The following is a 144,179-nucleotide window of genomic DNA, read 5'->3' on the forward strand; positions in this document are numbered from 1 at the left end:
GTCTCCTCCCTCATCTGGGTTTTCACTTTTATGAGCGAAAATGCCAAGAACATTTAGCCAAAAACCTCACCTGTGTCTGCGCCTCGGCTTAATGAATCCTCCATCAAGCAGCAGCACCTATGTAGTAAAATCAACATTCAGTTCATGCTTGGCATCAATACCTGATTACCTTGAATTAAACTCACCTTAAAACATTATAGCTTGCAATCTGTTCTCGGTTTTGAGTCCCGTTTAACAATCCAAAAAGTGGATGATTTTCTAAAACTATTTTAAAGGCTAAAAATGCCAACATTACCTGAACCTTCAGCTGCTTTTACAGTAGTTTAATTACTGTTTTAATTCAAAGTTGTACTATTTAGTAATAGTTTAAAAGCCTGAGTTCTAGGCTATGCAGTCCATGTTATGTTGAACTGATGTGTCTCTCTATTTCTTGAAAAAATATGTCAGGATTCATAATTATACACATTTGTAAAATATTTAATATCCTACATGATCAAAATCCAGATATTGAATTGAACTTTTTTCATAACTTGAATTGTGAATAATTGTGATTATTATACATATTTAGTGAAAGAATCAGTGACATAAGGATCTGCCCTAAAATTACTGAAAGAGAACCATCGTTTGGCATTCATCCTGTAAATGCATGCAAATAAAACTAAGGATTATAATGAGGAAAAGGTTTTTATTTTTATTTGCCCAGTGGTACAAGATGACAATTAGCAGAATAACTTTGCAAAAAATCAGAAGCTGAAAATTAGAGGGTGTAGGCATTTGTGTGAAATGGTTGGGTGGTGCTGGTGTAAGGGGACACTTTTTAAACAGATCTGATCAGAAAGGCACTTGAATTGGAGCTTGTTGCCAGGCAACAAAACAGATAAGAGATGGAGGAAGGTGAAGAATCTTTACAGTAATTAGTCAAACCAGAGTGCTGTGGATCAGCTTAAATCTTCCCCCTGCTTCTCCTCTGGCATCACAACATAATATTCCACTTTGAGTGTGCTCAGCATCCAATTTAAAGAAAGGCAACAGCAAGTTGAATTTGGATGTGCTGAACAAGCTACAGAAATGTGGGACATGTGCAAACACATTTAATCATTTCATTTTGTTTGAAAATCTACCAGAGGAGTACAATTTGTCAGAAACATCAAGATGACAAATATAAGGACTTACAGTAGTGTTGACAGCAGAATATGGGACGCTTCATGTCAGTGTCGCCAGCAACAAATGGCAGACCATGACAATACAAGCTGCTGCAGTCTTAAATGACAGCAGCACAGGCGAGGGTAGGAGCCATAGCACTGTCATTAGGCTGCAGGGTGACTACTGAGACAAAATGCCAAGAAAAGCTTGAAATATAAAAATGATTTTATAGACTTTGCACACAGGATCCTTTGCTGGAATATGTCTCCCTCTATATAAAAGAAGAGACGGGGTGTACATTTGTGTTTTCAACCAAACTGTATAAATCAGGTATTTGTGAAAATCTGTTTTGACCTGCCATTACTGACTTCAGCAGATTCAGATTTTTTTTTAAAGAACAATAATAAATGGCTTTCAACATCTTTATTCCTTGCATTTGTCTCGTGAGTCTCCGTTGATTTATATTAGTAGTCGGGATAAACTCTGCACTACAATTCAAGAGTTTGGAAAATATCTGAGTTGTGATAAAGAAGTTGAGAAGTTCAGATGTTCAATGATGACATCTGATACTAATTTACAGAAAAAGACATAATTTGCAAAATATTATCCATTTATTTCCACTAAATTTTAACTAACCGACCAGGAAAACAAAACCAGCTTTAATACAGTTAAAAGTTGAACTCCAAGCAGCAGAAACCACAACATGACAGAGCTTTCAACCTCTGATCTGTGGAGAATGGGCTGCCATTTTACCCCAAAAGCTATCACAATCCACAATCATTACTACTGTATTCACTTGCCTGGATAAATAGCCACAATTCAGGCGAGGGTTAGTTTCTACTGTGAAAATGGCAGCCTTTCCCCATAACACCTGTATGAATTATTCAGCATTCTGAGCTCTATCAAAGGCTGTCAGAAATGTCAGGCAGTGGGAAGTACCCTTGGCTGCCCCCAAAGGATGTTGTCTCTACATCCTGTGGTAGGGTTAGGGGGGCTCCACACACTCTCTCTCACACACACGCCCACACACACACCTGACCAAATGCCATAGATTTTTGCAGGGAAACTTCCCATCCTCTATCCTGCAGGGTGAAAAATTGCTTAAAGTTAGTTATAACTGCAGACAGTTACAGATCTATTTCTTTGAAAGGTTGAAGTTGATTATTTCAAAAATATTTATTACAGAATTGTTTTTATTGAGCCATGCCATTTAATATCACACCACAACATTTCATTCTATTGTAATGCATGTCCAGACTTTGACTAGGCTGCTATGAAACCTTCATTCTTTTTGTGTACTTTGAACCACTGTCCTGCTAGATAACCTGATAGACCTCGAGCCAAAATTGGTGAACAGACTCCATCAATTATCCATCAAATATAAAAAGTCCTCCATGTCCTGAGAAAGCAAAGCCACCCCAGGCCATCAGACTACCACCTCTATGTTTTTACTTTCAGTAGGATGTTATTTTTGTGAAATGCTGAGTTTGTTTTACATCACAGGATGCAGACTATCCAAAAAGAGATAGATGCTTTAGACCAGGATGTGAAATGTTGCTGCTTGGGGTCTTTTAGCTGCTTCATGTTGTATCAAGTTACTTTGTGATTCAACAGGTTTGGTAATAGTCAAGTGGGTGTGGCTGGTAAAACTGACCACCTACCAAAACAAGTTAATCAGTCATTTGTAATTTAACAATAGCAATCAATTATATATTCCCATAGGATCACATTAGTTTGGATAGCTTTTCCCTTTAATAAAACTTTTTTGGTTATTTTTGTCTGATGCATCCAAGTGTGACGATCATAACAGAATAAACTATTTGAACTATGTCCTCACAGTTCTGTACTACCCAACATAGGTTAAATTTAAAACCAGCCTGCCGGATCCATTACACAGGATTGGGTCAAAATGAATCGATAAAGAATAAAGTGACAATGCTAAACACAATGCAAGAGGCAGCTATTGTCCTATTTTCTTCAGACTAAAAATAAGCTGCATCAACATGAGAATTATCTACAGTATAAGCAAGTCCATTGGACAGAAACATAAGATTTATTTTGAAACAATAAGGCAATTTAAAAAAATTTACTAGAATTTGTAAAAAAAAAAAAAAAAAGAGGGCTTTGTATGAGTGATAATCCAACGTTTTCTCAACTGCAGATCAACAGAGTGTCGGAGGAAAGCAAACATGCTGGTATGATTATTAACTGTGCAGCTTTATTCCCATGTGTGGAATGTGAGGGGTTCCTGCTAATGGGATGGACTGCTATCTGCAGTCACTGTGGAATAGATCCATAGATTCCAGGAGAGTAAAAGAAAATGTGATTTTTAAATGAAGTACAAGGAATAACATGCAAACAGTTTATAGTTTTATGGCTATAAAAAAATATTGGCTGGGTGTTAATTTTGGACATTAAAAACTTGAAAACCCATAACACAGCAGTGTAAATAAAGCGGGGGATTTATTATATATAAATACATTTTTAAAGAATTACCCTTAATGTGTAAAAAATGTCTCTGCTTCAGTTTTTCCTGCTACCTCAGAAAAGGCATATATTGAAGGGTTTTCGTGGGTGTTGAGAGGATACAAGAACACTCAAACGTGTGATGGCAGACTGTAACGCGAAATGAAGAAACTTTATTCAAAACTTAAATAAATAAATAAATAAATAAATAAATAAATAAATAAAACAGGTCTGCAGCATCAGACGCAACTAAGCCAGAAGATCGAAACAGCAAAGCAAGGTGAGAATGGCCAATAGGAAACTAAGTCACAGGAGAAAATCTGGTAGTGGATGTGCTGAGATGAAAAGAGACTAAAACAATCCAGGTGTGGCAAGCAAAACTAAACTAAAATACAGAAATCCAAGATGTAAATTAAAGCAAACAACAAAACAAAACAAAAAAAGGTGCAAACTGAAGCAGTTGTACTCTGCCTGATAACCAGATGGGTGCTAATAGAAGTACAGAAATGAAGCATTAAACTTAAACTGTCTATAAATATTTATGTATTTATTCTCAGTCTTCATTTCAGCTATACAAAATAAGCTTGCTTTAGTCTATCTCAGATTAAACAGTTAATTATTTAATGGTGATATAAAATAGATTTTTTACTCCAAAGTTTGTTTGCCAAATGATCATGTTGTGGTTTCTTCCAATTAAAAAAATAAGGAAACCAACAGATGAGTCGGACATTAACACAGGCAGAAAGACAGACTGGGTAACAGAAGGGTCCAGAAACAAACAATGAAGATCCAGGAGCTTAAATACTGAGGAGTGTGATTGTTGACATGAGCCAGGTGGTTCATTAGTAACAGGGTGCAGCTGGGAGAGAAGGCAAACAGGTAGAACAAAGGAAAACCAACAACCAACACAGAGCTGAGCAGAAAAATCAAGAAAAGAGGAAAAACAACACCAATCTAAAGGAGCAAAATCTAAATGCACAAGAAACAGAACGCAATTATAAATGCAAAAAGAATTTGTATGGCAAGACCATTTGAACAAGAATTACTAAGGGTTCTGAACAGAATATGGCAAGGTCTAAACAGGTTTTAATAAAAAAACAAGGAAATTAAGAAAATACAAACACAGAATAAACCACAGAACACACTGGGTTATAATTTAAACCACAGACCCTGAGCAAGGAAGTCCATTTAGCCAGTTTCAAATTACTACTAACCAGTTAACAGAGTAGGTTCGTTAAATTCTAATAACAATCCACTTTCACTTGGTTTTCTGATTGGTATTGTGTTGCTGAGCCTGAACTGTTAATGTAACCAATAGATGGTCATCAGATACACCTCAGCTTGGTACTATGCTTCATCAGGTTCACCAAGTTTTAAACCATCAGATACCACCACTTATCATTTACTGATAAATGAAGCCTAACTAAAGAGTAAAAGTGAAACATCACCTTTTATAAGTTTGACAACCATCTCCATATCACCTTGCAAAGTCAACTTAGCCACAGAATGCCTAAAAGTTAAATTCATCATATTTTATAAAAAAGATAAAATGAATTTAAATAAATAAATAAAAAATCTGTCTCTAAAATATGGGATGTTTGCAACCTGTAGTAGGCCAAAATGTTTCGGTGTGCTGAAGTCCTAAGAGTTTTTTTTGACACACCAGAATGGACAGATTTGGATCGGTAAGCAAATACTTTCGGCTATTTGTTTTGTGTTTATTGTGTTTTTGTATAATAAAGATGTCCACCCTCTCGATTCAGATTCCAGGGTAGCCTTTTAACTTTCTTCAGTCATCTACAGCAGTGGTTCTCAGCTATTGTCCAGTGTTGGAGATTTTCAAGCTTTGATAATCCCCATTTTTAAATAACTGTTTCATTGTCATGCTCAGCTTTGTTCATATTTACCACTTTATTGCATTTTAAGATAGGCATTTTACTGACAATAAATAAAACGTTATATAACTTTAATGAAGAGTGCAGCTGACAACAGAAAAGGACATGTTTGTGTTGAACACAGTCTCTTAAATGTCATGACTTTTCAGATACATAGCCAATCTTCAGACCATCCCAACGAGGAACAGTCTGAACTCGAGCCTTCAAGCTGAAACATCCAAAGAAAAGGAGCAGAAATTCTGTTTCAGGGTGTGGAAATGCCACAGCTATCACGTTTTAAAGTGAGGCATCTCTTTGAGTCCTGCCTCTGTTCGTCCACAGCCCTCCCTCCAGCCTGCTGTCTCTCTTCATCTTCCTCCTCACCCCCTCCGTTTTCATCATCATCCCCTTGTCCCCCACATGCGTCTGCTGATGGATGAGCTCATTTACTGCAAATCTCTTTCGAGTCAAAGCGGAACACTGCTGCTGCCTTTCTGCTACTTCAGTGGGAATAGAGATCTCAGCATATGAATACTATATGTGCGCACACAAATGCACAGACGAAATTCATGTTGCTCTAAAAATTGGTTCTTAAAGAAAATGTTCTGCCAAGTGGCTCTAAGCGTGTATTCAGCAGCTCTGAAAGAAGCAGTTAAGTATCACATTTGTTCTAACAACACTGTGAAGGGCTGATATAAATGCAATAACACACAACAAAAGATGGGAATTTTTTCATCTTCCTTTGTAATCTACAGTACTTGTGAATTGACAAAAATCCTGAGAGCACATTTCTTCAGGGAACATTGTTTTATGGTAAATCAAAGCTTTGCTCCGGATTGTTCGATTCATCCTAGCGACAATAAAAAAGTATAACTATGCTTTCCAAAAAATATATTTCTATAGATAAGCTATTCTATTTTGATGAGTCACTTTTGATACCCACCACCTCTCTTTATCCTCCAGGCCAGACAGCCGGTTTCTGCAACTGCTCCAGTCTCACAATAACTATGATGAATGCAACGTCCACAGGAGCAAAGCAGCCATTTGGCACTTCATCCCCCTTGATGCATTATCAACTAATATGCCATGGATCGGTGGCAGCTTGTCTGAAGCCTCCTGATTTGGTGTAACTGGCCTCTGCTGAGACCTCCCATGAACAAAGGTGGCTGTAATCATATCACAAATGGCAATGTCCAACTTCAAATGTATTTGGTTAGTGTGAGAGATCAGAGACAGAATCCCTTTTACCAATTAGGAAATATGACTCTGCCCAGAGGACATTTAGATTCTGTTTTACTCAAATCACAGAGAGGCTTTTTAAAAGTAAACTAGTGTTCCAAGTGTGCCTTTTCTTTTATTTGATTACAAGTCCAAAGAATCTTTTTCATCTAAGGAATAAAAAGAATCTGCAACACATCCGATGTCCTCGAGAATGGAGAATGATCCGTATCCATTGAAACGAGAGGATGGATGCAAGAGGCCGGTGGAAAGTGGGGGTAGACTGATGACTGAGAGATAGAAGCCCTGCCATGAAATGAAAGGGCTGACAGACGCGAAGAGATATAAAAATATCACCGGAGAGGGACTCAAGAGAGAGAGAGAAAGACAAAGGAAACAGGAGTGACCATCAAGGCTCTCTGATGGTTAGCAGCTGCCAGCTGGGAAGAGATGAATCACCACCAATAAAACATGTATGGCTGGGAAAGAGAGCATTTAAGGTTTTGCAGAATTAAAGCATTTTTCTGGGGTGAGATAAATAAAGCACCAAGGAGCTGTGAAGTTGATCCTGATTCAAGGCATCAAAATGATTTTATAATGATGTGTTTACATGGGGTGGCGAAACCCATGTGAGAGAACACATTCTGAGGTCTCTCAATCTCATTCACACGTCTTCAAACAAACCAACAAGCTGTCATAAATCTGACTTTAGTCTTATTTATTTTAAAGGGCAGCTAAAACAAAAAGATTTTCAAACTTATTTAGGAATACTGGTTTGTATTTTGTTCATGGGTCTACAAAATAAAGGTTGCAGTCATTTCACTTTAGTCTGCTTTAATCGAACTCTAGTTCATTTGTCTCAAAATTCTGGTTTGTTTGGGAAGATGTGAATGCGCAAATGAACTAGAGGAAGAAATGGCTTGCGGTCCTTTACCAAAGACGAGAGAGAAATCCTACATAAATTCTGACGCTACTCCATTTTTATTTATATTTTGTGAAGAAGGAAGTTTCACTCATGTCTTCTTCAGAGGTTTTTGTGTCGCTTCCTTCAATAGTTCTTGGTGCAGCGCCATCACAGGCAAGAGAGGGAAAACGTTTTTTTCAAGTAGTTTGACGCAGCGCTATGTGAAAGTGAACTGCAAGGGCTGAAAATCTAACAAATGTACAATTTTGATCCCCAGAGTCTAGACTATTCAAGAGTAAAAACATCCCTAGTGTCCACTTTCCTGTAACTTACCAGGTGTTTCACTTTTACTTCAGTCAAATCTACATGAATTGTGATCAAGACTAATTTAGCTCTTAATAATGGGAACTAGCACTAAAATTTAGATCTCTAAAAAAAATACAAGACAACTAATTTAGTGACAGCATATAGTAGACCCTCATCGAATACTGATCCAGTATTCTTGGATTCATCTATTTGTGGATTTTTCTGTGGAATGTAACTCCAAATTATGTGCAGAACACCCAGTGCAGATTTATTTTTTGTACAATATTCAAAATAATATAGCGTGAGGGAATCTGACAGTTTGCTAATTTGTATAAATACAAAAAAATAGCATTTTCAATACTAATTTGGTATTAGATTGAGACAAGCATGATAATGGCTAACAATGAAATAGCCGGATTTCTAATTAGAGTTTTGTGACAGTATATGTAAAAGTAAAAAACTTGGATTTGAAGAGGGGAAAAGGTTGCGGGGGAGTCCTTAGTTTTCCACAAAATATTGTGAAATCAGCATTGTGCATTTATTTAGAAAACAAAAACTCAAACATAAATTTTATGGCATTTGGCTTCGGTGCCAAATGTCATAAACTCAATTCCTGGTACCAGCTGGTACCAGGGAAAACACCAGGACAGGAATATGTAAAACTCGAGGATCATTAGAATCGCTCTGCACCAAGCATCACTGAGTTAGAAAAAATTGTTTTATTATTTCACAACACTCTGCTAGCAATTGTAGCTACTTCTTAAGCAATTTTCTGTAAAACAGTAAAAATATTAGTAGAATTGTACAGCTGAGTAAAAAAAAAAAAAAGCAAAACAGACCATCACTGTAAAAAATAGATGATGTAGAGTGCTTTGTCTTGTCTCCCTCTGCCCCCAAATTTAAATCACCCCATTACATTAAAGTTATACTGAAAACCTTTGATTAAAATGGCTGAAAATAATTCAGGTCATATGTTTTTGTTAGAATCACCTTATTGTGCGATCAATCAAAATTACAAGTAGAGATTTATTTCAAAATCAATACTAATTTTCTGTTTCTGTTTCATAAGTCCACCGGCTCATGCTTTATCTCCTGATCACCGCTTTTCTCATCCATGGAAGAAAACTAAACCTTTTGAAAATAAACATTGAACCCAGATCTTTACTTTTCAATAAATACGAATAAACACAAGTACCTGAGTGTTTTCTAGATCGACCAGAACTCTTGTCACTAATTAACAAGAAAACAATGGAGAAAGGAAGCAATCAGTGGCTTATTTTTGTCTGTAACCGTCATATGCTTCAGCAGGAAGTGTAAAAAATGTCTTTTTGTACTTCACACAGCTGCAGGCGCAAACATTCACAACATTTATCTAAAAATAAACCTCACTAAGCGTGGAGAACAGCAGAGATAAGAGAAGATAGGGGTAAAAATCTGAATTTTGAATATAAATTGGTACATTAACTATCTGATTCAGTTAAAGGGACAATCAGCAGCTTCCTCAACATTATCTTTTCATGCTCAATTTTTAAAATATGACTTGGCTGCCCTGAATGTCAGAAAGTCTTTATTGCCAACCAGAAAGACGGTTTATACTTTTATAGTAAGAAAAGCAAGTTTTTGATACAATTCTATGAGGAAACAACACAATATAAATCTATAACATAACACAAATGTAAAATAAGTTTATACGATGCCAATGAAAAATGTACATACACTCATCAATGGCATGAATTACTTTGGGGGTTTGTGCACAATTAATTGTAATTGATGTTTTTATGGACAAAGTTTATAAATTTGAACTGCCAAGACTCAAACCAATCATAGAAAAGGATATTGCTGGAACTTCAGTGTTACTGTCCAAGTCTACAGATGAGGAAAAAACATATCTATTTGGTGTCAAGAAATGTATATGAAATCAATCTGGAACTTTTAAATTTAAGAAATTGCAGGGAATAATGAAAGTTACCCTGAAACTTCAATTAAGAGCAAGATTGTTGAAACATGGACAGAATTGAGTGTCATAGCATGTACGGTAGAGGCAGAGTTTATGTGCAGAAAGATGCTTTTTTGGGAAGATTTAATAAAAAGAAAATCTACATGTCTTGCATGAGGTTTAATGGACAAGGAACACGGACATGGCATTAAAATAGAAGAATCCAGCACTGAAAAACAAAATTCAGAAGCCTAAATATCGAGGAAAGGTTGTAAAGTGACGAGAGAACCAGAAAAACTAATTAGAAGAAATGTGGTACAGTTGTGGCAATGAGAAAGTAGGGAAACTGAGACAGAGGAGAATTAACACAGAGGGAGCTGAACTGAATCTCACAGTAATCTAAGAAAAATAAATTCAAATGTACAAGAAACAGAACACAAGAATAAAGAAACAAACCAAAGATAAGGGAACAAACTAGTAAGGCAACACCTTGACAACGATAATAAGCACAGAGAACTGAACTGAATAAATGACCTATGGAACATAAATAACCCTAAAGAAAATGATCAAACACAAACAAACACTCAAGGAATGTGACACTAACAGGATAACAAGCAAGCATAATTATAATATGGAGTCGATAAAGCAGTGGGCTTCTGAAGAGTCCTCAAACACAACCATAAAACATTATGAACCAGGCCTGAAAACTGGAACCATTCCAGGAACTACACTAATTTTTAAGATGTTTATCATTTCTGATCAAAGGTGATTAAAAAAACAACATTTTCTTCAAAGAGAGAAATTAATGCACTACAATAACAACACCTTAAATAATTTTGGGAAAGCCCAAATTGTTATGATCTATCGTATTTTGTAAGTTTTAATTGATTACATTTAATTTACATGGAAGCACATTTTTAAAAATAAAAATTCCAAATCAAGGTTAAAATTGAGAAAAAACTCAGAAAAAGAATCCTGACTTAGCCCTGCAGAACATATCCTACAGAAGCAGTGTTTGGGTCAAGCATTGCACAAAGTGTCAGAAACATCTGTTCCATCCGTTTTGTGCTCCGATGGACAGTATGCCAAGATATCAAAGCACACAACTCCAAAAATGAATCACTGACACATCTGTCATACTTGATAAAAGCGGGAACAATAATAATCCTGTTGAAACGGCACAGAAAGAGAAAGATTGGGTTGGAATGCAGCTTTGTCCACTCAATACACATGCGCTACCGACACTGTGGCAAACAGAAATCCAGCCTTTTCAGCCTCTGGCAGAGGTATTTTATGCTTCAGACAAACTGCTGCCACTTTGTCCTTTGAGGGGTGAAACACATGGACGGCGTGTGTGTGTGTGTGTGAGGCTGTAAGACTGGCTCATGACCAGGCTAAGGAGCGAAGTCATCGCCCGCGGAACAGATTTCACTGGGATGTGACAAGTATGATCTTCGGGAAACAGATGCAGTGGTTCAAACACACCCCAGCCACTGTGAACTTCCTGCTATTTGCCATCACATCTTTAAAAGTTACAAATATAAACTATTACGTTCTCCCGGTCAGCAGGAGGTAATCGTTTACGATCCACGCCCATCACCTCATGCCTGCACACCCTGCTCTATATAAAACCCGTATGTACATTTCTCTGTCAGCTCACTTAGCTTTTGGGCATTTCCTTTATTTTTGTTTATCTTTAAATCCACAATCTACTCTCTGCCATTTAGCAAGGCTTACTTTGTTAAGTGTATCCATTTGAGTGAGCAGAAATGTCCTGTGGGGAGTATGACAGGGTTGGCCCTCTATACCCTCTGAGAAAATGGGTTTCCAGTCAGGATGTTGGCCTGCCGCCTTTCCTGGAGACTGGGGATTCTCGTTGGATCAAGAAGGGCTTGGCAGCCTGGTCCTGGCCGGGTTGCTTACCAGCGCCTCTGTTTGTGCCCTACATCTCCGAGCCGATGTCTCATTCCGGTCAGAAGGTTAGCAAGTGGAGGGTCAGCATGGATGTGTCTCACTTTTTCCCCTCGGAGATCTCCGTCAGTGTCAGGGATGGATTCCTGGAAGTTGGAGGTACTACTCTGTTAATTAACCCCTCTGAAAATGTCTGGCATAAGTGTTAATTAGTTTTACTCACAAGGCAGATTTTTAATCCTGATAAAGTATTAATAATCTTATCTCACATCATCATCTGATCAAGGAGAAGAGTCTTCTAAAAATACTTTCCCCGCACTTCACAGAATAAACGACGTACATCTGAAACCGCGATGGAGAAAAAGCTGAAAGCTACAAATTTAGAAAGCCGCTTAAATATCGTGCTTGGGGAAATTAAAATCACAGCTCTGTGGAAGAAATTAATTTCTGTGCTGAGTGGTTTCTCAGTGTCGGTTGATTATTCTGTGTCCTCGTGTACCTCCCTATAAACACTAATCTTTCCCCAGGGAAACACGAGGAGAGGCCTGACGAGCAAGGATTTATCTCCAGATGTTTTACAAGAAAATACAGGTAGACAAAGAAGACGCAGACATTAACCTGCTGATATTTAGGATTAAGCCATCACTGTTGTTGATCCCCCTTATTTATTTTATTAATAATTGATTTCTGAAATGCTCAAGCAAGAAAAAATAAGAGAGATCTATATCTGTTTCAGTGTTATCAGTGTTTGGTGTGGTGATCTAAACAAGAGTCTGTGATTTGAAGGCTTCCAGCTGAAGTGAACGTTACCAAACTTGAGTCCTCACTCTCCGTTGATGGTTTCCTGACTGTAGAAGCTCCACTTCCTGAAGCCTCAGCTCCTGCTGACATCGTCATCCCAATAAAGGTTATCAAATATGAAACTTCTTTAAAGCTTAACAAATTGTCAAAAATGTAGTTTTCATTTCTTGAATCTTGATTCTGAGAAGATAAAAAACTTGGATGAGCTGAAAACAAGGCCTACGAATGGAAATAGCAATAATTAAATCTTATTTGTGGAAGTAATTTATGTCAAGACTTGCAAGATAATATATTGTGCAAAAATGACAAGCTGCAATTAGCTTGAGAAATCTGTTGCCTAGCAACATTAACACAAAAAGCAAGAAAAGTTATGCTTTGCCAATTTGTTCCCTGCTGAAAAAGTGCTTTTTGGTAATAAATCACATACTGTTATAGTGAAAGCCTGTTATTTTGTTTTAAGTGGTACCACATTTCTGAGGAAAATTGTGGGTTTTCATGGCAACAAAGTGCCATAAAAAGTTTTAATGGCTTTCTTTCCAATAAGCACTTGTTGGATTGAGCCTGTTTCTTCTTGTCAGAGTGACCAACATTTATCATTTATGGCTGACTTGTGACAACTGCCACCTGAAACTGGGATGTCATCCCACAGCACTGTTTGGCCTCATTGTTTCTAGGGTGTTCTGACTTCCAAAAGCCCCATCTGTTCACTAACTAACTTCCTAAAACCTGGAGTTAGTAAGATATCACGGTCTTTTAACTCTACTAAACTTCCACAGCGGGTGTTGGCATCCTGCCAATCTAAACCTCGACATATAAAACTTACAACTACTAGCAGAAAGGTGCACAGATGCTGTAACACAGTGATATTTACTGTTAAAATAAAAGGTAAACATATTACAAAGTTTTGATGTGTTTTCACTGTGTACTGACCTGAAATATAGTAAAACAGGCTTCAGCAGTGACAGCCGAAATGCCGCCTTTAGCATCCAGATTGCGTCTGAGGCAAACAGGAAGTCCGCCCTAAAACCAACCCGGAAGCAACGCCCCCCAAACAAAGGTTCCTCTTCGTCACTACTGCCCCCATCTCAACCTCAGGAAAGCAATGTACTGTAAATGCCATGCAAAAATGAAAACGAAACATAATTTGTTCATATTTAGAAATAAGTACAACAAATTGTATTTGAAAAATATTTCAAATATATAAAATAACCAAAAAATAATAATGGTGACATTTTTATGTGCACACACATATCCTAATACTGTGGTTATTTAAATCGAGTTTTTTTTATTATTATTATTACAATAAAGCTGTAAGCAACGTATTCACTATGTATTTATTTTTATATTTGTCTGCAAATTCAGGTGGAGGCTGAGGGCAATGGAGAACCAGAAATAAAACAAGAAGATCAGCAGGAAGAGTCTCAATTAGAGGCCTGCAGTGATCAGGTCCAGCCCAGCAGCACCACAGCCGGCCTGGAGCAGGGAGACAAGGGAACCAGAGAAAAGCCAGCTGGACAGTCCCATTCTTCACTGCCTGAGGAAGATAAATGCTTAGAGAGCATCCAAAAGTCTTCTGAGCACCACAAAGTCCCAGAAAGCCAAGAAAGCATGGGTACATCCAACCTACTGGAACACAAAGAGCCAGTCGTGGATGAAGAGATCCAGGTGAAGGCAGAGGGAGCCGAGAAGCTCGCTCCGCCTGAGGAACAGGAGCTGGGATCAGCTCCACTGAGTGACGTCCAAAGCCAGGAGCTGGAGGCTGCTAACATAGAGCAACAGCACACCGACTAAACACAAGCATTAGTCTGTATTGTCTGCCTTGAACCAGCCCCACAGATGCCTTTTTGTCATTAGCTATAGCGCCATTAAAGCCTGCTGTGTTTGGAGCTCTAATAAAGTAGCATAATGTGAAAGTAAAATTTGTGTTGATCTATTACATCTACAGTTAACTACTAAAAACTACATGGTACAAGATTAAAGTAACTTAACCTCATTATTATTATTTTTTTAATCAGAAGTTGGTTATGACGTTGATGCAATTCTATTTGCACATCTTTTTCTTTGTCACTTTCACATCAGTAAGTTGCTCATTGAAAAGCACGATTCATTCACGTTTGCTGTTACTATAGAAACAGCATAAGTGAAGTAAACACATATAACCTAAAAGAAGTAAATGTAACAGTTCATGTGAGTGCAACATATCACACAATGTCTTTGCCAACACAGAACCAATGAGAGTCTTTTTGTCCTTTCAGAGCGCAGCTCCGGTTGGAAACTTTTTAAATTTGCACCAATTATCCCCGTCGATTCCAGCACATAGAGAAGATTACATTATTTTGCATCACACAATAGGCAGTGGAACAGCCCCAGTTTTTTTCCATCCTCATTCAAAAGCCCTGGCAGGCCGCATGAGTGAGTTGGGTCCATCCTGAAGCCAGTGCACAGCGGTGCCTATCTGAGCCAGCACTAAGCCCCTCTCTAAGCTGCCGCCCAGTTCCTATTGCTGTCCAACAATAACGCCACAGGTTCTCCAGATCCCTGGAACAAGGCCTGCGACTGGCATTGTTTTTTCTTTATTTTTAAAGAAAAACACACAGATGTAGGATGGATACTTTAATTGCATTTCTCAGTAAAAAGACAATAACAGAGAGGATTGCAGAAAACAAACTGCTTTTCACAAATAATTCAATTGTCCATCAAGCAATCATGCAATCATAAACAGAAAAATGCTCACTTCAAATTAATACATCAAACAATTTTTGCACCAATTAAAATGTATATATACAACACAGTATTTAATGCATACAAAGATGGACCGTCCAGGTCCACTTTGTGATAAAGACATTAAGGCACAATCTTTCCGTTTCACTAACAGTTCCATGTTAAAATGGATGAATTAACCTTCTACTCAAGGATTTCTAATACACCAAGCTGCACACGCAAATTGTTAACTTACAACCTGATTTCAACACCCCCTGCAGTTCGCATTTGTAAACAGTATCATCAGTAAGTGGGCATATTATAATACCTGATTATACCTGATTATGCAATGAAGTCCTGTGGTACCTAATAGGGAGGAAAAAATCTGCTAATGAGGTGTATACAGGTATAAATGCTACATTAATGCATTAATTCAAATACATTAATGTAGACATTAAAATACGTTAATATATTACCTGATTAATATGGGATTTTACAATATTGAGATAAGAAAAATCAATTAAACTAAATATGTAATCGATTTAATACATATCAGAACAAAGTTGAACAAGCTGAATTTTGGGTATCCTTAGGGCTGTTGGTCTTTTCAGATACTAAAAAGCATCAAAAAGTCTCTTCAGACTTAAAAAGTTTCATAAACCTTAGAATGTGTTTCTAATCAGTCTACAACCAATATTGAATAGTCCATGTCAGATATGATGAGTCTGACCTTTTTCTTTTCTTTTATCTTTTGAATGCTACTGATCAATAAGGCGCCCCTGACAGAGTGGCACCGTTGGTGGTGAGCCATATTGCTTATAGAAAAACAATATGTGGAGAAAAGTGTTACTTTTTAAAAATTGTTGGTATTGTTCAGTGCACACAGAGCAATTAAATCACATCACTAATGTTTTTTTCTTCAATTCATTTACATTTTATTATAAAGGACAAATTCTTCAAATAAAAAGCAGACATAAAATAAATTATAAATTATTTATTGAAAATATTTATTGCGTACATAAAGAAATAAAAAAAGTCAACCAATTTTCTTTATCTTTCTACTTATTTGGATTTTGCATAGGTGTTACAAAATAAATGTCTCAATTGCAACTTATTGATGATGCAATTAAATATTTCCTTATGGAAAATAAATGTTGTATGACTTGATAGTCTTAGTTGTACTCGAGGAAGAAACCCCCCCACAATGTATTACTATAACATGCCTGTCAGGAAGAGATTTTTGTTGCATGAAAGTACTGTTAACACAGACATCCGATGGGAATTCCCTGCCCTAATGTATTTCAGATTTTCTTCTCTAAGTGTTTAAATAAGATGATAGTTCAGTGAGCAGTTTTTATCTCAAACTCATAACTGATTATGCAGATTTATGTGATCATGTTAGTCGGGGGGTGCCATTTTAGACTGCTGGGGCCTCTTGGGGTTTAGGAGCCTCAACTTCCTGAATTTCCCCTCCTGGGGAGTCTTCGCTGCTGAAGAGGTAGTACGGTGGAGTCTGCCGAGCCTCGATGATAAGGACACCCTCAGGCGACAAGGAAGCGAAGACTGTCAGGGGGTCCACATCGGTGGGGATCCTGAAGAAACAGAAGAGAGGGAATGTAAATGTGAGGGCATTTTTGGTTTAAGTTTGTTTACTTGATAGAAAGCTTCTGTGTATGTTTAGAATGCTGAAAGATATGTGGGAGACACAAAAGAAGCCGAATGGGGCGGAAAAGATGAACAGAGCAGGGAGTTCGTACAAAACTCTGTGACATTTCTTTCTGTGGAACCACTGTACAAACATTGTTCAGCACTGCAAGACTTTATTGCAACTTTGTCAATGCCCATAAAAACAACCTCCAGTTTGAAGGATTTTTAGTGCTGCACGTCTGAAGAAGATTGTTAAAAACTTTCACCGTGTCCTTGTTGGCTTTCACGGATTTTAGATGCTACAAAAATCTCTCATCCAGTAAATCTAGTTTGTAATAAAAATTCACCCTTGTTCAACCACTGCAGATAGCAAGAAAGAAAACAACTGCAAATTTCAGGAAATTAGATAATCTTAAATCTAGATAAGTTAAACACCTGCTCATTTTCAGGACTGTGTGTTCTCCCCTCATCTACAGCTGTTATTTTCCAACGACAGAATTTAATAACTTGCTCTGAAAATAAGGTGAAACAGAATTGCAACATCCAGAAAATACTTTATAGTCTAAAAATTTACAGCAGACCAGGGTTCGATTGTAATGCTGCATACATAAACTCTCAAATCTGCTGCAGCTGCACACACAAACTTAAACTCCCCTCTTTGTCAGCCAGTATGGCCTAATATGGATACGGTAGGTGTGCTTGGTGAGCAGCCAACTGTTCTTGGGGAGTTAATATAAACACCGGGCTGCCATCAGGATGTTCAGCAGAGGAGGCGCCCGATCTACCCTCCGTTTAATTAGAGAGGACCCTCCACTGGTTTTCCACTCCTCTGTGAAATGCAAGTCAGAGTGGGCTGATGAACCTCAGACAGAGACATCACGTCATGTCTATTTCTGTGTTCAGATACCACATACTGTATTCCACTGAGATGTGAAGGTCCACTTCAGAGACTTTTTAAGATCAATGATATCGTCTAAAATAAAATAATGATGCTTCTATACTCCGTACATCAACAGGGTTATAGCTGATCCTATTTTTGACAGCTAGGATAACAGCAGCCCCAAAGAGATAAAATGCAACCCAAGGGCAGTGAAGTGTCACTCGGGAGGATAAATGGGGGCCCACAGGCTTGACGACAAACACTGAAAATTGATGGGAAATACAGCAAAAGCACTGCAGCAACTGGAACTGAATATTGTTACTTTTTGTGAAAAACAAAAAAGGTTTTCCTATTTTCACAAACTCTGAGTCTGACATTTTGTGAGGTAAGATGTGAAAAAAACTCTAACAAGCTCAGAGGAAAAACACTCTGTGGACAAATAAAATTCAAATATATGGATATAACATCTGAATAACCTGCAGTTTGAGCTGATTCCAATGTCCAAACTTTCACAGTAGGTGGTACAATTTGACACATTAACAGAGGAAAAAGAGAATCATAGGAAACAGTTAATATGGCACAGAACTCGTGGTCAGAGACCAATAATTCATTAAAAAATGCACATTTTGTGCTTTGAGAGACAGACAGCTAATAGCACCATAAACGCAGATATAAAGTGATAAGCAAGACATATTTCCTCAGTAAAGGCCTCATATCTTCAAATTGCAAACAAGCTTCATGCAGTCACTGCTAGTTTAAGATGAAAATTTATAATGTCAATAAAGATATCTAGACAACTGTTAACATTTCATGTTGTGTCATTATTGATTAAAAAAACCTCAAAATATGTAAATCACTAGTTACTTTCATGCCTTTTTTAGTGAGACCCTTGGGATAGACTTGGGATTGAAAAGTGAATATAGATAAGGTCTTATCGGTGCTGATCTTGTTCAGTTCTCCCTTCTTAACAGAACATACTGAGCTTTTCACTATCCCATCTTGAAAGAATCCACTATTTTTTGGTGGAATACCTGCTTTTTCACATGCCATCTCATCCGTTTAATTAGGACTGGACAACATGCCAAACATATAATTACAAATTAAATTGCATTAACTTTGTGATTTATCAAAATTCAATGTGTAAAGACAGAAAAAAAAGAAGGCCAGTTTCTGAGTGCTAATGATGCAACTCTCAGGCAGAACTCCAACTTTCCTCTGCTTAAGCTCTCAAACATCAACACACATCTGCTTAAAAACATGTTCCCTTGACTGTCTTTTCCATTTTGAAGAAAGGCATAGAGAAATTGACCTCTTTTTGTCATCATATTTACACCCCCAGAGAAACAGGAAGGGTGTAAAGGATATAACAAATGATTCAGTTAGATACTTCTTTTCAAGAGTTGCTAGTTGTGCCATTAATTGTGTCACATATGATATACAGTAGTTCAAATTTTCTTTTCTTACAGCCATACTGAAGTCAAAAGTTGATTTTTTCCCTAAATATTTCAGTGTGAGATTATACTGCTGCAGCAAAAAATAAATAGGAATAAGACATTGCACACACAGGCCCCAATAACAATGTAGAGCTCTTTATCTTGTGTACAGTAGATTTCATACCTCTTTCAATTATGTGCAAAAATACTATAGTCTGCATAAAAACTTACAGCCTGATATTACTATTCATAGACTCACTGTAGCATACACTCTGGTGACAAAACAAGATGCAGCTATGAGTTAAATGAAGGTGGGTGTGAGCCAGTAAAGAAATGCTAATAACCTTTATGAGTTTACACACCACCCTCCTTCACCTTTCTTCACTCAGCCAATTTCTGCAAAGCAAAGCCTCGACTTCTGACAAAGTCAAATGACTCTGGTGGTCCGTGATGTCGGCCCCGAGCACAGACCTCATCTGTCTCAGGTTTGGGGAGCGTGTTTGACTTTGGCAAGTGTACAGTTTATCTCAGGCATTGATTTTGTACAGCTGCCAGAAAACCATCAAGCAAGCTTTTACCTGGCAGAGATTCTGAACCCCGGAGAGACAAGATACAGAAACAGAACAAGGTGTGTATGCATGTGAGTGGACCTATAACCTCTAGCAGACATTTCATCCAGGGTTATCACGTATCTTGTTGAGACACTGTTATGTGTTGTTGGGGAAGTAAATGTCCCGCTACCTTTGGCCCCAGCTCTGAAAATTTTTTGGTTAATAACTAATGTTCTTCTTGCTTGTTTGAAACATGTTACACACAAACTTCATGGTTAGACTTTGGTCTAGGGTAGGGGGATCAGTTGACGTTGATAATTATTGATTAGCTTTTTTGTTTTAAATATCTGAAATACTGCCAAACTGGTGACATGGCCTTTGCTATTTTAATTAAAAATACGGTCTCTGCTGTACTACACATGTAACTCAAAAGTGCTTATCAGGCTATACTGTATGTACAGTCTGTTTAGCCAGTGGATTTCTGCATTGGGGGAAGTTATTTATACATGACCTGTTATCATCCCATCCCCCACTTCTCTCTCTTCTAACCCCTTAACTATTTAGCCTGTCACTGACTTGAGGTTCTTATTAACTCAGGAGCCATACTCAGACCCAATCTGATGAAGTTCCAATTTTGTATATGAATAGCACAGGGCTGCGGGGCACCTGCTTAATTAGCTAGTAGAATATTAACAGAACTTGATTGACGAGCCTGTAAAAGGCTGATTCACACCAAGGATTTGGCTCCCGTGTTTGAAGTCCTCTTACTGTACAATTAAATGGGACAAGATGCAGAGACAGCCAGGTTGAGGTAATTGCCTGTGTTGCCAGTTTGGCTTGAAGGAACATGAGCACATTGTGGAGGAGTCTCTCAATCTGCACAGACTTTTAAAAGTGTCCCTGCTCAAAGAATAACGTAGTTTAAATAATTGGTTGCAATGTTTCTTTGTCATCTGGTCTTAAAGCAGAATCAAAGATATCCTTCGTTCTTCCCTTAGAGCACTTCTTTGAAAAAATTCCTGTTATATATAATCATATAATGCCCACCACCTCTCGACCAATGGCTGCTGGAAATAGAAACTAGTCCCCCTGCGCCACCCTGCAAGGATAAACTGGTTTAAACAATGGATGGATACTTATGGACTTAAAGGGACAGCGTAGCTATCTTTCCTACCAATCCTTAAACTAGGCATAAGAAATTAACTTAATGAATGTATATATGTAACCTTTATTTAACAAGGTATGTCACATTGTGATTAATAATCTATTTTTTAAGAGAGACCTGACCAAAACTTAAACTTAAATCTTCATAAAGCAGACACTACATTGTGGAAACACCAACTGTATTATAACTGATGGATTTTATGTTGAAATGCAGCTCAGCAGATTTTAGGTGCAAGTTCAAAGGTTTTGCAGCGATGTCAGAGGCAGTGTCCCCAAATGAACGGAAGGACTGTTTTTCTTGAGCTAAGCTCCCCATGAGTAGGAATCATGTTACTATCCTGTGAATCTGAGGCTGTAGCATACACTATTTGATCTCCAACATAGCCAAGCTACCACAGATTCTTCAGATATGTTGAAAAATTATGCTACATGAGTGAGAAGACACTCAGATAACCCATGTTGCACATATGCTTCACTGCTGCAGAATTTATTCAAGCGCTTCTCCAATGTCGCAGAAACGACCCAACAGATAATAACATGAGGGAATCTTTTGCAACACTATGTGCATAGTGTAGGAAAGAAGCAAGTGCCAAAAATGTGATTGCCCCTGCAGCCACACACTTGTTTAGCTCCTATTATTTCTCAATAGGTTTTCTTTAACAACCAAGCAAGAAAATAAATGTGTATAAAACCTTTAATTCCAGATTATAATTATCTCAGAAAATCATCTGAGGGGGGAGTTGATCCTTAAATATGAAAAAAAAACTCAAAGCAAAGAAAAACAATAAACTGCAGACAATAATTTGCTGTAAAGCAGATAAAGACCACAACTTTTACACCTTTGATCCCAACATACATGCAGTATTCCAGAGTTGTTCAATTCCAGTGCTTAAGAGTCAATATCCTGCATCTTTTAGATGTATCTCTGCTCAAAAATAGGTAAAGTTATTGACTGAATTACCTCCTCAACATGCCAGCAGGTTTGTAGAGTCCTGCATGAACCCTTCATCTGATTTAAGTGTGCTGAACTATGGAAACAGCTAAACAGCTAAAAGACACATTATACTGTCTCTGTTTGGACACACCAGCAAATAGTACAACATCTAAAGGAACACATATCCTTTAGGGACATCACAGGAAATATAATTTTAAAAATCACACAACCTTTTTCTGACACTTAGACCCACATAATCTGTTCTTCGGAGCAACAACATACACAGTGTGCAATAATTAATGACAGAGGCGTGTCATTATCCTGTGACATTTTTTTGCCAGCTGTGATTTAACCTAGAGCCCCTATGAAACTTTTCCATTAGTAATACAATTGCAACCATAGAGAAAAAAGGAAACACAAAGAAATTATGTCTCAAATCCCTTCACTGTCCAACTGAAACTTTGCACTTTCCGAACATTCAGAAATAACACAGAAAAGACTTTGGTGGCAAACAACATTAAAGAGCAATATTTATCTGACTTCTTCAGATAAAACTAAAAGTACACTGAGAGGTTGCATTTTTATTGTAAAATATAACAAGTTCAAAGAAAATAAATATGATCCACATCAAAGTTTGATTCTTTCCACATTTAGATATTTCCATAAATATCTAAATTCTAACAGTTTCCTTCAGTTTTTGGCAAGAATTGCTAAAATCTTACAGGAAAGATATCTGATTAAGGAAAACTAAAGCCAACATTGTTTATTAACTTCAGCATTCACTCAGTTTTATCTGTCAAACTGTGATATTGTTCAGATGACTGTTAAATAAAGTCACTCTATAAGTCATTAAAGCTCATCAACCTGTTCTCCACTAAATTGAGCCATACTTTTATTAAGGGAGGGTAAAACCAATGGATAATTACTGCATTTTTTTCTTTTTTGTCATGCTGTGAAGTATAACTATACCCTCTTTCTTGACGGTGTGCAGACAGAGAGCTCTTATCATTAAAGATAAACCTTCTCGGTTATACTCACTGTATCTTCTTTGTGAAATTCTTCGTCACAATCCCGCCTTCCTCCTGTTTTTCTTCATGTTTTCCTGGTTGGGGAAAAACAAAGATTAGCAAGCTTGAAGATGCTAATTGCCCCCAAGGTCGCCCTCTTGGTGGCGCCACCGCAACATTGTCCAGTGATTACACAATCTCATGGACCGCACATTGGAAACCCAACACCTGTGACCATTTAAATTTCAAACATGGACGTCAGTGAAAGAGGTGTTGATTTAACTGAAGTTCACTTGGCACACACACTGTTTCCATTGCTCAATCCCTGTTCTGCTGTTGTTTTAAGCCAAACTACATCAACCCCGTTTTCTTTGATTGATTCTCGGAATGACTCTTCTGCAGACACAGACGTATCTCCTGCTGGGAGGAACATGCAGTCTTGGACAGACCCTGCTCCACCTTCTCCCTGTTCATTATAGGCAAACTGCTTTAGTTGACCAGCAGCTGCTCCTCGACAGCTAAAATGTCAACGCTGCTGGGAGGAGTGTGGCCTGTCACTGCACTCAGCCCCTTTGAGCACTTCAGGTTAAAGTATGTGTTACCCTACACCCCCGCTGTGACGTCTCTACCTGCTAACAGAGCTGCACTTCACTAGAAACTAAGGCAGAAGCCCCTGAGGAGGCATGAGTTATGATCATCAGTGAGGTCATAGTATTATTATGAAGAACTCTGCATGACTTCAGATGTAAAACTCATCCCCAGAGAAGGTTATTCAACAAGATTCTTCCTCCTCAATGTTTCCCGAAATGCCTCACTCTGTGTTTAGAGAGAGGGTGTTGCCAACATTCACAGTTAAAGAACTGATGTTTGTGGTTGTAAGTATGGCAAGCTCTCACTAGTCTAGCCCACTTAAGCACTTTTGTACACAAAACATTTCTTTGAAAAGGAATCCATCGGTTATGTTTGTGCCTTTACTGGACTTAAGACGAAACACAAAAAAACCCCCACACTGATTCAAAATACAAATAGAAAGCAATGGTCAAAAGTCTGTTACTCTTAGCGTGCCAGACGTCTCCAAAGCAAATGCTTTCATCCTTTCAAACTAATTAGTCAACATTCAATCAAAAGGCAAACTGTAATTAGCTTAAACAACTTGCAAGTCCAGATGCTTATCTTCTTTAAATAGCAGTCTATCAACTGTAATGCACGGAACGAAACAACTCAAGTCACAAAAAAATAACATATTAGCATTAAGTTTCAATTATTTATTGGGCTACTATAACCATAACAGAGTCTGTATTTTTTTTTTACACAGTTCTAATCCAATTTCATGCCAAACATAGATGCTTAGCAGATTATCTCCTAGGATGGATGGATGGATGGATGGATAGAACTAACAGTTATTTTTGGACAAAAGATATAAAAGATTGAGCTTTGCTTGGTTTCTTAAAAACGATGATCACAGTTTTAAGGATCAAGCTATATTTTAATCTGGAGGACTGTTTTGAACTACATACTCCAAGAATTTATTCTAGAAAAACAAAGTTTATAAATCAAGCATCTTTGGTGCTTTGAAAAGTATTTCAGTCCTGTTTGGGGAACTACATGCTTTCAAAACCTTACTGGTGCTTCTGATTGTTTCAAAAAAATTTGTGGAAATAGAATCGAAGATTCTCCTTTTACATACTACCCATTGCTGAAATGCAAAAAAACTGTAGATAGTGTTATTTCTTTATCAATACCGACCACCAAAGTTTATGAAAAGGTGGTTGGGTTTCTTTTTGAGAAGGTAAAAGGAAAAGCGTATCAGGGACTAAAGTGTTGAGCACTTAAATATAATCAAGAGAAGTTCATCTCTGAAAATTGTGTTGTGCTTTAAAAAATAGGCACTTTGCTTGCTTCACCATCTATTCCAAACTTCCAATGAGATTTATTTTCGGAGTGTTGACTAATTCACTCTGTATGTAATGTTGCAGAGCCAAGAACTATTAGTTGAACAAACACTTGAACAGAGTAATTGAGAGCTTGAAAGCTTTCAGTTCCATATTTTAATTCAGTTGATTTGAGTTAATTTTGCTAGGAAAGACAATTATGTCCAACATTCCACTTCACTCTCCTTCGTCAAAATGAGGCAGAGCAATTGTCCTTATTTCTGAATTGTAGCAACCTCTAGATTATCTTTGCCTTTAACAGACTAAAAACATCTTTCCAGTTTCATTGCCTTCCCTGCCACAGATTTAGAACAGGTTGAGCAGACATAGGGCTGATAGAATAACCCAACTGACACACCAACAATGTGTTTATAAAAAACTCACAGCTGAATGGTCAGGAGGAAGGCAGCTGTCCTCAGTGCCCCCTTTAAGCCTAGGTATCCCTGGAATGAATCTTTTAAAGCATCAACAGGAGGAAGTTTCTGCAACTTACTCCCGCAGTCAGGGAGAAAACCTGTAGGAGTTTTGCTGTGTTACAGAACTGGCCCCCTTTTCCTTCCAGAACATTCTCTGAGTGACGTCAAGCTTCCCATCTTATTGTAAACAGAGACTGTTGTCACAGGCCTTGCCTTAAATCTAAATTGAGCTCATGAGCGGCTGAGGGAGTGATTCTCCAAGAATCTGAAACAGGTGTCCGAGCTTTATGATCTGCCAAACCACTTCCAAGTCCCAGATTCCAGAAACCTGTCTTCCTCTTTTATAGAAGGACTCAACAGTAATGCAGAGATCATTTTATACCAGTGAGGCCTTTTCACTTTCCGCACAGAGCCACGAATCTTCTGAGAGAAGTCATAAGGTTGTTAAGGTTTCATTCAGAGCAACAGTTTGTTTTGGCCTTTCATCTGGGTGAAGACTGCTGTTTTTTAGGTCTTATTTCATACATTTTCTTAGAAACAACTTTAGTTCTTATTTCTCAAATTTAATGTTTTTTTTTCTGTATGAAAAAAAAACTTTGCAGCTATAATCACCTTAAAGCGGTGATTATAGCTGCAAAGTTGAAAAGGCATTTCAGAATTTGTTGATCAAGTTCTATTAAGAGGTTATAAGCATCTTTCGTGCACATAAATATACCAAATGTATTAATATACCAAATTAGTTTTAGCTCACAAAGGAAGTGGAGAAGCAGTACATCTGCTTCAACTTTTACAACTTCAACCTCAAAATAATCCAGTTTTTTTGCAAATGCTATTGGATTAACTTTAAGCCGTTGTCACAAAGTAATTCTTGCACAACATCTGTACAACAATTACGTTTTGTAGAGAAGAAAAATAGGAGGCATTACAGCAGTGTACTGAAAGCAGAGCACTTAAAGTGTTTCTGGTCAAATTAACTGTTTAATAGGAAATAGGTCATTGTGAACAGGAGCATGGTAACATTCGCATAAACCGTTATGGAACACAATTTTTAATCTGTATACTTCTCTATTTTCATATCAGACAATTACTCTGACCAGAAACATATTATGTCCTGTTTGCATTACGTTCAATACAAACCTGATCACAGTTTAAAAGGTCATTTGCAGAAACGTCAATGTATGGACAGGGTGGTGGTGTTATAGTTTGTCTTACCCAACAGGCCCACAAGGTGATCAGAACCATAATTAGTTTAAACAAGGTGTGAGACGAGGTTTTTAGGAAATTGTAAACCAAAGTAAATTGCACAGATTTAAAGATTTTGATCAAAATGTTACTAATTCAGAAAACCAAAATATAACATAAACTAATGCAGTGGTTTAAGTGTGAAAGGTTCTGTTCAAGAATTTGACAAGTAGAAAAGGATAAGAATTGGTCAGGGTTCAGTCAAGAAAGTTATAAATGAGATATTGATTCTAACTTTTTAACAAATCTTAATTTCAAAATTCCTTCCTTTACATTCCTGTACTTACACAATAACTGACAGTTTTCTACATAAAAATATAATTTCACTATTAAAGGTGAAAGTTTGTCACAGTGAAGGATTTACACTCTTATAAGCGTCAATATAGAGCAAACCTTTTAATCCCTGAGCATAAGATATGACAGTTTCAACCCACTGGTGAAAGGTTCATCTCCTTTTTTCAGCAAACCTTTACCCTAAACCATTTAGTTGGTCAGCATCATCTCACCTGAGACCTCTACAAAACCGTCTCTGGTCTTAACGTTTAACTCCTCTGGCTTGAAGCTGTGGACGTTCACGCACACCTTCCAGGGCTCGCCACCTGTGGTCGTGGGGGAGCTGCTTGGGGACGGCTCGCCGTACCTGCTGGTGTAAAGTGCGGGGCCTCCCGTGGAGTGACGCGTGGGGAACCCTGCGCGTAAACCGCCGCCAAAGGGCGACTGGCCGAGGCGCGTGCTCAGCCGGCCGGGCCGAGCCCAACCGGGCCAGTCCATCCCGAGGTCGTCGGGGAAAGGCGGCATCCCGAATTCATCCTCCATGAACCGGGATGCGAGCTGATCCCGGAACGGCGACTGATCCCGGAACGGCGATTCTCCAAACGGGTCTCTAGGAAACCGCTGCCGGTTTCCCATCGTGTAAAAGTCACCTTCTGCCATTTTCAGCCGACTTTCGACTCGCAAAAGTTCTTTGTTTGTAAAGTAAGTTGAACTTTGCACTCGAGTTTTCTTTGGTTCTCTTATCTCTGCCTATGGTCAAACTTTACGCCTCCCGTTAAGCACGCACCACCTTTACGCAGCGGCCTGCGGGTCCGTTAACTCCAAATAAGACTTCCAGCTGCTACAACTTTGAAGGAAAATTATTTCTCTCCTCTGCCTTTGGCTTTTATACTGAACTGGGACCTCCCAGCCGGCTGGTGCATAAGGGGCAAAAGACGAGAAAGTACTGGGAGGGTCTGGACAGCGTCCACACTGCAAAAAATATCACTTCACCACTTCAGTACCAATCGTTGAAATATTTTATTTGATGCTAAATAGTAGACAGTCTGAACCAAGTCTAATTCTTAATCCTTTTAAATGAATGAAATTAATTACACAACTTTAAAGGAGGATTTCAAGACTTTGTCAATGTATATTTTTTTACAGTGGAGACGCAACAGCTGACAGGGGACCAGCCTACTTTTTACCAAACTGAGTTGCATACAGTACACATGGTGGAGCCCCCTCCGCTTGATGACTCACTGATCTTTAATAGAAATGATCGCAGAGCTTCAGGTCCAATGCTCTGATGTCACAACATTGATACAACAAACAGACTGAGTCAACTTCGAGAAGACGGGAAGTGTTGACTCTGTTCTTAAAGCAGAAAGCAAGACTGCGATGGCACTTCATCAGCAGCAGGACTCTATATGGTTACAAGGCGTTGGAAATGTAATTATAACCCTTGAACATTTTCTCTGGAGTTTGTGTTTTTTATGAGACAAAGTGTGAAAAATTTCTACGGTAATAAAGACATTTGGAAGCCACTGTATGTTATGTTGAGGTTCCAGTTGACACTTTATTACAATATGGACTTTACATTGACACACATGCAGTACAAAAAAATATATGATTTGCATGTTAGTAGATATTGAAAATAATAATAAAACTGCATCATTTCACAATGAATCACTATTGCTATAAGAGCTTGCTTATGTTTTAATACCCCAAATCATATTCAAGTACATTTAAATTGCCATTTGTTGATGCATTGTATTCTGAATGTTTACAATAGGCCTCCAATTGTGTGCTGTAAATAAATAAAAAAAACAACACATTTTGTATTATTTACACAGTGCCTATTTACAACAAGGTAATTTCATATTCAAACTCCTGTTTGCACAAGAATTCGGAGAGAGGACATCGCTGTCTAAGTTTATTAACACAACTGTGCAAATCTTCCCCCCAGCATACAGGTTCACATCTGCCACCATCAGCTTGTGGTATATGGATTATATTTTTGGCGCCAACTTCTTTTCTCTTCCAGCAGCACATTTCCCTCATTTGTCCAATTTAGCTGACATTTAGGGAAATAAGCTGAGAGAGAGTTGAGTGCATAGAGAGCAGCAGTCTTTCAGGCCTGGAGCAGACAGGATGAAGGAGCTGAAACCATTAAGAAGCATGACCCTTAATTATAAGCAAAAGCTGTTTTGGAGATGGAGCTGCCATGAAATTAACTTTGAAGGAACAGTGTGACATTTTGGAGAAAATAGCCTGTTTTCTTTGAGCTGGTCAAAATATATGGTCTAATGAGGAACTGGTCTATGAAAGTACAGTAAAAATATCTTGAGATGATGAAGCGACTTTGTCAGGAAAATTAGATAACTCACTATCTCAAGACAATAAACTAATTATTGATAAGTCTGTCAGGTTAAGTCTGGGGTGAAACAAAGGATGATTATGTGGAAAAGCACCTTGTCATCTCATATGTGATGCTACAGGCTTGACTTTTCCAAATCAGGATATTTGAAGTAAATATATCATAAAATCTACCAGACAACTAAAAATGGGTCATCACTAAGACAATGATCAAAAACACAGGGCCAAATACACCGAAATGGCTCATCAGGCAATAAACAAATTCACAAAATTTCTTGGAGCCGGTGGTTATATTCTGTGTTCATGGGCTGAGAAACTCTGGATGTGTTGTTGGTCCGTCACAAATATTGTATTAGACACAAAGCTGGAACAAGAACGGCTTCGATTGAAAAGGTTGCTGAGCCTTGTGTTAGAATCAGGAGCATCAGTGAACAGGAAAACCCCCAAAATACTGCCTAATAATTACCCTTTGCATGTCCAATAATTCTAATAGGTGAGCAAAAGTTAAGTACTGTAGACTCTTCAAATGTAATCATTGCCAGCTTCTTTTTCTAGTTTCTGTATTCTCATCCTAGCTTAACTTGCAAGCTCATAACACAGATGGAGAAAAGATAAGATTAAAATTGAAGTTTCAATATATATAACATTTTAGAATTAGTGAAGGCTTCACTGAATGTGGGATTTTACTCTACAGAAGATTATTTTGATGTTCTCAACCATCAGGGAGTCAAAATGTATTTTGAAAAACTGAAATCAACTCAAAACTGCAAATATTTTCCATTCTAAATGGAAACTAATTTAACATTTCGATTTACTGAGTTTGCTGGACATCTAATTGAACCTTTGCATATATAGAAAAAATAACATTTTACAGAGAAAATGTGTTACAGTTGTAAAAGAAAAATAAATAAGAGATAGCAGCATTACATACAACATCTGACAACTGCAAAAAAAGCACTGATACATTTTAAACGAGTAATAACTATGTTTGCTTATGCACAATAAAAAATGGCTTACAGGTTTTGTTCCAGTGTCGTATAAATATGAAAGGAAATAAAGTACGTGTGTTGGACATTAGTTAAATCATCATTTACCTGATTAAAATAAAGTTTAAGTGTGAGTATGAGTGAAAGTAATTTAAGCGTGGTACAGGGAAATCCAAAAGCAATCACACTCTTTGAGCTTGTAGTTTTTGCCATTTTACAAACAAACTACAGTATTTTGAGATTTTAGCGGAAAGACCAACCCACAGAGGCACACAATAGTAAAGTCAGAGGAAAACATATTTATGCTTTTAAGAAGTTTTGACAAATCCTCTGATAACTCTAAAAAAAATCTGTTACAACCAGGTGGTTAAGTATTTTCATAATTTGTAAACAGTGCAGGTGTGTTTAAATGAATCTTAGTCAAACTACAGCTGCTCTGTGAAAACATCCAAACAAATGGCATCGTGAAGGCAAAGGAAGGAACACATTTATCTGAAAGAGAAGAGAGTGTGTAAAAACTGCAAATCTAACAAGACCTGATCATCAAAGACACAAGAAGCAGGGAAGAGGCAAATGGTAAATCGTGAGGAGCTGCAGGGATCCACTGCTCAGATTTGAGACCTTTTGACAGGACAAATATTAATAATTCTCTAATTTGGCCTTGATGTAAGAAGGAAGCTACTAATTAAAAAAAATACAAAAAAATCCAGCTTGCAGTAAGTATAAGTCATGTAGAGGATTCAGAAAACATGTAAAATAATTGATGAGACCAAAACTGACCTTTCGGTCCTATGTGTAAAATACTATCTGTGGCATAAAACTAGCACTGCTAGTCCTCTGGAACACACTGTCCCTACGATGAAGTATGATGCTGGTGGTGTGATGCTGTGGTAAGGCTAATCTACAGCAGGGACAAGACAGCTGATCAGTAAATCCAGGAAAATCTTCCAAAAAAATCTGGTAGAGTCTGCAAAAGGCTAAAGATTTTCAGCTGTTGAAATCAGCTTTACATATTGGACTTTATATTGACATATTAAAAAATGACTAACCTCAGCTGATACTGATATCAATATTATGCATCCCTAAACTTTACTATTATGTGCTACTTTGTTTTGGACTATCCAACTGCTAATCCCAATGAAATACATTCATATTTCAGGTTGTAATGTGACAGAAACTGAAAAGGATCAAGAGGAAGAAATAGTTGTTGAGGGAAAAACTTCCTGCAATCCCATGAAAATATGATCGCCGATGTATTTTAGACAGACATTTTAAATTGTTTTCCACTTGATCAGAGGAGAAATTAAAGTGACATTTAAGCTGACAGGCCGTTTGCTCGCCGTCAGGCCACCTACGCCGAGGAAACATGTTTGTTCTTCGTCTTGTGAAGTGCTGAGATCAGAGCCAGAAGCCTTTTCCTGATTCCTGATAACGATCCCTGTGAAGCCGTCTGTGAACGCCGGGATCAAACAGCTTAAATGTTACCCCTGTACTTCATCTGTTGGTGTAAAATCAGTGTCACAAAGACCCGACAGAACAGTTCATGTTTGCTGCCCTGCTAAACATCAGGGCATAAACTAAATCCATCCATCCATCCATATTCTGTTCACCCTTGTCCCTAATGGGGTCGGGAGGGTTGCTGGTGCCCATCTCCAGCTACGTTCCGGGCGAGAGGCGGGGTACACCCTGGACAGGTCGCCAGTCAGTCGCAGCATAAACTAAATGGAATAAGTAATTTCAGTGCTTCATGGGCCTGGTTTTAACCAAATGGGTTTTTTTTTCCACATTAATACATAATAACATATTAAGTTAATTCTAAGCATTAAGACACAAGAATTAGAGAGAAGTGCACAAACTTGCATCTCAGTTGGACATATTCAACATGGACGTTGGTTTGACAAATACGGAAATGCAATTTCTCTTGCTGGTGCAAGAAGATGATGTGCAGGAACAAAAAGTAAAAATGTTTATGTTAAAGCAGAAATATCTCAATGACAGATGGCCTTGAAGAAATGCTGGGATATTTTAGTCCAAGCATCAGTCCCTACAGCTTCTGTTCTGACCACGAATACAAATGTAGTTTCTGTCTCTGAACAGGAAAACATTAACGCCGGGCTTTCCTTCGCTTCCTCAAAGAACCCCGACTCCGGCTGCGACTGTGGGACCCAAAGATGGAGTTCCACGATGAGCTCCGGCTGTAGCTTCTGTAGGAAGAGTAGCTGCGACTGCAACTGCGACTGCGGCTGTGACTGCGACTGCGTCTTCGTGTGAAGAGGCTGCTCCATGACGACACGCTGGTGGAGCGGCTGCTGGCGGAAGGGCTGGGTCTGAAGTAAGGTATGGGTCGCTTCCTGGCACTGTGGAGATTTGGGAAACAAACAGAGTAGCAAACAGAAGAGTTCATGCTGGCCTGCAGTGACCCAGGTCTCTTGACGTGCTTTGCTTGTCCCACACATGGTGCTGAACATTATATAACAACCAGTTTCGCTTCAGTAACATATTGCTCAAGTCTAGTAATTAATTCAGAGGCAACCGTGTAAACCTGAGTTATATTGTCATAGTTCATTTAGTAAAATATTTTTCCTGGTATCCCTGCCAAGGAAGCCATACTTGTTTACTCTTTAACTTTGCTGTAATGAATTTTGCCATTTAACACGTGTAATTGATGTCGAGGGTGTCTGCGCATCCTGGAAAAGTCTTAAAAAGTCATGTACTTAATATTAAGGCCTTAAGCTGTCTTAAATTAATAAAATAAAGTGCAAGTAGGCCATAGATACATCCATCACAGGTCTTATATTTTGTTTTGGTAAGAATATTTACTCTTGTTAATGTAATTTGTTCTTGGTCTTTTTGGTCAGGCAAAAGTTTGAGTCCACTGCTCAGACATCTTTACAGTGCTCTGTGACTTGAGGCGATTGAGACTACCACTAACTTGCTGCTAACACACGCTTGATAGCTTCTAGCTAGCTAGTGTTTTTGCGTCTATCATGGGTAAGTGTAAATTTGTCACCAGTTAGCTGGACGGTATTTGATTTTGGCTTTATTTTCACCACTGTAGATGAAAGTGAAGTAAGAAGCACAAAGCCACTGCCAAGAGCCACAAACAGACCCCAGAAATTTTAGTTTTTGTTACGCTTGGTTGTATTACAACAGGATCCCCCAACCAATCCTTGTATTGTATTTATACTTTATTTTTAAATTTCATTAAAAATACCACCTTGAGTCAGAGATTGGGCTATGTTTAAAAAAAGAAATGTGACTATTGCACAAGCTAACCTTGGGGAGATTATATATTTATTCATTTTCCATTTTTGCAGAATTGTTTGCACTGTAGAATAATGGAACTAAAAATTATTGCCTTTAAATCAATCAGAAATTGACTTAGAAACCTTCCCGGGCCGCTATGCTAAATTGGTGGCTGTTGTCTTAAGGCCTTAGCATTGCATTAAGGCAACCCTTTATACGACAAAGGAGTAAACTCAAAACCCTCTGCTTTTATAGTGGTTGTCATGGTTACTGGTAATCAGTTAATAAAAGTGGATATGATCAGCATCATGTGGCAGCTCTGGTTTCTGCTTATTCCTAAGCAATAAAAGTGTCCTCAGTTTTTTTCCTATAATTCTTTTGCCAGCAATAGATATTTTATTTTTCCCGTGACTAAATGATGATTGATGTAAAAGAAATGCTCTGTTGTAACACCAAGTTTTAATAATACAGTGAAATATTTTGTTTATCCTGTACTTGTACTATATTTTTTCCTAAAGGAAGATTAAGTACACAAAAACAGAAAGCCGCCTTATCCAATAGTAAAACTTTATTCATCTTTAAAGCATAATTTGGATTCAAATTATGTTTTTGTCTTTTCTTTTATTTAATTTCAAAGTTTGCATAAACATGTAACGTGTCCATCTAAGCTGTTAAATCGATGAGATTTTTTTGGCAATGAAAGTGTGCAGGAATAAAGGATCAGGGCAGACTAAAATCAGCGGTACCTTGTGATGCGGCGCGCTTCCAGATGGCTTGGAGAGTCTCTCCTCCTCTTCTTCATAGGAGAGTAGGACTTGCGTCTTCGTCTCTTTCCACTAACCTTATGCATGTGCTTCAGATTTGTCTCTCTGGAACTGGACTGCCGCTTTCTGTCTCGTAGTCTGGGGAACCAGATTCAACAGTGTGAACATTTAATTACCCAACATCAACGTAGGTTTATTTCTGTACAGCGCTTAAAAAGAGACATTAGCAGCTGTAAACATTTAGTAAAACTCACCTGTCAGCACTGTATTTGGAGTAGCTTCCTCTGGAGCTCAAGCTGACCAAGCTGCCTCTTCGCCTCACATCTGATGAGTTACTCAGGGAACGAGAGTACGAGCTGCGGCAAGAGAGGTGAGCAAATACTGAAAGTACTATCTCTGGTAGAATCCTGCTGGACAGCGTGTAATTGCGATATTAGATAAAGTACCTGCTTGACGACATCGAAGGGCTTCGAGAATAGCGTCCAGAGTACCTGGAAGTCCCTGAAGATCTGCTCCTACTGCTGGAGGAGGACTGCGTTTTCCGCCGCTTTCGCGACGACCTGCTCCTCCTCTGCGCACATCGAGCTGCCTTCGGGCATCTCACAACTTCTTCCTCACATCCCAAGGTTATCTGCCCACTGCAAAGAAAGCATAAAGACATTTTAAGGGTTGGGAGTGATCAATTGTTAAAATGAGGTTTTAAAATTAGGTTCTATTAAAAGGTTGCAATAAGTTCTCTTACCTGCACCTTGATTTCTACGCCCAGTAAACAACTCTAGTCTAGAGAGTTGTCATAGCTTCTTATGTGAACACTATTTTATGAGGTTTTGAGCTATGGTCATGCTCGCGTCAGAGGTGTATTTACAAAGAAAACCATGATTATTTACACAGAAAATGGAGATTGGAGAACACCAATCATTTTCTGTGTAAAACACAAGGGAACAAAACATGTAGAGTGTTTTCAGTATCTTTTATATGAAGATAGTAAATAAAGCAGTGGTATTTTAGCTGCTGTTTTATTGAGTTTTATGTCACATTACTTTTCTAACAGACAGTTACTCTGAATGCAGTCGTCTTACTTGTTCCATTCTCAGTGTTTCACACACAGCCTCTTACCTTTACCTCCCATGTAAATAATGATTGGTCTCATTAAAAATAATTGCACAATGCAAAAATACCCACAGTTTAAAGGCTAATAAATTACTGTTTGCAAAAAGCAACTGTGATATTTTTAGAACTGCCTTTAGCATTAGCCTGAAGTACCAGTTAATCTGGATTAGCACTAAATGTGGACCGAAAGAGAGCCATTTAGTGCCTGATTGCTTTTTAATTGAAAATCACTTCAAAAAATGTGAGCTACCTTACTTATCTGGTAAGTGCTAGTAAAGTAACCAGATATAGAAAACGTCAGAAACATACACTAAGTTCCAAAAATACACAGTAAGTTCTACACAGTATGCTATGACTCCCTGGCAAGTCCCTGGTAAGTTTTAAGATAGCAACCAGCAAGCTTTATGAAGGTAAAAAAACAAACAAGAAACCTTGCAAGTTCTGAAAACTGAACTCGACATTTTGGCAAGTATCTGTAAGTTCCAGGAAAGTATCTGCTAGGTTTTGGGAAAATTACCAGTAAAATTAAGGAACATTTAGGAACATGTTAAGTTAGTTCTGAAAGTTTGCAGCAAGTTATAGAAACTTAACTGTTAAATCCTATTAAAGTCCATTGTAGTTTTAAAACAGAAAGTGTTAAGTTCTGGTAGAATAATTTATAAAGCTGAGAAAAGTTCCAGGAAAGTACCTGCTAAGTTTTAGTAAAGTACCTGGTAAGTTCTTTAAAGTACCTTGTAGGATTTGAAAAAAAAAAGCCTTTAATTTCTGAAAAAGTGCGCCGGACTGGAAATTTCAAATGACTGTGAACACAGAATCTTTTTTCCCAAAGGATAATGGACACATTTAGATTGATAATACAATCCAAACACAATGTTCACCTCTTGCTGTTTCCACTGAAAATGGTAGCAGAGAAGCCATGTTCCCCGTACGGTTTGCATGAGGAAGCGTAGCTTGTCACAGAGTTCCCTGAATCGGAGCCGTTGTCTCTGTCAGCAAAGCGTTGCTTCTCAGGAGGTGAGGTAAGACGTTGACAGCAGTTCCTCTGGTTTTCAGCGACACTTGCTCGAGAAACACCAGCTTTGCTCGATGGAGGTGAGGATGTGTCGTTACCAGAGTCGTAGTCACATGTACCTTTGGCGTGACTCGAAAAATCCTGAGCTCCTTTCCCATTTAAAAGCTCGCTTCCAGGCTTCAACGACAAAATCTGCGAACAGACAAAGAGGCAACAGCTTAAACCCCAATTTGCATGGAACAGAACCTGCTACCTGCTTTGATTTACTCTGAATACACTAGTGCAAAGGCACATATCCCATTGAAAGCACAGTAGAGATTTATTTTTTTCTTGGGACAAAAAGCTTTGAAATAGAAAGATATCATGCAAATTTGAAGCATGCGATTAACCTCGAAAGAAAGTTTGAACTCAACTAAAGTCGAAGAAATCAACAAGAAAACTGTTTTGTAAAAAGAACTGCACTTAAACAATTATATGGAAGGGAGAAGAAAATAGCAGAGAAGAACAAAAGAATCTATGTGTGAAAAAAATCTACCAGCTCTAACTCCAGTGAAGAGGAAAACAGAGTAAACAATAACCCCATTGAAAAGCCTCATTTAAAAAACATTGAACAAACATCACAAAAATGGGTTTATATAGAAAAGAAAAGGATTGCAGACTAAGAAAGATCCCACCAGTCTAACTAAGAAAGCCCTCAGAATAGAACAGATGATTGCTTTTCTCTCTCCTGTAAGAATACATTTTAAGCCTTCAGCGACCTACAAGTAAATCCCTGAATCTGCAGATAGCAGCGACTTACCAATCAAGATTTCCTCCTTAAGTAGGTAAGGTGTAAAAAAAAAGGGAAGAGCGGGCAACATAAGTGCATCATTAGAGTCGTAAATTGCATTAAAAAAAAGACAATAACCCTCTCTTCAAACTCAGAGCCAGTTAGATTTATGTTTTTTACATCGTTTTGTTGTTTTCTGGGGGTGGATATGCAGCTCCCTCCACACTTGGCATGCTTCATAAATGCACGTAAAAACCCTTCAATTACATCACTTTCTCTTCTAGTAGCATCATCTCAGATTGAGTAATTTAGAAGAAACAACCTTTAATTTCAGAATATTTAACACGCAGAACAAAAATAAAAAAACAAAAACATTTTCAGTTTATTGGTAAAAGTCATCAGGTTTTAATTTCAAATGTCCATGAAACCATGTTTTCAAAAAGGTTTCCAGAGTTAACAAAAGCCACCAATATGACATCATCTCCTTTACTTAACGGTATTGAGTGTTTTAGTCTCATTTGAACAAACAGCAATTGGTCCTCCAAAAACTCTCTTTTTCTCTGTTATTGCTTTATTACTGCAAAGATTCTTGTCACTATTTCCTGATTAATACACATCTGCTTTACCAGAATGGTACGCTCTTTTGTCTTTCCTATTTTGAAGAGTGACTTCCGGAAATGGGACTTCTTTGTCACAGGAAGCAGGAAGTTAATAGAACTATCGTCTTTTACTGACACTCTAGTCGGCCTTCAGAAGGAAAATTTGTTATGTTTATTTAAAAAACAAATAAGCTTAATATATTTTTTAAATATAGAACTTTTTTTCCCCACTGTACATTGTTCAAAGGTTGTATTTCTCTAAAGCGTTCAGACTGACAATATGTCTCTGCCATAAAAAAGTTGAATTAATTTAAGGCTATTTGCACATTCAGTGCCTGGTCCAGCTGCTAGTTTTTTTCTGTATTGCAAAATAACAACAGATGCAAAAAGCTGGTGCAAAAAAAAAAAACGTTTATTGGGCCCTATCTTCCAGAAGGTTTTTGCAGTCATCAGTCAACACAGCATCCACAAGGGACACATAAACAAATCTTCTACCATCCTAAGAGTTTCACACAATCTGTTCACACTTGGGGCTAAAAGGTTTCACACATTTTAAACATAGACATTCTTCTATCAACACAGATGCTTTCCAGAAAATATTGACTCTTTTAAAAATCCCTGAGTTGTTCTTTTGTCAAAGATAACAAATGGCCATTTTTAAAAATAAATTTCAATTTATAGAGTCTGTGAATAAATGCATTTAGCTAATTAGATGTGTTTTTTTTTTATCTACTTGTAAACCGTTTATAAATATATACAATCACTACGGTGTATTACTGTATACTTCTGTGTGTAAAGTTCCCTTAAAGACTACAAAATAAATGTTGGCATGATTGGATAAATGAATTAATTTACTAAATTTCAATTAAAACCATTTGGTGTGTAATTAAAACATCCATATTTTCAATTAGCATAATTTAATGATTGCTGGGGAGAAATTAAAGATGTTTCATGCTTCACCAAGCAGGAGACAATTGGTTTAAGGACATAGCTGTTATTATAAGGCTCTAAAGAACCCTGAGAAAATTCAACATTAAGCAGCAGAACAGTTTCCAGCTGCTCACTGTGAGATTTAGGTAAGGATGGACTAAAGATGGTCTAAACTAGTAATATTTTTATCATTTCAATCAGAATACTGTTAGAGAACACCAAATGTAAGGCTTAAGAAAAAAAAAGTAAAAAACACTTTATTTAGCTTTGGGGATGATAGTTTCTTTCTTAAAAAAAAAGAAAGAAACTATCATAACTGCAGTAATAACCTTTTTTTATTACTGCAGTTAGCATTAGCTTTTACTGAAGCAGAAGCCATATTAGATTTTGAAGAGGCAATTGGTGACAAACTTTTGACTTTCTACATCATAAATCTTTATTCAGGAGGAGTTCTAGATGATTGTTAGAAATTAGTTCATTTCCAACGTTTACGTACAAAACATAAAAGCATTTATACATTAGACTGGTGTTTGTAAGCTTTACACTTGAAGGGAAAGGAGGTAATGGGGTTGCAATTTCCCTAGCAGATTTTCAGTATACATCATAAGAAGGCTTGTAAAGAAAGTGACTCATTATTGTATCACCAAGAGACGTTTGTGGAAAAAACCCCACCTGTTTTTATAAAGTTTTTATTTTTTTTAATTTCGAGGATGTTTCAACAGTTAAGAATCAGCTTATCCTCCATCCATGGTTTGGCACTGAATACTGAGGAGGAAAGGAGAGCGCACACATCCAATGCAAAAAAAAAGAAAAAAAAAAGGGGGGGGGATTAAATGATTGCTTGGTTTTGAAGAATACAGAAAATTGAAATAACTAGCACTCCAAAAACATATAAAGGTTTTAACTGTTGTCAGGAATGCTAAAAAAAAGAATGTGTTCCTGACAATTGCAAGTAGCCGAAACGTGTACCTTTTTTTACCTACATTAAAACCTTTGGAATGCTGGTTATTTCCTTTTTCTTTCATTTTTTTTGGCACTGAATCTTCGCAGGTGGTGAAAAAAATCGAATATTTGATAAGAAACCATATAAAACAACCTTGGTTTGAATTGAAAAGGTTGAATAAATGAAAAGTTTCAGTATTGTCAGAGGTGTTTCAAACTGGACCACTAAACTTTTTACCAAAACCCAAATAATTGTGAAACTATTTAATCTCTTACTAAAACTTTTTCTCTTCATGCCAGATTGGATCAAGGACTAACAATTGCCTTTTTCCCTGGTAAAATAAAGGGAGAATCTCAGTATGTCTCACTGTTTAGAGGCTCCATCTTCTATTAGACTAAATATAAATAAATATTTGAAAATGACCTGGACTGAACCTTCTACAGCACACACTTTGTTTGCAAACTATAATAATAACCAACAGATAAAAAGCCTATACTTATGAAATCAAAGCTTTTAGTCACTTTGTTCAAACAATATCTGCAGTTGGTGACACTGTAAAAGAAAAACAGATGGCCATTATGTTTCTGTGCTGCCTTCTAGGGTTTAAATTTGTCGCATATTTCTAGTTTTGGTAATTTGACTATCATTTATCACAGGTATATAAACATCTTTATATTTATGCATTTCCCACGTGGTTTATTTGCATGTTTTTTTTTTATTCTGTTAAATCTTTATGTGCGGCTGTGAAATCCACTCCTGATGTTTTTAAATGCTTCTGGAACATTGTGATTTAGCACAGTAGTAAACGTAAAACACATCATTACTATCCTCCGCACCACTTCGGCTTCACACCTGTGTTGAAAAGCTTTCCTATATAAAGGTAAACAGCTTTTACATGTGATGCTTTGAGATACATCTTGGTTGCAATTAACACCTGAAACAGCTTTGTGTAATTGCACCATAAATATAGAAATCTAAAGCAACTTTAACGTAGTGAATCTTGAGATATGCATGTGAATATAACTTAGAAAACAAAAAACATAAACAGTTTGACATGTCCAGACCAGAGGAACTAATTTGAACCTGCGGCAGCATTGTAAAACTTGGAAACTGTACTTACCATGCCCGCTGAGAGGATGGAGCGATATTTAGGAGCCGTTTTACACACAGATTTAGATGCATGTCTCCACTTTGCTTCGGTGGGGTTCAGCGCTGCTCGGGTTTCCTCTCCAGCCCCTCCCATGGCTCTGAAAGCCTGACGAACCACAGACTTCTGCAGGTGTCTGTGGGGAAATGCTTTGGTTAGTTGACTCTACAACACAGAATTATGTTAGCGATGCCTGTGACTCGTCTCAGCTGACAAGCGCATTTGATGTTAATGAAGCATATATGAGGGTGCAGTTGTTTTTGTGGTAAAACACAATGTAATTACTGTTACACAACCAAAAAAGAAGAAGAGTTTCAGTTGTATTTTAAGTACAAGTTGTGAGATTTTAATTAAAAGTGTGAGGTTTGATTGTATTTGTCCCCAAAATTGTTGGCAACCACTGAGCTTTATAGATTTTGTTTTCTAATTATTTTAGCTCAGACAACAATAAACTTGTTTAACCTCATTTAAAATCTAGGTATGTTTTAATAATAATGAGTTTCTTGTCGCGTTTTAGTTTAATTGTGATGCCACCTTGTTTCCGCTTTCTGATTTGAATGCTAAATCAGTGCTAACTTCACCTGCTGTGTAGCTCATACACTGCAAAAACACAAAAAGTATTTTTTTAGTGCAGTTTCTAGTGCAAATATCTTAGTACACTTGAAATAGAGCAAAACTAACTCACAAGTAACTTTTTGACAGGACATAGGAGCTTGCTTTAGGTCAGTATATTTTCCGCTGGCAAATTATTTAACTTATAAAAGGTAAAAATGTCCAATTATAAGTGAAATATTCTGTTAGGGTGACAAGTATTTTTTCATCAATATTAAGGAATTAGTTACTTAAAACAAGCTTCAATGTCTTGCTGAATGGCTTAGTTGTAAATTAATTTGGTCTTATTTCAGGTATAGTAACATATTTGCACTAGAAACTAGGCCAAAAGTATTAAGATTTTGAGTTTTTGCAGTTTAACAAATAAAGTTATCCCATAGGTCTAAATTAATTATTATTTCTTTACAAGAAATCTTCACAGCTTGTTGTACGCATGTACTTGTGATTATTTGTCTAACAATAAGGCTCACCACCCAGGGTGGCATCTCTTTGGTGGCTGCAAATGACTAAGAAAGAAACATTATGTGCCAGTTGTTACCTGCAAAGAGTTCAGTGTTTCTTTTGGAGCATCCCATCAATTAAGGTCAAAGGTGGTTTAACATTTAAAGTTAATCTATTATATATAAGTGTAATATTCTTCTACTAAGAACAATCCAAGCTAATGTAAGTATATATGAATGTTCATTCATTGTTTTGGAATATTTTGTATTTATTTTTCTCAAACTTGTGTACATCATTATTTTGAACCAGATTTTGTGATGGACTCATTGCAATATGTTCAAATGTGTTTAAAACACACACGTTTCATATGTAGGATGTTTAACTTGGAAAATTGTGTGCGCATTGCATTTCTTATTTTACATATTTCATTTTGGGGCTTTTAAATGAACATTTTGTTGCTTAACTTGCAGGATATGTGGCCTGCATCACCTGGCAATGGAGCTTACAATAGAAATCCGTCCAGTTCTGCAATAAAGGGCGTTAAACCTTTTGTTAAATTTAAAATGTTCATGATTGTCTACTGTCATTTGAGAAATAAATACAGTAAATGTGAAACTGAGAGATGAATGCTACTGATTATCATACTATTTATTTAATACACGCTGCCTCACTATTTTGTCTCAATGTGTTATATATTTATAAACCTCTAGCATTCTCTTTTATTAAATACTGTACTCTATGTGAGTCCTGCCGTCTTCCCTGAGTTTTTATCCTGAACTCATTAGTCAGATTTACTGTTTTAAATTTTACATAAAATTTTACTGTTTTACATTTCTTATTTACAATACAACAATTTGCATCAAACTGAGGTTAAAGTGAAAGAATTACCCCTTTTATCCAGCAATTCCACTAGCAATTACTCAAATGTAATCAGAAAAAAAGCCACACCACAGAACCTCTTACATATCACCGAAACCCCAATATTTCACTCTATTTCGTCCTAACTGAGTGAATTGATCAGAGAAGTGAATCTGTGGCCATTTTCTGTGAGGTCGTGATAAGAGTTGGTTATACTGGAGCAGGAGGAAGTCACCTCTGTCTTATCAGTTTGTGCTGCAGTGAGACCAAGACGCCTCAAGCTGATAAGAAAGAAGTGTTGGGGTTGGAGGGAGAGAAGGGGGCCCTACCTGTCCCCCGTGAAGGATCTGGAGGAGGATGCGTACGACTCCGACCTCCTGTAGTGCCGCCTCCGACGTGAGGAGTGAGTCCGTGAACTGGTGGAGAGCAGAGAAGAAAAGAAAAAGAGGAGAAACGAGGGCTGAGAGTTGAAACAGAGATGAAACAGTTTAGAGATACTAAAAGAAAGCGGAGTTATAGGGAGATAGAACGGAGTTAAAATAAGCAGCTATTTAAATTCTATGCCATGAAAAAGCTTAAACACCCCTTGAATCTTTTTCACAATTTATTTAGTTACAACTGCGAACTTTGACAAAAGAAAACTATATCTAGTTTTTAAATCTTTTCATTACAAATAAAGATCTGAAAAGTGCGGCATATGTGTATTTAGTATGGAAGAGGGTAAGGACACTGAAAAAAACAACAACAAATTCTGACTTTTTTCTCAGAATTTTGATTTTTGATTTCAAAAGATCAAGTCAAAATTCTGAGATGTTTTTCAGTGCTACTAGCCCTCTTTCATAATTAAGGAGTCCTTATTTTGATGTCCCTAAATAAAATCTAGTCCAACCATTTTCCTCCAGTTGATGGAAAGATGGTTGGAAATAAATACAGGCTGATTGTGAAGGAAGATTTGACACTGCTGTGGAAGTTCACCTTTTAGCAAAACAATAACCCAAAACATTCAGCCTGAGCAACATTTGAACAGTTTACTTGAAAGGATAATCATGTTGGAATGGTTAGCGGGAATTCAGACATTAACCCACTGAGACAATGGATGCTATTAATTCAGCCTCACTCAGTCTGAGCTGTTTCACAAAGAATGTCGGGGAAAGATTAGATGTGCAAAGCTTGTAAAGACAAACAGCTCTGTGTTTACACAGGGAGACAAATACAAATGCCACATTTTAAGATTTTAATTTGTAAAAAAAAATCAAAAACAGTAAAACATTTTTGCTCCATCTGCATTTTCGCTCTATCTGGGTCTGCAGCTGATATACCTCTGAGGATCTTCCACATTGGCTCTTTATAACTCTGGATAAAAATGATAAAAGACCAACTATTGTTTTTAAGAATAAATACAATAAAACATGAAGATTTTTCAGAAGGTTTTCATTTTTTATAAGGAATAATTGCATAATTTCAAACTATTTTTGCCATTGGGTTCAAAACTATGTGATTTTGACAAATTAGCTATTCTCTTTTTACAATATTTACACGTTTTCTCTTATTTTAAAACCTAACAAAAGTAAAAAGAAAAATAGTAGTTCTTTAAAAATAACAACATATTCTATATAGTAGATATTAGTTTAAAATCACAATTTTTTTCACATTTGCAGCTCTAAACAAGTTTTAGTTAACTGAACTGGTCATTTGAATTGTAAAGGTTGAAGATCCTTGTTCTATTACCTAAAATACCAGTAAAATATATTAATGTTTGTGGTTGACCTGTGGAAAAAATAAGTCGACTAATTTATAAGGCACTATTACAAAACACTAATCTGGTTGAAAGTCAAATTAGGAGAAACTGCAAAATCACAGCATGAAATTGGCTTCAGTTACCCCCTTTTGATATTTGCTTTACTCTCTTTGTGGCTTCGGTGCTTTTCTCCGTGAGGGTTTGTTTTTATCGGCTTGAAGAAAATTTCAAAGCTGCATGTGTCTTTGGTTCCCCTACGGTGCCCTTACATAGTTGTAACATCTATGACAAGCCACAGAGGAAGGAAGGAAGGAAGGAAGGAAGGAAAGGATACTCCAGATGATTCTGATGCAACAATCACAGACTGACCTTTTCTTGTGCTTGCGTTCATCCTTCCTCTTACGTTTTAAACTTGAAGAGCTGGAGGGATCAAAAAGAGCAGAATAAGCCGGAGGTGTTTAACACTGACAAAGCCTTCACAGTCAGCCTGCCTTCTTGCTGATACACTAAGAATCAGGCTTTAAGGTGAAAATCCAGTAATCCTCCTGCATGCATGCCATTGTTACACCACATTTAAAACAGCAACGTATTCTAGATAAATAGAATTTATTTTACTACTACAGACAATACAAATATTAATGATAATACTAAACATAAAAATACCTGTGTTTTGACTTCTTAGAGGTATACCTGGAATGTAGAGAAAGACGATTTGAGTCACTTTTAAAAAAAATAAATCCATACTAACAATACTGTGATAATGAAGAAGACATACCTATGATGCTTGCTTTTCTTAGTGCTCTTCTTCTTCTTCTTTTTCTTCTTCCTCACTGGTGACAGACTGTGTGAAGGAGACCTGAAGGGAAACAAATGGTAATAATGAAAGATAAACATGAATTCTAATACTTCTTAATTAAGTTGAGTTTAATTCAGTTCACATTAAGTTGTTTTGAATATCAATATTTTACAACAAACCATTCAGTGGCATTACAGAGATAGATTTGTGTCCATTGGAATCTAGATGAGTTCAATAAAATCATTTTCAAATAGATACTTTTTAAACTCAGTTTAATCTGATTAGATGAAGGCAAATTGAACAAATTTCATTACATTGTGTTTATTTCAATGCAGTTCTGTTTACACCATAGTTATTCCTAATACATGCACCCGATTTCCATGCAATTTATCAAATTATCTTAAATCCAGTAATAGGTTACAATCCAATTGTTTTCAAATTAATTCCCTATTCCTTTGAAAACAGGGCTTTCCAATATTTATAGCAATAGTTGGAGCAATTTAATACATTTTGTCCTAGTTCAATCATATCATTTTCCAATTTAATACTATTTATTAAAAACAGACTAGTTCAAGTATAAATAATCCAGTTCTGTTGAACAACATAATTCCAAATCCATTGTCCATTGTATGCCGATTATTTCAAATGAATTCCAGTGTAATCTCATTAAGTATAATGTAAGTCGTTGTGGTTAATCAGACAATTAATTTAAAGTTGGTTCATTTAAGTTAAAATCAGTTTCATTCAAATTGAGCATTTCTACAGTTTCTTTAAAGGCAATAATTGAAAATAATTTGAAGTACCTGCAGTTTATTTCATTACAAATGATTGTGGCGCAATCTACAAAGATAAGTGAATCTAATTTTTTATAATTTATTTATTAATTTATTTCAGTTCAGTCCAAATAGAGAGTGAATACAGTGCAAGTCACTACACTTATAAATTAATTTCTATTATTAGTTTGATGCATTACAGTAAAATAGTATTATTAAAATGCATAAATACCTTCAAATCTTTGGTTTCATGGATTTACTGCATGTTCATTGTATTCTGCCGTTTCAAACACCAAAGGAATGCAACGTTGCAGAACTGGCAAACTTTTAAAACTCACCTTCTTCTTTTTTTCTTCCGCGCAGACTTTCTTTTCTTCTTCTTCTTCTTCCCTTTCGCCCGAGGGGAGAGGACACCATCAAAGGAAGGGCTGTGGGGCCGAAACAGAGAAGAAGGAAACATCTGCAGTCACTCGTGAGACATGATGGATGATGTTCAGCACCAAGACGCCAACAGAGACTAGTATTGCAGATTAATCTGAACCTATAAAATAATTACAAACCCTCAAAGAAAAAAAAAAGCAGCTATTTATGTACAGTATATTAGAGCCACTTCAGGTGGTGTTCAAACAAGATGTGCAGTCTTTAAACCTCTGGAGTAAAGATCTGTCCAGTTATATTAGGACATTGTTGGATTATGAAAAAAAAAACCTGCTCAGCTGGTAACTTTTCTGGCTTGTTTCATTTCTGTCAGCTTGCCAACTCCATGATTTTTTCAAATGTGATGGCCATTAGGTGCATGTTTCACCTGATTTAGCTGCTTATACTGAGATCCTAAACTGTAGAACCTACCTGCATTTGGTTTCTGTTTAAGGCTGTAATTGATCTCCATTTATCTGTCCTTCTGCAGACTGCCTTTTTTAAAAATACGTTCACTTGGACTTTTTAGATTCTTCATGAGTGTGCCACTTTTCTAACATTTTCATTGTATACATTTTCATAGTTCTCCACATTTAATGTCTACCACTGCACACTGTCTTCTGCCTGAACGCACATTTTCCTTCAAATCCTTATTATTCATCTTCCCCACTTTTACTCTTTTTTTGGACTGAATTTATCATTACACAGAAAAAGAAAACTGTCAAGTTCCTTCTTGTGGTCAGATTGATTAATTTCCAGATGCCCACCTTTTCCCTCTGTCTGAAAGTGAGACATCTGAGAAAGGAGATGAAGGGCTTCAAAAATCACCGAAGGCTTACTGAGCGGTCCTTTCAAGGACAGGAGCAAAGGCAGTTCGTGAGCGAGCCAAAAAAGTGATGTGAACAGAAAGGAGATTACATCACAATGAGGCCTGAGAAATTGTCAAGAATATGGGATGATTTTAAAAGGACACAAATTGTATCCTCTGTGACTGACTGATGGAAACTCAGGGTCTTCTCAACAACATAAACACTCCTAAAATACCTGCTGAATGTCTGATCTCTAATATTTTAACCATTTTACATGAAGAGAAATAGTTAGTAATCACAAACCACAACGGCGTTTAAGAAAATCCATCTTTAATGGATGAGTGAGACGGTCCTTTAAAATTTTTATAAGGATCCTGAAGGTGAGAGGACCAAAACGTTTGGCAGTAGACCCCCAAAAATCTTCCTCTTCTTTTAGCTCTAGATTCCTGTGGGGTTTTCATGACAACACAAGCAGATCCTCAATCCAGATTAAGGAAATTAAAGATGCAAAGTAACCATTAAACAGTATCTGCACAAGAATGACTTACAGACAAAATAAACCCCACGTATGCTCCATGTCACAATCTTGTTTTTCATGACTTTGCAAGGAAGCATCAAACATATGATGATAACTTTAACGTCTAATTAGAAAAAAAAAGATAATCTATACGGTTGTGATGGTATTCTGCATTGCTGTCATGACAAGGAGTCCCATAGAAAAAAATGTTTTCTGCATGGATTTGTTTCTTCTTTTTACTTGAAACAATGGACCTTACCAAGCTCCGCCCACAACCGACCCACGTGACCGCATGTCTCACAAGCAAAGCCTTGCGATTACTGCATCACTTCTACCGGATTTTCACAATATATCAGCTACTACAATGGACAGAGGAACTAACAAGTTCATGTCATCATCTGGGAGGAGGTTACTGGTTTCTCAGTCACAAGCTGGTTGTAAACCTGAGGCCAGCAGGTGTCAGTCAGTTATGGTAGATCTGAACTTTGGTTTGATGACGTCGATATGAGAAGCTACAGACTGATAGGAGGAACCAAAGAGCTCTGGAAAGGTAAAGGAAAATCTTCTGAAGTTGGGGTATAATTAATTTAATTTCACATAATTACCACGGTAGAAGCCATTTGTTTATGAAACATATTTGTTCTATTTGATGTTTGTTGTGAATGACATAAACTCACAAACGAACGAGGTCATTAGTCCAACGTTTAGAAACTACAGCGGCTGTAATGCGCCACAGCAAAGGGAAACAAAGGTAAAATAACCCGAACAGGTGATCAACTCAAAACCACTCCTACCTTTTTACTCTCTCTCTCTCTCTGTAGTTTAAGCACACCTGTTTCCGTGGCAACCGCCTGCTCCCCGCAAGACGAGCAAAGATTACTTTAAAAACATAACATTCAGTCCGTTACGATATCAAGTTTCCAGGCTTGATATGTATTTCTCGATCATTAATCAGCGCTTCCCTGAACACAGCGATGGTTGATTGACTAGCTGTACTTGGTGCTAGAGTGGCTAACACGAGTAACAGTTTAGTCCAAAGCCTTTTCTGCTCAAATAAAATCTTTAGTGTATGTCAGATACAGTACATGTTGCATATTGATCTGTTTAGCTAACGTAAGACTGTGTAGCAGACAGGCTTCAAGGTGTAGAAATTGTATCAGTTCTGCCTTTATGCTGTACTTAGCTAACGGGAAGCTAAGTGTGTTTGTGAGACGGCCACGCACGTGACCACGTAGAATGGACATCAGCCAATGAAACGCGTCCCCTCTGGTAAGGTCCATTAAGCTTCAGTCTGGGAGAGACGTCAAACCTTATGTGGAGATGCTTTCACTGGTGTTCCTAGTTTAGGAGGAACACCAACTAGTTCCTAGTTTAGGATATCGATCTGTCTGTCTGTCTGTCTGTCCACCTATTTGTCAATGCTATTGACAAGCTGCTGTATTTTGATTACAGTGTATGGAAAATGGCATTACCATGTGAAATAAACAACAAGTGCCTTTATAATAATATTTCCAGGATTTGTCAAAATGTGTTTGACAAATCCTATTACTGCTCATTCAAGAGTAATGCTGCAATTTATTTGCAATTTTAAGAGAAAAATGCCACTTTTTCCTGATTTTAAACAGGAGTGTTGGATACTGTAACATAGTGAACGCATAACGGAAACATGCAACCACTAAACTCTAGAGACTGTGTGCCAGTTTCGCTGGATCCACAAGAGTGTCCTGTAGTAATAAATGGCCCTGCTTGGCATCGTCGGCAGTTCAGGAGCATTAGGAACTGAAATGCATTAGACCTGATTAGACTCAGCAAGCCCAAGTACCCTCTCCTGATAATGAGAACGCTTTGTCACTCATTAACACTTTGACCATTCTGGCCTTGTAGTGAGAGAGCATTTGCATTTCTTCTGGCCAGCAGAAACGGTTTCTCTTGATGAGATGGAGGGAGCAAGGGAGCAGTCATTTTCCAGCTATGTAGGAATCGCAACTCAGCGCAACAATTGTGAATAAAAATTGGGATTTGAGGACATCTAATAAGAGCTCAGATTCATTTACCTACGGAGTATTTTTATTTTTTTCCCCCAATGTATTGAAATACTTTCTAAACATGTCTTTATATGTAAGCTACACACTTTCCTTGGGATACAGTATAAGTTGTGTTTCTAGGTTTCTGTCTAATGAGGTTTTTGACACTTAAGGTTTTTGACAAATAAATGCTTTAACTGATTCGCCTCCGTTTTTTTTTTTTTTTTTTGTAATTTGGTGCAAACTGTTCCCCAACATCTTCACCCGCCACCGTGCTTATCTGGTCGAAATATTTCATGACTGATCGAGACTCAGCATCTGACAAAACAAAAATCACAAATGAGGTTCCTCAAGTGTCTATTCTCTGACCTCTTTTACTCAATATTTAAATGTTCCACTTGTTTACAAGATATGATTAAGAAATCAGGCAAAGTTTCCTAATCATATCTGATGACACAGTTATATCCAGATTTGGGTAGTAACTAATTACAATAAGTCAACTACACTAACTTGAGTAACTTAAAAAAACACTTTTAGTGGTATTCTAACTATGCTGTAATTTTTACTTTTACTTGAGTAATTTAATTATGAAGTATTTCTACTTTTACATGAGTAAAATTTCTGGATTTTCTACCCACTGATTGAAGAACAAACATGTTTTAATCCAAAATTCACCAGACAGATTTTTTTTTTGTCTGATTTTATTTTTTGATATTTATATGAATTATTGTCATTTTCATCCATAACATATTAAATGTCCACTTATGTCTATTTTTTAAAGCATATTTTTAAATATTAAATTATTAATATTTTGATTAGTTACTCAGTACTTGAGTGGACTTTTTACCAAATACTTTATTGCTCTTAAGTAATTTCTTGGATGACTACTTTTTACTTTTACTTGAGTACTTGACTTTTTAGGTCAGAAAAGCAATTGCTTACAGATCAGGATTCAAGTTAACTCAATAAGGCCAAAACGTATATTAAATATGCTTTAAAGGTTTTGGCCAGTTTGTTATATTCTTTAAAATGTTGTCAGAACAAAGGGCTTACCTTGGAAACAGAACACAGAAAAACTGGAGTTTGACTTTATTTTTAGCATGTTTCATTGTTATACTGGTATTTTCACTGCTTTCTGTAGAAAATCAATCAGGCACCTGCAGCTGATCAAAATAATGCCAGCAGAGTTTTGGCCAGCAGCAGGAAATAATCCCAATCCTTAAATTACAACACTGGCTTCTTGTTTGTAAAGTGATTTAATTATAATTCAGGTTTGAAATGTACTGCAGACTCCTCAGGTCACCAGAGATATGATTACGAAAAAAATGAAACAAGGCAATACATCATGTAGTTTCTACTCCACAATACAATTTTCCTGAAAATATGTGCAGAAACTCCTTAAAAACAGTAGAATAAAGTGTTTAAATATTGTTGTTGTTTCTTTGGTGTATTTCTGGTCTTTAATGTGATTTTCTCTACCTCGGTTCTTTTTATAAGGCATTCTGAAATGCCGAGTGTACGCTTTCCCTGAAACCTGCCTAATATTTGCTCATTAAATCTGACATGCTGTCTTTAGAAAAAGCGAAAATCAGTTTAATTTTATAACTAATGTTTGATTTCTCCGCTGAGTTGAGCTGCTGCGATCCAATTAGCAAGATAACAATCCGAAGAGAAAGTGCTTTTCCCAACAGATGACGTTTCTTTCTGGCAGCACTTTGTTATTGAGACAAAGGGTTTGGAAATTTATGTAGTTAATTAGCCATTGAAAAACATAAATAAAAAAACACAAACGCAGTATTAATCATGCACTATTTGTAAAAGCTTTTGGGAAAAGCAGGATTCTTCTGCAATGCTTCCCGGAGGCTCTAGCCAGTGAACCCGCCACCTTGCAGTCAAAGGCATTGGTGGAAAAAGAAAAACTTATATCTCCTTTTATTTTTTTATAACACCACAACAGATGTCCAGTGTATGAATATACACACAGATTTATTATTACACCCAATTATAAATTAAATCAAGTTTTTCCCTCTATTATTTTTAATGCATCATAGACTAACAGGCTTAGGAAACGGACTTGAACAGAAAGGCAGGTTGTTGGACAAATTTACAAATGGCTGTGAAGTGGTGAGCTGTGCAGTGCTGGCTGCAGGTATTTAAGCAACACATATAGATGTCCAGAGTAGTTCGCTCTGAGCAATTAGAAGAGCCATAAAAGGGAATACTGTGACTGACTTTATTGTCATTTTGCATGCACAGGGTGTATACAGAACGAAATTTCGTTGCATACGGCTCAGGACAGTGTTTTGAGCTTCCAATGTTGTGAGGTTACTCCAGAATAAAATAAAATACAGTATAAAATATGAATATAAATCTAAATATAAAATATAAAGTGCAGGACTGACAGTAAAATAGAAGTTATTTAGTGCTGACTGTATTCTTAGAGATTAGACACTTATTGTCCACTCCAAAAAACCCCACATCACTCCATATAAGCAATATGAAAAATGTGTTGCTTAACAAAAACAAAAACAATCATGTGGTGAGAAATTAAAGGTTTTAATAAAGAGTTCCATTTTACAAAAATGTTTAGCTTGTAGAAAGATTTTACAATTGAGTTTGAAAATGTTGTAAAAAAATAAAACGCCCTTTCAAGTGGAAAAATAACTAATCAGAGGTTACATCATTAAAAAAAGGCAAGGCCGTAAATTTTCATGGAACTGTTCCACATATGCTGTGTATGAAAAACATAATGTTTTCTCTTAGTGGTTGAACGCAGTGAACAGTCGGGTTCCAGACCACCAGTAATGTCTGGGTTGTTGGTAATGGAGCAGCAGACGGTTGATGGAAGATGGCCCTAAAACATTTTGTTTCCTCTAGTAGTATGTTTTGGACACATAGGGGACCATTGTAAAGATATTACACACCGAGTGATGTGGCCCAATTTCCTGCCTTCATACCAGGCACAGTAGTTTGTGAAATAAGCTACAACTGCGACCTGTTAGGAATTTTAAACACACAGACGTCACAGAGGAACAATTTGGTGATGACGCAAAATCCCATTTCTCTCTTCGCACCCAGTTCTTTTCCCTTACATCCAGCTTTGTAAAATCACAAATGTTTATAAGAGGAGAAAGTGTAATTTTCTTAAAAATAGACATTTTTCAGAGCTACTTGCACAAAAAGTTGGGTGTATGAACAATTTTCTGGAAAACTGTTCTAGTTGTAAGTGTTTTTTTTTTTTGCCTGCCATTTGGTATTATTGTCAATCATGCGTCATAGAAAAGATAAGGTGAACACAGTCATATTTCTTAACAAAAAGGCCTTTTATGGCCACATAAGCCATTATAATGTGCACTTAGCTGGTAAATACTGTGCCTTCAATTGAGATGATCTTAGCAGGAGTTAATGGTGGCTTTCTGTGTAAACTGGGTAAGAATTAACCTCCTTATGCAAGATTAGAAGACCATGATTTAATGGAGGTAGAGGGTGTGAGAAATAAAATGTAATGTTGCAGGAATTATAGGCTGCTATACTGTGACATGTTGTATGACTTAGACTGGCTTAGGCATATATTTTCTCCCCAAAATGTTGCAATTTTATAATTAAATTTTGATGTATAGTGTCTGTTTTTGTCACAAAAACTCTGGAAAATGTAGCAGTCATTTGGTTTCTCCTTGGTGATAATATTAAATAAAACTCCCACTAATGTCTGTTTACATACAAGGAATTTGTAACACCCACAACGAATCATTTCTGCGAAACATTTTCTGATTTTACCATGAAACATGAACCATTTCTAGAGATTTAAATAAAATGTCACTTTTAAACCAAATATTTGCCAAATTAACCAGGTGTCTTTGAGCTGTTTAGACATTGTTCAGAAGTGGAAAAGCTAACCTAGTGAATTGAATTAAATAAAATAATAATAAACCAATATTGTAATCCGACCATTGTTAAATTATAAGCTTCAAAGCATGTGAAAACCTTGTTAAATCCAGTTATATTGTATGGATTTCTGGTTTAGGAGGAATTTTAATATGTTTTTGTTATTATTTTGACAGAAACAATGCTAACTATTTTTCAACTGCAGTCCCCGGACACAAACACAACATACACCAAACAATTCAAATACAACTATACCCCAAAAAACTAGTGAGAGATAAAGTTAGCAAGTGTAAAAGAAAGTTAGAAATATCTAAACGTCTTTGATATACAACAGCAGTATGATTATAAAATAACACCAGAAATACATACTGAGAAGTGTTATACACTTTCAAAATGTATATTCATGCAGTTGAATTAATTATGTCTAGTTTTTTTTTCTCTTCACATATTCAAAGCACCAACACCACATACTGAATTTATCATTGTTCACTTTTCCTTTAGTCAAAAGGCAGTTTTGAAGTGTGAAAAGCATACATGAAAACACATCAATCACATTGGTATAAATCACACAGAATCACACAGAGAAAAGTGTTAATTCCCACAGTGTTTCATATTGGAGGCTTTCGAAGACGTCAAGGCCCACTGGGACCACTTTTCAGCCAAAATGGATACACCGCAGAGCTGTTGCATTAGGCAGCTGAAGGTGCCAAGTATAAAAGAAAACAAAAATAAAAAAAGGCTTCAAGAAAAAAAAACGTTAAAAAGTCGCATTTTTAAGAGGAGCAGAAGCTGGAAAAAGTTTTTTCCTCATACTTTTGGGGTTATGCCAAATAACTCTTAGTTATTTAAACGCATACAAGAGAAACTTTATCAGACGCCTGCATATCTCTGTGTTTTATTCATTGTAAAATTTTAATACCAACAGTTGCTGCAGGATAAAATTCACTGAGCTTTGTTACTGATGCAACCTCAAATGTGCTTCACACATCTCAATGTTCCTCCTGCTGTGCTGCTGCAAACGCTTTGAAGCTTTTATATTAATGAAGAGGTCCTTACCGCTGATTAAAAGAAGAAGAAACTAAAGGAAAAAGAAAATGAGCCTTCCAGGTTAAGATTTCCCTAAAAGAAAATCCTAATGATGCACAGTAAAGTTTGACAGCAGATTCTTTCTTTGTGTCCTTCGGGGTCGACCTGATAAGACTTTTATGTTTCAATCCACCAGAATATAGAGATTATTCTGCTTTTTCTCACTTAGAGTCGGGCCCTGAAGAAATTCTGTGGATCTGCAGAAGTGGTTTATCATAAGCACTGTGATCTACAAAAGCAAAGCAGAAAAACAAAAACAAACCCCTACCATTCATCACCAGCTTCGCGTCTCTCTCATCAAAACTCCTACGTCTTTAACATGGATTGATTTCTAAGTCCTCTTATCTTTTCCCCAGCGCTTGTTGTTTGAGCTTAGGAAACCCTCTTGATGATTTTTGAAGCGTTTCATTTGAGCATCAGTGAGAGCACAGAGACTAACTCACATTCTGGCCCTGCGGTGGCTGTGGTGTTTACGTCCACTTCCTTTGATGCAGCCGTTCCTGTCTGCGCTGTCCACCCTCATGTCAGCAGCTTTCCGATCGTCTGTCTGAAGCGGCTGGTAGGATGTTGTTGTTTCTGAGCTGCACAGGAAACAGAAAAGAAAAAAAAAGAAAGAACAGACACATTTAGACAGAAACATTTTTTTTTTGCGCTTCAGCAAAATGTCAACATTTGTGGGGTTTTTCTTAGTCTCCACAAGCCTAAAGCTTATATCAGACAACGGTGAAAAAGAGGATTTAGCTTGCTTGGTAATAGTTAATCCCTCCAGTCTACTAGCCATATGTTTTAGTCTCCACCTTTTCCTGCTGGAAGCTAATCTCCAGGAAAAACTGAGGTCATTTGCAAGTCAAACTGATACGTCAGTTGAAATGTAGTAATGTACATGCTTCAGCTGCCTTGACATTTAAGTATTTTTGTTTTTTGTTTCCAGGTAGAGGTGACGCAAGTTGTAGCAATAGATTACATTCTTCACGTCTCTACTATGTTTTTTTTTTAATCAAACATAGCAAAAAACAATATTTGAACAGCAGGTTTTCTTTAGCTAGCAAAGTAAAATCATTAAATATTCCACGCCCTGGCCCTTTTTTTTGTAGTTTCAGTGGTTTAGCTGAATGTATGATGTAACAGTTGTTAGAAATGCTACCTCACAGCAGGAAGGTTCTGGGTTTGAATCCCAGATGGTTGCTTTTTGCACGGAGTTTGCAAATTCTTACTAAATGTATCAAAAATCAAAGTAAGGTAAAACAAATTATTTCCTGCTTCTACGTATTACTGCAACAACCCTTCCACAAACAATGTTCATCCACAAATGATTTGATAAATTGAGTTATTTGATGTGGGCCCGCAGTTAAAGCCCTGATAAACATTCTCTGTTTTAGTCGCGAGAGATTTGACGGTAATTACAAATTCTCCTCTTCGGCGAGTGACTTGAGTCTGATTGTAATGAGAAGATAATCAGAGCAAGAGATTAGTCCATCAGCACCGTCTCCTCCACTTCCCGCCGCACCGAGCAGGCAGGAGCCGTCGCTTTCTATCTTCCTCGCCTTCATTTTCAGGGGCCTCTCAGAGTCAGAGGAAATGCCCCCTGACAGGAATCTAATCATGTAAAATGGCAGACTGCGTGCTTCGACATGATCCAGTGTGGGGAAGGTGTTAAGGGAGATAAGACAGCCACCAGAAGGATGATTAGTCTGATCAAGGAGGCTGATGAGGAAGACAACCTTTAAATAAAATGGTGATAGGACAAATTTCTCCTTGTAGGGGCAAATAAACATCTGAAATGATAAAAATGTGTTTAAGTAGATTACATAAGTATTTAAAGAAGGTATAAATAAGTATCTGAATAATAATTTATTGAACATATGCTCTAAAGTACCCTGAAAAAAGAATGGAGATTCAACTTAAAAAAAAACATGTTAATTGGTTATAAGAAACTTTACAAACTTAATTTATTTACATTTGTTTACAATGATAACTTAATAAATTAACTTGAATAAACTTAATTTGACTAGTTGTGACCAATTAATGCAATATATTTAAGTTAAATCGCCTCCTCGTTTTTCACTGTATTTTTCTGAAAATGGATGTGACAATTAGTAGTACAACAAGCTGAAAGAAAATAACTTAAGATTAAATGAGTGGAATGGAGTGCTATTTATTTGGAGGCATTGACTGGAAACATTGTAGCACAAACAGCTATTTACAAAGAAATAAAATAACCTCATTTTGAAAACCTGCTAATGAATATTGTATTTCAGCCAACAAACAGTTTTAAATGTTTCACCCTAGTTCTGTAATGAGCTTGGTAATGGTGGCTAATATTGCAATGCATTTTTCGGATAATAAAATCTGCAGGTAAGTTTTTTTAATCTCATGATCTAAAAAAAAGTTGTATTAAAGATTTTAAAATCCTATTTGCAAACCATTAAACATCCATCCATCCAGCCTTTCAGCCTTTCAGCCAACTAGCCAGCTGGCTAGCTAGCTACAAAGCTAGCAAGCTAGTTAGCTGCTTCTAGGAAATCCCGAGGAATTAAGATTATCAAATTTCTCCAGAAAGATTAAATTCAAATATACTTATTAGTCCCAAAGGGAAATTAAAAGATGTTGTAACTCCTCAGAGTTTTAAGCCAAATTAGTTGTAATTGACAATAATTACCTAGCAAGAATTAAAAAAATTAATCAACTCAAAAAAGTGAAGAAGACATGCTTTATTCCAGCCTCTCCACACTGGTATAACTTACTGCACCACTCATTAATAAATACTTTTGAGAGAAATATTGTCTACAATCTTTTCTCCTCACATACTCTGTTAGCATTTAAATTTGATTAATTTAGTTTGCATAAAACTGTAACAATAATATTCTATAATATTGAATATTCCTGTTAAATTTTCCACAATACTGGGAAAAATGGGACTGTGGAATTAATCATCTTGAAAACTGTTTTATTTGATTTTAGTGAATATCAGTGCGTGGAACAGCTCCACACCGATTTGTTTCACTTCCTTTAAAATACCAATTTTTTTTCCAGCTCATCATAAAAGCAGCTATGAAAGAACAATAAAACACTATTTTAAATCTTTTCTGATTTACTGTTAAAAGTGCTGTTAGCATTACAAGGGGGAGGTTTAATTGAATGTGGACGTCTTTGTTTGTTCTGCATGAAGATGTTTAATTATGTTACAGCCAGTAGAAATAAAAGCTGAACATCTGGACAATATACACACAATTATCTTGACACAGAAGAAGAAAAGGCAAAACATTTGCTGAGAAAGGTTTGCTTTGTGTAGCTGAATAAAGACAGAATGGAAAGTGACCCAAAGGTTTCTCCTTTTATTTGACTTCTTTCTGCTTTTTTGTTATTTGCGACTAGTTTAGGAGTAGCAGTTGATGACTTCAAATGAAATCAATTTCAACAACAACAAATGTTTGCCCCTTCAATCTGGCCTTAGATGTTTATACCATGAACCTTTCAAAGCCATAAACACTTTTTTGTATCTGTTCAGCAAATCCCTTTCTTTCACCTCTCCCTCATTCGCACACCATATTTTATACATCCACTTCCTCCAGTCTCTCAAGCAGCTAGAGGTATCGGAGGGGTCAATGCGAAGCGCGTAGCTGACAAAAAGGCTTTAAACGAATGCAAGTAGGGAGCGGATTAAATGACAGCTCGCTTGATGAGGAAGAATTATGTGGACACTAATCCTGGAAAATCCGGGCAGGGTTTGTTTACCATGAAACAGCTTGAAACAGGTAAAAGTGAGACTGTGGGATCAAGTCAGCCCCAATCCGCAGTCGAAATGCAGCTCGACAGAAATGTGTGCATGGAAAAGTGCAGACATGGGAAAACGTTCCACTTTCTGACTTTTTGACCCCTTTCTCTCAGAAGATGAGTCACGCTTTACGAGCACACCTCTTTCTGGATGAGGAATTCTTTGAAAAAAGAGAAGTGATCATCCTGTCACTTCCTCTTGCTCCAGTCTTTGTCACAAGGGCAGAGTCCACCTCCTCCCAGTGTGATGCTCCTCTCTGCTTCTTCCCTCACCGCTGACGCTGACAAAAAGCAGATGGCTCAAAATCACGCGGCACACAGGACAGAGAGAGTGGGATTTTTCACCTCAGTGTGCGCTAGCGCCTAACCTAGCAAAACGTGCTTACATGTCATCACTTTTGCCAAATATATTCATACACTTTCAATTCACACTAGAACGTGTGATGTTCCTGTGCTGCATGAATCAGCTTTCAGTTAAACCTAAAGTTATTTGTTTTCTTATTTATTTAATACAATACATTTCAGTTGTCGAAGGTTGAAGATTTTATTATCAGTCCCATATGAATCTACTGAAGCATTAATAGGTATAAAATATTTCCATTAAATATGTTCTCTAAAGGTTTTACCCCTTTTATTCTTCCATGTTAATAAAAAATAAGAACCTTTTTCATTTTGTAGGATATCTGATTGCTTCAAATGGTTGTTTTCTTATTCCTTTTGGAAATATTCGCACTCGGCTTTCAGAAATGTACTAATATTGATGCTTTTAAAACAGCTGCTGCTTTCAATGAAATATACAGATTCCTGAATATTAAGAAAAATCACACCATTGAATTGATTTAGCAAATCATTTAAACAAAGGCTTCTAAATAATCAAAACTGCATTCATTTTTTAAATTAAGATATTTGAGTTATTAAATGTTTTTATATGGTTGTGATATTGTTTTTATAATTGCAACTAGTAAAATTACTAAGCATTTTTTTTTATTTGCTGGAAATGATGTATGTGTTCGTCAGCATGTGTGTCAACTGTCTTTTTTTTTTGTTTTACCTTTAACCTGCCAGGATACTACAGATAAAAAATAACCCTGGTGGCTAAATCTGGTATCATGTTGATTGTTATTCCTTATTTAATAAATTTAAATTAATTTCATTGTAATCTGTGCAAGGTTGAATTTAGAAAAGTTTGGAATTTTCAAATCTCAGAAAATTTCGATTTAGTAGAATCTAATTTGTTTAGCACATACATAGAAAACTACTTTAGCCAATTTTTATTCATAGAAACAAACATGAAAAAAGTATGAAGATATAAAAGGATATAAAATTCGTATGCATGATGTAGAATTGATTAGCAAGATTAATTCATTCTTTAGTGATTGTCATACAGGTAAAATTATTAGTTTTTTTAATGTTTTTTGTGATGTTCCTAAGATTAATGAAAAGAAATGCTAACAAAAAGCTAATTAAGAGTATCTGAAGCTTGGATTCACTGCAGGATCCAGCATTCGGAAATCCATTCAAGTTTGTGTCTCCGTTATCCTGGTTGCCATGGCATCCACACAGGTGCTCCATTGCCCTGATTGAGGTAGTCAAGACTCCTCAGGCCCATGAGAGCAAGTGAATAACAAACTGTGGCAAACAAGTCAGGAAACGCACCAGAAAGGATCAATACAACCAACGGTGAAGCGACGGCACAAAAAGAACATCTGGCTCTGGATGAATCAGATCTCACACGGTGGAAAATTTATCATCTGAACTGAATCCTGTGATCTATTTTCTTTTAGTAAAATTTCCAAATAATATGCAGATTATAAACCAATTTAAACTTGATGACTAGTTCATCCAAAAAACACAAAACAAATGATGACTCTTTTTACTTAAACATTGCTATACGCAGTAGAGTGTTCCTCAGTCTAACAAGCTAATTATTCAAAAAAGGTTGCCAAGTTATCTGAATAAACATAGCTACGTATTTATAGACTTGTCGCCCCTCCAACGTCAGACAATGAAGAACGAGCTGTGGAGATTTAGGAAGGATTCATGTTAAGACGCTAAAAGTGAAGAACTGATGCACATATTTCCTTTTCTTCACTTCCACTGGTAAGTTAAGTATTCCCCAGCCACTTGTGTGAGGTTGAGGGAGGCTAATAAACTTTTCATTATCCCTGTCAGGGAGATGTGGAACAATTGATCATCGTTATTATAGGAGTGATGATAGTTGAGATAATTACTAGAGAAAGAGATGATCTACAACCACAATTAAAACCCCCAACTGGTGGTCCCAAGTCAAATAGCTCTAAATTACAGTCAGAATGTTTGTCCAAGTTCCAGATTAAAGTAAAGAACAACTTCATCACTGCTAAAAGGACGCGTGTAATTAAAGCAACACAAGGAAAATGAGACACATCTCTCACTTTGCCGGATCTCAAAATCTGTTGAAATAATTCAGTGTGACATTAAAGTGGATGCTTTTAGGTCAAATGCAATTGATTACAAGTTAAGAGATTTTATTACAGTCATTCAGCTCAAGGAAGAACAGAGTGCTGCAATTGAGCAGAGGCAATCAATTAAGCATCTGACTAAAACAGTCAACCACAAGATTATTAAGATTATTTTCGGATCTTGTGAAAAATGTCAGTAGGTGTCAAAACATGCTTTAGTATCAATGCTTGACATTTAGAAACTGGTATCCATTTTGAAGGCTACAGAGTGGCTGTTAAGGCTGTTGCCTCTTGGCAAAAAGTTCAAATCCCAGCTCAGGTATTTCTGAGTGGAGCTCACAAGAAATCTTTGACAAGTTTCAGTCTGCTTTACTTCAGTAAAGATGAAGTAATTTACTGAAAAGTTTCTACTTTTTTCAATATATGATGTATAATATGATCCCAGGTGACATTGGGAAACTCACAGTAGTGGTTCTGGTAGTTTCTCACATCTGATTTTGATAAAATATCAAATAGTACTTTGATGATCCAGCTCCAGGAAGCAATGGGTAAAGTGCTTTCACTTTTCTCATTCCAGCAGAAAAGTTGTTTTTGAAAACAGATCATGATGACTGCAAAGGGCTTATCATGTGGGTCACCTCAGGATGTAGTACTGGGACCTTTTCTCCTTCTTTTCTTCATTGTCCTCAATTATAATACAACCAGACTGGTATTTTTCCTGGAATAGATTAATTGATTTGGAACAAGCTTCTCTAAAACTTTGCAGTTTGGGCGCTAAGTTTGTTAAACATGGAGGGTTAGGCGTGGTTTGGGAATTAAGGTTACTTCTTCTCTGCTGGGGCTTAACAAACAGTCTTAAAAGAAATGGGGACATGGTAATATTTATAACACGAGATTGAAAAAAGCTGAATCTTTTTTTAAAATGATGCAGAATTTTGTATTCAGCTTTAAAATAGAAAAGAACAAACCAAATCCTCTCTAGTCAGTACAGAATGCTGGTTAGAGACTTTTAACAAATCCCCAGAAGAAACAACACTTTATTGCCTCTTTGTTACTTTGGCTACTGGAGCATTTTACAGTGCACTTTAATGCTGTACTGTCAAGCTGCAGCATATACATCTGACCTTTTCAAACTCAACACCCCTTCCTCTGCTCTGATATCTTGTGGTCAAAGGTGGTCTGTAGTTTCACTGATATATTTTAGGACAAGAGGAAATAGCAGCAACCCTCAGAGTATGAGAAGCATCGCATTTGTCTTTACACTGTCTTAGGATTTGGGCTGTATGAGTCTTTGGAGATAAAGTAAGACAATCTAGTTTTGTTTTATATTCTTACTGTAGAGATTTATAAAGAAAACCTATTAAATGTTCTAAAAATTTTAAATTAATAACAACCCCGTGTCACATAGAGATGGTTGAATCATCTCTTTGTGAAATATGCTTGGGATCTTCATCTTTTTACCTTCCACTAGTTGCAGTACGCCACAATCAGGAGTGACTTTGAAGACAAGTGAGATTGATTTATTCAATTATTGTGTCCTGATGATAAACTGGGAGCAACATAATGGCTTGATTAATTTCCTTATCACGGTGAGCACAAAGAGTAATTACAAACAAATCCACGGCTTTGTGAACCACACATCAATCAAATTATAGCAGTCTCCGCTTGGCAGCAATCACTTTCAAAGACAACAAATGAATTTGTTGAATTTGTTTTTTAAGTCAGTACTTGAAATTAAGTATTAAATCACACCAGACTGACTGGGATTTTCTAATTGTTGTGGTTAGTGAGCAGGTTAATTGATTTAAATAAGAGCGCACTACTCCCAGAGTGCTAGTTATATATAGGAGAATTGCACACGTCAAGTAGGAGATGAAACCCCTTAAGAAAATAAATCCTATGCTTTTAGCCAGTGAATTACAGCCAAAGAGCTTCACTTGACTTGGGCAAACCTGCTGGATTTCACTGACAGCTGTCGGTGTTTGCCTTGTCTCTGTAGAGCTAAAAATTAAATCACATCCACAGTGTGAGTGCTCAGATTTACAAGTGCTGTTTGCACTGTGGCTCATTACAGGAGCCACTACAGGCACATAGCAGCGGGAGAGCAAGCAGGAAGGAATAATGATGTATGTTAGCAAATATAAAAACATCTTCACATGATATATTGCTGCTGGGAAGAATGCATTATAAGGGTAAAGCGTCTTGTTTGATTTTAACGTGTGAAATACATAAATATAGCTGTGGCGGGAGATAATTAGAGGGTGCTGCTTGCTTTTCCAAACAAGATGACAGCATTTCCTGTAGGTTGTTGCTTATCTTTCACACCAAACAGAGGAGTCAGCAGCAGCTGGGCATATGACAAGAATTTTAACATCATCCGATAAACAAAAACATGTACAAATAGAAACAAAATTCCTGCCAAATGCTTAATTAGTATCTCTGCCAACACTTTGTTGCCTTCATTTCAATGCTTTCACTTTAAGTGGTGTCATTTTAATGATCTTTGGTTGAACTTTATAAACTAAGAACAACTAACATGATCTATATTTCCCCACATGTCGCCAAGAGCTTTTACTGCTGTTTTTTTGTATCATAAATCTTACATGTACATCAATTTCCCTGTTTCTGAACTGAGTGTGAAGTTAGGTGTGAGTGTGTGTAGGAGTGAGATAGTTGGGTATAATTAACAGCTCATGAGCCGCACATTTAAATCTTCTTTCCATGTGAAGGAGATCACTGAAGAAGACTACTGCAGATAGCAAAAGTATAATGTAGCTAGAAATAAAATCATAATGCACCGTGTGATTAATTAGCATGAAAACTATATTGGGAAGATGTTTTGGTCTCAACTTCGTGGCTGGTAGAAAGTTCCTGGACACCTAAATGATGAAGTCTAAAGCTGGATTGGTCGCCATGTTGTTGCTGTGGAAAAACAAATCTGAATAAATTCCTGTGTCATTTGTCAAACAGGCAGCTGACAGATGGGTTCAGAATTAGACGTTTCTGCTGCTTAATTGAAAATGTGAAATTAGGACAGAAGTTGTTTTTTTTTTTTCTAGAAACTAAACAAATAGTATCAACTTTTGCAGCACACCTCTCCCAATTAATTGGGAGTACAGGCAGGATATAAAACTGCCATCTGGATGTGACTTAATCAGCCAATTAAACAAGCAATATTTCCAGCAACTGCAAAATAAACTGTAAATAACATTTTCCATGACACTGAAGCTAATTTAAAATCTGCTTTGACAGACCAGCAGCCACATCTCTGTGTATTAAGGACCTCCTGAGCTGCCGTTTCTAACTCCAGCCTCCAATTATCCCCCATCACATTTCCATGTAGTTGCTCTGAGGGAATAATTTCTGGCGTTAACTAAATGGTTTCTCTGCACACCTGTCTGAATGCAAGGACCTCAACGGGCAAACAGATTGGGACCCATTGCTTCGCCATTTCAGTCTCCCTCCTCTGGCTTAATGAGCTGCCAGGGCTCCACCTTAATTTGTGTCAATAAACACGTTGGGTTTGCTGCCGGCCCTGACAGGTAGCATTGCTGAATGGGACAATCTGCACGTCGCTGCTGGAGTGGAAGAGAGGAAACTTTCACATGAGTTCAGGTAATTAACAAAAACTGTGAGAGGAAGATGAAACTCTTCCAAATTATCCCTTTGCTTTTGAAACATGCAAATCGTTTGGTTTTTCACATAAATTATTCACAACGCGTGTCTTATCTTTACATTTCTCAAGTTCCATCTGGAACATAGTAGAAAGAGTCAAGTGAACTCAAATGGATTATTTAGGTTTAGCATTGTGAAGCTTTACAGATCTGGGGATCAGCAGTAATACTTGAAGCTTCCTTTATCTTGAATTCAGTAAAAGTGAAAATTAAAATTTCACTAACTTACTGTGTATTTTTACAAACGTTTTGTGTATTTGTCTCAAACTCATTGTCTACTTTCCGGAACCTTCTAGGAACTAATATATTCCTTTCTTTGAAATGTTGATGGAAATTTATGAGGCTTTTCTCATAAATTTCTAGAAACCAGGTGCTTTCCTGAACTTAAAGGTTACTTTCAGAACTTGCCAAGTTCCTTTCTGAATCAAGCTGATACTTTCCAAAAACTTTGATGGCAGTCACTATTTAGTTTCCTGACAAGTTCTGAAAGGTAAAGCTCATAAATTGTATCTTATTGTAAACTTAAAGGTCCACGAAATCATGGCCCAAATTAAGAAACGCACTAAAAAAGGAAATGTAGCAAATAGAAAAAAAGGCAAATATAGTGTACAGCACTGTTTGTCTTTTTCTAAGAAATCTTTACAGTGCAACTTGTAAACTTCACAATATATTCTCTCAACTATGTTTTATAAGCATTAATACACATTAGCTTATTTAAATTATTTAAATATCTCTCAGCAAAATAAGACAAATTGAAAGAATTGATTTTATGGGACAAGTTAGAATTGGCCCTCAGACACTTTATTTAGTCTGGTGGATTTGCACAACATAACAGAGCAATTTCTAGGTAATCGTTTTTTGTAATCATCTGTAAAGTTCACACTGTGTTTTCTGCATTTCTGTGCTTGTTCTGGCACAAAAGACATGAACAGGTGACAGATCCCCATGATTGCTCTTTCTGTTCTCCTCTCTGTTCTCTGCTTGCCACCTATCAGGTGTGCTTCACTGACAGATGGAAGCTCAGTATTCAGCAGAGATCCAGCACATCGACCTCCATTTTGATACTAAAAATGTGACTCCGTGTTCTGCTAGCCAACCAGCTGAATCCCCCCCACCCCTCTCTTCATTTGCTTGAATCAGGCCTCCGGGGTTGTTCGACTTTGTTTTTGGGTTGCTTTCTCCTTCTTATCTCCGTCTATTTGAATTCAATCCGAGAAGCTGAGTTTCCGTGTTGTGTTCCAGAGCGTTGCTTGCTGCCTGCAGAGTCAGGACCTCCTCCCACATCCTCTCCAAATGATGACATGGCCTCACACTGATTTTTATTTCTCCTTCTTGTTCTGAGGTTTTGCTTGCAAATGTTTATCTCTGTCTCAATGCATTCTCTCCAAGAAAATACGTAGTACTAACATACATTAGTCAACACATCATGTCTCCACACTGTGTGTATGATTTATGCGCAGAAAGAATGCCGACAGTAAAATTTGGAACATGTATTTTCATTCCACCCACTCCACACAATTGTGGACGTATGGATTTGTTCATGAAAAACATTTCTGGAGGAGTTGGTACATTGATACATCAATTTTCAACATCACAACCAAGCATTCACGTCTAACATAATCATCTTAAAAAAAGAAGAATGCGGCAGCAGGAGAGAGCAATCAAGACCCCCGCTGACTTTCTCTGCCTCAGCCCACTTCTCCCCCTTGATGCTAATCAGTGTGGGAGCTGCTGGCTGCCTTGATGCTTCATGTGATCTTAAAACAGGCCTTTAGCTTGTACAAAATAAACCAGCAATGTACCATCAAATATTTAACTATATCTAGGCAAATCTTTACTTGCTTCACTCCATCTGGCTAAAAACAGTAAAAATATAGATTTTTGAAAAAGATATATCCTGCATTTTTGTATTAAAATGTATGTAATTGGATTTAAATCTGTCTATATCACTGGGTTGCATTTATTGATTGAATTGTTTTTTTCTGGATAGGAATTGCATTTGTTTGTTTATATTTTTCAAACCTGATGACCAACTGTGTCTTAGCTGTCTGTAATATGATCAATAGATGTTATTATGCTTAAAGGAACATATGAAGCATATGTTTATTACCTGGGTCAGATATGCAGTTATACATCATCACCTGCTGTGGAATGCCCTGACTGTCTGTCTATGAGACTGAATTTGTTTATTCCTTTAAAAATCAGCTTAAGACACTTTTAAGACACATCATGCACAAGTTTTTAGTTAAAATTGCAGCATCTAACTTTAAAAAGATGTTTATTACTATACTATGGGACAGATAATGTGTGAAAATGGAGCTCCTCTGACTCCTTTCTCTGGACAGCAGGAGGGTTATAGCATCATTAGCCACCCTTTGGTATGTGCTGCTCACACCCCCTTGCTTTCTCTCTGCTATAATACAGCTGGTTCATCACACTAAAGTTTGCCATGAATGTTCAGACGAGTTAGCACGATGGCAGATGAACAGTTTCCCTGAAACACAAAAGTGCTTCTCCATATTTAGTTTTGCATACACCAGCATGATTGACAGCACTCAGACCCTCTGCCTGGCTCTGATTGGTTGTTTTTGACCAGGTGCATTTCTTCTGCTCTGCGAGGAGGTGGAGGGTCTCGATCTCTGACTTGCTTACCTGTCTTGTAAAGCATCATAAGATTAAATGTGTTGTGCATTGATATAAGGTAGACTAAAATGACAAGTGTTGAATTCATTATTTGTAAATCTGGTAGTTATGAAAGTAATCGACTTCTTACCTAAATTAGCCCATGAATATATATTTAAATTTATGTTTTATTGTCATTTCATTTGCATTTATCCCTCTTTGTAAAACATTCTTATTTTTCTCAGCTTCAAGCTGGCAGTAAATAGAAATGTGCGCCAGATGGACACTTTATCATCTGTCTCCCCTCTCAATTAACAGGGAGATTTGTGTTGCAGCCCAGCATCATTATTTTAACAGTGTAGGACCCTGCACAATATGTTTAGTGCAGGTTGTCATGACATAAAAAAGCCCCACCGTTCATCACAATAGACCAAATAGGACCTTGTTCTCTCCAGGGTAAAATGGAAAAGGTGTGAAGTCATTCAGGTAAAAGATTTTACCTGTGTGCTTTTTAAACCTTTTAATTTCTTCACAGATTTTTGAGGGAAAGAAAAGTAAGTGCTTTAATTTTAATTATGCCTACTCTGAAAGATTTAAACTGAAGAGGTCTGAATGTAAAAAAAAACCCCTGCATGACTGGAGGTGACCTGAGTCCTTGTTGGTGCAAAATAATCATTTCCCTATGGAGGGAAACCGGTGATCAATGAGAGAGTAACCTTACCCTCCATGAGCACCTTCTTCAAAGTCAGATAATAAATTGGTTCATATCACCTCCCCTTTCGTCCCAGTTATTTAGAGGGCCATCTGAAGGAGTCCATTACCTTTTTATGGAAAGTAGGATCATTCAATTTGCTGGCAGCCCAATGAGAAGTTCTGTATGGATGCGCGGCAAGGGGGCTCAAGGGCAAGTGAATTATTCCATTATCTGTAATGTGTGGGAAGGCAAAAGCTGTCAGGGTCCTGGGGGGATCAATTTAACTTTACAACCTCTGTTCCTCTGGAAGGAACAATGAGGGTAAATAAAAACTGACAAACGGACTCCCTCATGTATATCTGACATTGTTTTAATTCAGCTACAGTAACCATTTGTCCTTAGTGTCACTGCTTTTATGAAATCTATGCTCATAATTTCTGCTACTGTGTGTCTACAATTGAGTTTTGTATTAGCTGTAAATATGTTGAACCGATTAGTAAGAACTAACTTTACACATGTCAGACTGGTAGAGTTAAGGTGAAATAAATATTTAAACAGCAGGGAAGCTTTGTCTTCATATTATTTTGTTCTGAAAGCAGCACAATTTCATTTTTAATTAAAGTAAGATAATTCCCAAAAGGTCAAAATTGTGTTTTATGTAGCAATGTCATTCTCTGGGTATTGCTTTAAACAGATGGCACACAAAAAACTGTTAATTTGATTCAAGTGTGTTTCTTCTGTCAGTGGTGTGTGATACAAGGTAGAGTATTGATCATAGAGTATTGAGGAGATAGATATAAAGAGCAATGTCCTCCACAACTATTGCTGCCTCTGATAAAGTAAAGCCTGAAAATATGTCCCTGTTTTTGCAGTAATAACAGTTTTAGTTTAAAATCAGCATTGCCACAATTATTGCCCCTGATCAAAATTATTTCAGAAATGTAACCCTTTCTCTTAACCACTCTTTAAAATAGGAAAGACAAGACAATGTGATTTACAAAATCCATAAATTCTGATCCACAAGTATGGAAATGGTTCCAAGAAAACAGTAGAAACTGTATTAAAATGTTTTAAAAAGGGTCGCATTTAGACGCAAATATTATTTTCACCTGGCAAAAATAATGTACAAAAGTATTTAATCGTAAAGACCCGAGTGTCATCTTGGTGGCCAAGATCAAAAAATTAGTTTTAAGGAATTACAATACAAATGGCCAAATGGAACAATAACCAAAGGGGGCACTGGTCAGCTAAATAGTGAAACAAAAATTGCACTTCTGGCTAAAGTACAAATTTAGTAGCATCTATATTCTAATAGAGGCTAAACTTAACTGGCAGGAATAGCTAAAAGAGGGAAAATTTTAAAAATCAGCTTTTTTAGCTTTACGTCATGCTACAATGTTAGTAAGAAATCTTTGTATCTCTTGTGGCAGCCATTCAAGTGTGTTGCACATTTTTTATTACACCTATTACACTGAGTTAACCTGCTGCACAGCTGGCATTTTGCTGCTGAAACATAAGTTCATGTACAGCAATGTGTCAGCTGTGTCTAAGACTTGTGATTTATTCAAAACTTCTTGCCTTTTTAGTTTTAAAAATACATATATCAGAATATACAATACACTACTAGTATGTCAAAAAACAGGAAGTCTTTTTAATAAGACATCTAAGTCAGGTATTATTTCCCAGCTGCTTGTGCAGTTCACAGTAAGTTCTTGCTTTGCTTCTGGTTCTATGTGCAGACAAATCCCAAGCGTTTCAGCATACGTAATAAGAGGGCTTACTGAGCATGCTAAATTTTAAACTATTTTAAGCACTATATTAAAGGAATCAGTGCCATACACCACAGGTAAACAAGCCATATATTATGAATTGCATGTGACACTCCGTTTCCAGGGCAACTGGGAAATAAGGAGTGTTCGAATATAATCTCTCGCGGCATGTATATGGCAACGCATGCAAAGCCTGTCATCTGTTTCAAAAGTTGCCAGCATCCTAACGGCACATTTCTGACACCTTCCTGGCAAACAAAAGCCCTTCCAAGAGTGAACCGGGCAGCCATGCTCTGGGTATAGAAGTAAACCCTTATTTCTTTTCCATCAAATAAATCTTATAAGTGCATTTTCTGAGGAAGAAATAACTTAAAAAGGGTTCGTTGTGAAGGTGTAAGTGACTAAGAGGTAGGAAGTCCACCCTGTCCTCTCCTGGGAACTGCAGAAGACAAAGTTTGGAAGAAGGTGAATGCATTCTAACTCATTTTTTAAGGAGTAAAACATGAAAGACAGAAAGGCTTTCTATTTGATGTAAGGTGGCCTGCCCTCTTCTGATAAGACTTTTCCTCTTTAATTGGTTCTCAACAGGTAACTTGAAAAAGTGCTTGTAGGACCATCAGTCTAGTCAATACATCACAAGGAGTATTTGTTGGACTGAGCCTCACAGGAATTATCAGTCTTTTGTAATCTGGCTGTTAAAATAAGTTATTTTGTTTGTGTCCTATGCTGTTATGTTTGTCTGTTTTTGTGTAAAGTTGTACAAAATTCCAGGTTTTCCTACAAACACACTGGACCTGTTTCTAACTACATTTACTAGTGTTTGTCTGTCTTATGTCCCTTCATATCACACCCATTTCTGTAAGGGATTCAAAGAGGGAAATTTCAGACATTGAAATCCCAGCGACAGAAAGATTGAGTGCTACCAGAGTAATGTTTTACTGATCAAAGCAGCATTTTTTTGTCCAACAATTTACAAGGCCTTTAAAAATGATTCACACCACTCCTCAATTTTGGTTTAGTTTTAGATTTTTTTGAAGCAAACACAAAATATCAAAGAGAAAGCTTATTTAATCCTCATTATTACAGGGATATAAACAGATTTTATCCCCACTTGTAACCTAAGACAGTCGGACCTGTGCGGAAATACAAGCTGGTTACATACAAGCTCAAAATTGACCCAGTTTAGAACCCCTTTACTTATTGTGTCCATGTCACCCAGCTCTACCTGCTATTAAACAAAGACTGTAACAGCATACCTCTGATTGTGATTTCAGTGAGTTTTACTGGATACTCTGTGAGGAATTTTTAAAGAAATAAGAAAGAGCATTTCAAAACCATCTCACATCTATAAGTACAATCAGTCATGTGGCATTGGAAGAGAGAGTGCTTCAGGCCAGGATTAGAGCTCCCAGTTATTGCAGTTATCCGCAATAATGACCCGAGGTGTTGAAAAGTGGTATGCTCCTAAACTGTTATTTAAAGTCAGCTCGTTCAATCTGATGTACCTTAACCTTGGTGGTGTTTTATCAATAAGTAAGTCAGTCTGTCAGGCAGGTGGATGGTCTTTTTGCCTTAGAGTTTATGAAAAAAGATATGGCGTCTGCGAGATTATTCGTCTTTTCCAATACAGTATAAGCCCCTAATCTCTAGCCTCTCTCAGCCCATTCTTGACAGGATGAGGAGTCACTGAGGGCAGTCACAGAGAGAGAGGCATGTGGTGGAGGACTTTGCTGAAGGAGTAAATATGTCAATCACCTGAAGCTCTTAACGGTTTTCTCTAAGAAAGTCTATCCAACTGGGTGTTTTTCTTTGAAATATCTAAAAGTTAAGGCAATCTCTCTTACCTATTTAAACAAAACAGTGAGGCTTCATAATACACCAGTCAGAAAGTTAGACATTCATCCTGGGTTTAAATGTTAGTTATTTTTGCACTTTTATTGAACCCTTTTTTTCCTGAGGAAAATGGTGAGCCACTATACAACTGCACAGGAACTTGGTGCACATGTTTAATTTGAATACATTTTCAGTTTCAACCTTGCACATATTTATACATATCCAAACATCTCATGTAGCCCCACTAGCATTTAGGTAAATGTCTTGTTGTTGGTGTAAGTGTTATGATGAATGTTTGTAGAGGGGACCCAAATGCAGCAGGCGGAAACATCAAATGGAGTTTTTGTGATTTTAACCAAATAAAAAAAAAAGAACAAACTTACAGAAAAACCAAAGAAGCCAAAAAGGAACACAAACATAAATCTGGGGGGACTGCAGGGAACAGAGAGGAAGAATAACAAGAGTAGATGAGAGGAACTGGCAAGGAGTGACTGAGGATAAGGTGCTTAAATACTGGGGAGGTTGAACACTAAACAAAAGATGTAGACTGTTTCTACAGTGTTTGATGGTTTGCAGGTGTGAGGGGAGAGCAGGAGTCAGACAGAGGAGAGGGAGAGAGAAACTTCAGGGGGCAGGGAAGAGTACACTGGGGAACAGGAAATAAGTCTAACACTAAAGAATAACTAGAATTGAGAAACATAATTAAACTAGAATAACTAAGAATAACTAGCAACACTAAGAATAATTGAACTGAAGTAAAACAGAAACAAGACTGATCTAATCAAAGAAAGAGACTAAGGAATACAGAATGATCGAACTAGAATAAATTAATGAAACTCCAAAATGACTAAACAACCAAGCATTAAGTTTATTTATGTATATATATTATCTTGTATGTTTACCTTATCCAGCCTTTATGAGTTTAAGAAAATACTTAAACTCATTTGCTGCACAAGAATTAGCTTGTGCAGCAAATTCTCATTTTTATAATTTATTGAACTTGCTAAATTGTTCCTCCAAATTAAAAAGAACAATTGAATTGCAGTTAAATACAAAGATTTATGTAACATTTATATGTACGATAAATGTAAGTAAATTATGATAAGTGTGAGCTGTTTTGGAGTACAAACTCTGAAAATGAATCCAAGTACAGATAAGGGTTATCGTAGAAGACAACCAAACTAGGCGGATGTTCTTTATAAAACCTCATGATTATTTTTATCCAGTGTTCAGAATTTTTTTTGTATTTTAAGCCTTTGAATTCTTCGGAAAGTGTTAAAGAAGTCATGTCAGTCAGTCAGACTTTTTGCATAGTCTTAATAATTCATAAATCATCCGCAGCATGAGGAAGTCGTTTATTCCAGGACAAAAGGTACTCCTCCATTGGCCAGGCCGGATCAAAGGCAAATCATTAATTCTGAGTTGCTCATTTCAGTGAGATCTGCTGTTCCACTGTGACTAGATTTCCTTAAACGGTCGTCACAGTCAAAGACAGCGCTGAGACAAAGCAATTTTAGGGCCTCTACAAGGGCACAACCAAACGCAAGTTTAAATTGAATGCCCCAAAATAGCTGTTTAATTATGTGGCTATCTGAGAGGCTTTCATGTTTTCAAAATGAATCAGGAGCAGAGAGATAACCGATACTTTTATCAATGCAAAACTCAATGTCCCCCCTCTTCTATCAATCGTGATGGAAAGCCACTGAAATTAGCTCATATACCAGAGACATCAATTATGTTTCTTTTAATTAGAATATCCTCAGATCACCCCGATCCCTGTGAGATAATTTTAATTAGAGGAGAAGCTCTGCGTCCATTGTATTTTTATGAGGCAGTCCTTCTGAGGATGGCATATTTTTTTACTTTTTTATGCTTAACATTCAAGGACTGGCCAAAGGCTAATTCATGCTACAAGAGGAAATAAATCTGTAAAAAGTGGAGATTTTTATTTATGATTTTATCGCATGGTTCTTTGAAAATGCTTATTTAAATTGTGAGATTTCAAACAAAACAACAAAAACAATAATACTATTATTAATAATAATAAAAAAACATCATTTGACAAACAATAGTCTGTTGCTATAAACTTCTCAAAACTCGTCAGAATCGTCGTATGGATTTAAGTTTGAACTTTGCATGACAGAGAAAATCTATCAGAACCGGAATGGGATTTATTTTGGCTTCCTATGGCTTATTACACTCCATGAATACAAGGCAGTCTTCTTCTGCAAAATAAGACTCACTTCAAAAGGTCTCAAAGTGAAAAAAAAACATTAAGTTGAAAACTAAAAAAAAAACTCTCAGTCAGCCTCCATCATCATCTTTCTGTCTCTAAAGATCTCCAGGTAAAGAAAGTGGTGACATAATCTTAACACTAAAGCAACAATGAGTGTAAGCGTTAATATTTTCTAATTAATGTTTAGTGCACCTTTGGCTATATATAAATAATGTCATAGAGGTATTAATAAAAAATCAGAGCAAACTGGCACAATAATAAGCAATACATTTGTTAAATTGGATCTATAAAATCATTCATCCACTTATGAGCTCTACAGTTTTCAAATCTCCTGACGTGTTCAATGCAGTCGTCTAAAAATAAAATACAACTTAAATCAAGTTTGAAGTTTTACTTGTTATGACATATTGTCAAATTACATGACACTTATAAGGTCTTGGAGTTATGTAGTACAATTTACAGTGAGCAAGAACAAATCATCCAAAGCAGTTTTTCTTAGTCCACATGACCCACAATTTCGCATGCGTTAGGTTTTTCCCTGCTGTCTCACACAAACAAATAGGAGCCTGCAGAACTGGATGGCATGCTGAGAAAGTAATGCAATCATTAGAATCAGGTGTGCCGGAGCGGAGATGCATTGAAAACATGAAGGAACAGGATGGAAAACTACCGACATACTGATATGTGTCATTATGTACTCAACAAAATCAAAATGCTGAAGTATTTTGTGAAAAACAAAGTCTAGCCACTTTAGCTGCAAACATGACATTTATACAAACTGGTGTTGTTCATAAATATTTCAAATCTTTAACCCATTGGTTAAAGATTTGAAATATTTATGAAACACTGAAGTATTTCAGATTTATACAAATCTGAAGTATTTATACAAACTGTTGTTGTTCATAAATATTTCAAATCTTTAACCCATTGGCTAAAGAGTATAAAACATTCAAAAGAGTTACAGGAATTGTTTTAAAAGTGCATTATAGTCCAACAAGTGTGGCTTGCTTGAAAAGGTTGCAAAGAGTCACAAGTGACCTCGGCAGCATGACCTGACTTTCCTAAGTTGTGTTTGAACAAACTGCAAGACCTGTCATGTTATGTGTTGTCTGTGTATTCATTTAGAGTTTTCCTTGTCCTTGAGTCTCTTCGTTGTCCTGTCTTCCCCTTAATTGTTCCCAGGTGTGTCTCGTTTCTGTGATTACCCTCCCGTGTATTTAATGCCACCTGTGTGTCTGCGTCGCTGTCGGGTCCTTGTCGTTGTCACTGTAGGTTGTCCATTCATGTAGCCTGTTGCTACCAGTGCTGAGGCCTAGCCTTCTGCTCAACTGTGCTGCCAGGTTTTTGGATTTCTGACCCTATTTTCATCATTAAAACTTCCATTATTCATCTCATCTGGGTCTACAGCGTCTGCCTCACCACCCTCACCACACCGCCTCATGACAAGACCTTTGGAACAGTCTTGCTGTTTTTTTGGTAATATTTTGAAGGGACATGACAGAAGACAAAAAACATCTTAAACAACTGACAAACTCATGGTGAAATTTGGCCAGACTCAGTGGCAGTTTATTCAAATGTTTGTACTACATGAAATACTGTGGCTGTCTGTCTTTCAAATAGCGTTGGGTTAGAAGGCTTCAAATTAAAATACAGCTCTAGATACCACCATTTGTAAATCATTTATTTACACACAGGCTCTGGCCTTAATTTTAAATGGTGTACGTATAAAGTCATCCTTACTAACAGTGATGAATATCATTGATTAGTCAACAATATAAGCCCATTATTTGGAATACAATTGACTTTTTACAGAACCCAAAATAACAGAAACATTAATATTAATTTAGTAAAAAGTACATCAAGCCAAAGAGGAACACATCTGCACATTTTTATGTATTGTTGTAGAAGGAAAGCAGATTTTTGATTTTACACCCTTCCATGCCCCCATGCCCTCAGCATGCCCTCGTAGTTGGGAAGCAGCGACAAACCTGTCATCTCTTTTTTTGTCCTTACGAGTTTTATTTGGACGGCTACAGGAATGTCATCAGGAATAACAGTCACACTGGAAAGTGCCACATGATGAACAGGGTTTTGGAAGTTGTCTCTACCCTTTGCATTTCTACGTTACAAGTGAATCCTTAACCACAGTATTGACCTCAATATGGCAGCATCTTTGACTCAATATATTTTGATCGTTATACAGATTTCTTTGACAAAAGAGACGGATTTATTTGACAGCAAGTCTAATTGTGGTCTATCGAAATGGATTTATGGGTGTATTTCCCATTATTTAAATTCATAACATGAACATGGTTTATTCACAACAAAAAGTCCCCAGATTCTTGTCAAAGTCAAATGCAGGTTGTTTATTATTGGAAAAATCATCACCATAAAAGGATAGACGTTTTTAAACCTTGTCTAGCACCTACTGATTAAATTAAAAGCAGTTGCGGTTTAAAATTTTAAACTGTAACATTATAAGATCTTACTAATAAGATGAAGAACAGACACAGCTGATCAAGGTGTCCTTCATTTCTAAGGAAACTTTTCCTGCTGCTTGAGTCTCAAGAGTTGACAGTCAAGTTTCAAGTCAAACTCACTTATAGTAAGAAATTTTGAAACAAGCAGTAAACATTAAAACTGAGATTCAATTGTCCTCCCAAGTGTCTCCATCTTAAAGAAGACACTATTTTGATATTTTTGAGACAATGTAAATTGTTTTACTTTTCTGTATAATAACGATACATATGAAACGACAAAGTATTAATTACTTGTTATTATTCATCTTCATTCAGAGTCATCCTTAGTGGCACTTGAGCATCAAAATTCTTTGGTGAAGTTTCCAAACTAAGCTAAGACCCCATAGCTTCTATAAATACCTAATAAATGGACACTTTCAAAAGCTTTCTACTGTTTCTGTGTTGTCATTTTCTCTTCAGAGTTATGCAATCCAAAACAGTGACTGTAACTCTCCAAGCTAGTCCAACTTCTTCACTTTAACTCAGCTTTCTGTCATTTAGGAAGCTCATTAGCTCGATTCCTGACTCATTACTTGTCTTTTGTGGACCAATTTGTACTCTGACAAACTGACAAAGTAAAACAACATAGTGTGTAATACACTAGTGTTAATAAGCTATGACTGGTTTCTAATTTTGGGTTCTCTGGTTCTATAGGTCAGCTTTGTCAAAACAGATTATTGGTAGCTTCAAAATGCACAAAAAATTGCAGTCATTTCCCAATGTGCTCATGCTATTATGATTCATCTGGTCTCTTTAGGCTGTTTTTAAATGCTTCTACTAATCTTTCTACTGGCATTATAATTTTATTGCTGTCATCAGTGGACTTTTAATAGGTTAAAGACGTCTAAATTTGAAGCAACCACAAAAAGCCACACATGTTTGTTTTTTATTTAGTCAAAAAAAGCCCAGAGAGGAAAATCAGTACACCAAATTGTGCTGAAGCAGATCTGGCATAGTTTTAGGTTTAGGTATGTAAGACATATTTGTGTTTTATAATTTGTAATAATTCATTGGTCTGTGCCATACCAGTATTTTCATCGCCAACTGTAACAAAAAGTCTTTTTTTTAGATGTAAAACTGCTGCTCTGAAAGTCATATGCATAATTCTCTCAAAGCCTCATTGGTTGTAGGAATAATGTGGATGGTAATGTAGTGGAGAGTTTAAACCTCATTTATCAGTTTAAACACCAACATTAACAAGCATTCACTATGTAACCCGCAATCAGTAAAGGACTTTTATTTTTGCGGGCCCACTTCCTGTGTTGCCCGAACGCTGCTAACTTATTTAAAGCCACGCCTCCAGTGCGCAGTAAAAGATCCTCACCTGTTCCTCTGTGATTGTGGCTTGCTGTTGGCGTCTTCCTCAGGAATTCCTCAAAAAATCTTTTAACATATTGATTTGATTCCTGGGTGAGTTTGTTATTTATTAACAGTGTTATTTTTTCTATGTGGTACTTCTGCTCGATTGCTCATTGGAGCTTTGTTTTATTAGAATCACTGGCATTGCTTACCTGGACCGTCACCAGGATTCTGTCAGTGCTGATTGTGGCTAAGTACGCCCCACTCTCTTCAAAAAGGTAACTTGTTGCTGAATTTTGTGCGTATTTTGACACCTTTACATTGATGCTGAGGCACTGAAGTTTAAGATAAAATTGATCAGAACACAATGTAGCTACACTTAAATTGATATTGCGCAGTATATTTATTTATTTATTTATTTATTTATTCATTTATTTTCCTTCCCTCTCTCTGCTTGAGTATTTGACAATTAATTTATTTTATTTTTCTTGATTGATATTTTGGAAGTGCACTTTAATTTTAGCACTTTAATTTTAAATTGATTAGTTGAAATATGATAGTTTTGTTTCATTTAAATTATGGTTAGTTTAACCTGATTGAAATGTTTGTTTAATTATTAGGAATCTAATTATTGCATTTGCATTTAGTATGCATAAACTGGATGTTTAAATTTAATAATTATTTCCTTTGTATTATATTTGTTTCTGATAAAACACTTAATGGGTTTTCTGACCTTTTAGGTCGGGTTTTTTTTTTCCACCTGTCGGATTAGATCCTCATCTGGATCGAAAGATGGCGAGCTAGAAATGGACTATGGACTTTATGATTTGGAAATCAATTTATTCTGAGTCAATTCTCATGTGTCTCATTGTGTTATTGTAATTGTATGTTTTTTGTATTCAAATCACTTAATATATATTCACCAAAACTAAAAGCACTGCCTCCTGTGTTTTTTCACACCTCAGGCTTTTTAAAAGGCCACTCTTCCGATGCTGCTTATGTAGCCGCAGTTAGCTGCCTAGCCCATAACTGTTACAACTACATCATTACAAAGGCACTGACCATTCATCAAAATAAAAGCAATTCCTGTTTGATACTTGTAGAAATTTCTAATAAGTTTCTTTAAACAGTTTAGAATGCCAAATTTTACATTTTATTCATTTAAAATACCTCAAAGCAGTTAATAAAAACTGTGATACATGTTCGATTGTACTTTATAAATGGTCAAATGAATCCGACATAAATATAACAAATAAAATGTTTAACTTTTGGCAGACAGCACTGCATCTATCTGGTTTCAGAATATGTAAACTTGACTTGAACAAAATTACTTGTGAACATCTCTAGTCTGGAACTTCAAAACTAATGATTCACTCTGACATTTGCCCCACAGTCTGTGAGACTGTGTCTCTCCACCACATCAAAATCTTTTCACAAGCAATGAAACCAGTAGGAAGATGTTGTTCTTGTCCTACAAGTAGCAGAAACTATTATTTATCATCAACTATCTTAATTTTGCAGCATGACGTGCAGCTGAAAAAAGTAAAGATTCTAATTCAACCAACTCCTCTGATCCAATGATAACAGAAAATTCAAAATAATGCAAAGCTGTTTTTCACTAGACATTCACCTCTGAAGAAGAAGCGGTGACAGCAAAGGTGAGAATGAAGCACAGAAAAATGAAACAAAAGCATCGGGCCAATAAATCCCTGTGCTACCGTCGTCGATTGAATTTGGGGAATCTACAGTGCGTCCCTTCACCCTGGCATCAGTTATGCAAATGGTGGCAATTTGAAATGAATGGCAGATCGTCTTCCCGAAATGAGGATGGCCAAGAAGCGAAAATGAAAAATGGAGGAGGAGGCTGAGACGTGAGAGTCGCTCAGCCTTGAAATGATTTAATTTAAGTGATGAGGAGTTGACTTTGATAAGTTTCCATTTTAATAATGAATACTACGACTGCTGTAGGGGTCCAGTTAGAAAGAAGCCAACTTGGTTAAAAAAGAAAATAAAACTGAAGAAAAAGACAAACGTGGCTGAAAGAAGAAAACTTAAAGCTAATGCTTTGATTTTTATTGCCTGCTTAAAGAGAAAAATTTACCATTTTCCATCCCAGGAATGTGTATTTATAATGCATCCAACATGATGTCCATCTAAGACTTTTATAATTATAAAGCAAAACAATAAGCTCAACAAATCTGAACACTCACTAGTGAAGTAAGGACTAATCTTGGGCAGATATATTGAATCTTAACAAAGATGGCAGCCAACAAAAACAGCAACTGATAAATACTAACAAACCAATAAGAATTGAATTGAATTAATACAGAGAATCAAGGCTTTACTGATGTCTTCTTCTAACTCTACGTTCTTCATGCCTATACATAGTGCATAGTTTCTGTCCTTCAATAATTTAAACAAATCCCAAAACCTAGCCTGAGCTAAGAATAAAACATTCTACATATTCACAATGCAGGTTTTTAAAAGCACACAATACATTTTATATTGAAGTTAAAATGCATTTAACATGAGTCAGAGTTTTTAACTATAAAAGATTTAAATGAACTATATTTAGGTTTGTCATGGTACCACAAAGATTGAAAAGTTGAGCCTAAAATTACTAATTAAATCAGATAAAGAGAAAGGAAGTTGACAAATCACACACATGGTGAATGTTTATCATTTGGGCTCTTCTTTTACTTTAACAGAAGTAGTTTTATTATATTTAAATTCTGTGGGTAACAATGGATAAATGGCGGTGCAGTGTTTTATTATCAGCATTCTGACTATAGGACTTCAGGGCTTAAACTCAAATAAGCAGCAAAATATGGTTTTAAAAATAATACATCCGAATGTTTTCAACATAAAAAAAAGTCAGCTTAGTCATTTTCTATCAGTCACATTGGGATTCATGTATGGATAAGCTGAGCAGCATGAATCCACTTGATAATCATTTTCATTTATTAAACTTCACTGCCAAAAAACTAATCGAGACATAAACTAGTCAAAGTATTACAATAGTGGTACAAGTGGTCTTATCATAACGCTTTAACACATTTAAAACACATTGTGAGAGCAGTGAGAAGAGAAAAACCCACAGAGAGCTTGAACTATGTTATACTGAGCTATATTAATTTTAAATTGAAAGTCATAAAGTCACTTCATCCTGAACAGAAAGGGAGAAAAAAATATTTTTCAGTGAACGGGCACATTTTTTTACACATATCCGATTTACATTTGTTGTTGTTTCTCTTGCTGTCTCAATGCTGCAGGCAAAAACGACAAGCAGTTAAGATGAAAGCTGTCTCACGCTTTATTTTTATCTTGGAAATCTCTGCTTTGTGAACATCAAATAGGATGTAATCAGTGAGCCTTCCTCCTTTAGACCCACTATAAATAAAAACATTAAGAATTGGTCATGTCTGCCTGTCTGTGAGATTTAATTTGGACACCAGTCAACAGGTTTTCTCTCTTTCCAGTCATGGATTTGAATCTACATAGAGTATGATTTTGTTGCATTTGGTAAAACTTCAGATGATTCATATTTTTGGACAGGAATGTAACATCAAGTAAAAAATGTAATCATTTTGGCTACACAGCATCCTGTCTTTTTTTTTTTTTACCTTTCTTCCCTTTTTGCTTTCTCTAACTTTTATACCAATACTGCAACCATTTCTACTTAAGAAAAACACAGATCTGAAAAAAATGTAGCTATTTTATCTATACCAATGTCAGCTACATGAAACTCCAGTATTTCTTATGCAGTGCATTTTGTGTATTATTGTGTGTAGGAAGGTACACAAAAATAATTGAAGCCAATTTTGTCTAATATGTTGGGATTTGATTTCGTTGCAACGCATAAGTATAGACGTAAATGTAACCTTTTATAGGTCTGGATGCAGTTGAAGCATGTTGATTCATTTTATTCTGAGCCAGCATTTGCTAGTATTTTCACAAAACACAAAATGAACAATAAAATGAAGAATTATTGTCAGTTTCTGTAAAAATTCAAATCAACATCTTTGAAATTTAAGCTATATTAACCAAGGAACTTAAAAGAGTTCACTTATTGCAGATAAACTTTACTCCTCAGAAATTTTCAGAATCCTCCTTTTTACTTCAGCTTGTAAATATTTTTGCAGTCTGCATTGAAAACACATGTTGCAATCCATCAACTTCATTTACTATGTTAATGGAGGTGAATGCCTCAAGTCTTTTCAAATGTCAACAGCCCACATTTCAGCTCAAAGTGAGTGCAGCAGGTGTAGATCCATAAAGCTGCAAACACCTGGAGTTCTTATAGACAAAAAATGCAAAAATCACAAAACCTTTCATACTGCAGATAAAAAAAAAAAAACTGCCTTTATGCATCGTCAGCATCACCAACATTAGACTACGACTGATTGATGCAAACTACTTTCCCCACAGGACACTTCTCAAAAGTGTCCTGCACTGAGAACCATTAATTAAATTATTATTGAAAAGTCAATTTATTTTACACATTACACTAACTAACTATTACATGATGTAGACTAACTTAATTATGATGATTTTACGCTTACTGTTAATGAAAACATTACATTTAAGTTACAATAATACCACAGACCAATTAAAAATGGGTGACTAATGAAAAGTATGCTTAATACCAGTTTAAGGGTTGTTATTTTCAAAAGTTACTTTTAATATTACAAATGAGCCTCACCAGAAAACATTTTCTAATTTATTGAATATGACTGAGAGCCAATCAACACCGTCGACTGAAAGGTTGGCCACCTTACATTGCTTCTGGTTGCGTCAGATTTTAGGGGACTATATCATCGATTGGTTAAAAGTTCATTGTACATTAAAACTGCCACTGATCTATTAGAATCCCTTCAGAAAGAAAATACACTCAGACTACACAAAACATCCCAAATGAAGATGCACTCTTCAGGATGATAAGCGGCACACGTGCCACCAGGCTGCGTGTCGTTCAGTTTTCCTCACACGCTGAAGTGAACCATAGAAAGGGAAATATGTTCTCCTTGAGGGAGAATTTCACAGCAGCTTTGAGCTGATGTTTGAAGGAAAGGGTTTAAACTCAACTCTCTGCTTTGATTTTCTGGAGGAATTATCACACTAAATTCCAATTCCCTCCCATAATATGTGTCACTATACACATGCACCAATTTAAAATATCCCTAAATTAAATATTGATGTGTTTTACAAAAGATATACACATCTAAATAGCTTTATATTTGCTAAATTCTCCCCTCGTCAATCTTTGCTTGTAACACGTAGTTCTTTGCAAAGGTTGCACACAGAAAGACAGACGATTAACCACTAGATTCAGAGCAGTTCCAGTCTCTAATTCTAAAACCCAAACAAACAGGATTGCCCTACATTCTGCAGATGAAAACAAAAAAAGAAAGATTGGCAAAATGCAAATCAAAGGGATTTTAAAGCCCTCCGTTCCAACGGGCTCATTGCTTTTAATCACAAACATCAGACTCATTTTGCTAAAACAGCTGAGAAACATCTCTTCAAAGTTAGCGCTGCAGCAACGTAATGCCTGCCAAAATCAATCGGTGTGTCAGTAAAGCCAAACTCATTTCTCCCAGCCAGCAACTTTCAGAGGATTAGATTGAAATCTGGAAATGTCAACGTGAGCTTCAACAGCCAGAAAAATAACTTTTTCAAGTAATCGTTTAGTTGTTGGCGTTCATCAATATCTCATTCAAACTCTCTTCCAGTGATGTATTACAGTCACTCTGAGCCAGTGAATGTCTTTGCCATTAATATGCTGCAGCTCTGTCTGCCAGTTTAAGGGTTTGTTAATGATACTATTGTGTATTTTGCTTTACCTCTTGTGAAATGGTTTAATTGGCCAGATGAAATGTGCTGGGTGGCAGTATTTGTCACTGCTAACTTTGGTTTTATTCTGACTGAATTTCCTCTGCAGGTAGCTGTCAACACTTACTGGATGTGTTAAAATGACAGGCAGTCATGAGTTTCCATCTTTTGTTTCTTTAGCTAACGACATACAGATGAAATCATAATTATATATACACCAAATAAAAAGACATTTTTTCTCACTGTCTGAAGATAAATCAGAGGAAATATCTCCTTATTTTAGATCAGTTATAATTACCAAATGTATTTATTTTTGTTAAGTGCTACTGACAGAAAGATGTATGAGTCACTCGGAGTGACTCATACATTATGTATATATCATTGAACTTTTAATCTGAGAAGGTTTAATCAATCAATGAGTACAAAAGATAAAAGACAAAAAAAAGTGACTTATTCTGTTCTTACGCAATAGCACTTAATATTTTACACCCTTCATCAAAACACACACACTGAACTTCAATACCTATTTATCCTTGCCATGTTGGGACGTGGATACACTCTGGACACTTTGCCAATCCATCATAAGGCAAAAACATAGAAAAATGAACCATTGTTTTTATTATTATTATTTCTGTTTGTACATTTTGCATACAATTTTTCTCAATGTCCATTTGCAAAACCAAGGAGGGATCATTTGTATTTCTCAATTTACTCTGTTAGTGCACATTTGTTTCCATTCTGCAAAATTACTTTAACAGTTTTTTCTATTAAAATAAAACTATTATCCATTTCATTTTCTTTTTCATATTATTGATGCACCCTCCCAATTAGCATTTGTTTTATTCCCTCATATACAGAATGAAAAGTGCCATAAAATAAACATGAGTGCTGCATCGGGTGTTGAGTCAACAACAGTGGTGGGATTCTAATGGATTGGGAAATCAGTATGACATATGAATCCACTTTGTTGATAAGTACAACCGCTTCCCGGGGAGTTGGCATCATCTCGCGCTCTTTAGTGGGAATGCTTCAGCAGTCAGTCATTGTCCGTATTACCCAGAGTAATACGACACGGACACAGGAAGGGCCAGTTAACACGCAGTGAAATGAAACCGGGAGAAATACATAGAGGGAGACATGTTGGGCAGAAGTGCTTAGTGCTGAAGAGAGGAGAAAAACAAGCAGAGAGGAGAGTTACGGTAGACAGACCCCTCATCCGCCACTAAATCATGTTTGTCTTTCTCACAGGGAGATCAAGAAAGGCAGAGATGCCTCATCTCTGGAGGAGCTCTGACTGCCTCTGCTTCATGTTTTCAGACTCGATTTCTTGTACTCATTTGTCCCCGCTCTGAGAACAGTTTGTCTGCATTTGCTTGTATTGTGCCTTTCAGCATTGATGCTGCAAATGTCAAAAGACTTTGAATTTCATTGGCAAACAATGCAGTCTTGATAAGGATAAGAAATAGACCATCAATAAAGTAGCATGTGAGCAAGAAGGGGGAGCCGAGGTACGGTGGCTGAAAGATGCACTTTACAGTCAAAATCATTTTAAAATATTTTTCCTAAGATGCAAATTCATTTACAATGGCTGATGCTGACCTGTTAATCCAAACATGTATAAAAATAAGGCTAAAACAAAATACAGATATTCTCCATATCATGGCGGCATATCTCAGCAGATGATTAATCCTTCAGCTGTATTCAGAACTTGTAGTCAATGACGAGGCTGCAGCTGGATTGCTTTGCTCTCCACTCAAAAGTGTTCCTGCTATTCCGTCCGGCCTGCCTTATCCTCCCTCTGGTGCTGTCATTCGACAAGCCCCTCCAACCACTTCTCCCCCTCTTCCTCATTAAAGTAGCATCTGCTGAGGTAAGAAGTCTGAATACCCCCCTCCAACATTGTACACACACACACACACACCACCGCTTCCTTTTGCAGACACTCATGCCTGCCATCTGCCACAGAGTTGGACGAAGCCCCACCACCGGAGCAGCCGCACGCTCTCACCATACATCCACACTGAAAGCCCTCATTTAAAACACGCTCAATTGCTGGAAAACGTCTCAGACGCAGCAGACGTGCATGGTTGCACACAAACGCACTCGCTGACATTTGCACCCGAGCTCCAGGAATCTGAACGAGAAGTGCCCATGAAGGACAGCAAGCCCAACCTGCTGCACAAGCCCAGCAGACTCCTCCTCTTCTCTGTGGGACTCCAAGGGAAGAGGCAGGGGGGCCACGGGGGACGACAGCAAACTCTAATTAGTCCACTGTGGCCATCGGGTCCCTCCAGCGTTTCATTTCAGGAGCACAGAAAAGGAGTGGAGCGGAAAGCAGAGGTGAGGACAGCGCAGGGAGAAAAGAACTCATGCTGATTGAACATGAAGCGTCCCCCTGTGGCTTCTTTCTCTGTCTCCTTCTCTTTTCTTTCCGTCTCTGCTTGTTGTACATAATGCCCTCTCGATTTCAGTGCATTTGCTCGTCACCCCTCAGTTCTCCACAGTGAATAATAATGCTTCCTCTTGGAAAGCAGAAGGCAGAGGAGCGAGCCTAAGGCCATGCATTCTGATTGTCTAAGCATTCCCAAGTCGCTCTCTGTGCCTGCGCAAAAAATCAACAGTGTAGCAGGGGAGGGAGGCAGAATGCCTCTGTCCATAATCTCTGTGTTTTGTTTTTACTTTTTAGTCATTATTTACGATCTACATCACCCAGAGGTCCTTCTGCCTCTCCTTCTCTGAGACAAATGTTGGACCACAGGGACACTCCTCTTGTCTTTTACGAGCTGTCCAGGAAAGTTAGCAACATTTTATGTGCTCTCTGGGGATGTTTGCTCTTGCCTGCCACGCTGCCATCATCGTCACTGTCACCCGGACAGAAACAGTGGTGGGGCGAAGCGACTGGAGGAGAGATTTCTTCCAAGAGAGGCTGAACTTGAAGAGACAGTATGGCAAAGCTCCAGAACCTCGGGCTATTTGAGAAAAGGCTGCTCAGTTCACGCTAGCGAGTCACATTACTTTGCTTTCTTTCTTTCTGTTTTGTTTGTTTTTTTGCAAATTTCCTAAACTAGACTTCAATTTGTTCCAGACTGGAGTCAAAGATGTGCATCTATTCGGTCTGATTGGAGGCCTGACATGTTCAGTCGCATTCTAGGAATAAAAAGTACTTTTAACTCTAATCCAAAAAGCTAATAAAATCTTTTCAAACCAAGCCATGTGCAGCGGTATGCTCCTGCGGTAACAGAAGCTATTAAAGACCCATTATTTGGTTCACTGTGCCTTTCCACTGCCTGTGCCGATGTCAGATGAAATGGGCCATTCTAATCCTCATCAACATAGCTAATTTCACATAAGGGGAAGTTGATAGAGTGTCAAAACCATTTAAAGGTCAACCAGGCAGGCATTTACTAGATTTGTATGTATATATAAGTAAGCCTGTTCAAATATTTTAACACTCATTTAAAATATTTATGAGTAGAATCTCTTTTTATGCGCTAGCACAGGGAGAGAAACAGCTGTCAGAGATGAGAAATCAGGTAAACATAGAGGCTGCAGAACAGCTTCTGACAAAAAAAGGTAAATAGTTTAATGTAGACACGAAAAAAGAGGATGATCAGAAAAAGAGTTTGAAATGTTTGTCCTCGTTCCACCTCAAACGGCTGCTGTACTACAGCTAACCGTCACAGCACACACGTGACGGGTTGCTGCTTCAACAGAGACTCAGGCAAAGCCATGACACAGAGGAGAGGAGGAACGGGTCTGACATCAGAGGCAGGACGATGCTGTCACATGACCTTTAAACAGATATGTGTTTGGGGCGTTTGCCAACACGGGGTACAGAAGAAAACTAAGAAGATGCCTGCTGTGTAAAATACTAAAAACTAGACTTGTTCAAGTTTCAGACGTTAAAAATGAAATATGTTTTCCAGTCATATGGTGTCATTTTAATGCACAATCAAGTAACTATTTTACCTTCTGTTATTATAAAAATCAAATATGACTTAAAAGAAATTTGGTTTTGTAACTTAGTGCCTTGAAATTGGGTCTTGGTTTCTTTAAGAGACTCTTGCTTTTTCTGACACTGCATTCAGGAAGTCATCACAACACCACTCCTCTATGAACCCTTTAACACTGTTATCAGCAATTCACTGAGAATTAGCTAGAATGATGAGCTCAGAAGATGTTTGCTAAAAGCTGCTAACTAGTCTGCAGGAGCAAAGTGGAGGAGTCACAGGGGAGGGAAGCTTTACGAGGCGGAAGTTTGGAAGCTTGCAGTGTTGAGGAGTTTCGAAGGCGGCGGTAGGTCCACCCAGGCGTGTTGCACACCTGAACTGTTGTCATGAGAGATTAAAGGATTTCTCAAACATGCATGAAAGAACAACACTTCAGGTATGTTTTAGATAAGGGAATAAAATTATAACATGATGTAAAGCTCAAAAGGGTTATTTAAACACACAATACTGCCTGTTTAAATAAGACTGGTTAGATTTCTTAATGTGAATGGACGGAACTTATAAAATGCTTTTATCGTGTCATACTGACCACTTAAATAGAATCAAACTGACATCATATCACAATAAAACCCCTTTTTATACATTTATGCTGAAAAAGTCTTTACTGATAGCACAATTTAAAACATTCAACACATGTAAAGGGCTATAATTCCTGGAGGTTTTCAAAATACCTAATGGATTTGTACACATAATGTGTTTGTGCAGCATTAGGATATCATGTGAGGGTGAAGTTATAGTTGTGATCAATCCACATTTCGTCAGACCTCTGACATCTTGATCCAACTCTCTCTGTACACTTTACTATCATATGTCAGGGTGCATGAAGAGACTCCACGCACCAGGCAAAATATATTATATGCACTTACAACTCGAATTCATGACACATGAATCTTTAGCCAAATAGACTGGGCAAAAACACATTGTGCTCAAAATAGTCCTTTTATGCAGATTCATAAAGCAAAGATAATATTTGCAACATATTGTTTATCTGTAATTCATGACCACTGTTACATTTACTCCAAATGTCAACAAGCATGTTTATGTTGAGTTGTATTCTAAAAGAGAAAGTGCATTTTTGTGTGAAAACTAACAAAAATTAAAACCATCCAAAAGAGGAAATGCATTTAAAATTCAAAACATGTCGACCTCCCCAGTGAGATGTAGCATACGTTCAGTTTGAATTTGTAATACGATCATTTTCATGATGTGTTAAACACCCAGATATCCTTGAAGACATAACAGTTATTTCCTGCTCGAGTTTCTTTCTAAACTACCAAAGTAAGTTCAACATGTGTGAACATTTTAGAGAACTCACCCGGTCACCCTGCGGCGGGCGGTGATGCTCGCCACAATAACGCTCTCCGGTCTCGGTGTGGCCACAGCCTTAAAAGTCCCTTTCCAAAACTTCTCAAAGAGCTGCTTCTCTCCCAGCTGCAGGAAGCTGCCAGTTGCGGTGCTTCCCTCCGATCCCAGGGTCGGAGAAGGACCACTGAGACCACTGAGGTTGAGCTTGAGTGAAAATGGTGTCTGCATCTCAAGGTTGGTTTTTTTTTGTCTTTTTTGATCTGCAAGTGAGATGTGATCTTTAGTCCCTCATGAGCCAGACGCCCCACAGTCTGCTGAAAACACTCTCACACGCTCTCTCCAGTTGTTGCTCGGGAACTGTCCAAGTACTGAATCAAAGCAAGTGGAGTGCAGCGGGCTGCTTTGCCGAGTCCTCTCCTCTTCGCTGCAGCCGGTCAACGTGTCAGCGCGTCTGTCTGCTCTTCAGTTGAGCTGCAGCCTGGGGAGAAGGACAAAAGCTGACCCTCTCCAGCTGAAGGCAGGGTATTGTTCTTGAAGACGGGACGGGGAGCGGGGCAGATTGTGTTTCTCTCTCCGCCTCTCCTTCTCAGTCACATCTGCTGCTCTATTTGGGATGGGGTCCGGGTCGGGGAGTCCGGGGAGCTTCCTTCTTTCTATTGCCACTGTCGGAAGCTTTACACAGTGTGAAGCACTCCCGTCCTACAGATGGAGAAGCGTGGCTCAGTCAGAAGGAGACAGGAGTTTTCTTGGTCAGAAGCTGTGTTTTGATTGTACTCCCACCCACAGCAGCTGAGCAGGTTTGAGGCAAGCGTGTCTGTAGGAAGGTCTGTGTGTGAGTTTGAAGAGTGTGTGAGCGGGTGCGTGAATGAGAGCTGAGTGAGGAGCTGAACTGTGAAAAAGCTTGTTTTGTATCTCTGCGCTGGTGACGTCAAAAGTGGGGCTGGACTCTGGGGTAGAGGGACACCTCTGTGTGTAATGTGGGTGTGTTGTTCTTGTCTGTTAGTTTTGGAATTAGGTTTACCTCTCATCCTTACTTCCATGCATCCCTGTCTGTTTCTTTAATTGTCTTCTAATTCTCCTCCTTCTTACTTCTTCCTCTTATTTAAAAAACTCTAAATCAATGTTTAATAAAAAAGTGCTTATATCAGATCACATAAAACCATGAATACCACAAGAAGACAGAAAAAATTCAACAGAATCTCTAAAATTACAACAAAGTCCGAGAAATAACCATAAACCACGTCCCACCACTCTACACCATCTAGTGAGAATACAATTGTCACACTTGCTCTGTTAGTTTAATATGAATCGAATATTGTTGCTGATGTTCTGTTGCCAAAATGGTTTCCCACAATCAAGACAATGCTGAAGAGTTCATAGTAACAAAATATAATGAGTTCATAGCTCATATATAGTTCATAGTTCAAAATATAATGAGGATTTACTGCATATTAAAATAAATGTATTGTTTTCTTTTTTTTTTTTTTACAGATTAAGCAAAACATAAGCACAGCATGTTTTTTTCCCCATATATGATTCATATCAGACTTTTTCAAAGCAGTGTAAACATTCCAGTTCTAACATTTTCACCCCAATAAAAACCTCAATTTGTGCAACTTTCTATACTACATCAGATGCATAATTTTGACAATATCTGCTGTCTGAATGGTCATGTTGCAGTTCATCCAACTTTTATGATGAATTATGATGATGGTGCAGCAAAATTCTTCCCCAGCAGAAGCCGAATGCTGTAAATCCAGATATAAACAATGGCTAAAAATAATGGTGAAAGAACCATTATGTTTAATATAATTTTTCCACTCTTTAATTCTTTTACTTGTTCAGTTTTGATAAAACATGCACATACATTTTTTAAAATAAAAGTTTGCACAGAACTGAATCATTCTGCTTGCTAGTGTTACGTTCTCTATTTTACGTGTGATTAAGGTTTCAAATTTGAATGCAGCCTGCTCTGTGTCTGTGTCAGTAGCTGTTGAATTTCTTTGTCCTACTCTCTTGGAAGCTCACACTTCATGTTGCTTAGACAAAAGGCTGGAGTAAATCAGCATAACAAAAGGCCCAGCTTAGTGAGGGCCGGTCAGGGCATGTGCTTGATCCAAACCTCCCTGCCTTTTTCTCCAACTGTCGGATTCATCTGTTTGCTCTCTAGTCTGATTGGATCACACAGACGTGTAGGTTTGCTTCATTCTTTTTATTCTTATGACATGTTAATATTTATGTTAAATGTGCAACTTTCACAAAAATTTAAAGTTAAGTTGTATCGGATGTAGCAGAATTATACAGAAATATTCTTATGCATCTCATGTTTTTTTTTAAGTTTGACTTCACTTTTAAGCTACTATCAGTTGATCAACATACAAATCTTTTTTATTGCTAACAGTACTTTTAAAACATACCACAGATTAGTATTCAGTTTTCCACACTGCCTGTTACAGTTCTGTTAATTCAATGAATGAGGTTTTAAACTCTCAACCAAAATGTGCATGAACTTTTTTTCATATTTTAAAACCTCTTTGCTACTGCTGATTCTGAAATATATTAACTGCTTTGGATATGATTTTGGGGTGGATAAAGTGACCTAGTGCCGTTTTATAGCACAGTAAAATAATTGTTTTACCTTCAGTTATTATGAAAATACTTTACATGTAAAAAAAAAAAACACAACTCAAAACATAAGTGACTTTGAATCATAGATGCACCTAGCTCTTTGAAATTGGCCTCTGTCTCTTTAAGAACCTCCTACCTTCTCCAATCCTCATCACATCACCGCAAAAAATGTTTCTCCCTGTTCTCCATTGATGCTGTTAAAAGTGCTGTATTTTGAATGATAATTTCAGCCGACATTTCTCAGTAGTTTAACAGTTTGGTGGAGCTGTGTGGGGGAGTGGTGCTCTTTAATGGACTCCAAGATGGAGACTTGGGGAAATAGGAGGAGCTTTTTATAAGTGAGAGAACAGGAGCCCAAAAGGTTTCCACAGGAGATTCAAGGATTTCCAAAACATGCATGAATGAATCAAAGCAACACTCAAAGTATACTTTGATGGGAGAATAACATTATAAAATTATACAAAGCTCAAAAAAGTTGATCTTGCAGAATGCCCCCACCCCGTTTTAACTTTATCTCTCTCCTGGATAAAGACACGCAAGGAGCTACTGCTGAAAATAACTGTTTACTTTTTCTTTATATAACGTACTTATGATCCAGTGCTTCTTTTGTTGTTGTGTCTGCTCAGTCTTGGAAAAGCCTCACTCTGCTGCAGCAGATGGTGGCTCATGCTGGGCCTGCTTCTTTCAGAGTTTTTTTTTTTTAAAGGAGTCAATCTTTTCTACTGTTACCACATGCTCAGAATAAGTTATTTCTACAAAACTGAAACAATGCAATCAACTGGTTTTCCTTCAAAAGCAAACTTTTTTTAACCACTTGACACAATAACCATTGCAGTGCTTTATAATTAGAGTTAAATTCTAAGGTGCAGAAATGAATTTCAATCTGTCTATGAAATTGGATGGATTTGAACATATATTTTTATATGTAAATATGTTCTATTTGCCTTGAAAAGTTTACTACAATTATATTAGTTGTGAATTTGCACCATATGAATTAACTGAATTAAAATATTAAATCTAAGAATAGTTGATTAAATAAAATAAATATGACTTAACACAAGCTAATTCGCATCACACGCCTTTCCACTCATTCTCTGCCCAAACCCTACATTTTGATGTTGACACCAATAGAAGGATAACATGACTTTCTGTAATACAGACGAAGATGTAAGAAGTCTCATAATTGTTTACAGGCACATGTGGGCAAATTACTGCATCTGTTTATGTGCAAAGAATTAGAAACTAACAATGATGTACCAACTTCCTGACAGAAACTCTCATTTCACAGTTGAATATTATAAGCCTACATTATTTGTGGCTGTAAATTAAGCAACACAGAATAGTCTTAGTGCAGACTTTAGCGGCAAATAAATTCAAGACACCTTGTTTTGTCTAAAAGATTAGTTGATTAAATCTGTTTCCTCAGGGTGTGCAACTCAGCCGTAAGCTGTGAAACCACGACCACCAGCGATAAAACAAAACGGATTGAGTTGTTGTTTCTCAGTATATATAGTGAACAGGCTTCACAAGAGCTGAATATTTCTCTTAGATACATTGTAGTTGGTATTTCAGAGTTAATCTATAGAGTCAATCCTGTACAGTGTTTCTCAATCTGCATTTTCAGGGGTTATAGATGTTTACCTTCTCAAACACACCTGACTTAACTTAATGGGAGAATTACAAGCTTCAGACACATTTGACATGCTGGCGATGTAATCCAATCAGGTGTGCTGCAGCTGAGACATATCTAAAACATGACGACCCAGGTTGAAAAATAACAGTCTACTCAATCTAGATAGTGTATTTAGAACCTGTTCTAGAAGCCATTGTGGAAATTTTAAGGCTAAAGCGCGTTGATTAATCACCAAACATCAAACTGTTTAAATTTAACTGAAATGTTGCCACTGGCCATAGAGAAAACTTCAACAGAAGCAGTTGTCTGGAAGGGATGGAAGTCCAAATGCCTTAATGGTTTTAAAGAGACATTCAGTTTTTTCAGTGTTGGCTCAAAAGCATTCTCAGATTTAATAATAAAACGCAAAACATATCATTGTTATAATTTCATCTGTATATCTGTTATTCCTTATATAAGAAAAAAATAAAGATTTATTTATATTTTCTGGGTTTTGTTTCAGTCAGCTCATTTGAGCTGCGTTGAGATTAAATTTAAAGTGTTTTTTATTTATCCTTAAAACTCACAGACACATCCACAACCCTGTCTGTTTTGAACTTATTTGGTTTACAAATTTCAGAAAAACCAAATAAAATCAGGCGAAGATCTATTTTATTTCCACATGGGTAAAATTAAAATACCTGAATGTTACGTCATTGTCAGTGAATGCAAGACATAAAGAACAAGAGTTTTAACTCTTTTTTTTTCATTACTAGGAGGTAAATTACACTTACAAAGTCATAGGTGGAGGTGGGAATATCTTTCCTCTAATATGTATGCATAATGAAACTGCTTCATGCCTCATCGGGAGTAATAATGCATGTATTAGTTGATAACTTGAAACCTTGATGTATAACACCACCACTCGCTTGATGATAAGTGGCTGCTTCATCAGTGTGCTTTGCATAAAGACGAAACTGAGGTGCTCTCCAATCAAACCCGGGAGCACAAACAAGAAGGGAAATGTTTTCATCGTCGTTGGGAATATTAAATAAGCGTCGGTGCCGTCGAGTTAAATATCGGAGGGTTGTGCCGAGGGCAGCGGGTCTGCAAGACAGATTTTTTTTTTTTTTTATGAAGAGCTTTTGCTTGTATAGATTTTAAATAAAGCGCTTAGTTGAAGGACATGGGCTGTTATTGAAAATGTTAATTTGTGTGGAGATGAGAGAAGTTTTGATAAGTGGAAAAGCAATTAGTAAAAGATGCTAAAATGTTTAATGCAAACAGATTTCGAAAGCTATGGACTCTTGATCCTAATTGGCTGTTGATATTGTCATTGAAAATGCATTAATATGATAGAAAATGTTGCAATAATTAGTGGCTGACATTTATTGTGTGCATTTCTGCTCTGAAAACAGTCTAAAGCCCAATTATTCCTGAAGGAGTCGTCTTTCATATTTGTACTGGCTGACAGGGCGCAGCGTGAAGAGCCTCCACTGAAGGTAAACAAGAAATTAAGCAGACTTTTAAAAATAGCCGAGGGAAATATGGGGGAATGGATGCAGACTTTTTTGTGTGTGGTGAAGCTGGATGACTTTGTGTGCTCAGATCTCCTGCTGACAGTAATTGCTTTTGTTGGAGCAGATGAATTTCTCTTAATGGATTTTTTTTATTATTATTTTCAACAAAAAGAGGGTCTGCAATTACTGCGAAATGTAACTTTTTTTCTCTCTCCTTATCAGCAAGAGCCAATATGTTTTTTTTTTTTGTCAATTCTTTATCTGATGCATGGTTTAAAACACTGGAAAGCAAACCTTCAACCTGCTGTCAAAGCCCAGAGCTGTAAATTCGTTTTCATTTCAGCGAGCACACCTCCACGTTTCTAACAGGAATCCACGGCTGCTATTGTCTGTGGATGAACTGTCACCACCGCATTCAGTGCAGACAAATCTTCCTTTTCAGGACAGTTTTCAGGGCATGTGGTGCTATAAGAAAAATCAACTTTTTTCCAATACTTGTGGAGTTATTGTGTGATTTTAAGTCAGACACTGTGATCCAGAAAACAAACTAAGTTTTGTTTTCTAATTTTAGAGAAAACAAAACTTATCTGTCAAATCAAATCATTTACAAATTTGTAATGATTTGACAAAAAAATAAGACCCAATGCAGACCATACAGATGAATAAATTGTGCACTTTTTATAAACAATTATATACAAGTTTAAGGAGAATCATTGGTCTAGAAAATTATCCATCCATTATAGAAGAAAACTGGAAAAAACCTTAGATAGGGGAATCTCAAATAAGAAAAGAAAACAACTTTAAATTCAGAATCAACCTAAAATATGCATTAAAACACAATCTGTTTACATCTATTTTACAAAATAAACCTACTGTTTATTCTTTAAACCTATTTTTAAACATTAGTATAATAAAGAAAACCTTTTTTTTCATAGACCAAAATGATCAAAAATATAGATTTTTGATCATTTTCTGTGAAACATCATGTCTTGGATCTAACTACATTTAAAATATAAATACTAATGACTGTAATTGTTGTAAGAACTGCAGTTCTTGCTGGAAACATCATAACAACCATTGACTCTGCTTATGCTGTCATTATTTATTTGTCTAATTGGCTGAAACAGTTACTGTTTATTTACTTTGACAACAAACAGTTGGAAATATATGTTGCATAAGTTATTATTTTGTGAAATCGGAGCCGTCAAGCAGCTATTTGCTGCTCTATTTAACTGTGTACAACAATTTACAAAAAAAAAAAAAGGTTTAAAATGAATTTTCCTGGAGCAAAACTTTGAGGTTTTTTTTTATCACTAAAATCTCTTTTGAAAGAAGGACTAGAGAAGGAAAGCAAAGCTCACTAATACTGATTTGGAGGACAGAGACTGACTTCATTTGGTAGGATGGTTTCTTCTGATTCTCTTTGATAAATTGTAAACTGTGAACTCTAGGTGCTTTGCCCCAGGCTACGCAAACCTGATTGTTTGATTTTCAGGCAGTAGCAGTGATTTTCTTCAAAATTATATTTTGATCATCCCTCCATGTACCTGAGAGCGAAGAGTCGTGGCCTTTAACTGCAGTGTAATTTGGAAATGAGGGTTAAGGTTTGGGAAGGAGATCTATTGAATAACAAGGCATGAATAAAGAAAATTATATTATAGTTTGATATTCCAGCATAATGACTCCAACAGTTTAGGAAGCAACAGCATGCTCATCCTCGGCAAAGAATAATACATAAACATAATGAAAAATTGTGATTTTGTACATTCTTATGATTTAATAATTGTCAGTGTTATCAACAAATCCTAGTGGTTTGGACTGATTTGTTTTCGCTTTTCCAGGTTTTAAATCCGCATTTTAATTTTTTGATTCTAATGCAGAGAAATCAATATAGTATTTTTAATTAGCCTGAAAATGGAGGAACTTGTGGTTGCTATGGCAACAACCAACATTTCTATGTAGAGCCTGGCTCACATATGTCTGAAGTAAAAGGGAAAAAAGAGGTGCTACAACATGTAGAAACTGACTTACTTTTTTTCTTGTTATAAAGATGACAAAGTGTTTTATTTCAGTTTTTGCTAAATTAGAAAAAGAAAAATACATTTCCAGTCAGTCTGTACTCCCAGTCTGAGAGTATTTTTCTCTAAATCAGTAGTTCCTGAACTTTATTTGTTCAAGATGCTTATTAATTGTTTCTCTAGTCAATGTATTTGAAAATGTGACACTGCAGCCACTGTAAAAGTTTATAGAAATGTCAATATCAGCAATTACCACGATACAGTCTGCGCATCAAATAATCATAAAAAATGCTCAAGACTACAAAAATTCAGAGCAGGAAATATTTTAATAATTTCTGAGAAAATATATATGAGAAGATAAGAGCTGCACTGAACATCAAGGGTTCTTACGATTCTTTAAATGACCAAAACTGTCCTTCCATCCGGTAATAAAAAACTTCTCGCATATATTCAACATTTCTTGGAAAATGTCGCATTTACACACATTGGCAGAAATGCAGCAGACTGGTGATCTGTTTACGTCCAGTTCTCTAAATTTCACTTAATGTAGTAAATAGTAGCTCTTTTAAAATAAATTCACCTTCATAACTTGTTAATTTGTACAGGTAGGTTAGGTTATGTAACCAAAACAAATCATTCTTGTAATTCTTTTCCATAAACTTGAAGCCTGAATTGTTTTCCTCTCCCCTCAGTTTCTTTACAGTATCTGAGACACACAGTCTGTGCAAAGTGTCCTCTGACCCCGGTCAGAACAACTGTGAGTTTTATAGAAGTAAAACAGAACAGCAATAGTTTGGAAGGTCAGCAAAACCTTCATTATTTTGAAGAACAGGCTTTTTATTTTCAAAAAGTGGCCAGACTAAGGGTTTGTTTTGACTAAATCCTAAAATCTATGTGGCCAGCTACGGTGGGCAGGAGAGCAAAGAGTCTGGGGAGGTCAGGTGAAAGTTTTACCACATAATACTTTTTATGTTCTCTCACAAAAACATAGAGATGGAACATAATAAAGATACAAAAAGATAAAGGGCAACAATAGATGGAAGACAAAACATTTAAATATTAACCAGTAAACTGACATTTTTTAAATAAGATATTTGTATTTGGGTCTAATTTATATTTCAATAAACCAAGATAAATTATTAAATTAACAAAACAAAAAAGTAAGCACGAAACTGGTTAACAGTAAAATACTAGAGGCTGTAAAACTTGGTTTGAAATTCTAGTGCAGTAAGGATGGTAAACACACAGTCACAGCTAGCAATTTCAGTTTTCAGGTGTGCAGAGTTGGTGGAGATATCCAAAAGACTAGTAGGAGATACAATGCAGCAAAAGAGGCTGAAATTATCACACTTTTCAGATAAAAAAAACCCTGAAAATCTAAAATATTTTTTCTACCCATTCACAATTATGTTCTGCTTTGAGTTGGTCTATCAGAAAAAAATAGATGAAAAATATTCATGTCTGTTTGCTATGAGACATGATGTGATGAAATTCAAGTGGCACTCTGCTGCTAAAATAAACTCTGAAATAAATAGCTGAAATATTTATTTTGACCTCAAATGAATTGAAAATCAACATATTTTAAGCCTGGATCAAAGAAAATAGATAAAAACACCAAGTTTGAAACTTCTTCCCTGTCGCATTACACCTTTCAGGAGACATGCACACTGACAAAGTTTCCCCTTAGGGACTTAGCATAGTTTGGCAAGTAAGTAAGTAAGTAGATGGCCAGCGTGGTGATGTTAAGGACAATCTGACCCACACAGGGCAAAGATGAGAGGACAACATCTTAACTAATTAAATCAGAAGTCTCCATCAGGGCAAATAAACCACGGGGTTACAGGATGACGGAGCAGATCTGCTTCTGCTCTGTGCCTAGAGGTTACAGAGAAATGCTTATGCTGATTTTCAAGCCGGGCAACGGAAAGTTACAGAACCAAAAAGATGAGCTGTCATCTGAGAGGACAGCAGGCATGTGTTTGAATCTAATCTGAATTATGAGGTTGTTTGTCTCAAAGACAGACTAAAATTTTGTGAGACTTTTCAAAAACTATAGTTTGAGTTTTATTTGCTTTTTACTCTGGTCATTTCTTGCATTCTGGAGCATCGCTGACTAAACTGAGTGAGTTCTTACAAAGTAAAATTTTAGCTGGTTTATTTGCCTATTTGTCTTTCTTCACCAAAAGGCAGAATTTGCAGTGAAACTAGTTTGGCAGCTTGTGATGACGTGCAGCGCTGGCCTCCAGCACCTCATGACGGAGTCCTGGGTAGTCATAAGAGTCTGGAGGGCAGCGCTGTACAGTAAATACTGTTTGTAATTAAGAAAATGTGTTAAGTAAGTGATGCTACATTTCTGCTGTTCATTTGGAGTTTGATCATTTCAGTTGGTCTAAGAGGAACTACTTAGCAGCACTCCAAGATGTTTAGGTGTGAATACGTCCATAAGAAATTACAATTAATCAACTTTACATTTTTACATTTTACATTTGCTTCACAAACTTCAAAAGTTACTTGAAGAGAGTCAAGTTCTTTGCAAATTTAGAAAATATATATATATATTTTAGGTAGAGTAGGCAGACCTTCTTTTTGCACACGATAATTAAGCTTGCAATGCAGGTTGAAATCTGCCCCTATGCACTCAGCGGTTTTGGTTTCAGTCTGTCGATCTATTGTGTCTTCTTCTCAAGCACTCACACAAATATGAAATGCAAAATACAAGTTTTTTTTAGGCAGTAATAGAGGAGTACTTTGTAGTAACACATTCTAAATAACAAAATATAAATACATTTATATTTATGTTGATCAGAGAGAGAATTTTTATGAATAACTTGGATGACCCTGTGGCTGCAGTTTGTATAAAAGTGCTATAGCTGCAGTAATAAAACATCTGTATGTCTTTACACTTTTCATGTCAGTTTTATTTAACAATCATAGTATTCAGTGTCTCTTAGCATGAGCATGTTCCAGTCTCTGGCCCAATAAAAGCTGAGAAATACATCAATATTGACTTGTGTCCCTCACAGTATTTAGCAAGACAAAAAGTACTGACACTGATCATGAAAGAAAAAATAAGTGAATTCAAACCCAACAGAGAGGCAGGGAAAGGCAGGGAAACAGAGCAATACCATGAGTCGTTGCCTTTTTTCAACGTACTCCTGTTGGTATTCAGTGCCTGCCCTGTTTGCTACTGTCTTTGGAAACAGCAAAATCAATATGGCTGCCGCTCTGACCCTGCAGCAAGAGGAAGCCATCAGTGGCCTTACACAACAGGTTCAGGATGGGCACAGACTGGCTCAGACAAAAGAGGCTTTTTGTAGGGATATGTTTTGGTTCAGTGCTCTGAAAGAGCTTCACTCAGTGGTCATACTGCCTCACTTTTGTATAATATCATAAGTGCATGCAGCAGAAGAGAGGAAATAAAAAAAAAATAAAGCAAGATTTTTGGGAAATAAGAATATTAGTTCAAAAACTGTAAATAAACTTCTTACAAAAACTTGGAAAATATGGGTTTTGCTGATAATTTGCCAAGTTTTCCATGGTTGTAATGTTAATAATAATCCCTGATTTACAAATTTGACAAATTTGTCACCCTCAAAATGGAAATTGGTATGCAATTTACAAAAGACTTTGATATAACAAAGTAATAGAATCAATCAAACATAAATTCCCCTCCTTTTTATGAATCCAGCAACACGTTGTTCCTTTTCTTTTTATTTTTTTCTGTCCAGTTTGCACACCAGTTGACATTTTATCTACAAATTTCACATTATGATAACAATTTAATTGCCATTGTTACATTATGTTGCTGGTTATGAAACAGTGGTTACTCTATTGTTAATCTCTCTTTACAAATTTACAGCAAAAATGCAACTTACAAAATGTTTTCTCAATGCATATCATCAGTATAGTCAGATATTCAAGGCTGTATTTCTTTGCTTTTTTAAAACCAGCCGACATTATTTATATCAGCCATTAAGCACCAGAACTGTTCAAATATATGTTTTTTTATGGCTCACATTCATTATGTGAACTCTTTTGGGTGGAAACTGAAAGACACAAAACTTTCTCCGAGGTAAAATATAACCATACTGACAGTTTCCACTTGGGGAATTCAAACAGTTCTCAAACAGCACAAGCAGCAAAGCTGAACATTATTCACAGCGAAACAATCTTGTTTAATGCAAATCTATTCTTTCCAATCAATAATAATAGCTGTCTGCTAATTGTGTTTGTCAGTTTAAAAAGTACATATAGTTTTTTAGAAATATACAACTGCTGCCTTAATAAAAGTAGACAAGGGCTTACATGTTTTATTATGAATGGTTTTGCTCTTAGTGCTTGTAAATAAAACAAATGAACTGATAAGAACTTCTAAATGCACTTAATTATAGGATTTTCTTTTATAAAAAGTGAAAAGGGCTGGTAGCAAAAGACACTTCAGGGACAGGGAGTCATGTTTGCATGTAGTGTATCTACCATCTGCTTTCTATGACATCTGACAGAACCAGAACTAAATATATTCCTTTGATGAAATCTACTGTTTTTATTTCCAAGACAGCTAACAGCAGGCATACTAAAACCAGCAACCCCAAAACACTGGCCGCTCAAAGATCCCGATGGAACCTTGGGTTTATTTTTGATAGCATGCCTTCCAAACAAAGCGCTCCATATCTGAGGTACTGAGAGGGTTTGAGTCCATCATGTGCCACTTCTGTGCATGTAGAGAGGAGAAAGAAAATGGGGACGATGATGACTTGAGTGAATCGGCTGTAACTGATGATTCCCTTGGCCTGAGGGTGTATCTGCTCGGATGTGAGTGTGTGTACATGAGTCTCATAAAGTGCACTCTGATTCTAGGCAGACTAAATCATTGTAATGTAGCTTTTATGCCAGGCGAACTCCGTGGGAGAGGACACTTACAGTAGAGAAAGTCATCTAAAGGCAAATTGCTTCTCTGTGCTTTCTCTCATTTAAATGCTGCGGGGATGGAAGGTGTTGTTTCTTTATGCTTTAATGTCAGCCAGATAACACCAGGTGCTTAGCAGCTGGAGATCAAGTTATTCATTACTACAATATATCCTTGAATGATTCCCATTGAGGACCAGCTCGCATTCTCTTCCAGTAATAAGTGGAGTTGTTTAACGAAAATATGAATTTCAGAAGGAATTTGAGAATAGTAACAAGGGCAGAATTTACTTCAGTAAACTGGGGGAAAAAACTTATTTCCAGGCCTATATTTGATATAGCTTAGAAAAAAAACCTCCCATGCAACAGGGCATAAAAAGGGCATAAAAATCTCCACAAGGTGGGAGTTGTGCCGGGCAGGGGAAGAAAGAAAGAAAGGAAAAAAGAGAAAGAATAAAATAAAAATCTCAATTACTGGAACATTTTCTGTTCTGATTTCTTTCAAAAGAAAGGAAGAAAGGTAGAAGAAAGAAAGGAAGATAGAAATAAAGAAATAAAGAAAGAAACAAAGAAAAGGAGTTCAAATTTGTGTGCAAAATAAAAAACCAAGCTCCACATATGTATTGGATGCACACACAAACACAATCACACAGTAACTAAAATGGCAGTCTTGGTTGACATGCAAATTGTTTTCCTGTAATGTGCTTCCATGACTGTGAAAATTGTGGTTCTTCACAACAGTAAAATGCTTCATCAAAGGATTGTAAAGGGAAGAAAACCAGTTTTATGTTGTAAGTTATTCTTTTATCATTCAGCCAAAGCAAAGATCAAAATCTACATTTTGCTTTGTAGCTGCTGCAATTTCGAAATCTTAATTTAAAGTAAATTCATTCACTCCCAGTGATTTGTTCACTTTATAGTGAGAAACTATTAAATGACTGCTTTCTTACAAGGTCTTGCAGCTTTGTTGTCCACTAGATTAACCATCAGCATTTATTCTGTGGCGCACAATATAATTGCTAACGTCATAGTTTCCACCCACACATTTATGCAACATGGTTTTATCTGAAGAGGATTAAAAAGCAAATTTCAAGCCTCAAACATTTTTCTTCTTACCTGTATTCATCAAGCTCTTTAGTTTTTCAACCACTTTGGAGCCACGTTATCTCAAACAAGCGAGTCAGTTTGGGTTTAGAAATGACAGGCATGTTTACTAGTTAAGAGGAACTGTTCTATTTTATTTTCTCTCATTAAGCTCAGAGGAAAATATGCATTCAGTAATGAAAAAAAAATTTTTTTCACAATATTTACAGTTATGTTCAACAGCTTTAAGAATTATCAAATGGATATATAAAATTTTTGTGCATAAAATGTTAGATATATACATATCTGTTTATGTATTGAGTTTTATGCAGATAAATTGTTATCAAGTTGGCAATGCTGCAGCAAAACAATACAAAAACACTTTCACATATTTTCCTGTTAGATCCGCAACAGAGGGTGGAACCTGGTTACATCGGACAAGGAAGTACATTACCTTTTCAAGTCTTAACAGCAAAAGTTGGACAGCTAAAGATGTTTTATCCCACCTAAATAGCATTACTAAACATAAAGCAAATTATATCTTTTTATATGTGGCACCGGAACAAAAAACTGTTTAAACCAGATCAAACAGCTAATTCCAAATAACTAGATGAACTGGATTGCGCTACGGAAGGATGACAACATGAAAGACAATCTTGTAAGTTTGTCTCTGTGAAAAAATCTGAATATGACATAGAATTTGAAAAAATATATAAATCTTTCTTTAAGCAGTAGCTCTACTGCATATACAACAATACTGCAGGAGGAACAAACATGAAAGAACACCAAACTTTCTGATTCACAAACACTTTTAAAGTTCTTGTTAAATATAATTACCTGTGATAGACTGGTGACCCGTTTCCTGCACGATGTGCGCCAGCCTGCATCAGATAATGGATAGATGAATAAAATTATCATGCAGATGTTATTAGATACAATTAACTTTTCCATTCACCAGCTTGGGGAGACAAACAAACATATAAAATGATGAGTAAATGGCAACTCAGACTAACAGGAAAAAAGGAAAGTGGGCCGTAAGATTTGTATTTGGACATCATGGAAAAAGTTTACATATGACTTGCTTTTTCACCATGTTTTATTAAATCGTTTATTTTTGCAATTTCCACCATTTAATGTCTCTTATCTAATAGAAAATAAAAACACAATGTTCAAATTAATTCTAAATTTTCCAATTGTCTCCTTTAACTTAAAACAATCTCAATTACTTCAATATTTTCACATTCTAGAGTTCTTGAACAGAACTCTAGCTGAAATGCAACTTTCCTGTAGGCGAAGAATCTTAATGTGTTGGTAAATGGTATGAAACTCATCCCAAAGAAAAATTATTAAATTATCAATATCTCCCTAAGAACCAATTTAACCCAAAAAAGCCTTCTTGAAGAAAGGCAAAACATCCTTAGGAATATTAAAAACACATTTTATTTCTGATAATTTGTGATTCAATTAGATTGAGCTTTTTCACATATATATAATTGAAGCTGCACCAATTGGAAACCATTCCATGTCAGCCAAGCTTTAACCAGTCTGTTGCAGTAAAAGGTAAATAATTTAAGATAAAGTTACTAACTAAATGGAGTTTTAAACTGTGTGTTGTCAACAATATATTTGCTAAATTCTTGTCTACCACACTAGATGAAATACATAAAACATGTTCTGCAGTGCATGATAGCATATGAGAACAGCATTATGCCTTAGCAGCATATTTCTAAGCCAAAGCCATACACTGAAGGTGTTTTCACACCTGATAGATTGGTAACCTCAGTTCGAAAGGGGACCAAAATTGTGCATACAGTTCGCTGTCACACTGAACTGTGTCAAACAAATGAAACCCTTTAATTTTCTGTTCACCTCTCACTTGTACCAAGAACCACTGAAGGAAAGAAAACTAAAATCTCTGAACAAGACACCGAGCGCAACTTCCTTCTTCACAAAATGTAAGCAAAAATGGAGTGGAGTGAGATTTTAGCAGTTTCAATATTTGATGAAAGACAATGAGCCATTTCTGCTGTTAGACGTTCATGTTTATTTTGGTTGTATTTACCCAGAATGCATTGCACTTCCTGCTTTTGGAGTGGTCCCACTTGCATTCACATATGGATTCCAACTGTGCCAGAGTTCACTTCAACTGAACCAAAACCTGGGTTTTTTAGGAAGAGTTTGGTCCATATCAGAGATCCATTTTGCAATCACACCTCCCCAAACAAACTGGACTTTCTAGGCAAACAAATCAGAATTTGATTAAAGCCGACTAAACAGGGCTGTTTTACTTGGCTTGCTCACCCTGAAAGTGAGCAAATAAGTTAAAGAACATCTGAACATGTTAAAGACACTCAGAGCTACAGACTGCTATGGGACGTTATTGTCTTCGGAAAAGGCTGGGCTGTACATAGATGCAGCTGTAGGTAATGAGGTCATATATGAGAAGCTGAGTGTGTATATGTGCTTTCCGTAAGCCTATTAAGATACGCGGTGTTCAAAAAGTTTCTTTGGAAGTTGATAATTTCTACCTTCAGCTTTTAGATTCTTCCCAATATAATCCTCTATACAGATAAATCTTTGTCTCTGAATCTTCACTGGTGCAGTGCAGTACAGAAGCATTTTTAAAGGTGACAAACCCCATTTAACATTCCATTAACAGTCTATTAATACATTTCACCGCTGTACATTCACTTACTGACTGATTTGTTCAGTATTCCTGCAAGATGTTATATTTATTGTTTGTAATGAAATCCCACTTTCCAAGGAACTCAAGAATGCTTTGAATGCAGGTCCAGTTGCACTGTACACAAAATGAAGTATAATTAAAATACAACTCAGTTTAGTTTCATTTATATAACATTAATCCACAAATGATTGTCATATATCTTGAGAATTTAAAGGTTATTTTGGCTAATAGGGAGGACTTTTTCCTGTACTGCAGGCATCTGATATAAACCTTTTGCAACACTGTTTGGAAGTTGCATAATGAAGTCATTTGTACTGTAACTGCTGTGCAAAGACCAGTTCAAAGACTAAGTGAGAACCTGCTGAGCTCCACATGAATACTGTATCAGTTGCTATGGAATTAATAATATGCTGTAGTTGCTTTCACAGAAAAACCTTTAATGGCATTGTGCAAGCTGCTTATTATAATTAGCTGCACATTGCCTTTCTGCTCAGAGTGCTGTTGAGCTGTTTTGGAGTTTTAAGGCAGTGATGGAGAGCTTTGTTGTTTACAGCTTTTCATGTGCTCTGAATTCAAACAGCAATAAACTTCTATAAAGGGCGTATATCAATGGCCTGGCAACAACAAATAAAGGTTTGCTGTCACAAACCAATCTGAAATGTGACTCAAAATGAAAGAAGAAGTTGCTGTCTTTAAAGAAAAGTTACGACGTAAATTAGTAATAACAACAATCCACTTTCACAGACTTTGGACTATTTCAGTTGATTTGTTATGCTGTCAGAAGAGCTGAGCTGGTTGTGTTGTAAAACCTCATAGTTAAGCAGTAAGAGGTAGAAAGGACATTGTCAAATCTTATATTTATGAAAGTTGTTTCTTACAATGGCAAACATTCAAGCTAACTCATTGCTTATTTCTTTACAGGATTATATAATCATTACAGTTAATGATAGTTTAGGATCTATCTATGGCTGTTGTATGCCATACTGTTCAGTACAGTATACTGCTTTACAGTGTTAATCTCAATTAAAAAAACAATTAGCAAACAGCTGGTGAGGTTTGAGATTTGTGGCATGTTGCCTTGTCCTCAAGTATTTTTTTTCTGCTTTTTGAATGATTCTAACTGTGAGTGAAACCAACCAGAGGAAAAAATAGTCTGACAAACTTCATCCAGGCATTTAAAACTGAAGTTGATCAAGTGTTAGATCAAATTGCTTGGCTTATTCTCCAAATCTAAAAACAAATACCCATCAGATTCCGTCAAACAACAACAATTCAGGCTAAATATTCTAGCATAAAACAGCTTAGCCCAGAATAAAATACAGCTGGAGCTAAGCTTTTTGACTGGGCAGCTGACCCAGATTCAAATCCCAGCCTGATCCCAGTGAGGCACACAGGCTTTCGTCCAGTCATCCATTTTAGCAGTTTACTGCTAAAAAATAAAGGCAACAAAAGACTCAAAAAGCTGTCAAATGCATTTTTGAAACTTTTTAGAAATTAATGCAACATATTCTTATCTTCTAAAACTAAACATAAAACACACCTTAAACAATTAACATTTCTTTACATCATCGTAGTTTATCTACTGTCCATTTCCGTGTCACATCATGAAACCAACACTAGGACTTGTGTAGGGATTCATTTGATTCAGTGTTTTACATTGATCTCTGATCCTGAGGTCAGGATCTATAAAGTATGTATGTCTGTTGTTCTCAGAACAAGAAGCTGATGTCCTAAATTGATCCACCATGCCAAGTTTCACTGTAATACAGGATTTCATTTTTGCAAAGTTTTAACCAGGAAGTTTTCCATCAGCAGGATTTTTATAATTATTTTAGTACATATTCAAAGTAACATTCTAACTACACTACTGACATGGGCATGAGAGGGCACTGAGGAACATAAGAAATAAAGCCAGTTTTATATAGATTTCTAACCTGTAATCAGATTTTAGATGTCATCTAAAGCAAAACAAAAACCCTATTTGATCTTATCAGTCAGCTTCGGGATTATGTTTATAATAGTATCTCCATACTATTGTACAGTTACATCACTTTTTTTAGTTGTTGTTGTTTTCAAACAACACACTAAGGGATTTGGGCTTCTTTTCTTTTTCCAAGTTGGAAATCTATGATACAGAAAAAAGTTAATCTTCGTTCATGGGAACTGTGTTCTGTTACCTTGTGGGTAAACACAACCCAAACAAATGTTTACCAAGACAGCTGGAAAATTTGCATAGTTAAGACAAGAGAAGGTAAAGGCTGTGATAGAAATTTTGACGACAAAATATCAGTTTTTTGTCGACACTGATAAAACACTGAAAGCAGGAAAAGGAGAGCATCCAAAAATAGCATTTGAGAGAATTCAATGGCAAAAACCAGAGACGACAATGGTACCATGAAACAGAAATTCATGGTACCATGAAGTGTGCCAGTTTTCTTTCTCTAAAAAGCTGTGTTACTTTCACACCAGATGTAATGATACTGACACCTACCAAATATTTCCAGGAAATATTTTTCCAAAAGTCTTTGGAATCATGAAGTGGTATTTTTTTTTTTTTTTTTTTTTTTGGCAAATGTGAGATGAGCTTTTGAGTTTTTTGGTCATCTGTGGTTTTTGCCATTGAATTCTCTCAAATGCTATTATTGCCTGCTCTCCTTTTTACTGTTATTTCATAAACAATCACTTGAATGAAGGCAAGTGCTTCCTGCAGAGCTGAATGAATCATTGATGCTCCTCTGGAGTTATTTTGGTTTTCTACTGACTCCTGGGAAGGGTCAACCCTGTTCCATATTTTCTCCATTTGTGGAAAATGGCTCTCACTGTGGGTCACTGGAGTGCCACAGGTGTGGAAATTGCTTTTTTAACAGTTTCCTTTAGCAGATAAATGTTCAACTTCAAAAGATTTTCATTTGATTACATTTAATACACAAAACATTCATGTTGGATAGAACATGAATGTTTAGTTAAGTGTTTAACTGAACATTTATGTTCAGTTAAAACTGAAGCCCAACTGAATACAGTTGAGTAAATGGAAGTCAGAGACTTTGCCTAAGCTCTATGTACGTTTATACCTCTGTTTCACAACTCATACTTTTCAGAAGAATCTTTATCTATTCCTCACCAATGTTATACTTCCAAATGGTCCCTGTTAAATTTCTCCTGGTTTTACAGTTTCTGTCTCCATTTTGTCATTTAAATTGTGTCCTTATGCCCTCCCTTTGGGTGTTTCACAAACTAAAAAAGTCATGTCATTGGTACTGCTTGGCACCACCTTTGTGTACCCCATTTTCAAATCTACTTTTTAGCATTCACCAGTAATTCTCAGAGTAGCTGCTTGGAAATAACTTAATTCAGACTCCAGCTGGTGTATAATTCTGAATCTCAGAATGCAATTACCACAGGGGCCATCCTTGTTATTTCTCCTCCATGGTAAAGCTTTTCTCTGAAATGAGAAGATTGGATGATATGAGGAGCCATATAATGTCCTGTGCATCTTATATTAGAAGCAGAATTCACTGCATGGACCCGTAACTTGGACAAGAGAGGGATGAATGAGTGTTAAAACGTGTTCAGTCTGCAGAGTGAGACTGCTTTTCTTAGAAATGTTGCAAACGTTTTTTTACTGAGGAGGAAAATCAATGTTGAATTTTGGGGACTTGATTGTATAGAGAATACTTCATTAACAGTGACATAAAAAGATATATTTTGCCACAATTGTTTGCAGAAATCGTTTAACTGTTATTAAAATCATTTCTCAAAGCAAAAACTGCTCTGTTTACCTGTCTTTTCTAAGTAAAAGATTGTTGTTTCAGCAAATAAAGTAATGTTATACTGTCTGGTGTAATACTGAGTTTTTCAAAGTGATAAATAGTGTCTGTGTTCATAAAGTTGGAATGGTTTATCCATCAAGTATCATTATATATTCTATATTATATATTGATGACATAAACATAAATGTTTCCTCATATGTTTGCAAAAACCCAAAAGCAGAATGAAACAGAAACACTGATGCTGGTTTTAAAAGAGGCAGGTTAAGTCACTGAAGGTAGAGTTACTCTCATTTACTGTAATTCATCTTTTAATTCATCCTGTAGACCTGATTGTCTGTGCAGTTCTGCAGCCTACCTTCAGCGGTCATTGGACAAAAAGATAAAAGAAAGAATTATAGGACTTTATACTGTCCTTATACTTAATTTGATTATTTTTGCCAAACAATCAGGTGCACATTATGGTTAACTGTTGCCGTCAAGCGAGAAGCTCTTGGGTTCAAATCCTAGCCTAGGATTGCATGGAGTTTGATTATTTTCCCTGCAATTTGGTTTTCTCTGAGTAGTTTTGCTTTCTTCCACAGTCCATAAACATGAATTTTAGGTTAATTGGTCTCTCTAAACTGCCCTTAAGTTTGAGTCTGTGCATGCATGGTTGTTGTCTGGTGGCAAACTGGCAAAATGTCCACATCTACTCTGCATGGATTAATGGGTATAGATAAAGCCAATAGCTTCTGTTTTTGTTTGGCTAAATTGTTCTTTCCTGTTATTTACAACGTGGGTAAGATGTTACCTTGCTCCTAATTAAAATAACAGAAAGATAGAAGGTTCTAATGGTGAATACTTCAGCAAGTTTCTAACACTCTTGAATCTATCCGACTCTTTGAAAACTTTTCAGTTAATAGCTTTGACCTTTATACTTGACAGAAGCCATTGCTGTTTCATAATGACAGCAATCTTGCAAAGCTGTTGAAGTACCCAGCATCATAAAAACAAATTACAACTGCTGCACAGATTTAATCAGTGTTAAATTTATTTCACTTAACTTACTTGATTAAGTAGCATCTGTCCACAGTGGGCAGTATTCATGTTCATACGTTTTGTTTAATGACACAGGGGAGAAAGCCGGCAGGCAACAAACCTGTTGCTTCAGAGCATCAACATTCAAATACATTCAGTTTTCTGAGGATGTTTTCCTTTCAATTTTCAGCCTCTGTGTAGAAAAACAAGAGTTAGAATTGAGGCGGCGAAACCAGCCAAGCGTTGATGTTTTGGACATTTTTAATTCACTTTGTTTTAAAAGTAGTCGTTACCATAGACTACAGTTTTGGCAGTGTCTGTGATCTCTGCTTTATGCCAATGATTTGATCCTCTTTAAACACACTAACATATTTTTGCACGACTACTGGATGCATCTTTCAACATGGTCGTTTAAGAAATGAGAGGCCACTCATTGCATCAGCTAAATAACTTTTTTCTATTATTATTTATCTGTTATTGGGTATGTTTTTTTAATCCTACATCATTTCTAATGATCAATAATTGAACAACTTTAAAAATCAACAAGCAATGATCAAATTGCCTCATTTAGGATTGGTACTCCATAAATTTATTCATACACATATAAGGGAAACAGTGATAAAATTACTTATCACCTCCTTTTTACGTTCTCCAGTGCTATTTTATACAGTTCTGCCAAACGCACATATATTCTTTTCATACGACAATCAGAATAAAAACGACACTTTTAATCAGACAAAATCTGTCAGAGAAATTTGAATTATTTGTGTATTTGATTCAGTTGGTGGTCAGGTTTAACTCTATGCTGGCCTGATCTAGTGTCCAACGTCATGACAGAGTTTATTGTTGATTCTCCAATGATGTTGTTCATAGCGGACTGTTTCACTGAGATGACAGAAGCTCTGAAATGCAATCACTCTCCTGAAGTATGGAGGGAATACAAGAGCTGAGTGCCTTCACGCTTAATTTCTTCCTATGAAGGGCAAACTTGACAGTAGTGGTCAGCATTAATCAATCACAGAGCACAAACGGATCGATCCAGGATGGCACGGCTCCGTAGACATCGCACCTAAAGGAAAATGGATCTGCTGTCAGAGGTAAAATGTCTGGCCTTCTCCTTCAGTCTCTCATAATTATTAAAATCATTAAGTAAGTATATGTGCAGCAGTCCTTCACAGGTCTGGAGTGACTGGTACTTCAGACTCCATTACACGTTTGGGTTTTTCTGCATTTCTCAAAAACTGATAGATGAAGCAAATAAACTGACAAAAAAATCTCTTTTGTTGTTCCTAATAACTGTCTACATTTTTTAAGTAGTTTATAGGTTGCTATACAGGTTGCTATGTATTGCAAATTTTTGCTCAGGTCCCTCTTGAAAATGAGATCTAGATCTCAACGGGGTTTACCTGATTAAATAAAGGAATATATACAGATACCAGCTACTTTATATGCTACAGCTACGTATGTAATTATTGTTTATTAACACAGATAGTAAATTAGCCAATCACATAGCAGCTGCTCAATACATTTATACTTCTAGACAAGGTAAAGAAAACTTGCTGAAGTACAAATTAAGCATCAAAACTGGTAAGAAAAGAAAATAAGATAACCTTGAGTGATTCATGGTTGTTTTTATCAGAGGATCTGGTCTGAGTATTTCAAAAACTGCTATTTCTAAGCACAACCTTCTGTACGTTTTCCACAGAATCCATACACAGAACATGCTTTGTTGATGTCAGAGGAGAATGGGCAGAGTGGTACGAGAAAATGGAGAAATTGCAGTAGTTAAAATAACCAGGTGTTACACCAAGGTATGTTTAACACCTTCTCTAAATACACAAAATGATGATGTGTTAAGAGCAACACAATATGATGCTTCACCATTCCTTCTATATGGGTTGACGATACATCATGAATCTGCGATTGACAGATTTGCAGCAATTACATGATATAGCATTATGTCTCATGTTATCTCATTTAGATTTAGCCTTTTGCCCATTTTTCATTCACATTCCCATTTATGTGTTACAGACAACAACACATTTACTATCCAATTACCTCTGCACCACTATAGTATTTGCATTCATCCAAGGCTTTCTTTATAATCATATCCTTCAGTAAAGGGTTCATTCTTTGGGTTTGTTATGCTAGTATTATATTAAGAATGTGATGGTTTTTTCCCCACAGAAATAAATTGTACGCTCATGATTTGATGCACTTCAGTAGCCGGAAAAAATAATCAAGTTATATTTGAGCCCCTACAAAGAGGAAAAGGGAATTATATTATTGAAAGGTGTTACATTGGACACTCAGCAGTTGAATAAAATCAGCTACATTCCCCTTAAAAATGTGCTTTTTACACTTTTTATCGTAAATTATTGATTCTAGGTATCTTACAGCAAGAATTTGTCTTAAAGTATAACAGAGACTGAACTTGGGAGTTGCTTTCCATCCATTCATAATAAGCAAGATGCCAATCCAGAATCACTTAAATTTTGTCATGTTCTGTCTTTAAGACAAGGTCTTAAAGTCTTGATCATTGTGTGTAGCTGTACAGATGTAATATAATAAGATCTTGTGGCACTAAATCTCTAAATGTTGAAACAGCCCAAAATTTATTGTTGGAAATTTATCTTAGCAAATGACATCCAGTTGCTGCATGCATGTGAATTGTAATCGTAAGCTAACCCATGACCCAAATGTACTGTAGATCTGGGCCTGACACCATATTGTATGAGCATAAAAAATAATTTGAAGTAAGAAAGGAAGTTGTTCTTGGGTTTTGATTTTGTGCTGACAGAGCTCAATTTTCCTCTTGCAAAGATTTTATAAAATGTTACTTTGTTCCTTTAACAAGCACTGTAAGCGCTAAAAGAAAATCATATTTGAGAAAACAAGGAAACTAATATATGTTTCTGAAATATCAATTGTACCTTTTTCTTAGAAAAGGGTCACTTCAGGAGTGGAAAAAAGCTTTAAAAAATCTATCTTGGGGCGTGCTGTGGTGGCGCAGGGGGTTAGCACGCCCCACGTTTGGAGGCCTTAGTCCTCGACGCGGACGTCGCGGGTTCGACTCCTGGGCCCGACGACCTTTACCGCATGTCTCCTTCCCTGTTTCCTGTCAGCCTACTGTAGAAAAAATACGAGCCACTAGCGCCGTAAAAACTCTTTGGAGAAAAAAAAATAAAAATCTATCTTGTCTTTCTGTGGACAGACCTATTCATATTGTCACCAGGAGTTCTTCTTCAGGAGATAAGGCCTCTTGCGCTCCCCCAACAGGGCCTCCATATCAGCAGATTCAAAACTCAATCAGCCCTGCAGACGGCCAGAAATACCTGGGGAGAAAGAGGAAATCACTACCTTGCATGGTTTCTTCTCTTCTTTAAAGGATTTCATCTGATCTGTATCACTTTCTTTTACAGTGAAAATATGTTTCAGGACGTCAGTGCAGCGGCAGTCTTATCCTCAGCTGTTTCTTGCCTGAATAGGTGTAATGAGGGTGCTTTGCTTGGATCTGGTGACTTACAAAATAGATCAGCTCAGCTTAGTTACTTTGCTTTGTCTCATCTACTCTAGAAAATATTTAATATCAAAGATAAAAGAAAAGGGAATCACAGCATTCATTTTTACTTTCAAATCATTCCACATTCACATTTACGTACACACATAAATTATTGAACGCCAGGGTGAAACTAGTCACTTTCGCAGGAACTTAGAATTTCTCAAATACTATTCAAGTCTCTAGTTTTCCTCCAGGTGCATAATGATTAATTTCCAGACTTTTCTAATCTGCTCTGATGCTGCAAATGTGCTCAGCTCTTTGCCATCGGTCAGGATTGTTCCACGCAGAGCCAGAGGAGGTAACAATCAAACTGGTGCGGTTCAGAATATTAATAGGAAATCTGCTTCCATATGCCTTACTTTTCTTTTAATTTCTAATCCACCACCAAAGGAGATGCACTAAAACATTATTTGGGAATATAAGTATCAAGTGTGGGGGTGTGTGTGCGTATGTTGGCATGTGAAAAGCAACATTTGGTGTTGGCTGTGTTTGCAGTTGCAGTGAAATGCACAGACTGCAACACAGAGAGAGCGACATTAGAATCTGGTGAAACTAATGCTTTTACAGTGTCTGGAAATGTTTCTCCTCTTGCAAGCTGTAACCTTGATTCTGCTGAGGCTGAGTCGCCATGCTTACAAAATCTGTGTTTCTTAGCCTTCCCTCTGTTTCTCGTGCCTTCTTTTGTCCTTTAATTTTATCTATAGTTGACACATGGTTCCTGTCACTGGGATTCCTTATCAATGGCTGACCAGAGCCCCACCCTCTCACACCCCCCAACCGTGGCCACACCAGCGAGCGCGGATCGGTGCTGCTGCACACACGCAGGCGTGCACACGCCCTCACACACACACACACACAGTGCGAGAGAATGTGGTGGGAGTATAAACACTATTTTGTGTTCTAAAGGTTTGAGCGAAATCCCAGCTCAACTCCACCCCTCATTTCACAGCATGAAGGGGCAAAAGAAAGGCTCATGTTTGAATTATTCACACCACGTGATTTCCTGACTAAAGTGACCAATAGGACACTTGATAGCAGCAAAAAGATACTCAAGCAAAAAAGAAAAATGATGTTGATTGTCAGTGCACACAAGAAAAACACACATTACTGGTAAGCGATTGCTCTGCTTATAGCAGGTTCATCTGTTGTCTTTCTTGTGTGGGACTGGAAACTGTGCATTGTACGGAGCAAATTCAACAGGAGCATCCTTAGAGGAGACTTCATCTGTTATGCTTCAGTGGTTTTTGTGTATTCTTCACACCCATTCATGTTAGGTGTGGAAATGGCAAAAAGGACCAAAATGCTTCTGTGTTTTAAACATGACGGAATGAAAACACAAATTAAACTGGTTCAAGAGCAAAAGTGAAAAGATAAATGACATGGCAACAACACATAAATGGTGTATTTCTATAGTTAATATATATATATATATATATATATATATATATATATATATATATATATATATATATATATTAAAGTTTTCTGATAAGACCTGTAGACATGTACACCCTAATATTTGTTCTAATATGTCCTCTTTGTACAAGCTTCATTAACATGGTGGCTATTGGATCTTTAATTATTAAAGCAGAGGTAAAATATGAAAAACACACAAAAACTTATTGTGTAGAACGTAAATAAAGTAAGAACAAATTATTCCAAAACTGAGTGAACTTTAAGTGCCTTTTAAGTTCTTTATTTAAGGCTCAGTAACATAGTGACTGTTTTCCAGTTAAATAATTTGGGGCTCAGATGCCAGCCATGCAAAATATGTATTTTGGAAAGATGCTGAACCCTTAGTATAAGAATGACTGTAAATATTTTTTCTGTGTTTGTTCTGCCAAAATAAAGCTCAAGATGCCTGATTTAAAAAATGAAAACTAACTGACAGTAATGTTGTGGTTGCATTTGTATTGTGGGAATAATTGTGATTGAGACCAACAAAGAAAGATAATAATTCAATAAAACTGCCATCAAATGAATGGCCATGTGATTGCTTTAAACAAATCAAAATGACGGTGTTGAAGCAAATAGAGGCAATTCTCGATATCAAAGCTTTATAGGACGCTTTTCATGGGTGTGACATGTTGCTATAGTGTCTTTTCTGTAAATACAGTGATCAAACTTTATTAAGATGAATGTAAATTAACTAGAAATCTATTTTTCATCACCTTATTTTGTTAAGGTGATTTATCTTCAAACTGAACTGATCTATTTAAACCAATAATGCTTTTGACTCTGTTTTGCTGCTTTCAGCGACAGTTTTTGCACATAGAAACCTGCCTCTCAAAGGCTTCTCCCCGGCTTCAAGGCGTGTGATGGCAGCCTATTATAACTTCTTTTCGATGTGCTGACTTCAGATAAGCTTTACTCCAGGCTTGCAGTGATGAATGTTGGAGCCAATGACAAATGACAGGTGGGGTAGCCCTTGTACGAGCTGAGTCAGGGACCAGTCTCATCCCAAATGATGACATTTAATTTTGACTGGTGCTTTTTTGTACGTTATAGTAGCTGCTGAGGTAATTATCAATACGTCTTGTTGTCACTTTCTTCTCTCTCCATCTTCCATGTCTATCCCTCTGTGCTATTTTCAGTGTCCCCTAAATCCATCCTCCGTAGAGCTCATCTGCTTTTGCCCGCTTCCTTTTTTCCTCTCTGTATCCCATCGTTCTGTCATCCCTGACTCACCACAGCACATATCGGTGGATAACTAATGATAATGGACTTTGCTCCCTGATGTGGGAATTCTGCAATCAGCCACTCTGCATGGCACATCTTTGATGGCCTTAATTTTCTCAGACTTGAATGCCCCTCAAGATCATCAGCAGCGAGGAGACGGAGCACACAAACAAGCGCCGCTAACAAAGAAATGGTGATTAATTCTGCCAGAGACGACGCTCCGCTTTGATGCAGCGGTGATTCAATCAGCCACAGCAAATACTCTGCATGTAGAATAAATCCTGCTTATGACCTCCCAATCTTGATTTCTCTCTCATATCAATGCTGATTTCACGACAAAGATACAGACAGCAATAGAACATAGTTTTCCCACCAAAGCATGACTCAATTATGAGATGTTTCTGAGAGATTCTTTTTCTCCCAAGCTTCATCCTTTAAATGTGTCTGGAGTAAATAGGTTTTGATGAATCATGCACTTTCCTACGTGGACAGAGAATGAATTTATCAAGAAATGGTATTTCAGAAGTAGTAGTTCATCCTTGGTGCATGAAAATGAAGCATTTAGTCATTTTGAAGAGCTAATTATGTGCTTAATAAATGGCAAAGTAAACAAACTAATGATGCTACCACTCATGGAAAATATTCCACTCAGTTTCCTCCCACAAAACATGATGTCAATCATCATTTTTTTCCTCTTTAAATTCCAATAACTGAAAGAAATCAGAGTCTGTTACGCTCTGGTACAGTACCAAACATTTTCTCCTTGGATCAGCAATGAAATATGACTCAGAAAGCCGTCATCATTATACAACTGTTATCAAACATAAAAAACATGTCATACTTTTTTAATTTGTCACCATCACTTCTGATAGCCTCTATAGACAGGCTGCATTTGATATGCGCCCCTTGTGGCTATAACAGGAAATAAGATATTAGAGTTTTTAAGATGATGCTCTTTTCCTATGAGAATGTTTTCTGTGACTCAGTAAAACAAACTTTGTGGACGGATGAGTTGTAATTGAAAAAAAATATCACTTTTTCTTTGTTGAACTGTAGTAACCTGTGGTTAGTTTTTAATAATTTTTAAAATCAGATTTAGAGAAAAAATACAACAGATTTAAATTTTTATTTTCTGCTTTTCAGTTTATATTTACAGTATGTGGGCAAATATAAGAAAATGTACATTTTGAATACTTTGTTCAAATTTGTTTACATGGTAATATTTTGTGGTAATATTTATTGATTTTGAGAGAATGGTTATATGTAAGACTGCAAGAAAAATATGTTTCATTTTTTACTCCATAATGATTTTTTTTCTTTTTATTTAAGTAAGGATAATTAATCATAAAGCATAAATAATGTAATAATGTTGCTTTTGAAGCACTCTGCATAAAACTCTAATACTCCGCATCTTTCCCCAGTCACTGCAGAGCAGCACCTGCATCAAAGCCAGCTATTTTATGCAAATCTTCCAGCCCCGTCTTGGAAGAATCTGGTCCGCTTGACCAGCCTGACTGTGTGATCCAACCTGAATCTGTGGCTGTTTGGACAGAGAGGAGGCGGATTTCTTTCCCATGCATCATTGTCATGTTCTGTCTTTAATCTCCTTCATCATTCCCCGTCGCTAGTCTACACGTCACTGGCAGAAAATAACACTTGACGTACAATCAACCTTGGGAGGAAGCAGAGAGATATTTGTAGTACCGCTGAGAAGAAATAGCAGCTAATCAGAGGCATCTGCTGCTCTCTGGGTGCCAGCGTCATCTAAACACAACATTAGCCAAGGGTTTGATGAGTAAAAATATATTTTGTACATGGTCATTTTTTGGCTTGTCCTTTTCAATATTATCTGTCTATTTTATCAAGTGTTGCTTTTGTTTTTGCTGCCAGCCATCAAATCTCAAAAACAAAGCCAGAAGCCTAAGCCAGAATGTTATTTCTCACTGAGACACTAAAAACACATGTCCATGTTTTCACAATGCAGTTCTCGTTGGATTGTTTGTGACTATTTTCCTCCCTCTCAGTTCATTCCCAGAAAAAAAAAAAACACTTATAAGATCTCAGCTGAGAATGTTGGAAGACAGTGAGATAAACTTTCAAAAAATCTTCAGGGGTGATTTATCGTATTATTTCCTAGGAAGGTTAAAGGGAAAAGGTTAAAAATACACCTGAAACATATGCAATATTTTATTCCACTGTTTGTTTATGATAGAAAATGAGACATTTGTCATTGTAATAGAAGCATTTCTTTTTTAATTTATATCTCATTGAAACATTAACTGTTAAAAAATTATTTATATACTTCTTAAATCTTTGGCGGGGGGGAGGGAGGGTTTCATTGGCATTGCAGAAATCAATTAGTACTATTCAGCACTTACTCTGCAAAATTTGAGCTGTGATCCCCAATTTCAGAATTAATTATATAAAATCCCTATGTGATATTTTTTTGTAACCTCTGAATTATAAATTCACAATTTTATGTTTGAAAGAATATTTATTCTGTAAACTATTGAGATTTACATTAGAATTTGACTAATAAAAGTAGATGTGCTTTTCCTAGGACCATGTTGCTGTCAGATTGATGAATCTCTTTCTCTTACATGCAACATCCAACTCTTCCTGTACCAGCAGCAGCACAAAGCAGGAGTCTGCACCAACATTTACGTAATTTAATTAATCAAAACTGCAAAGCTTGAAACTTTATAACCTTGTTTGTGGGTTGTGTGTCTTCCAGATTTGAATTTCCAATAAAACACGAATGAAACCGATGTTGAAAGCTAATTTATCTCGCACAGATAAATGCCAAACATCACTATACAAGCTTACCAATGAACCCTTTCTTAAGGATTTTGGTCTGAATAAGTATTTCCTATAGTCAAACTACTGTTGACCAAAATAATGTTTGTTGCCAAATCAGCTTAAGCATCCATCTTGACTGTTTAAACCATTCAAAGTAGCATTACAGTCTTTCTGTGTTTAAAAGGATCACATTTACTATCTATTGTGTTGAACAGTTGCAGATAACTGCATCATGACTTATAAAAAAACCATGCAACAACTTTCAATTTTTAACAGAGCTTTGCAATTTGTAGTGCAAATGCTACAAGGGTAGAAAAGGCTAAGATGAGGATTTTTATTTACCTCATTAATTAAACTTGATATGCTAAATTTTATGCTATGAAAGGATTTCCTGTCAAAGAAAGCTGCAGTTTCTTCCCCCTATAGCAACATACACACAAACATTTATTATCTCGACATTAATGCGACTAAGATGAATTTCAGTCATATTTTTGCAGTTATTTCAGCTATGAAAACATAAATACCATAAACATCAGCAGCAAAGAAATGTAACACTAGATTTTATAATTATCATTGTCAATATAAGGCAACAGAAAAGAAAGTTGCAAAAAACAACATAGTTGATTTTTGATGTTCACTACAAAAACCTTTTAAATGGTAGAATGTTTGATTGTATAGTGAAGTTTGGATACATCTATTTTAATACCATTAATTATACAGGATTATACAGTATAATCCTGTATACTGAATACCTCAGTATACAGGATTATAGCCTGCCTGTGTTATTGCTGCAGCTAATTAATTGCAGTGTGGTAAGTAACAGACATATTGCAATGGTAAAAAAACTTTCACACAACAGTGGTCTACACCAAGTCCCATCAAATTATGTTTAAAACAAAAATTAACCTCCAGTAGGATAAGAGAAGTGGTTTCTGTTGTTTGGAGACGTCGCTTTTGTGGAAGAAGTACGGGGATACCAGAAATGATAGTACAAATTCATGAATCGGGACTTTAGTATGTAAAAAAAAAAATGCAATTAATTGCTCTTTAAAAAATTAACACATTAAAATCTATGTGATTAAACAATCAAAATTAAAGCGTTATTGTCCCAGCCCTAATAAAACCACAGATTTTGTTGCTCAGCTAATAAAATGACAAAAAGTGGAAAAAGTACCCAATTTAAAAAAAGCTAACAATATCCTACAAAGCTCTGTGATAGACTGCTGACCTGTACAGGGTGTAACCAGCCTCTAGCCCAATGACCACTGGAGCTAGGCACCAGCTCCCCGAGCAAGAGTAAGAGACTATTGTTAAATAAAACTAAACAAAGGTGTCTAAAAGTCTGACATTACCATCAGAGACAAAAATAGCATCAGAAAAACTCCTTTTGGCCCCAAGTTACAGTGGATATGTTTAATGACCTAATGATTCATCAGTTCTTACTGCAGTGTCACATCGCAGAGCACAGATGGTGGTAAGGAGAAAACAGTGTCTTCCCCACAGTTTTATGTTTTAATCTGGCAGGAAACCAATTACGCTTGACAGATTTAATATTACAAGATTGAGTAGGACTGAGACACAATGTAACTGCTCCCTGTGCATTCTGACACGCCACATTTGTCATCACATCCAAACTGTCCCTCGCCAAAAGGCAATATTTTCTGACTCTGGTGTTTTCGGATGTCTCACAAAGTGAATAAGAATAAACTAAACTTATAATAAGACAATTTCCTCAATTGATTTTTATTGTTAAGCCAAAGGGTTCACTTTTAAAAGCCTTTGGTTGCACTTTTTAACAACTGACAGACCAATCTGACAAATCTGGGAAAGCAATACCTACAAAAGCTTAAGACTTACTATGCCGCAGAGTCATTGTTTCATTTAAAATCCAATGTGCCAGAATCACTCCTTATAAACGGCACTGCTGAGAGTCTGTAAAAAGAACCATAAAACATCAAAACAGCAATTCAAGGCCTGGAGGAAAACTAAAGCTAAGTGTTGTGCTGTAGGCTTAGATGTAGATATATTCACTTGCTTATTCAGCAAACAGCTTCAGATGCTTTCAGAACTAATAATATAGTCATTTCTTATGTTAGACAAGCGAGGACTTGTAATAAAACTCTGGAAGACCGTGTGGTGGTAAAATGCAAAGTCAGAAAGCTGAGTTAAGGTGTAATGGATGGAAGGAGAAAGAGTTTCTGTTGGCAGCAATGGGTGGGTTGTGTTTAGTGAAGGTATCACAGGAAAACAGCATAAATACCCATAAAGCAAATGTTTAGATTTCTTTTTTTACCTGTGATTTATAATATAGAAGACAATAATTTGCATTTCCAATGAACAATTCCTGGTTTAAGTCTCAGAATAATATATTTGCTCAACACAAGAAAGCTTTCCCAAACTACATTATTTATTTAAAATGAAGCAAAATGTACAGCAACAAAACTAACTAATTTCAATAAGCAACGGGTGACACTTTTCTAACTTCCTGTATCAGTTATTGTTAGAGAGTTTTTGGTATTATCATTTTATTTTCTTACTCTAGTTCACATTAAGTCTATAGATCTTTGTGATTTTCTGTTTAAAGTGTTCTCTTCTTTAAATGACCTGGAGGTCACTACTGTCTGTTCAACTTTACGGGAAATAGATAACACTGAGTTTCTCAGACTTTAAACTTGCAAGAACACCCCCTAATTTAGTAACCACCTGTGAGCAGTCGTATTTTGTTTTCTTGACAGTATTGACCGAGATTTGAACCGGGCTCAGACCTTTGATCAGATATCACATCTGGACCTGGGTTGTTAGATGTTTGGGTTAGAAGCTTTACGACCTCTGTTGTTTTTCCTGACTGCCCCCTTGCCTGTCCTTCTTAGACAATAAAAACAGGAGCCGTTGTAAGGGAGCCCAGAATGCTCTGTGGATTCCTCGGAGAAAAGGTTCTCAGAGCCTTCTCCCAAGAGTTCTCAAAGCCTTCTCCTTTTGCAAAAGCTATACATGAAATTCATATACGTTGTCTGTGGTTCTTTCTTTTATTTAGGTTCGAAAGGAAAATACCTATCAGTTATCTGTGCGTTAGTGCTAAAAATACCTTTATACACACAGTTGAGCAGACATGTCTGTTGTTCCCAAACTCAGATCAAAATTCTGAAAAACTGTGAGGACTAAATGGAAATATTGTCAAAATTCTTAATTGACAGAGATGAAGTGTGTAACGATAAGATTTAGATGTGTAAATAAAAGATTTTCTTTTTTTTTGTCTGGCAAAAGCTTCTATAAATGCAGCTTTAGGGGAATTGGCACTGAATGTAAATGAGGAGTCATATAATTTATGAACAGCTCAATTACATTAATTACTTGGAAAGAACAAGGAGGCTATTTAGCAGACAATAAAATCCTCAGCATTTTTATTACAGTGCAACATTAAATTTGACTGACAGCAATTTTTGTTGTTGTACAAAATTTTTTTTCATCTTTCCAGTACTAAACGCCAGATGAAGAAACAAAGTTTTGTAAAAACTTCTTTTCTGACCCGACTGTCAAACGCTGATTAATAATGTAATTGATGACTAATGAATCGGTTCTTGCCGCCGTATTACTCAGCATGCTCGACATCAAGGACAAGATGGCAGTTATGATATTTTCTCCACCAAGTCTCCCTGGGACAGTGTGGTAGATCATTAATCTGTGAGCAAGCACGTTTTTGAATGAGTTGCAAATAGACCCTAACTGCCTCCCTGCAGTCGCTGCCACAAATCATTATCACTGCACCGATTAAAGCAGTGAGTAAGGCAATCCCCCGGGGGCCATCGCTGTCTGTCTCCTCCGTCCTCGCCACTGACCCTCTTGTTAGGCCGATTGTGCCCGGTGGACAGAGGAAAACAGGATGTGCCATCGGTTGTGTCTTTGCCAGGAGCTGGTTCACTTTTGCACAGTGTGAGCATAAGAACGTCCTTCCTGGACCCGTTTCATCATGATGGTGTGATGTAACAAAATGAGATTATCATGTTTTTTTTTTAGTTTGTTTCAACATCATGTCAAGCCAAAAACAACAAACAACCATTAATCTCAGTCCCTGAATTAAAAGCTCACACACACACTACATGTTTAAACACAGTTCATCCAATGACTAACTTCATGAACTGGCTCATTAGCAGAATACTTGAGGATGGTCTCATTACTCACCACCACACTTAGTCAGTTTTCTCTTCCAAATCTCTGAGTGTGTTTTTTGGAGTGTGAAATCATTCAAATGAATTGACTCTTGATTTTTTTTCTGCAACGTAATCGCTGGATAATGGGCTGAGAGCTAAAGGCGTGCTTGCTAATTCCACATCAATTAATGCTATTCAGAGAGAACCCAATAATTGATTGCTGCAACACCAACAAAACCCAAACATACTGCTTTCATTTTCAGTGCAATTAGGGACTTGGGATTTCAGATCTCATCATAAATCTTAATAAGGAATCCCTGCTTTAATAAATGGTGAATAAAACCCTGCATGTATTTTAATTTTTTTTTATTTCTGTTTATACTGTGGATCTAAAAATGCACACACCCCTTTTAAAATGTCAGCTTTTGTGACAAAGTAATGAGACCATGATTAATTATTTAAAAACATTTCTTGGTGTTCATTTGGCATAAATCCCAATCCAATTTCACTGACTAGTTTGGGAGGAAACACAGAAACTAAAAAAACTTTCTGTAATGTGGTTGCAGAAGTCTCCGCACCTTTAAACTAATACTTTGTTTGAGCCACCTTTTGATTCATTTAAACATTTAGTCTTGTTGGCTAAAAGTTTAACATCTCACCTTCAGCTGCTCTTGTAAAAGTTTCCAGTCAATTGCTGGAAATTTTTTATATCCTACATCAATAGATTGTTGACAGGTTATGAAGAATGAAACTAATTGCAACAGTGAAATCCATGGTGGTGGCAGTATTATGGTCTGGGGTTACTTTTCTTCAGAGGGAACTGTTTCAAGTGTCAAGTCATGAATGTTTTTTGATCATTGGTGTTAGTTCAAGCATACTGCCAAATCAACAAAAGAATGCCTTAAACAGAACAAAATAAAAATGTTGTTGAAATTCAATGACAAATGAGACATGAGATGTTCTCACAAATATTAGCACCTCAGGATGTGGGATGGTGAGAGTCTCTGAATCAAATTTTATTAAAAGGTGCCATAGCAAATGTACATACAAATGTATGTAAACTTTTGAATTTGAGGAAAGTTAAAAAAAAAATCTCTCACCAAGTTTTCTGGCATTTAGCAAGTAAAGAAACAGCAGCAAATTGATTAAATCATACGGCTTGGGGGGAAAAAAGATTTAAAAAAGATTTAGTTAGGCAGCATTTGATGCTGTGCCACATTATATTTTTTCCTTTCTTCAGACTCAAATATTAAGGTAAATGAGTAATTCCTCTCAGTGGCCATAATAAGTCAAAAATATTATAACGACAATCACCCAGACAGTTTCAATAAACACCTTTCAGCCAGAGTGGTCAGCTCCACTGGCTGAAAGGTAGTGCTGTTTTTCCTTTGTAATAATAGAAAATGGCATCAACTACAGGTTTATTTAGATTTTTCATCCTCATTTTATTTGCTCTAAAGTTTATATATTTACACTTCAGGTCTGTATGCTGTGATCATTTGAAAATCAAAGTCAAGTGCCTTGTTTGTTCACACAATCTTGACCAATAAAGGTGGTTTTCGAAACAATCCTGCTTTAGTTTCATGAACCACACAAAAGAAAATTCTGATCCAAATTCCTGCAAAAACAAGAAACAACTACAAAAGAAGAGAAAAAGAACGTTCCACTTTTCTGATTATTCTAAATTTTCTTTATCAGATCCAGTTTGCTGACTGAACTGTGCTGAAAATAATACAATTAGATGGTGGCAAATAGATTTGTGGAGGAAAATCTTGTTTTGCTGACTATTTCAAAGTCATGGGCAAAGTCCCTGAAGGACAGATTTAACACCTAGGAAGAAGAATGGCCATCTCTGGTGCATTCACTAACAGGGTGATGAATGAATTACAGCTCCTAAATTTAGCCAGGCAGCCTACCTTGAAATCAGGCCAGACCTCCATCTTGGGGACGCAGACAGGCTGCATATTACGTCAGAAGCCGCGACCTCCATTTCTGCATTAAGGAAATAGAAAGATTGATGTCTAAACAAGCATTTCATGGTTGCCAGGATAATATGTGAGAACGGTGTGTTGCTCATACATATGTCTGACTCACTAGTCATGGTAAACAGCAGCATCAGGATGTATAACATGAATATCAATATAGTTTTAATGTAAAATTTAATCTCTTTTGGTTAATATGTAATTTTCTTTTCCTTCTGGAAAAAAAAATAAAGACAGTGAAGACCTGCTACAGTGAGTTAATAACAGACATGATTAAAGTCCTACTTTCTCTTACAGTATCTTGTAAAACTGTTCACACCACCTAAAAGTTATCACATGTTGTCACATTGCAAACAGCTAGTTTTTCTTATTTGACCGACTACATAATAAGTATATATACACACTCACATTGGAAAATCATAGTTTTTGTGTGTTGCTGTTTTTTTATATATATAATTTTTGCAAAAGGAAAGTCACCTCTGGCCATTTACTTCAAAAATACTTTTTTTCCCTTATTATCACAGTAGTTTAAAAATATTATGTTACTCTTTCCTATTTTTTATGTCTGCTGTTGTTTTTTCTTTGACCCTGGAAGGTGAGAGTGAGGTTATATTTCATTTTACAGCATACATACAGTAGTGCTCCACTCGTTTTTTTTCCCCTCGACCTTGAGAAGAGAAAGACTTACAACACACCTATACAATATACCTGAATATATATGAGGAGCTGGCTGTTTAAAGCTGTCCGGCTCTTAATCCAGGAGACTACAAAGGGAACTTCCCCAGCTTGTGATCAGATATGGTACTGTTGTAAATTCAGCAGCAGGGACATTCTAGAAGTCACCTGCAGAAAACATAAATCTCTCTAAAGCAATGTATTTTATAGGTGCATCTGTATTCTTTTAAACAATTCCTGTATGCAATGCATAAAACTAACTGGTGGTATTTTCTGGTTGATAAAATAATCTGCAAATTGAAAGAGTGGTATACCAACAATAAAAAAATGTGTGCATTGTGATATTCAGGCAACACACTGTAAAAACACAAAATTTTACATATTGTTGACTTAGTTTATAGTGTAAATATCTTAGAACACTTAAAATAAGACAAAATTAACTTGCAAGTAACTTTAAAGCACAATGTAAGAGTTTATTTTAAGTCAATAATTCCTTAATGTTGATGAAAAGGTACTAGTTATAAGTGAATTATATATTTTACTTTATATGTTAAAGCTTATAATATGGGAATATACTAAGTATTTTTGGCCTACTTTCTAATGCAAACAGAAATTAGAAAAAAATACTTAGTAAGATTTTTTTTGTTTTCCAATATATAGCAATGTCATCATTGTACTTATGTTGTACATAATGTTTCAGATAAACAAACAGGAAAAGTATGGCAAATAAAAAGATAAATAAATAGCTTTTTGTACAACAAATGCTCACTATTCCTTTTTACCATCAACTGTCATTGACTGGGCCATCCATTCATGAGGTTTTGGATTTTTATCCAACCATCTATCCATCCATCTGCCTGCTACGCCCAAAAATTCTCAATGAAAGAGCAATATTATTTTAATGCATTTTTCTTCCATGGTACAATACAAAAAGGAAAGTAAAAAAATGACACAAAGCATGTCATTTGCATGTATTTCCTTTGTAAAAATGTTATACATGTATTTCATGGAAATGCAAAGGAAAAACTAGAGTTCATGAAGAACCATTTCTGATTTAAAACATTACTCAAATCTTGAATATTTTTTGCCAAAGTTTTTAAGAACTACTGTGAAACGTCTACAGAGCCGCTGATTGCAGAACCCTTTCCTCCACCAACTGTCCAGTTAAAGCAGTAGAGAAATGACAGAGCAGAGAGCTGCCCCAGTTTGAATATGAAAATAAGCTGTTCTTTGCACATTCTTCTTCATTTTAATTTAAAAAGGCTATCTGAAACTGTCTGAAGTGTTGTATGAGTAAACCAGTTTCATCTCTTTCTTTGGTTTCTGATTTACATTTGTGCTTCAGGGTTACTTTGCTCAACAAAAAAACATGAGTTTACACAGAACAATCAGCAAATACTGAGTGGTCCCCTGAGATTATGCATTGGCAACACTTTGAAATACAAAATGTAATTTTAATACTTAAATCTGCAAAGTAAGCAGACAAAAGAAATAATAAGAGCTGAGAAATGGTGCTAAATAAATATTCCCTTTGAAGTGAGAAATACAAATAGGTAGAGGGAAAGAATTTATGTTTTAAATACATGCAGACTGGATAAAATGGTTTTGTGCGTTTCATACAAATTTATACAGTTCAAAGTGATCATATGCTGCATGATTAATTAAGAGAAACTCTGCAGAATTCTACTTCATAACATTAAACTTCACATTTTATACTTCTGCTCTTAATCTTATAATAAATACAAGACTCAAAGTACTCCAAAGCATTAAGATTTCATGCACGCCCCTCTGAGGCTAAGGAAACAACTTTAATCCAAATTGCTGTAAGACTTCCTTTTCTGGAATCATCAATATGTGATTATTGTTGCTGCCAGGGTGACAGTGTGTCTTATGGGACGTTTCTGAATTTGAAACCTCATGGAAATAAAGCTGAGTCTTTAATAATAATCTGTCTTTTGACATCATTCATAAACACAGTTTGGTCATTGACAAGACTTTGGTCAAGTCCAGAGTGTACCAGCAGTAATTACGTTTAATCTTTTTTGTGTCCGGCATGCTTTTGTTTGACATCAGGCTAATCCCATAAAAGCATCTCAACAGTTCGAGTGTAATTACAACTCAAAGTGTTTTGATCTTTGAAAAGCACGCAGGGGATTAAAATATACAACAAACATTATAAATTAACTGTCATGACTGAGTGACAGAAATTGTTTTAGACCTGTAGTATCTTTTTGATGGCGTCCAACGAAAAGGCCAAGTTGCAGTTTCACAAATCAGATGGATTTTATAACATCTTAGTAACACAGTGAATGATGATAGCATGCTAATATTGGATTAAGACATTAACCTACAATCATTATTTTTATTGTCATTCTCTTTGACCTGAAGGAGCTACAGTGCATATAGAAAGTATTTACAGTTAAACTAAATATGCTACAAGATCTCAAAAAAGAGTGCATACTAACCTCATAAGATGAATAATTACTTCAAGTCACTGTACTTTATGTTACTTTAAGAGCTTAAATAATAGATTACTACATTGTTGATGATTACAGACATATTTTGGAGGAATTTTAGGTTGTAGACTGGCATTAATTATATATATTATAATTATATGCATATATCATATGTTAATATAATTAGATTTTTGTTTGTTTATTTTTTTTTGTTTTTTTTTTTAATGTTTCTTCAAATCAAATTGTAAAACAGTCAAAATTAGGGCACTGGATTTTATTTATTTCCAAACTAATTTTGCTTTATGCTTTAAAAGAAAACCATAACAAAGGGTATTAGTCCAGAATGACTGAATGAAACTGAGCAGCTCAAACATATAGTCTTATGTTGTCTGAAATCTTCTTGGATTTGGATGTGAAATAAAAAAACTTTTCTTTGTGTCTTCACTGCTGGGTGGTGAGTCAAATACTTAAACTACAAATGAAAAGGGAGAAAAGTGAATCTCCATGAATCAGCAATGTCTCAGCATGTCTGAGAACAGAAAAGCCTCTTCATGGATGGCTAGGTTTGAGATTCTCATATTGAATATGGTTCTGCCCAGGGCTGCTAAATCATAGTGAAGAGGTCAGTATTCAGTAAGATATTGTCTTCAGGTTGCAAAGATGATTTTTCTGTGACTCTTTAAAAAGAAACAGTCAAAGCTAGAAAAAAACAAAAGCCGATAGAGTTAATCCTGGCTGTAGGCACACCAGGCATGCTAAGCAAATGTACAATACTGAAAGACAAACTGGTGGCTTCTTTTCCATGTGGTGCTTTGGGAGGTGACACACTTGATTAGACCCTACATGTCTGCATGGGTATTACAGATGACATTAAGAAAGCTGCTCTTCATCTCTATCACCAAATCCACACAGACGTGACTCACCAGAACCCCCACAATGCATTGTGCCCGAGGCCTGAACACCCCATCCAAAAATAAAATAAATTCCCTCCACTGGGCTGAAACAGCAACAACAACAGAGGTTTTTATTCAGTTTGAGGCCTCAAAGCTCTGCTTGCAGCGTTCCAAGCAATGAACGCTGTCAGCTGCAGCAGCAAGTGAGAGGAGAGATTTCCTCTTGTGTTGGGCATCGTTCCGACCATGGAATGGGCTTTTCTATGACACATTTACACTCCACTGGGTTACGGTGCTCTTAGTCCTGATTTAGCGCTGCAGCCTTTCTCAAACATTTTATATCCTGCCAAGAACATGTCGGCACGCTGATGTGTAAAACATTGTTTGACAGAGAAACACTTTCTTTTGCTGAAAAGAAACTTTAACGTGACACAAGTGTTCGGCACTCTTGAGTCAAGATTATCTCCTTTTAGGACGTTAATAACATCGAAACAAACCATAATTCAGTGCGTAACACCCATTATTCTGAAAACAGCAAATCAAACTGAATAATGCAATGACTCACAAAGCACAACTGAAATCCTTTGAGAAACAAAATAGGCTTATGGGTGTATTTCTGCCTCAAATGATTATTTTATGCATTTCTTTTATTGTAATCCGAAGGTATAATCGGTCATTTACACAAACAACAATATATATTTTTGTAACATGAGCGATGGGTTGCATTGTTTCTAGATTTAAAAAAAAATACCTTATAGATTTTTGCCATTAGTATTTACAGTGTAAAAATGCTTTAACTACAAAGCATTTTAACACATCCTGGGGTGTCTTACAGAGATTTGTCTCTAAGAATTAAAATCACACTAAGCGATGCTAAGAAGGAGTATATTATTATTTCATCCGACGTTTACATCATAGTTCTGCACCAGAAGAAGTGAATTTGAACATAAACAATGGATGAACTAAGCAGTTTTTTCATTTTTTAAACTTTTTTTAAAAAGTTGTCATGAGCTTGTCATCATGGTAATGTCAGCCCCCATTGCCCAAGAACTAAAAAAATCAACTAATAGATGGTGGCATCCATTAATACTTCCATAAACAGTGCACTGTTGTGGCCAAAAAGATGTCACACAAAATCTTCCTTAAAACCTTCATCTTTCAGAGTCGTTTAAGCAGTCAAAAAAGTAGACACAGTTTTTACTTTTAATGCTTTATTTCCCATCATACATTGCTTATATTATAAACTAAAAATTATAGAAGAAGCAAGATTTTTTATCCAATTGAAGCTCTTTTTAAGGAGGAAGGATACATCTTCTTGTGCAAGGTTTAGTCATGAAACATTTGTCACCAGAGGTTTAAACAAAAACATTCAATGTTAAAGAAAATTGCCGAAGCATAAATCCTGTAACACAAAACAGGCAAGTTGTGTTTCATGTCACTGAATCCGTGTCTCCGACATAAAATAAGCTCCTTTATATTTAAAGCATATTGTCTGCGTCATTTTCTTCTTTTGTTCAGTTTATTCAAGATTATTACATGGGGAATCTTTTAATGCACTTTATTCATCAAAGTCAAAATGCTGTCTTGGGTTGACTTTAAGAGTGAAACCAAACAAACCAAGCTGTTCAGACATCACTCTAGACAAATAGCCCTACAAGGCACCTTTAATGTTTCACAATAAATCATACAGCAAAGAAAAGGGTGGCAAATGGGTGCACACTTCAAAGCCCTTTTAATGGTTTGACATCTTTTCAAATCACTACTGTCAACCTTTCAAAACTGCTATCATTATTTCCAGCAGCTTTTTTGCTGAAGACGTGACAGGAAAAATACATCTAGAGGACAATTTTCTCCTAAAAGATCGAGTCTTTGTCACTTTCTAATGCTTATTCATCCAGATGAGTGAAAAAGCAGTAACCTGATCAAACACGCTGAAAGCATCTTGGAGTCACCTTTTTGTGTTTGAAAGCTGCGCACAGCCTTGTCAGCTTAGTTAGCTTCCCAGTTTTTATTGCAGTTGCATTATTTGATAAATGTAACGAGCTAAAATCAGTTTCCATCATCAAAGCTATTGTAGCAACTTTGAGGAGACTGTAATTACCGCTACACAGCTTTAGTTTCTCTGTTTAGACACTTGATGAAAGCTTATATCAGTTTGATAGCTAATGCAAGTGAGAGGCAGTGTTCTAAACAATGTGAGAGAATAAGAAAAACAGTTCAGATATTTTATTAGATTGAGTCTAAACTGAAGTTCAACTGAAAGTATTCCTTTTGTCACTTTCTAAAATGTTAGATGTAAAAAGGAAAAACTATACGTAATGTATTTGTTCAATTCAAATCCTTTTTTGATCCCAAAGGCAAATTAAATATGTGCAGCAGTAGCTTAGTTTGAGACAAATATAATATTCTTTTGCCCAGCTGTTGAGAAGGAAGTGGAACATTTCATAATTTTAAATCAATGTTCGTAAAACTTTTAATAAAAGTTCTTATATTAATGTAAACTTGATGTCACACTGTTAATTTTTTAAGATGTGAAGAAACAAAGTACATTTTGTAAAACATCAAGCTCTGACACACCTACAGAATATTTGTGCATTGGCAAAGAGTGTGTATTTATTTAGCAAAATGTTGTTCATATTATCTTGTAATGTCGCTGTACCTTTAAGTAGTTTTTTTTTCATAATGTATTGTTTGTTTGACCATCTGGGGGTAAAAGGTCAATGCTCCATACACATTATGGCAGCTCCTAAATGGCCAAATTTTTATTAGCTGATTTATTCAGAATATAGGACAGACCATCATTAGTTGGAACCAGATTTTTAACTATCTACAAAGGAGGAGCATTTTCTTGGTTTCTCCCCTTAGTTTTGCCTTTTTATTTAGTGGTTATTTTATACAACCGGATTTGGTAGAACTTTGGACTCAGACCTGAACCTGTACAAACACATAAAGACAATTACAAAGACAGCCTTTTATCACATCCTAATGAAGAACATTAAGTTCAAACGATCTGATGTTCCAACAAGGTATAGGGAAACACATCCATGTGTTTATCTTTTGTTGAGTTGATTACTGCAACAGTGTCTTCATAGGTTTGTCTACAAAAATCTGAAAGCTGCATCTGATGCAGAACGCTGCTCACATTCTCACTAAAAACAATAGAGCGCATCATCTCAGCTCTAAAGTTGAGCTCTATTCTCTAAACTCGGAGTATAGACTTGAAATTATTCTAACGTGGAAATTCCTGGATGGCATAGCAACAAAATATATTAAGGATCTTTTGTTGTATCAACCATCCAGACCACTCAGGTCTTCTGGTTCAAGTCACTGATTGCACATTGTCATGAGCACATGTGATTTGTTTTGATTGTTTTTGTAGTCATTCGGGAGCTGTAATAACTATACAGGGTGAGTTTTCCCAAAATCTAACTAAACCTGAAGAGTTTGTTTGACGTTATATGTTCGAGAGTCTCATCTGACTGCCTGGATGCTTTGTAAGATAGCAAGAAATCTGTGTCTTTAACACATTCTTTTCAATAAATAATAATTAAATGTGTTTGTTCAAAGAAAGATGTGAAAAATTCAGAGGCTTTTACTTGTCACAGGTAAAGCTCATCTTAAATACCATGAGGCAATTTAACTAAGGGGAACATATTGAACTATTCACTGTAGATTGAGCAGAGAAAATGATTCTCAATAATTCAGTGAATAGTTTAGTGAATTACCCATCTGTTTTGAAATGGCCTCCCTGTGGTGTTGCTGAGTATTTAGCGTCACAACATTAAATTCATGCTTTTCTTTTCTTTCCTGTAGGAGTTCTGGAATAAATCAGGCTTTTTGTATGTCTCATACTTGTGTGATAAAAGGAAGCACAACATATTGTCAAAGCTTTTATGAGTTCTGATACTTAAAACATGTCAGAATTGCTTGTTTTGTTTCGCCGTCATCGGTTGAATCATAAAATGAATATACATGTGATTTTTAGATTAACTGGAACTATTGTAATAATTTTTCTTTGGTCTTTAAGGGAAAGGAAAGAAGTGTTTTTGCTAAGGCTCAGTTTGAGGAACAGATTATATGTTTGTGATTAAAGAGATTTAATTTAAATCTTTCCCTGAATATATACGTAACATAACCAAGATTCTGTTATCTAACAGGTGATCAGAAGGTCACTGGCTGAGCTGTTGCTGCAAATAACCTCATGTTCTGTTTCTGAGGGTAATACAGGTGGCCCTGTTTATCTTGTTTAACCTTGTCTCTCTCCTACACAAAGCAACTAAAGAGGCTACTGCTGTTAATAACATTTTGATGTGATAGGGTTTGCTACCAGCTGAGGGCTAAATAGGAATCTATCCATATTACTGGATTGAACTGACAGAATATTTCTCTGTATACTTTTTGTAAAGTGCCTTGAGACGACATTTGTTGTTGAATTGAACTGCATATAACACCTTATCTAGTTTTCTGCGTAGGTTTCATTTAAACAATTCCAACTGAGATTAGGATAGTCAGAACAAAAATCTATAGTTTGAGGGTTTCTGTAGCCAAATTGATGCAGAAGTACATGTTTACGTCAAAATGGAAAATGAGAAAAATAGTTTTAATGACTGAAGAAGATGACGCAGGCAATGGCCTCGCTCAGCAATCAGTTTAATCTGTTTAAAAGGAAACCTTAAGTAATGCAGCCTTTCCTCTCTTCAGAGCTGACAAAAGCCTCCATAGAAAAATAGCCATTTAAATTGAGTCCATACATGCAGTACAATAATTGTTAAGACTGGAGACCTTGAATAAATCATTTTAATCTTCAGTAAAAAAAATAATAATAAAATGGCTGATACATGGAGCTTTCACTGCTAGCTAGCCATAAAAAAAATCTTTCTCATTTCTTCTTTTTCCATTTAAATGGGGCACATTAAAGACGAGCAATCAAATGTTGAAATTAATTATCATGATCAAAACATGTATATCAGTCTTTCTTGGTAGACTGAACAAATTAATATTAATGTGAGAGCATTTTTTTACGTCATCCTGTGGATTCAAGACAGATCTGTAAGCTGTTGCAGCTTCATTTGTAACATCTCGACATTATTTACAGAGGATTCAGCTTCTTATCAGCTGGAACTAAGCAGGGCAGATAAGCAGAGAAATATGGTCTGACAAAAATTTAACATTGGATGGGAATTTTGTGGCTGCCAGGAAATTCACAGTTATTTCTTTTGTTCTTTGGGATGTAAACATGGGGATGGAAGTCAGTGAAATAGTTTCTGAGGTCTGTTCAAATCCAAATCCCCAGTTTGGAAAAATAGGATTTCCAGCTCAGCTTTTCAGATCAACAGTAATAAAACTGGCAACAGAGGACTGATACCATGACAAAATATGAATCATAGCGAGGGTATCTAGCAAAACAGAAACCTCCTAAAAAAATGTTTTATTGGCCATTTTAGAGAAAAAAAAGCATTTCTATGATTATTATGTTTATTTGAAAGTGAGGAAAAATGTTGGTTTCACACTATTTTCAGTTTTATTTTTATTTTATTTATATTACTTCAGCTGTATTGGCTCATGTTTGTCCTGTAATGCCTGAACTTGCCTGAACTTCCTCTACAAGAATCAATAAAGGCACATCTTATGTAATTTTAAGGGCAAAAGTGTTTTTTTCTTTTTAATTTAGACAATCTGGCTCACCACCCATTGTGGGAAAGCCTAGGGAACATCACAAGCACTTAAAAGCAAGTTATCTGTCAGCTCTGCTCCAAAAGAGGTTTTTACCGCTTATTTTGCATGTCCAGTCAGTTGGGAACAGTCATCCCACTGTGTTGTGCACAGTGCCGTCACTGTAAAAAGAATATTTTAGCAGCGCTTAGTGGGTAATGTTTTTTGAGTTAGTATTTGATTCACAGCTTCGTAGCTGCTGCTAAATTAAAAGGCAGTTTTACTGTTTTAACATAATCTGGTCAGGGTTTTTTGTATCTATCTGTTCACCTCTCAGTTGGATTATTATGCTGTAGTTGGATATTCTTTAGAGGATGAACTTAGAATTAGAATTTGCTCATTATGTTTGGTGAAAATGACAAGTGAGCTACAAATTTATAGACTTTGGTATTGTATTGCTAGTTCCGCTATTTTACTATTCCCTTTAATCACATTGTCTTCTTTGTGATCTATGCATTTCTGATATATGTTTTTTTTGTTGAAATTTGACAAAAAATGCTTCTCTAGGAATAAATATTTCCTGATATATATCTATATCTAGTTCAAGTTACATAAAACTAAATCTAATCAAGTCAAATTTTTTCATTAACAAAATCAAAAGTCAGATTTGTTTTGTTGTTGAGAGAATTGTCAGAATGCTTAGAAAGAGGGACCTGCAACATTATTACAAAACAATTGCAGGAGCATTTGTTTATTCAGAGATAGTCAAAATATAAACATTACAAAACCTTATATTTGAAATTATAACAATATGCAATATAGGACAAGAGAGTATTATAATTACATAGAGACAGCTTAGCTCTTAAAGAGAATGTCCTCCCATGGCCTCATGGGTCATCTTGTCTTTTTTAAAGAAAATCCTAGCCTGTGATTATGTTACATGAGGGCTGCTGCTTCTGAAAAATAGCTCTGAATGTGATACTGGTATAACTAATAGTTTTTAGGTGTTCTTTCATAGTATGTTGACTTAAAATCAACTGTAAATGACAAAATGCTGTCGAAACAATCTGCACAACCGCTGACATCCCTTCAAATACAAATACAAAAACAGAATAACAAAAACATTATTTCACAACCAAAATATAGACGCATAAAAGAAAAGCTAGGAAACAGTTTCATTACATTGCTGAGTTAGGTTTCAAACATAGTTGCTATTTTTCTAGAACGTATTGTATTCCTGATGGGATATTGTGGATTTTTTGAGTTAAGTGTTAATATTTAGGTTTGCTAGTATGAATAAATGTGAAATAAATGTCATGAGGCCATTTAACAGTTGCTAAATGTGGTCAAATTTTGACCATCTTCTTGAGAAAAAGGAGGGGTGAAAGTAGTGGTGGGTTGCTTCTGTGATTAAAATGTATAAACTAACACATTTGATTTAACTCTGGTTGGATGTAATGCACAGTTTCTTTTAACATGGACACAGCTAGGTGATCTAACAACATAATGATCCTCGGCACATATAAAATGTAGTTTTGGAATATACAAAGTAAACTAACATAAAGCTTCTGGAATAAATCTAACCTCAATTCTACTGAAAATGCATCAACAAACTCATCAACTTTAATGAAGTCAACTTTTTTGTACATTCAACTTTAATGAATGTACAAAAAAAGTACAAAAAGTTGAAATGTACTTTTTTTGTACATTTCAACTTAATTCTGATTTTGACTGGAGTGCAGTTCATATCAAACCAGCAGCTCTGGGAAGGTTTTCTGACATCCTGCAAAGAAATTCAAGCAGAAACTTTCCACAAACTCACAAGTTCAATGGATGCAAGAATTGTGCTGTGATATCAAAGAAGGTCTCATGTTAACATGTAACTCGGTCTGTTAAGATGTTTTTGATTGAAATAGCTTTTGATTTTAGTACATGTGACCACCTAATGCTGCACATTCAAAGAGTGACCATCTGCAGTTCTTTATAATCCATAAAATGTTTAGAAAATCTGCTGTGCATAATAATTTGGAACAGAGCATTTTGAGTTTTTGATTTTTGAAAAAAAATACTGTTTTCATGGGGAGCTTTGTTCAGTAAAATTTGATCTATACTGTAATAGTTCGTGACTTGAAAATTATACTGACCATCATTTGCATTGACCATTTAAGAAAATCTGAGAAAATATCACTTGCATAATAATTTGGAACACGGTGTATAAGGAAGATGTTTGGTCATGAGGGATGATCAAGAATCCTTTCTCTTGAACGTCTGTTTTGCTTCCCAGACTCTTGAGCGTGACCAAGGAAATATATTTACTCCTGCTGTGTCGTTGACTGCAATGAGCTTTGAAGGATGAAAGAAAATCTCCTGTGTCAGGGAAACAATACAAAACTGAAAAATAATTGCTGTATTGTATAATCTCTGTCATGCTGAGATAGCTGCATGATTCTGCATTTCTCAATCTGAAGTTAACCTTCAGATACACATTAATGTTTTCCACTTATAAAAAATACAACCCCACAGATGTTGCATGCATCTATCTGTTTATTTGCACTGGAGTTTATTGCTTTGCTGGTTTTATGACATGGTGTTGAGACTACAAACAGCCCTGCATTACACTGCGTTTCTTGGGGGAAATGAAGCCTGATTAGGAGAAGTGGAAAAAAGAAGGGAACTGTATTAAAATAAGAATAGAATAAAATAGGCAATTCCATGGAGTGTGAACTCTAATATGAAAGGGATTTTTTTTTTAGTTTCTTGCCATTAGATTTCATGATTCTTTGTCGTTAAAATTACTATAGCTATTAATAATAGCAGCTGTGTTTAATGGTCGGTTGAATGGGTGATCTACTAGATGCTCTGTAACTGGGACTTTAGGAAATCCAGATAAAAAAAAAAAAATCTACTTTACCATATGCAGAGGTTCATGACTTCCCTTCTTCCTGTCCAGTCACTAATAAATGAAGACATCTAGTTTAACAAAACCTTTAATAGAAAATAGATCATCCTTCTGAACAGACTGAAATTGATACATGCATTATTTCTTTTGTAGCTTATGATGTGTTGTTAAGCTCTTTGTTAGTTGTCCCACAATTAGTTTTCTTTAAATCTTTAAAGATGATGACTCTTGTCCATTTTTTTCAGTTTCATTTTGTCGTTTGTATTTCCACGATTGAAGCCACCAAATACAATTACATCTTCCTTTCTTTATTGAAAACTATTTGATTGTGTATGTAATTGCATAAGTATCATGATAAATAGATACACATTTGTGTTTTCATTCTTATAAGTAATACTGTTGTGCACAACCCATGCCTTCTTTCTTTTTCTAGCACCCCAGTAGCAGAATATCAAAGGTTTTTTACGGTTTTGTTTGGTGTTTTTGTGCTGATAGAGGACAAAAAGAATTTGTGGTTCCTAGAATGAGTTGAACCAAACAAAACAGGGATCTACTCCCACTAAGATGCACCCAAAAAACCCTCAAATGGAGATGTCCATGCAAGCTTAATCTTTTCCATATAAGCCCAGCCAGTCTACAAAGGATTTGTGCATTATCTCTGGCTTTAAATATAAATTCATTCAGGTATATATGCAGACAAAACTGCAAACCCACCTGTTAAACCCACCAAATATAATTTTTGATATAAACAGAAACCTTGCTAAAATCAGTCAGAGCTCCTGAATAAAATCCTCTTTCATGTTCCTCCTGAACAACCAAATCACGCTCTACCTTAGTGAACCACAGAGAGCAAAAAAAAAACCCAGCAGTTTCGGCCTCTTCTCTTAGTTCTCGATAAATCAGGGAGACAGACTTTGCCCTTTTTCTTTTGCAAAGCAGAACGCTGTCATTTTCTTGTAATTTGATTGGGTTGTTCCATGTATTCCTGGATGATGACACAAGTGGCTATGAGCATAATGTGACCTTATTGTGTTTGACACATATCTGAAATAATTTTCTTCTCTCACTTGTTTCATTAGGATCTTAGAGTGTGGCAAATTTTCGTCCTTTGTGATTGTCTTATCACTATACAGAGCACATTGCTGCCCACTGGTTATGATTACAACTAAACCTGCTCTGACATTTTCTTTTGTCCCATTTCTCTGAAACAGCCAGTGTTGATGTATACCTGTTAGTGACGGGGGTTTTATGAGACAGATGACAAAATGTCAGTGCTTTTCTGCATGGAAGAGTTGGATTTTTTCATGCAGTTTTGAAAGTTTCCACAACTCGCTCGATATGTTTTTAACCCAAAAAGCTACCACTTAAGAGAATAAAACTCCTTTCTAGCAAACTATTTTAAACCTCCAATTCATGTGAAGCAAATTAAGGCTTTTCATGTGTGCATAAAACTGAAAAGTACAAAAAAATATATGCTTTATGAGAAAGAACTCAATGGGCTTAATCAAGCCAACTGCTGACACAAAGGTACCATGGGGCCTATAAACAGTGTGCAGTGGGAAATCAGCTGCTGAGCTGTATTTATTGATTTTGTCCAAAGAATATGTATGGCAAATCTTAAAAGAGAACATAATTGTTTATTGCTTTCATAAGAAATTACCTTAGGGGAAAACCTTTTTAAGATATCTCTTTGTGTGGTACTTCTTTGGATGAAAACAATGATGTTTGTAACACTGTACCATAATAACATATATATCGAGTTTTACTTTTAATTAGACTTTCATCTAAGAGGAACTTGCTAAATGTTGATCTTGGGACAGCATGAGTAAAACATAAAGTATTTCCTTTCTTCAAAGTAAAATATGTAAACCTCTGCTTAATTGCTTTATTATGACATTAAATTCATTTAATTTGCTGTTTGTTGGACAAGAAGCCCAAGAAAACAAAAATATGATTAAATAAATAAATCTGAACTCTAAGATGAAGAAGTTTACCTCAATCTGAAGATTATATTGAATGGTAGTTATATTGCTGTTGACTTTATATCTGTTTACTTATATTATGCCATTTCAGAACAAATGTCTAGTTTCAATCCAGTGTTTCAGGAATCCCTGATTAATCATGGAATTTCTTTGAAAAAAAAAAACACTTTTTGTGTGTACACTGTCATTAGCATTGGGGACATTTGTGATTGCTACAATATGTTTTGCAAAAAAAAAAAAAAGAACCATTGTCTTATAACAATTCATCTACATGAGTGAAAAGGGGCAGAAAGAAGAAAAACCTTACAAAAACACCTTTCTCAATAATTACAAAGTAAATCTTTTGCTTTTCATGGAAAAGATTTTCCATAATTTTTCATATGTAAAATTAGGAATATAACTTACAAACAATATATTGTTCTCCTCAATTTTAACTCAAAAGTGTTTAAGAATCAATCCATTTTTTCTTAGAAAGTATTTTGAATTGGTTTAAAGTATTACATTTTTTTCAAATCCTCCTCCAAACTGTTTCTTAATTTGACTACATGCACCGAAATGCACATTTGTTTTAAAGTATAGTCCCCACAATTTTACTTTTGAAATCATACTTCCTTCGGTTATTTCTGTCACTTGAGCTTAAGACAAAAACTTCAATTAAATGGCAATAATGTCTTTCTAGCTTAAAACATAGCAGATACAATTTTTAAATCAACCAAATCCCTTAATTTCAAAATACTTGATTGAATAAACAATTTATTTGTATGTCCTCTACATAATTCTTATCTTTCTTTTGTGTCACAAACAATGGCCTGGTGTTAGTTTTATATGTGTTGCCCTATACATCGATACAATATGTCACATATGGAACAAAAATTAATAACATAAAATCTGCAGTGTTTATGTCACTTGTGCATCAGAATAACTGGCATACCAGAAATTCAAAAGTAACAAAAGCTAAGCTCTAGTAGCTTAGCTAATAAAAAGAAAGAGTAGAAAAGAACACCAATTAATCAAACTAACAATATACTTAAATGCTTTGTTGTCCATCATTGTGTGGTTTCTGATCTTGCTTATGCATTACCACAAATGCACGAATACAAATGTTTCTGTTGAAACTAACATTAAGGAGCATCATTTTCATTCTGTGCAATAACATTTTTATTATTATTCTGTTCTCATTTATAAGATTTGATTATTTCCAAGCAGGAAAGAAGAAAAAAAATTGTGAAAAGGTTCAGATTTGAGGTGATAGTGGCCACTGCACAGGAGAAATGTTGTAATTAAGCCAAAAGCATCAAATCCTTCAACCAGACCATTTGCTTGTTGAGACGATATGTAATAATGTGACAGCCAGGCAAATAATTTTAGAGGTCAAGAACATTTATTTAGATTATGTAGTGCAGTTTCATCTTTTACCAGAACTAGCTTTTGTGTATAGCATAAGAGCGTGGATTACCAGCAGAAATTTGTATTTTCACTGCACAAATCCTGAACTAAATCTAACCAACAACATAAATAAGGTCGGAATAATGTAGAGGTCAACACATGCAGAGAGCGAGGGAAAATAATGAAAGCTTTCTGAATTCATCATTCCAGATTTGCAACATGCTTAGAGTGGAAATAAAGTCAATGTTCCAGACATTTGACTTTATTATTGTTAAATCAAAGGGATTCCCTTAACAATCCCTTAACAATGTCTTATTGTTAAGGGATTATTGTTGCTTCTGTTAAGTGTTATAAAACTAGAAAGACATCCTAAGATATTTTTACTCCTTACTGGAATCACGCAGAATTATCAAGTCAAATTTCATCTACTGTTACAAAATCGAACTGGAAATATAAAAGAACACTCCCAAAAAGGTTTCAAACCATAAGGTGTTGTGCTTAAGTGATTAACCTTAGAAAATCAATGTCAGAAATTGAGGGAAAGTTATGCAACTTACCTGTATGCAGGTACTCCCATCAGGAAGAGAAAACTGTTGTATGTGGGCTTTTTGTGGAGCTTTAATATATCTAATAATGTTTTTGTTTGATAGGAAAGCAAACTGTTTTCCTGTTGTGCTTCAGTATGGCAGCAACCTTTGTCTGAAAGCACATTGTCAAAGAAAATCTAACGCTTGCTTGTCTAGAAATGTTAAATGGTTTTGCTCTCCATGGCAAAGAAGTACAGTCAGAAGCCCTGGCCTTTGAATGAAGAGCTGAAAGTGAAGGAGGCAATCAGGGCTCATTTGTTCTGCTCTAAACATCAACTTTTCTTTTACCTTCCTCACATGCAGTGTGCTCTATAAAATAGAGGGAAAGTGTGCAAAGGAGACACACAAATGCAAATATATGCCATATATGTTGAATAGATAATGATTTGAAAAGAAGAACTGGGAAAACATAAAAACTAACTGCTCAAAAAACAGTCAAATATTTTCATATTTGAAGTATTTTTCTTATTCATGTCAGTGGTTGTGGTGTTGTTGCATCAAATGGAGGCAGGAGGTATTGTGTGTTAAAACATAGTAAAATATCTAAAAACCAACATAAACAGAGTGAAATGAAACTATTAGATATACTGAACCATGATCGTTACAACTGTGTACCATGAAGAAACACCAAAATAACAAGAAATACAAGGCCAAAAAGTAATTCAGGGAAGAAGTAGAAAATGCTGCGTGGAAGGAGAAACCATCTTATATCTTTTGTATCTGTGCAGGAATGTGCGGGGCTCTTGTCTATCTACAGCAGTCATTGAATAAGAGGTTGCATACATGGACACAAAGGACTAACAACCACACACACATTCACTCCAAAAGCCAATTGAGAAATTAATAACAATTAACCAAGCATGATTATTTTTGGAGTACCCAGAGAGAACTCACACAATGTTAGTCTGAGCAGGAAGACGCCTGGCCAGTATTTTAACTCAAAGCCTCAATACAAGATAACAGAGCTAACACACTAGCTCCACCACACAGAGACACCAGACTACCAAAAATAAAACACAGAATACCACTCAACACGGAACCAAAACCAACATATAAAACCCAAATGCAAAGCTACCATTTATTATGCCAGGATATAAATATTGCTCAGGGAAACATGTACTTGTTCCTGAGCAGAAATAATTCATTTCTTTATATTGTATTCGAAAACTATTTCTCTTTCCACAGGCTGATTTAAAATCCCTTCAGAGAACCATTGAGGGAAAACACATCATAGAACGATATGTCACAACAGGAAGACAAAAAATTAAAAAATACTCTAATCAACTCAACATAAGACCAGACAAACACGATAAAGCTCTCAAAGGATAAGTATTCAAAATACTTTTTGTCTGAGATGTAGTGGACAGAATGCTTTAAGTTAAAGCAAACAAGCTGTTATTGTTAACTTAATTTTGTTTTAAGTTCTTTTCTAGTAGAAGTAAAATAGTTGAAAGGAAGCTGAGCAGTAGATTAAGGATGATAGGTAACGCTGTGCTGTGATCAGACATTTTAAGTCAGACTGGCTCATGGACAAACCTGAGATCCTTTCAGAGGTCAAGCAATGAACCTTGGAGTAGACACTTTACTGACTTAATCAAGTTCCTATTAGAATACTCAGTAGGAGCTGAAAGCACCAAAAGAACCATTATCCTTGGTAAGACGTGTTTTATTATGTGTGAGGTAGAAATTTATAATGAGAAACCATGTCTTTCCAAATGCCAGCTGCAAAAAATATCCTGCTTACAAACGCCTTCTAGAACACTCTATCCTGTCTTTATATATTAAAAATATACAAGATAACATGCATATATATTTTTAAATAAAAACACACATTTCAGACAAATTCTGACTTATCATATGAAATATGCCAGAGCCATAGGCTTGAATTTTCTGAATAGAGCCAAACTATTATCTTTCTCTATCAGTATCCTTGCTGCAGTTTCTTGTACATGTAATCAGTTCTTATTCAAGAAGACAGAGAGCTTTATCAAACAGTTTTTAAGGTAGGTATTGATTTTGAATGTATATATATCATCCACAAAACAGTTGCGATATGTAGCTTTACATATTTAGTGTGGGGGCAAAGATTTTACAGTAAAATATAATTATTCATGTCAAGTAAACATTAGTAGGATTAGAAACTATCAGTTTCTCACATTGAAAGCAGAATTACACCTAAAGATCAGAAGTAATTCTAAAAATTGTTCATTCTCCCTGTTTCAAGTTTGTACAATTATTCCAAAACTGATGCAGGGTGATATCTTTTGAAAATTATAGCTTTAAATGTTGAGCACAACAATTCTGCAGTGCTAGTTCACATTATGAAAACAGAAATCTGAGGGAGCTCCCCATTCAAAAAAAAAAGATAATGCCAGTGTCTGATCTGATAAAGTTGTACATACGTTCATATGGGTTCCTCTGGAATAGCAATTTCTGTTTGTTTCATTGAACCTTAAGTTAGCATTCACCCAAGTTTAAGGTAAATTTGTGACTTTGTCATTTTTCATACTGTTCAAACAGGTTATTTCTTCAAATTCTCATTTCACGAGATTTTTGTATGCAACTACTCTTGTCTTTCTGTTTTGGGTAACAAATGTGCAATTTCTATCAATATTTGATGGGTGATAATTTACCAACAAAGAGAAGGCTTTCCAGATTTGCAATAAAGGTTGATT

The 144,179-nt window shown here is 36.3% G+C and overlaps 3 protein-coding genes across 3 annotated transcripts; 1 reads left to right on the top strand and 2 right to left on the bottom strand.

The window, feature by feature from the left end:
• Nucleotides 1-8,228: 8,228 nt before the first annotated feature.
• On the top strand, nucleotides 8,229-14,474 carry LOC114154092 (heat shock protein beta-1). The gene is made up of 4 exons (XM_028032878.1): nucleotides 8,229-11,917; nucleotides 12,286-12,349; nucleotides 12,545-12,665; nucleotides 13,922-14,474. Exons 1-4 carry the CDS (start codon nucleotides 11,617-11,619, stop codon nucleotides 14,348-14,350), a joined length of 915 nt encoding a protein of 304 aa, XP_027888679.1. The 5' UTR covers nucleotides 8,229-11,616; the 3' UTR covers nucleotides 14,351-14,474.
• Nucleotides 14,475-16,376: 1,902 nt separating this feature from the next.
• Nucleotides 16,377-27,635, bottom strand: hspb8 (heat shock protein b8). Its single transcript, XM_028033625.1, has 3 exons — nucleotides 26,971-27,635; nucleotides 22,907-22,970; nucleotides 16,377-16,851 (listed from the first exon to the last, which is right to left on the bottom strand). Exons 1-3 carry the CDS (start codon nucleotides 27,395-27,397, stop codon nucleotides 16,677-16,679), a joined length of 666 nt encoding a protein of 221 aa, XP_027889426.1. The 5' UTR covers nucleotides 27,398-27,635; the 3' UTR covers nucleotides 16,377-16,676.
• A 4,164-nt stretch (nucleotides 27,636-31,799) lies between these two features.
• On the bottom strand, nucleotides 31,800-89,459 carry srrm4 (serine/arginine repetitive matrix 4). The gene is made up of 13 exons (XM_028033624.1): nucleotides 88,576-89,459; nucleotides 55,001-55,138; nucleotides 46,158-46,247; nucleotides 45,026-45,106; nucleotides 44,914-44,940; nucleotides 44,620-44,670; nucleotides 42,842-42,928; nucleotides 40,575-40,737; nucleotides 36,080-36,405; nucleotides 34,538-34,729; nucleotides 34,346-34,447; nucleotides 34,074-34,229; nucleotides 31,800-32,438 (listed from the first exon to the last, which is right to left on the bottom strand). Exons 1-13 carry the CDS (start codon nucleotides 88,791-88,793, stop codon nucleotides 32,186-32,188), a joined length of 1,884 nt encoding a protein of 627 aa, XP_027889425.1. The 5' UTR covers nucleotides 88,794-89,459; the 3' UTR covers nucleotides 31,800-32,185.
• Between the last annotated feature and the right edge of the window lie 54,720 nt (nucleotides 89,460-144,179).

This window comes from Xiphophorus couchianus, chromosome 12 (genome assembly GCF_001444195.1).
Source record: "Xiphophorus couchianus chromosome 12, X_couchianus-1.0, whole genome shotgun sequence".
Lineage (NCBI taxonomy): Eukaryota > Metazoa > Chordata > Actinopteri > Cyprinodontiformes > Poeciliidae > Xiphophorus > Xiphophorus couchianus.

Excerpts from the sequence above, each read along its gene's own strand:
- hspb8 (XM_028033625.1), bottom strand. The coding sequence starts at position 27,397 with ATGGCAGAAGGTGACTTTTACACGATGGGAAACCGGCAGCGGTTTCCT. Across the intron at positions 22,971-26,970 it reads CGGTTTTGTAGAGGTCTCAG|GAAAACATGAAGAAAAACAG; the intron begins GTGAGATGATGC and ends TTCCCCAACCAG. Across the intron at positions 16,852-22,906 it reads AATTTCACAAAGAAGATACA|GATCCCCACCGATGTGGACC; the intron begins GTGAGTATAACC and ends CTGTTTCTTCAG.
- LOC114154092 (XM_028032878.1), top strand. The coding sequence starts at position 11,617 with ATGTCCTGTGGGGAGTATGACAGGGTTGGCCCTCTATACCCTCTGAGA. Across the intron at positions 12,350-12,544 it reads TGTTTTACAAGAAAATACAG|GCTTCCAGCTGAAGTGAACG; the intron begins GTAGACAAAGAA and ends TGTGATTTGAAG. Across the intron at positions 12,666-13,921 it reads ACATCGTCATCCCAATAAAG|GTGGAGGCTGAGGGCAATGG; the intron begins GTTATCAAATAT and ends CTGCAAATTCAG.
- srrm4 (XM_028033624.1), bottom strand. The coding sequence starts at position 88,793 with ATGCAGACACCATTTTCACTCAAGCTCAACCTCAGTGGTCTCAGTGGT. Across the intron at positions 55,139-88,575 it reads GCCCGCCGCAGGGTGACCGG|CTCAGAAACAACAACATCCT; the intron begins GTGAGTTCTCTA and ends TTTCCTGTGCAG. Across the intron at positions 40,738-42,841 it reads AGATCCTTCACGGGGGACAG|ACACCTGCAGAAGTCTGTGG; the intron begins GTAGGGCCCCCT and ends ATTTCCCCACAG.